A 124,712-nucleotide genomic window follows, 5' to 3' on the forward strand; every position below is an offset into this window, starting at 1 on the left:
AATCCAGCAATGTGACTCGGGCGAGGGGTCATGGACTGAAGTTGAGAGGCGACAGGCCCAGGACAAATGTTAGGAAGTTCTGTTTCACACAGCGAGTGGTGGACGCTTGGAACGCTCTCCCGGAGGAGGTTGTGATGGAGACCTCCACTATAGGATTCAAGAGCAAGTTGGATGCACACCTCCTTGCTAATCACATTGAGGGATATAGGTAAACAAGGTCTCATCTGGGACCACCTAGGCCTTCATTAGCAAGCACCTAGTTGAGCCTCCGCGTGTGCGGGTCACCGGACTAGATGGACCAAGGGTCTGATTCGGTGAAGGCATTTCTTATGTATGTTTGTATTATACAAAAATTTTTCAATAAAAATTTATTTTTAAAAAAACCCACACCCATAGATAAAACACGATCATGTTAAATGAATAAGGATAATAAATAAAAAATGGTAAGAGCATTCTCCAAAAAGTTAATTAAAATAGGTAATATGTTTAAGTTAAATAATGGTAAAACCAAAGATGAAAAACTAATGTTGCTCAAGCTTAAACTTCTTTATAACAAGTTTGAGACATCTGTGGTGCACAATTTCTGAAAAGCTAGATGTTAAAATGATGATAGCATACTCGTTATAATCTTGACAGTAAAATAATAGCACATCAACTCATGTTAAAGCAGGGGTATCCAACCTCGGCCCTCACCAGGTCAGGTTTTTAGGATTTCCCCAATGAATATGCATGAGATCTATTTGCATATAATGGAAGCAGTGTGCGCAAATAGATCTCATGCAAATTCATTGGGGAAATCCTGAAAACCTGACTGGATTGTGGCTCTTGAGGACCGATATTGGACAAGCCTGTGTTAAAGCATTTAGTAGAAAATCTCTTTCCAAATGACAACCCCAAACGTCTATCTTAATAAAAGTGCTGAGTGTGTTAAATGTACCTATGTTTGACATGAATGGTTTCTGTTTGGCTTTCTCAACTATGAAAACTATGTGAAAAAACATGAAGCACTATTAAATAGAACCTCCCTGATGACGAGCAAATTGAAACTCAAGTTGAGTTGGAGGCGGGAGATAACTGGTAGCAGTGGAAAATGAATTTAGAAACAGTAAGACTTCAGGAGAAAAAGTTTTTAATGGACATAGCACACAAGCACTAAACACTGAGCACTTTACTTTTGAACTGGGATTTGGCTGCACTCAATAAGAAACAGAACCCAAACAAATAATTTTCTGAGTGGTAAAGACCACAAAGGACTATGAAAACTGAACTATTGTGAGTAATTTAAGGACTAAAAATTTTTTTTAGTCTTTCAGAAACATGATTCTTTTTAACAGACTGGGTAGAAATTAAATGAAATTGAGGGTAGGTTTGAGGTAGCAGCCGTTTATAAGAGTATACAGCACTTTAGTTAAGCACTTTGCACTTTATGAATGTAATGATGTTTTTGTATAAATGTTAATGTGTATTATGTATACTCTGAAATTTTAAAAGAAATATGTCTAATAAATGATTTAAATTGAATAAGAAGGCATTATATATTTATTATTGAACCTTTTGTGTCAGGAAGCACTCAAGTTGTGAACTTGGGCTTCCAACAACAGCATGGAGCTCAGCAATATAACCAGTTGGGAAGAACAACAGTCTGGTGGACAGTCTGCGCAGAGTAATGCAACTGCATGAGAGGTCACTCAATATGGGCATAGCCTGGAAGATCTGAGTGGAGTACCCCCTTTCCATTCCCTTGAGCAAAGTCCCTCAGTACAGACTAAGATCACACAGCAGACTAGCCTCAGATGTCTTCCTCCTCCATTGAGGATCAGATCTTACCTCATTTACCTCTGATAATGAAAACCTTGTTATAACTCAAGCAGCACAAAGCAACCATGATCCTCTTTGCCCCCTGTTGGTTCCCTCTACTTCTGGAGTTGGCTTCCAGAGATCTGGAGCAGGGCTGCCCAAGTCCAGTCCTCGAGATCTACTGGCAGGCTAGGATTTTAGGATATCCACAATGAATATGCATGAGAGAGATTTGCCTGCACTGCCTTCTTTGGTATGCAAATCTCTCTCTTGCATGTTCAATGTGGATATCCTGAAAACCTGGCCTGCCAGTAGATCTTGAGGACCGGACTTGGGCAGCCCTGATCTGGAGACTGGATTTTTTTTTTTCTAACCCTCATCACCCATAATGAGGGATTGTGACTTGGATGTCTCTTGTGCTTTGCTTGATTCTAGAAAAAAAATTCTAGGGGTCATATAATTTTAAATGAAGAGATTTTCTGTCTCATGTTGAGGGTAGGGCTCCAAGATCCCTTTCTTCTACACAGAAAGGGAATGGGATTTGATATAGCACTTGGACAAGGTGTATTAAGCGGTTTTACAATCAGGTACCCAAGTATTTTTCTCTATCTGTCCTAATGGGCTCAGTCTATCTAATGTACCTGGGGCAGTGGAGGATTAAATGAATTGTCCAGGATCACAAGGAGCAGTATGGGATTTAAACCCACAAGCTCAGGGTGCTGAGGCTGTAGCTCTAACCACTATGCCACACTCACCACCTTCTGTACTTGTTTGGCTTCAACTTTGATAGGGATCATGTCAATGCATGTGGCACTTCTTGTTACCATGTGGAAGGTAAGCTTTTGCTTTTTTGAAAAACTTGCTGGCTGGATCTGTTATCAGGAACTCTGTGCTTGAGATATGTGAAATATTTGCATTCTCTCACTTTTCTATCTGGCTAATCCTCACTTTTGTGTTAAGATTTCTGGCTTTCTGTTCTATTCCTGTGAATTTTCCTCAAAAATAAATTTAAAAAATTCATACTGTTGTGTCTTTCTGAAGTTTGTGCACTGATCAGACTAGCTGAAACCACTGCTAAAGCTCTGTTTACTACTACTCTTGGTGAAAATGGGATTTTTATTGGTGGCCCTTCAAATAACTTATTTTACCCAGACTGAATCAGGAAGCCTGGGGGTTTTGAACCTGGTAGAAATAGTTTGTACTGAAGTTATCGGAAGGTGTGTGTAATAGAGGGGACTTTACCTGACCTCGTAAGGCAGCAGCAGCTCTCTTGCTTTACTGTTTTTCCTGCCTGGGATTGGTGCTGTTTTCAGGCAGGCACCTGAGGAGACGAACAGTGACATCATCGGGGTCTGTCTCCTCTAGCTGAAAAGAGTGCTGCAGCTGAATTAATCTGAGAAGTTATTACATTATATTAGTGATTTCTTTTTTTTTTTTTAAATTTTATTTATTTATGAGATTTTCCATTTTAATACAAGCATTACTTTTTACAATGCAAAAGATCCAATAACAATATTCAACAAAATTTATAAAGAAAATATAATATCTTATTTAGTCCACAATTTAAAACCACAATTAAAAGGTCAAGAAAGGAAATAAACATCTAAATATAATCACAAATCAACTAATCAACTAATCAAGGTCACAGCATTAGCTTCCCCAATTACAGCCAGCTGGCAGGTCATACATTACTAGGCATGGTTACCATTTTCTCCTTTGATTCAATAAATTCCAAAAGTTGTTTGGGCTAAAAAAAAAGAAAATTTTTATCTTGTAGAGATACATAACACTTTGCAGGAAATTTAACAAGAAAAGTAGCCCCCAGAGCCAGGGTCCTTGACCTCAAGGACAAAAACTCCTTCCTACGTCTCTGGGTCCTCTGAGCTAAATCTGGAAAAACTCATACATTAGAACCCAAAAACTTATCATTTATATGTCGAAAATACATACGAAGAATAAATTCCCTGTCACTCTCCAAGGCTAAAGTCAACAACATGGTAGTTCTTTGAGTGACAACCTCAAGGGAATTTTCCAGAAATGAAGACAAATTTAAGTCCTCAGCTTTATCCACTGGGGTTTCTGTAGGTGTGGATTCCCCTTGTGTTGTCCTTAAATTCAAATAGTAAGCTCTAACAATTGGAGGTAAATTTTCTGATGGGATGGCTAAAGTCTCTCAGAAATATTTCCTAGCCATCTCAACTGGTGAAATAATAGGACATTTAGAAAAATTCAAAAATCTTAAATTATTTTTCCTCAGTTGGTTTTCGAAATTTTCCATCTTGCGGGAAACATAAGATCTTTCCTTAACCAATTCTACTTGAATCTTTTTTACTTCACTCAAATTATTTTCCTGTTTCTCCAACCTTTCAGTAACATTAGTTAGAAGCACCCCTTGTTGTTCCACCTTAGAGAAAACAGTTCCATAATCTGTCTTAATTGTAGATAAAGTCAATTTGAGATTGGAATCCATGACTGATATGGCCTGCCATAGCGCTTCCATGTCTATCTTATCTGGTTTCTTCATCTCCCCAAAACAGATAGTATTCCCTCCCGAGGCACCTCTCACCTCTTCTTCTAAAATGCAGGGGGATTCTTGGTGGTTTCCGTCTCCTCCTTCCAATGAAAGGCTTGATAGGGATGTCCCTCCGATGCTGGAATCACTCTCTCCCTCTCGGGGCTGTCGGTTTCCAGGCAGTCCCTGCACTTGTGCACTTCCAGATTGGGGAGGAACCAGCCTCTGGTCCGGACTTAGAGTAGTCCAACTCTCTGCGCTGAGGTCCACCGAAAAATCCGGGTTCCCTCCCGAAGTAGTTGGGGTCGCCTCACCCATGCGAGCAAAAGCGCTCGTTATCGAAGTCTGAATCAACCGTTGAAGGGGTTCAGCCGCCGGAGGGACAACGCGGGAAACTCCTTTTCTCTTCCCCATGTCACCGCCAGAGAAGAGACAACAACTCAGATTCAGATACGAACGAGCGGAGAGCTCACTCAGGCGTCCGCTCCCAACGCCATCTTGATCTTCCAGCGGATATTCAGTGATTTCTATTCCGCCTGTGCCTTGCGGTTCTAAGCGGATTACAAAATTAGAAGAGATCTGGACATTTCCCAGAGAAATTACATAACAAAGATTCGTGTAGGTTACATGTTACAGTAGAGTGTTACAGGAAGAAGGTAATTGGAATTTTTTTGGGAGAGTTATATAGCTCAGATTCGCATAAATTGCAGAATACAGTGGAGGATAATATATTTGAGTAAAAAAAAACAACAAAAAACATTGAAGAGAGAAGTTTATTGGATACTGATGGAGGGAGTTTATTTAGGCTTCTGAATATATATTGGTAGGTATGGTTCTAGGAGTTAGCTAATGTGTTAGCATGGGGGAGAGAGCCTGTGCGAGTGGGGAGATTAGTAATTAGGGAAGTGTTTTTTGAATAGAATTGTTTTGATTTCTTTTCTAAACACTTTAAGGTCTGTTGTTTTGCTCATCAGTTTGGTGATGGCAGGGTCAATTTTCGCTGCCTGTGTCGCTAGAAGGTTCTCGTACAGTTTCTTGCATCGGGTGCCATTGTGAGGGGGGAAGGTGAAAAGGTTCTGAGTTCTCCTTGTTCTGGGTGTGCTGTAGCGGTATAGGCGGTTGTTTAGGTAACTGGGGGAAGTACCATGAGTTACTTTAAATAGAAGACAGTAGAATTTGAATTGAGTTCTTGCTTTGATTGGTAGCCAGTGAGAGTCAACATAGGCGGCAGTAAAGTGGTCAAATTTGCTAAATGAGTAGATGAGTCTGATGGCTGTATTCTGAACAGTCTGTAGTTGTTTTATCATGTTTTTTGGGCATGGTAGGTAGAGGCTATTGCAGTAATCTAGGATGCTAAGTATAAGGGATTGTACAATGATCTTGTAGTGCTCTTTGTTGAAGAATTTTCTTATTTTTCTTAGGTTTCGCATGGTGTAGAATGCTTTTTGTGTGATTTTGTGGATTTGTGTCTGCATTGTGCAGCATCTGTCTAAGTGCACTCCCAGGATTTTGAGGGTGCTCTGGATTGGATATTTGATTGCGTTTACTTCGAGTTCTGTTTGGGATGGTTTTTGGTCCTTCTCTAGTAGTAGGAATTTGGTTTTATCCGCATTCAGTTTCAGCTTATGGTTCATCATCCATTTTTCTACAGTTTCTAGTGCAGTTTTCAGGAGTCCATTGGAGGTGGGGTCTTGGAGGTCGAAGGGGAGGAGGATGGTTATGTCATCCGCGTAGCTGAAGGATGTTATGTTTAGAGCATCTAGGGCAGTGCCTAGGGAGGCTATGAAGAGGTTGAATAGTATGGGTGACAGTGGGGATCCTTGTGGTACTCCGCAGGTGTGTGCAGGTGTGTGCAGTAGAGGAGACTTACCTGACCTCAGAGGGCAGCAGCAGCGCTCTCCTTTTGCCTTGCTGTTTTTCTAGCCTGGGACTGGTGCTGTTGTTGAGGCCACAGGGCATGCCCTAAGGGGCACACCTAGCCCCTTGGGTGCCCCTTTGGTGCCACGAGGAGTCATGAGGGTTGCAGGGAGATCGAGTGCGGGTAAGAACTGTATTATTTGTTCTTATGGGTAAGAGGAAGGCAAAACCTAAAAGTTCTACCCCAACTTCAGCTGGCCCTATGAACTGACACTTAGTTCTCCTGCCACCAGTACCGTTGACTCAGGATTCTGTCTCAATATCGGGGGCATCGTTAAATCCACTTGATAGAACTGCTCCTCTGCCACCAATGTCCGGGGGATGTGGGACCTAATTCGGAACCCATAGTATCTTCAGGTGGTCATCCAAATTCAGCTACTTCTTTTAACCTACAATTTATATCATTTCCTAAAGCCATTCCTGGTCTGGAGGCTAGTGGTGAAGATAGGAGCCCACCAGAGGATTCAAAGGACATTACCTTGAAGGATTTATGGCAAATAAATATGAGGGTGGAGGGATTGCTAAGATCAGCAATTAAACAATCTTCAGACCCTGTTTGCTTCGTCATCTTAGTGATTGGGTGTTGGGTACCTCTTTTTATACGGATATCTCTCTGGAGCGGGATCATTTCTATCCTCTTCATCTCCTGTATCTCCTCCATGCCCCGTTGTCTAAATTGCCGAGACCCTGTAAGCGTAGTATTTTGTTTCGGTCCTTGTGGACGGTGTGGCACCAAATCCTTCGGTTGTGGAATCAGGACTCTCATTCTAGTGTATTTCTACCGTTGGCGGGGAATTTAGCTTTCCCTCCGGGGGTTGGACCTGCCGTGTTCGGTCGCTGGAGGGCACGGGGGGTGGAACAGTTGCGGTATGTTCTGCGGGATGATGAGTCTCTCTTTCCTTATGCTGAGTTGGCGGGGAGGGGGGTCCCTGAGATTGGCCTTCCATTTGCTTATTGTCAACTCAGTCACTACGTGGCTTCCCTTCAGGGGACTTCCCTGCAGGGGGATTTTGGGACCCAGCTCTGTACTTTTTTGGCGGCGGATCCTGATACTAGGGTCTCTATATCTGCTTTGCATGGCCGGATTCTGGCTCTTTGCCCGCCTAGGGTTTTCCCTAGTGTTTTGGAGGCATGGCAGCGGGACTTGGGTAGGGACTTGGGGGACAATTTCTTGTTAAAAACCCTGAATCGAACTGCGGGCTTTGGTACATAGTGCTGAGCTACGTGTATGTCACTTTCGAACTGTCCTGCGGGCCTACGCTTCCCAGGCTTACCATATGGGTTGTATTGATACTCAGTTATGTATCCGCTGTTCGGTGGAGGTAAATTCTTACTTTCATGGTCTTTGGAGTTGTGAGGGGATTCAGACCTTCTGGACGGAGATGGCCTCCTTTTTACAGGGCTTGTTGCGGACCCCTGTGCCAGTATCCGTGCAGTCTATGCTGTTTGCCCATTTTTCATTCTTGCATATGTACAATTCTTATGAAAAATTATTTCTTAGTAAATGTTTTATTTTAGGGAAGAAATGTATCTTGTGTTGCTGGCTGTCTTCTGAACCACCTTCATTCTGGTACTGGAGGAATCGCCTCCATGAACTTATGGGTTGGGAGGCCCGTTTGGCTCGTTCTTCTCGACGCCGGAGCAGAGACTTTGTTTACACTTGGACTTCATATTTGAACATTTTGACTCCTGAGAGTCGTAGCCGGGTCTTGAATAGACTCCACCTCTGAACCTGTGCTTATAGGTGTCTCTGCTGTTCCCTGCTTACGAGTTTTTCTGTATCTGTGGGGGGATGGGGAGGGGTGGGTGGGGGGTAGGGGCTTCTTTGTTGGGGGGGGGGGTATGGTGGATCCGGGGAGGACATAAGAGTCCAGTCCTCCGCGGGTGTTTGATGAAAATGCATACCATGGTTGTTATTGCTGTTGTATTTACTGTTGCTTAATAAAATAGATTTGAACATAAACAATCTTCAGACTTTTCGATAGAAACTGTTAAAAAATTTGAAAATGTTGATTCAAATCTAGTTTTATTAGACAAGAGGGCAACAACAGTAGAAACACAGGTTTCCACACTGCAGCAGGTTTCTATGTCTGCAGTTAAAGATTCATGTGTTATCCATACAAAACTCGAGCATATGGAAAATTCAGCTCGGTCAAAAAATCTGTTTTGTTAATTTTCCTATGAGCCATGTACTATCAGCTGAAATCCTACTTAGAAAATATTTTAAGGAGGTTCTAGGATTAACAAATACAGAGACTATTCAAATTGTGAATTGTTATTATATACCTCAGAAAAAGAAGGTGACATCTGATCAGGGTTTAGATCTGTTAGTATTAACGGAGTTTGATTTAACTAATTTTCTTGAAGATTCTCAAGAGACGATACTAACTAGGTCTACCCTGTTGATTACTTGCTTAAGTGAATTGGATAAAAACATGATTATGAGATTGTATTTCAAAAATAGATCTAAGAAATTTTGTGGTGATTTAGTTTCAATATTCCCTGACGTTGCTAGGGCAACCCAGAAGTGAAGAAAATAATTTCTTAACTTAAAGACCCATGTATTAGCCTTGAATGCTTTATTTTTTTAAAGTTTCCTTGCAAGTGTGTTATTAAACTTCAGGATAAAGAATTCATTATTTTGGGATCCTACACACTTGCAACAGTTTCTAGAATTACGTGGACAAGGAGTAGATTCACAGGCACAACGACAGGATAAAAAGGGCTGATCATTGATTGGAGTTAGTAAAGAGCACTAAGATAATAATAATAATAAATTTATTTTTATATACCGCCATACCCGAAAGTTCTACGCAGTTCACAACAATTGAACATGATACAAACAGTGCAAGTTATTTAGAAAAAAAAATTCGACAAAAGGCATACAATGGAAAGAAATACAGTGGTACCTTGGATTATGAGCATAATCCGTTCCAGGAGCATGCTCGTAATCCAAAATGCTCATTTATCAAAGTGAGTTTCCCCATAGGAAATAATGGAAACTCGCTTTGATACGTTCCCCCCCCCCCCCCCCCAAGGCCAGAGGGAGAATTAGAAGGGCTTGAGCATGCGCAGATGCATGCTCAAAGCCGGCAGACACAAGGAAGAAGATCTTCAAGCGGCACCGGCACTTGTGGGCTGCGTGCCGATGCCAAAGGGGGGTGAGTTAAAGTTGGTCGGGCGGGGGGTTCCTGTTCTTATGGGGGGGTGCCAATTCGAGCGGGAGGGGGCCCTTTGCGAGCGAGGGGGAGCAATGCCGGTTATAGGGGGGATGCTCGTAAATCGAGTCAACACTCGGTTTGCGAGACACGTTTTGCGAGAATGTTTTGCTCGTCTTGCAAAACACTCGCAAACCGGGTTACTCGCAAACCGAGGTTTGACTGTACATACAATGTAAAATACATGCAATGTAAAAGAGTGTGGAGAATTGTACAAAGAATAAAAGATAAAATTATAAAAATGTATTTAACACCCTAGCCTATTGAATAATTGAGTTTTTATCTGTTTTCTAAAATCAAGATAAGAAGAGGCTTTTAACACAAACTTGGCAAGCCAAATATTTAATTTAGCCACCTGAAAGGAAAAGGTTCTTTGTTGGGGGGGGGGGGATACGCAAACAAATGTATTCTTCGAGAACTCTTATTAGTATAGCTCATGTTAAAGTGAGGGTTAAGGTAACTCGGTAACATACCAAATGTTATTTTATAACAAAAACATGAAAACTTAAACAGAACTCTAGATTCAAATGTCAGCCAATGGAGCTTTTAATAGGAGGGAGTAACATGTTCCCATTTCTTTAGGCCAAAAATAAGGCGGACGGCCGTGTTTTGGGCCACCCTCAATTTTCTAATAATTTTCTTGGGAGCGCCTAAATAAATAATGTTGCAATAATCGAGAATACTCAAGATAGAGGATTGCACTGACGAAAGGAGACTTCGTCAAAGTACTTTTACGCAGTTTCCAGAGCACTGAAATACTTTTCTTAAACACTAAGTCAGAATGTTTTTCTAATGTAAGATGTTTATCCAAAGTTACTCCCCTCCCTGTATTTTTAGAGATTGTTCAATATTATAATCCATCCCATTCACATGTATCATAGTTTCCTTGATTTTATCATTAGGGTCTGCTAAAAAGAATTTAGTCTTTTCTGTATTTAATTTTAATCTGAAAGCAGACATCCAAAGTTCAACCTGATTTAGAATGATTGATAAGGAATATATAAGCTTGGATGAAAGACAAATTAGCGGGATGACAATAGTAATGTCATCTGCATAAATAAAGAATTTAAGCTTTAGACTCTGCAGAAGGTTTCCCAATGAAACAAGGTAAATGTTGAACAAGGTGGTTTAGCTCAGGGGTTTCTTTTTCCTGAGCTTATATTTTAATCTGTAATAATGCCTGTAATTCCTTCATAGCAGTGGGCTAGAAAGATTCTATCTTTAAATAATTGGTTATTTTCGCATTGTACTATCTAAGAATGTTTATCTTCATCCTGTACTGTTCTGTATGAACTGTATTATAAATAATTATTAAAAAAAGAAATAGTTTGTCCTTTGTGTTTTGCCTTATAACCCAGAGCAAGAAACCTGAGCGCAATATAAAGGTTGTGATCCTTGAGCAAATAAAGGAACTATTTTTTTCAAGGCCATGCTTACAATTGTTTGGGGTTTTTTTTGTTCTTAACCATTACTAAGGGCTCCTTTTACGAAGGTGTGCTACGGATTTTAAGGCACACACTGGATTAGTGTGCGCTAGCCAAAAATCTACCGCCTGCTCAAAAGGAGGCGGTAGCGGCTAGCTCACACGGCATTGTAGCGCACGCTATTCCACACATTAAGGCCCTAGCGTACCTTTGTAAAAGGAGCCCTAACTCATGGCAAATGTGATGGTGCAAACTGTGTTCCACCAACTGCTTTGAACCCTGAGTTTCAGCTGGTGTCATAAAGTCCAGTTCCATGCCACTTTTATCCCATGATGAAATCTCCCTGGCGGAGTCTGTTTCCATGCAGGAGGACAGCGGACAAGAGGTGGTAGCAACACAGGATCAGGGGAAAGACCGCACAGTATGCCAGTTGTTCAGGGGATCTGTGCTTTCGAACGTTATTTCCACCTCAATGAAATAGTTAAAGCTGAAAATCCCACCAGCTGCTTCTCAATGCTCAGTTATGCTGTGAACAAGGCTGCCCTGGAACTTCATTCAATAAGATAAGTTGCTCTGCATTTCATATTCTGCTCTTTTCACTGGTTTTCAGTATTATATCTGCTTAATTTCTCTTCTCATCCCTGTTTCTTACTAAAAAATAAAATAAAAAAGCACAAAAAAATAAACCCTTCTCTTTCCTCTGTTAAATCTTATTTCCTCCTTCCCTTTCTCTTCATAGGAATAAGGGTAAGACTTATAGTCCCACCAACCCCAGGGACCACTATTCATATATAGAGACCCATATAATCAGGACTTCACAACCAATCAAGATGACCTTTATTCTATGCAATCACTGTGGTGCTTTAATTCCAAGACATACTATTTGGAGGCTTAAGGCTTGCCCCATCTGTCTTCAACTTGCCAGTATTAAGGAGGAGCTCTGCAAACTTAAACAGGAATTGAATACAATTAAAGCAGCTTCCATCACTCCACAAAATCATACCAACTTACCACCTCTACCTCAAAGAATAAAACAGCCCAGGAATAAATGGGTCACAGTAGGCTCAGGAAGACTGCGACATGTAACACAGAAACATCCACCTTCACTAATATTACCTCTACAGAATTCCTTCGCTCCACTAGTGCACTGCGATACTCAGGAAAACAGAAGGGAGGTGGAACCAATGAAGGTAACTCAAGAGAACAAGCGCACCCTAAGTACAAATAAAAAAGCCAAAAACAGAAAACTATTACTGTTGGGGGATTCCATCATCAGAGGCATTAACCTTGGAACACAGGGCGAGGAGACCAAAATAGTGAAATGTCTTCCAGGATCCTCAGCTACCAGGAGTTCCATGCAAATACAGACTATAATTAAGGAAGAAACTAAGGATTTTAACACTGATGTTGTTATCCATCTGGGAACAAATGACCTGGCCAACAACTCCACACTTGCAGCACAGAAAGCTTTTCAGGAGCTTGGTGAGGGCGTGAAACCTTTTGTAAAGACTTTAGCTTTTTCTGAAATACTGCCTGCATATGGAAAGGGAGAGCAAAGAGTGAAAAACACAGAGGACTTTAATAGATGGCTCAGAGCCTGGTGTCATCAAGAAGGCTTCAGGTACATAGGAGGATGGGGAAATACATGGAAGGACAAGAAGCTATATTGCACTGATGGGCTACATATTACTACAGCAGGAAAAAGAAACCTTGCAGAGAAATTTAGACAATATTTTCTAGGCATTTAAACTAGAAGGTGGGGGTGGTGTATGTACGAAGAACAATTATAGAGACCACTCCCGGCAAAAGAAAAGATGTGATAGTAGTAAAGGCTGCAACATAAGCAATATCAGCAACTCATTTCTTAGTATTGCAACGGAAAGTGAAACGACACAAAAATCCATACGAAAAAGGAGATTATCACTGAAAAATAGCTGGAAAGCGATGACCACAAATGCTCGCAGTCTAAGCAACAAAGTTCATGATCTGCAAGCCCTGATGTTAGAGGCAGATCTAGATATTGTTGCTATCACAGAGACATGGTTCAGTGAATCACATGGATGGGATGCAAACATACCGGGATATAATCTTTTTAGGAAGGACAGAGATGGTCATAAAGGTGGAGGAGTAGCTATCTATGTAAAGATCAATATCCAAGCGACCGAAATGCAAGGGACCTGGGGAGAGGAAGAAGCGATATGGATTGCTCTGAAAAGAGAAGATGGAACTTCTATCTACGTGGGTGTAGTCTACAGACCTCCGACTGAATCGCAGCAAATTGATAAGGATCTGATTGTGGATATCCAAAAGTTTGGAAGGAAAGAGGAGGTTCTGTTGTTGGGAGATTTCAACCTGCCGGATGCGGACTGGAATGTTCCGTCTGTGGAATCGGAAAGAAGTAGGGAGATTGTGGATGCCTTTCAAGAGGCTCTGCTCAGACAAATGGTGACGTAACCCACAAGGGAAAAAGCGATATTGGATCTGGTCCTCACAAATGGAGAGAATATCTCTAATGTTCGAGTGGGTGCTCACCTGGGAAGTAGCGATCATCAAACAGTTTGGTTTGATATAACGGCTAAAGTGGAGAGCGGCCGCACGAAACTTAAAGTCCTAGATTTCAAACGTACGGACTTTAATGCAATGGGAAAGTACCTGAAGAAAGAGCTGTTAGGATGGGAGGACATAAGAGAAGTGGAAAGACAGTGGTCTAAGCTGAAAGGAGCGATAAAAATGGCTACGGACCTTTATGTGAAGAAAATCAATAAAAACAAGAGAAAAAGGAAGCCGATATGGTTCTCCAACCTAGTGGCTGAGAAAATAAAGGCGAAAGAGTTGGAGTTCATGAAATATAAAAAAAACCCAAGAAGAGGAGAGCAGAAAGGACTACAGGGTGAAACTGAAAGAAGCCAAGAGAGAGATACGTTTGGCGAAGGCACAGGCGGAAGAACAAATGGCTAAAAATGTAAAAAAGGGAGATAAAAATTTTTTTTCAGATATATTAGTGAAAGGAGGAAGATAAAAAATGGAATTGCTAGGCTAAAAGATGCTGGGAACAAATATGTGGAGAGTGATGAGGAGAAAGCAAATGTGCTAAACAAATACTTCTGGTCTGTGTTCATAGAAGAAAATCCTGGAGAAGGACCGAGATTGTCTGGCAAAGTTACATGAGAAAATGGAGTAGATTCTGCGCCGTTCACGGAGGAGGGTGTTTATGAGCAACTTGAAAAACTGAAGGTGGACAAAGCGATGGGACCAGACGGGATCCATCCCAGGATACTAAGGGAGCTCAGAGAGGTTCTGGCGAGTCCTATTAAAGACTTGTTCAACAAATCTCTGGAGACGGGAGTGATTCCTGTGGATTGGAGGAGAGCGGATGTGGTCCCTATTCATAAAAGTGGTCACAGGGATGAAGCAGGAAACTACAGGCCGGTGAGCCTCACTTCAGTTGTTGGAAAAATAATGGAAGTGTTGCTGAAAGAAAGGATAGTGTACTTCCTTGAATCTAATGGGTTACAGGATCCGAGGCAACATGGCTTTACAAAAGGTAAATCGTGCCAAACGAACCTGATTGAATTTTTTGATTGGGTGACCAGAGAGCTGGATCGAGGACATATGCTAGATGTAATTTACTTAGATTTCAGCAAAACCTTTGACACAGTTCCTCATAGGAGGCTGTTGAACAAACTTGAAGGGCTGAAGTTAGGACCCAAGTGGTGAACTGGGTCAGAAACTGGCTGTCGGACAGAAGCCAGAGGGTGGTGGTTAATGGAAGTCGCTCAAAGGAAGGAAAGGTGACTAGTGGAGTCCCTCAGGGTTCGGTGCTGGGGCCAATCCTGTTCAATATGTTTGTGAGTGACATTGCTGAAGGGTTAGAAGGAAAAGTGTGCCTTTTTGCAGATGATACCAAGATTTGTAACAGAATAGACACCGAAGAGGGAGTGGAAAATATGAAAAACTATCTGCAAAAGTTAGAGGAATGGTCTAATGCCTGGCAACTAAAATTCAATGCAAAGAAATGCAGAGTAATGCATTTGGGGATTAATAATAGAAAGGAACCGTTTATGCTGGGAGGAGAGAAGCTGATATGCACGGACGGGGAGAGGGACCTTGGGGTTATAGTGTCCGAAGATCTAAAGGCAAAAAAACAGTGTGACAAGGCAGTGGCTGCTGCCAGAAAGATGCTGGGATGTATAAAGAGAGGCGTAGTCAGTAGAAGGAAGAAGGTGTTGATGCCCCTGTACAGGTCATTGGTGAGGCCCCACTTGGAGTATTGTGTTCAGTTTTGGAGACCGTATCTGGCGAAAGACGTAAGAAGACTTGAGGCGGTCCAGAGGAGGGCGACGAAAATGATAGGAGGCTTGTGCCAGAAGACGTATGAGGAGAGACTGGAAGCCCTGAATATGTATACCCTAGAGGAAAGGAGAGACAGGGGAGATATGATTCAGACGTTCAAATACTTGAAGGGTATTAACGTAGAACAAAATCTTTTCCAGAGAAAGGAAAATGGTAAAACCAGAGGACATAATTTGAGGTTGAGGGGTGGTAGATTCAGGGGCAATGTTAGGAAATTCTACTTTACGGAGAGGGTAGTGGATGCCTGGAATGCGCTCCCGAGAGAGGTGGTGGAGAGTAAAACTGTGACTGAGTTCAAAGAAGCGTGGGATGAACACAGAAGATTTAGAATCAGAAAATAATATTAAATATTGAACTAGGCCAGTTACTTGGCAGACTTGCACGGTCTGTGTCTGTGTATGGCCGTTTGGTGGAGGATGGGCAGGGGAGGGCTTCAATGGCTGGGAGGGTGTAGATGGGCTGGAGTAAGTCTTAACAGAGATTTCGGCAGTTGGAACCCAAGCACAGCACCAGGTAAAGCTTTGGATTCTTGCCTAGAAATAGCTAAGAAGAAAAAATTAAAAAAAAAAAAAATTTAAATTGAATCAGGTTGGGCAGACTGGATGGACCATTCGGGTCTTTATCTGCCGTCATCTACTATGTTACTATGAGCAGTTCTGTGGCTCCAACCAATTTTTTCCCCTCATGTCTGGGCCATCACTTCTCAGTTACAGTACCACAAATATAGAACGTGTTGCCAGCTTATATTAAGGAAGAAAAAAACACTTAGGTTCAAAGGAATGCGAAAATGTTGGTTATATAAGGACACTTTTGAGACCTGACTTACACGAAGCTATCCAACTCTCTTTAAAATAAATAAATTTTTTTACCCCCTTTATGTTTTGACCTTTGTCTTTCTTTTCTATATTTATTGTAGTTCCTCGTGCTCTCCTCTTGTATAGGTTGTCTTTAATGTATTTAAATATGGTGGATTCCCCTTTTTTATTTGTATATCGCTTTAAATTATGATAGTGCGATTGAATCAAAATTTTAATAAAATTTAAACTTAATAATAAACCACTGGGAATTGCCAGAGGGATCCCTTTGAGTGTCTAAATCTATGGCCAAGCTGTTTTCAATGGTGCCAGATTTCCAGCAACTGTTTGTTCAGCCATAAAGTGGATTCGCTGGTGGCACAGGTCACTAAACCAACCTCCCTTCCTAGTGATGGATGGGTGATGTTAAAGGATCTTCAGGACCACAAAGAGGACTTGCTCCTCAAGAGTCAATTTCAAGTTTTGCCCTAGGAAATAAAGAGACAGCTGCATTTTCCTTTATGGCACGTGCTTGTCAAACTCACCTGTCTCTGACCTGATAAATGGGGAAGATACCCAAATACTTCTCTCTGGAGTGAATTATATTGCTGATGTTCTGTATGATCTTATCAGAGCTATGTGCAAGGTCTCAGCCTAAGATATTTCTGCCCGACAGCTCCTCTGGATCAGACAGTGGGCAGGAGATACCTCTAAAGTTGACCTGATGGCCAGTGTGATGGGCCCAGGTCTTTACTGGACAGCAGACCTCATACAGCCCAGAGTTCAGATTGGGGCAATTTTCAAGGCTCCCAAAGATTTTGTATTTATTCAGGAGGCCAACTGACAGAAAAACCCTTGCAGGACTGCAGAGATTCAGCAAAGCCAAGAGACAGCAAGCCTCAGACTCTTGCTCCTCTCCACCACTAAGGAAGCACTATGATGCCAGGCCAGAGACCAAGCTGCTCCAGATAGTGGGCAGACTGTCAGCTTTTTGGTTGGTCTGGTCTCAGATTGGTGCAGACTACTGAGTTCTAGACATAATCTGGGAGGGGTACAAAATCGAATTCTATGTACCCATGTTGGACCATTATTTAAGGTCTCCAACCAACTGGCTGGAGAGAGCCCTCAAAGTTCGGGCTATGATGTAAAGGCTACTGGCTCTCCATGCCATAGAGCCAGTCCCAGAAGCAGACTTGGGCTCAGGCAGATACTCCATATACTTCGTCTTGCCAAAGAAAGGCTCAGACTGCAGACTGATTTTAGATCTTGTCGGTCAATGTGGCTCTGAAAATAATGCACTTTCGCATGGAGACTTTGCAGTTGGTAGTAGCAGCAGTGGCGCCAGGGGAATTTATTGCTTCTCTTGATCTGACAGATTTTATGTACTGGAGCAGCATTGTCAGTTCTCCGCATTCCCCTTTGTCCTGGCCACAGCACTTCACATTTACCAAGGTGATGGTAGTGGTAGCAGCACACCTCCACAAAGCTAGGATTTAGGTGTACCCGTATTTGGACAATTGGCTCATCAGAGCTCTGTCCAGGGTGGAAGGCGAGCTGGTGGTTTTGAGAGTGGTGCAACTCCTCCAGGACTTGAGCTACATAATCACCTTCAAGAAGAGACAGCTGAAACCAACTCAGTGCCTGATTCAAAAGGAGCTCAGTGCCTGGAGTACCTAGGAGTCTTGTCCGACATGGCCTTGGACCAAGTTTTTCTTCCAGAGTCACGCAGACTGAAGCTTTAGAAGCTGTTTTTGGAGCTGCTCCCATGGCGTGGCATTATCTGCAGGTCTTGGGGGGGGGGGGGGGGTCGGGGTCGATGGCAGCGACCATAGAGATGGTTCCTTGGATCAGAGCACACATTGCATCTCTCCAAGACTCTTCTTTCTTGCTGGTCCCCTCAGTTGCACTCATTATAACAGTTACCTACAGTTTCAAGTTTCTTTATTTTTGATATACCATTTATCATACAGGTATCTAAACGATTTACAATAAAATGTAATATATATTAAAAAAAAGTAAAAACTTATCTAAATTAAGAAAATGGGGAACATTAGGTGAGGATGGGAAGGAGAGATTAATAAATACATCAAAATTAAAATAACAAGAGGAAAATGGGAAAGGGAAGTATAAAGAGCAGTCTGCAATAGTGGCTGTGGTCAGCTACTCTTTCCAGGGATATGCCTTTCCCATCTTTTCCTGGGAGATACTACTGACCGATGCTAGTCTTTAAGGTGGTTGTAGTCACTGCAACGGACACCCTGTCCAGGGGTGTTGGACTCTGGTGCAACAGAAGTGATCCATAAATCGCCTGGAACTCAGAGCCATCTGTCTAGTGCTTCAGGCACTTGAAAAATCTCAAGAAGGAAAAGCAGAGTCTTCTTGGACAATGTGACAGCAGTAGCATATGTGAACAAGCAAGGAGGCATCAGAAGTGCACCACTGCAGGCTCTCTAGCCACGCATATAGCAGGAGTGGAAAATGGGCAGGCCAACTTTCTCAATCTGCAGACTCAACCCAGAGGAATGGTCACTTTCTCCACAGGTGTTACAGTTGGCGGTGGTGGCCTCCACAGATGGATCTGATGGTTTATGTGCTTAACATCGATGCCTCATTTTTACAGCCAAAGATTCAAACTCAGGAGAGAGGGGTTGAACGCCTTAATTCAACCGTGGTCGAAGAACGAGCTCTTGTACACGTTTCCCCCATGGCCCATGCTCGTTCGAACCAGATCGCAATTCATCCAAGCTTGGTACTCCTAGAGACACTTGATTGGCTTCACAAACCATGGTATGCAAAACTAGTCCATCTCCAGAGGGATGAAGGCCTCAGACTTTCGATGCAAGTGGATCTTCTCACTCAGAGATAGGTTCTTTTAGAGAATTTGGAACAATGGGCTTACGGCATGGCTCTCGAGTGAGCAGCTCCAACAAGCAAGGGTTATTCAGGCGTGTGATTGTTACCATGTTGCTCAGAAGCCTTCCACAGTGGTAGCTTATGTTTAGGCCTGGAAGTCCTTTCATCACTGGCATGTGGTGATATAGAGCCATGGCGAAATTAGATTTCTGTAGTCCTGGACTTTTTGCAGGAGGGACTTCTGAAGGGGGCTCTCAGTGGGTTCTCTCAAGGTGCAGATAACAGGCCTTTCCTATTTCCAAGCACAGGGGGAAAGAGGCTTCTTAGCCTCTCACCCTGTCGCTCTGTTCATTAAAGGGGCTCTGTGGTTGCACCCTCCAGTGTATTTCTTTCCCTTCCTGGAACCTTAACATGCAGTTGTAAGGGCTCAATACTCATCCATATGAGTCCTTAAGGGAAGCTGTCCTTTTGGATCTTACAACACCCCTCCCTCCGGCCCCTCTCCCCTGTACCTTGAATTAGATGGCTGACCGGAGGGATGCCGACTCCCTCCAGCCAGCTGGCCTGCTTCTTCAAAATGGGCCTTCCCTACCCTGGTGCATCCTGGGATACAGCAGGGAGAGGCCTATGGCTGATTGGCCTGGATGCCTAAGGCCCAGCCTATGAGCCTTACAGGCCAATCAGAGCCTTAGGCCCCTTCCCGGTGCTTCCCAGGATGCAGCGGGGAGGGGAAGGCCCATTTTGTCTAATTGTCTACCTCATTATTTTAATTGTGTGTAAAAATATGTTTATATTTTATTAATTTTTGTATCTCGCTTAGTAAAACTAAATAAGCGATTCATCAAAGTCCAATAAAAACTGTGGCAAACCCCCTTTCAGTGGCAGTGGGAGAAAATGGGCATCTCTTCTGCCACTGAAAGGGGGTTTGCTCGGCAGCAGGGCAGAGTGGGCATCTTTCCCGCTTTTGGGGGGGTTTGCTCGGCAGCAGGAGAGAGTAGGCCATCTCCCGCTGTTGTGTTTTTTGTTTTGTTTCTTTTTGCATTTATTCTGCACAAGTGCCCATTGCTATCACTTTTTTAAATTCGATAGCAGCCTGTCATTTTTTTAACTTGTTTTCTAGGCCTGAGTGGAGTGGACAAATCCTTGAGTTGATAACCATGTAGAAACAACATTAAACAGTTCTCCAGCTGTAACAGATCTGAAGTATCAGGGGCAATTGAAAATACCAAAATAGACTCTGTGGGCTTTATTTCTAAGCCTAGCCAGGGAAACTAGCTCTCTTTCCTGACCATAGTCAGGTTCAGTACCTCTCCCTCCCAACTTTTAAAACACATTCAGCAAATGGTCACATATAGCAAACAGCCCCAGAGATCTCAGTAACACATGCAGAGCACAAGTTACCGATTGTCAAACCCGCTCCCTCCCCCCCCCCCCCAAAAAAAAAAAAGATTCTCTATTTGTCTTAAATCCATAACATCCACTCAATTGGAGTTTATTTCTTGAGGACCTAGTAGACAATCCATAGCCTTTTCTTGATCTCTTTCCCAGGGAACAGGCTAGTGGGAGGAACTTCCTGATACATATGCCTTTCAGTTGCCCCTAATCTTAGGACAGTTTTGTTTCAACTTCAGGCTAACTTAGGCAGCAGAAAACTGGTGCACCTGCACTGTCCATACAGTAAGTCCCTCCCATATCCCGACTGGCCTCTTGAATCTTTCCTTCTCTCCTTGGGGCTTGGCGGCTGCCAGCTAGATGTAGTGAAAAAATAGGAGAAAGGAGGCTCTTTTTGCTTGCCACACAGCATGTACCAGAAGGTAAGGTGATCGGTGTGACCTGAGCTGACCTCTACTGGTGCATTTGTGATAATCATCGGCACTGACTGAGTCCACCCATCAGTGGCATACCTAGCATATTTGACACCCAGGGCCAATTATTTTTTTTTTCCAACTCCATTTTTAAACACCCTCTTTTCTATATGAAAAAAAATATTTTTAGTAGTAATCCACGAGTCACACCTAGGAAAAGGAAGCATCTTAACCTTTGCAGTAAGCACTAGAACATCATTACACCCAATGTAAAACTAAACAAGCCAGATTCGTACAGATCAGTTCTGCACAGTCAGTGCCAACAGCAAAGAAGAGTAGAGAATAGAGAATCCAGTAGAGAATAAGTAACTGTAAACTAAAATTAGAATATGTAGACAGCAATGAAACTGCACCCTAAGAAGCCAGATTCTGCATAGAATGCAGCACCACATAAACAGTACTGTGCAAAATATAAAAACAGCAGATGTAAATTTGAAAAGACTGACAAAATACCAATCATAACAGAAACAAAACAAAAATGGAAAATAAGATACCCTGTTATTGGACATATCCATTTTTCTATTAGCTTTCAGAGATCAAAATCTCCTTCCTCAGGTCAGTACTGCTCCTGCTCTGAGGAAGGGGATTTTGGTCTCTTAAAGCTAGTTAAAAATGTATTAAAATTAGTCTAATAAAAAGATCACCTTATTTCCATTTTCTAACTATAAACATTTATCAACACAGCTGTAAAAGCAAACTTACTTACAGTTGTTATCCAGGGATAGCAGACAGCTATTCTCACATATGGGTGATGTCATCCACGGAGCCCGGATGCGGACAGCCTTGCAAGCAGACTTGCATGTAGAAACTCAGAAGTTTCGAGTCTGCCACACCGTGCATGCCCAGCAGAGGGCAAGTTTCCTCCATTCAGCTAGCTAGCAGAGAAGCCAACCAGGGGTGTTGTGAGAATAGCTGCCTGCTGTCCCTGGATAACAACTGTTACGGTAAGTAACTGTGCTTTATCCCACGACAAGCAGGCAGCATATTCTCAACATGTGGGTGACCTCCGAGCTAACCAGCATGGGATGGCAACTTAGGAGAATAAATTTTGTAATACTCTCTGGCCAAAATGGCCATCCCGTCTGGAGAAGACATCCAGACAATAATGAGAGGTGAAAGTATGAACCGAGGACCAGGTAGCAGCTTTGCAAATTCCTCAAAAGGAGTGGATCTGAGGAAAGCTACAGAAGCCACCATGGCTCTGACTTTGTGGGCTGTGACTCGACTCTGTAGATGCAGTCCAGACTGGGCATAACAGAAATAGATACAAGCAGCCATCCAGTTGGAGATGGTACACTTAGAAATTGGATGTCCCAACTTGTTTGGATCGAAGGAGACAAAAAGTTGAGGAGCAGATCTGTGTTGTTTGGTGCAGCCCAAGTAGAAGGCCAAAGCACGCTTACAGTTCACAGTATGAAGAACTGCTTCTCCAGGATGAGAATGAGGTCTTGGAAAAAACACTGGAAGTACAATGGATTGATTGAGATGAAATTCTGAAAAACACTTTAGACAAGAATTTAGGTTGCGTACGGAGGACCACCTTGTCATGATGGAATACTGTGAAAGGTGGATCAGCAACTAAAGCTTGCAGCTCGCTGACTCTTCGAGCAGATGTGAGGGCAATGAGAAACACCACTTTCCAAGTGAGATATTTCAGATGAGCTGTAGACATTGGTTCAAACAGAGGCTTCATCAACTGAGCAAGAACAAGATTGAGATCCCAAACCACTGGAGGTGGTTTGAGAGGAGGTTTGACATTGAAAAGTCCTTTTATAAATTTGGAAACCACCGGATGAGCAGAGAGGGGTTTCCCTTCAATAGGCTGATGGAAAGCAGCAATTGCACTGAGATGGACTCGGATAAATGTAAATAAGTGCAAAAGATAATCCAGAACAGAAGATAAGGAGGAATCTTGAGACTCCTTGTCATGAGATGCACCACGTAGAAAATCTAGTCCATTTTTGGTGATAGCATTGTCTAGTGGCAGACTTTCTAGAAGCCTATAAAATGTCTCGTACAGGTTGAGAAAACTGAAGAGGAGTTATGTTGAGAGGTACCAAGCTGTCAGGTGTAGAGACTGCAGGTTGGGATGAAGTAGAGACCCTTGACTCTGTGTAAGCAGAGATGGAAAAACTGGTAGAAGGTATGACTCCCTGCTGCTGAGTTGAAGTAGAATGGAGTACCAGGGTTGTCTCGGCCACCGAGGAGCTATCAGAATCATGGGGGCATAATCGTTCTTCAGCTTGACAAGAGTCTTGAGGATAAGAGGGAATGCATATAGGAAGAGATTTGTCCCTTCCAATAGAAAAGCATCTGCCTCGAGGTGATGAGGAGAGTATGTCCTGGAGCAGAACTGAGGCAGTTTGTGATTGTGGGGAGATGCAAAGAGATCTATCTGAAGAGTTCCCCACTGAGAAAAAATGTGATGTAGAGGCGAGGAATTGAGTGGCCATTTGTGAAGTTGCAGAAGACTCAATTTGTCTGCTAAACAGTTTTTTGCCCCTTGAATGTAGATAGCTTTCAAGAAGGTGTTGTGAAGGATTGCCCAATTCCAAACTTCAGAGCTTCTTGGCAAAGAGGGAGAGATCCCGTTCCTCCCTGCTTATTAATATAGTACATGGCGACTTAGTTGTCCGTCCAAATGAGAACTAACTGGTCGTGAAAATGTTGAAAAGCTTTGAGAGCACTGAAGATCGATTTGAGTTCCAACAGATTGATATGACACTAACGATCCATGCTGGACCAATGGCCTTGAATATGGAGACCGTTGCGGTGAGCCCCCCAAGTGTAGGCCGAGGAATCTGTCGTGAGGACCTTCTGATGAGGTGGCTTCTGAAACAGTAAACCTCTGGAGAGATTGGAAGAGAGCATCCACCAGTGAAGAGACTGCCTCAACGAAGGAGTGATTGTAATGTGTCGAGAGAATGTTTCGCAAGCCTGTATCCACTGAGATGCCAGGGTCTACTGAGGAATTTTGAGGTGAAGTTTGGCAAAAGGAGTCACATGAACTGTCGAGGCCATGTGACCTAGTAGTACCATCATGTGTCTCGCTGAGAGTGAAGAGTGGGAAGACACTTTGTGACAGAGCTGAAGAAGAGCATCCATATGTTGTTGAGGAAGGAATGTTCTGAGTTGTACAGTATCCAGAACAGCTCCGATGAACTGTAGATTCTGAGAGGGCTGAAGGTGAGATTTGGGAAAATTGATTTCAAATCCCAAGCTTTGTAGGAACCATTTAGTCCGTTGGGTCACTACAAGATGTTGAATCTTTGATGGGCCAGTCGTCTAGGTAGGGAAACACCTGAAGACCATGGTTCCTTAGAACTGCTGCTACAACCACAAGGCATTTGGTGAACACTCTGGGAGATGATGCCAGGCCAAAGGGTAGCACTCTGTATTGAAAATGCAGATTCCCCATCTGAAATCTGAGGTACTGATGGGAAGCTGGATGAATGGGATTGTGAGTGTAAGCTTCCTTGAGATCTAGAGAACATAACCAATCGTTCTGATCTAGAAGGGGATAGAGGGATGCCAGGGATAGCATGCAAAATTTTTCTTTGACTAAAAATTTGTTGAGAGCCCTGAGATCCAAAATGGGTCGCAGACCACCCATCTTTTTCAGAACTAGGGAGTAAAACCCCCTGCTCTGCTGTTCCAGAGGAACTTCCTCGATGGCACGGAGATGAAGCAGAGCTTGAGCTTCCTGAAAAAGGGCAGTCTGGGATGGATTGGAAGGATACTCTCTTGGAGGAAGCTCTGGTGGAACCTGAGTGAAATGAAGATAGTATCCTTCCCTGATTGACAGCACCCAGAGGACAGATGTAATGGTCTCCCATTGATGGTAAAAATGATGGAGACGACCTCCAATGGGGGGAGGGAGGACAGAGGCAGAATGATGGAGGTTATGCTGTTTGAGACAGTCAAAAAGGCTAAGCAGCCTTAGGTGCAGCAGAAGGCTGAGGTTTCTTTTGCTTCTGCTGCTGTTGTTTCTTGGGGGGTGCTTGAGTGTAAGGAGCTGCCCTTGGAGGATAATGCCTCTGGCAGGATGGAAGAGGTCGAGAAGATTTTGCAGGAGCTGGCTTGGGCTTTGTTCTGACAATTGAAGCAAACGATTTCTCATGCTCAGATAACTTCTTGGTGGCAGCCTCTATGGATTCATCAAAGAGGTCATTGCCTTCACTAGGAATATTAGCCAGACGGTCCTGAAGATTGGAGTCCATATCAATGGTGCGAAGCCAGGCCAGGAGGCGCATCGCTACTGAGAAAGCAGTGACCCTGGAAGAAAGTTCAAAGGCATCATAAAATGACTAGAGAAGATGTAACCTGAGTTGCACCAAGGTAGCAGTGACTTGTTGAAACTCTAAATGTCTAAGTTGATTCAGGTTTTTTGTAAAACCTGGAAGGATATCAATCAGGAACTTAAAATAAGTAATGAAGATAAAATTATAGTTGAGGACTCTGGAAGCTATCATGGAATTCTGATAAAGGCAATGGCCAAACTTGTCCATGGTCTTACCCTCTCTTCCAGGAGGTACTGTGGCATAGACTCTGGAAGGATGGGTCCTCTTCAATAAGGATTCCACAAGGAGGGATTGGTGAGATAGTTGTGAATTCTCAAAACCCTTGCAATGTAGAGTTCTATACCTCGATTCCAATTTGCCTGGAACAGCAGGTATAGCATAAGGAGTCTCCAGATTTCGTTTGAAAGTTTGAGACAGAAGCCTGTTAAGAGGAAGCTTAAGTGACTCTGCAGGAGGTTGAGGCAGATGCATTTCTTCTAAATACTCCTTAGAGTATTTAGAACCAGCGTCCCATTTAAGATCCAGGTCGTCAGCCATTTAATGAAGGAAGGAGGAAAAGGACAATTGATCTGTCAGAACATGGCCTCGAGAAGGACTCGATGATCTCGAGGCACCTCGAGTGGAGAATGAAGGCAAAGCCTCTCTGGAGTATTGGTAGCCCAAGGAATAGACAGACTTAGAGGAGGCATTGGAAGTAGTTGAGTCCTTGGGGTCTGCAATTGGTGACTTTGATCGAGGAGTTGGAAGCTTCAAAGAGCTGGAGGGCCTGGACGAGGAAAGCTTTTCTCTGGAAGAAGACCTGCGCCTCGATGAGGGCCTCGATTGACGAGAGTGCTGCCTAGAAGCAGGTCTTGGGTAAGACTGAGGAGACTTCGCCCTATGTCTGGAAATGAGAAATGCTGCTGGTGAATGAATAGGGCTAGAAGCTGTAGATCGAAACCCCATAGACTCAGTGGTTTGGATCGAGGAATCTCGAAGCACTCCCAAAGACTCGACTCCTTGCATAGAGTGTGTAGATTCCAGACCAGACACTCGCAAAGACTCGACTCCTTGCACAGTGTGTAGATTCCAGACCAGACACTCGCAAAGACTCAACTCCTTGCATAGTGTGTAGACTCAGCTCGAGGCACAGGCAGGGACTCAACCTCGTGTGAGACTGCTAATTGCCCAGACTGGATTGTAGGAAGCAGAGTCGAGGCAGGACCGTATTTGCTCAGTAACTGAACAAATTGCTGCTCTAACATAGTCTGGAGAGAAGCCTGCAATTGTGGATCCGAGTCTGAAACTGGACCACTTGCTGAGACTAAAGGCTCCGAGGTGGCGGTAGAAGCATGCTTCGACTTGGAGGAGGATTGATGCTTGGATATCTTGAGGACCACCGCAGGAACCTTTTGCTTAGGTATCTTACCTGAGGGAAGCTCAGGGGAAGATAAGGCAGGTGTACTCAAGGCCAAAGATGATCCAAACGAGGAAGGTCTGATGAGTCGAGGTTGGAGTTGTGGAAACAGGAGGACCCCACCATTGAAGTCTTGACAGAGTCAAAAATCGAGGTCGAGGGTGTAGCTGAAGAGTCCATCCTGAACAGCTTTTCCACTTGAACCTGATGAAGTTAAAGGGCTCGAGGTTGAAGAGTAGCATAGCGCGTGCACGACTTTGAACTATGGTCAGGCCAGAGACAGCGAAGACACCAGCGGTGTGGGTCCATGAGGGCAATCGCACGCTGGCACTGGCTACACTTCTTGAAGCCCGTGACTGGCCGGGACATAAGAAGGGAAGATAGCCGCTGCGAAGTCGAAGCCCGCAGGGTGCGGGCGCGTGACCTCTCCCGTCAATCAGCTGACGAAAAAATAAAACTTCTTTTTTTTTTTTACTAACAGAAAGAAAAAGACACAGTGACTCAGCTAAAAGAAAATAAACACAAACAGCGGTGAAGAGAAGGCATAAAGCGAACGAAGTTCAGCGCAGAGCGTCAAAGACAGACTTCTCGGCTCCGCGGAAAACTGAAAACAGAGGAGACTCGCTCTGTGCTGGGTGGGAAGGCACTCGCGCATGCGCGGTGCGGCAGATTCGAAACTTCTGAGTTTCTACAAGCAAGTCTGCTTGCGAGGCTGTCCACATCCAGGCTCCATGGATGACATCACCCATATGTGAGAATAGGCTGCCTGCTTGTCCTGGGATAACTTTATCATCAAGTACAAAAACAAACAAAAACTTTTATCTACTCGTACTTTGGTTGACTCTGGGGTTCTGCTTTCTTCATCTTCTCTTCACTCTCTCTTCTGTGCCCCTTCCATATGTCTTGGCCTTCTTTCTCTCCATTTCATCCAGCCTGAGCCCCCATCTTTCCTTGATCCAGCATTTCCCTTCTGTGTCTGTCAGTCACCATTCTACCTCTTTTCCAGCACCACCCTTCTATGTGTCTGTCTGGCACCATTCTACCTCTTTTCCAGCACCACCCTTATGTGTGTCTGTCAGTCACCATTCTACCTCTTTTCCAGCACCACCCTTCTGTGTGCCCATCTCACCAATGTCCCTCTTTTCCAGAATCTTCATTGTGTCCCTTTTCTTATCATCCCCCCATGTTCGCCATCTGCCTTCTCACTGTCCTTAACTTCCCCTTTTTTCAGCACTACCCCCCCTCCCCTTCAGCATTGCTTCCTCTGAGTGTCTCTATCACCTCTTCCCCTTTTCAGCATTGTCCCATCTGTATCCCCATCAACCCTCCATTTCAGTATTATTCCCCTCTGTGTGCCAATCTAGCCTCTTTCAACATTGCCTCCATCTGTAAACCCATCTACCCCCCTTTCAGCATGGCTCCCTCTGTGTTCCTATCTAACCCCTTTCAGCATTTCCCCTCTGTATCCCTAGCCTTATAGTTCCTGCTTGTCCCTTCACCCTCCCTCCACTCCAGCCCAGTTCATTATGACATCTTTCCTTTTGTTTCCCTCCCCTCTCTTTCTCTCCCTCCTCTCACAAGCTCTGCATCTGGCCTTCTCGTTTCCACCTGCACCCCCTTGGGCAACTCGGCAACACAGGTGATCAAGACAGGCTACCAGAAACAGGACTTTCCCTCTGCAAGATCCACCTAGGTGGAAACAGGAAGTTGAAACAAAGAGGTGGGACTCAGAGGGAAGGCCCCGATGCCGGCAGCCTGTCTTAAGCACTGCCATTGCTGAGTCACCAAAGAGGGTTGGCGGGAAGGGAGTGATGGTGCAGGTGGAAGAGAGAGGAAGGAGCTCCAGGGCATGAAGCCAACCCGGGCTGGCATGATTTCTTTTTCAGTGGTGCCACCCCTGCTCCCCCCCCAAAAAAAAAAAAAAAAAGGTGAAGACTTAACAAAAGAGGTAAATTAAAAAAGCCGCCCAGATGCCCAAGGGAGTCCTTAAAAAGAGGGCATGTCCAGGGAAACTCAGACATCTGGCAACCCCACTCATGCACCTGCTGGAGACTAATAACTGGCCATGGATTGCACAGGGTTCTTAAGTGATTAAATCATAGCTAAATAGTTCAGTCTCCATCTGCTTGTTAAACAGCACAAACCAAAGCATCTAAACTGGTTTGGTGAGATGATAAAGGAAGTATAAAATCTTAATATACACCACATGTCCTAATTGTATTTAGGAACTCAGCTGAAATAAAACTAGCCAGTAAAATTTTGACTGGTTAGATACTGGAAAACTTTTCAACTGAAATCCTACCTAAGAAGGGTCAGCTGAAAATTCTCCTAAAGTTAACAAGCTAAAATTAAGTAGTTTTCAGTTTTTTGGATACAGACCTGTTTGTACAAACTTCTCAACAGCAGCAGACATTTCTATATTATAACAGCCTTCCCACTCCTTAAGTTACAGGCCAAAATACAAGTACTGAAGGTTTAGAAGGATTAAAAATGAGATAAAATTTTATTTATTTATTAACTACAAAATACTGATTCTGCATGATTTGTTCTTTTTTTCTTTCTTTCTTTTAATCATCTGCCAAATTTGAAATATAGCTGTCTTGAAGTTCCACTCAGGCACAGTTTGGAAAAGGGGGGCAGATGGTAGGTGGTCATTCCAGTGGACAGCTGTAACCAGTGATCCAAAGAAGGTCTGCTACTACTCCCCAGTGCAAGTACAGAATGCTGACCACCACCAGAATGTGCATAATCTGATGGCTGTTGAACCAGTAGTCAAACTTGCCAGGCTTCCATCGCTCAGGGATGCGTGCAATGTTGATCATACCTCCAAGTAATGCCACAGCATCCATGATCAGATAACAATGGAGAGAGGATGGATGGCCTGAGCCAAGCCCCACCCAACGAAGAAAGAAGCAGAAGAAGCGGAAGAAGGCCTGCCAAGCAAAGGAGCATAGGCGGGTGATATTGCTGTGGGCGGTGATGGCACAGTAGATTGCATAACTGGATAGAGCAGTGTAGGAGAAGAGGGCCATGCTACGTGTTGAAGGGTAGCAGATCAGTGTGCAGTAAATTATGGGTAGGGCACCTGGAAAAAACAACAACAAAGCAGATGGTTATACATGATTATACAGTATCATATGGTAACAGGTACTCAGTTAAAAGCTATAGTCATAGAGAAATAGATTCCAAGACATAGTAGCAAAGTAACAGACTCACTGGTACAGATGTATAGTAGTAGGTTCAATTATGGTAATGCTCTGTTACAGTTACACAATACAGTAGTACCTTGGATTACGAGTATAATCCGTTCCAGGAGCATGCTCATAATCCAAAATGCTCGTTTATGAAAGCAAGTTTCCCCATAGGAAATAATGGAAACTCGCTTTGATGCGTGTCCCCCCCCCCCCCCCGAGAACCGGCATTGCTCCCCTCGAAGGCCCCCCCTGCGATCAGGCCCCCCCCCTGCGATCCGGCACCCTCCCTGCCTCGAACCGGCACCCCCCCCCGCCACGATCCGACTCCCCCCCGCCATGATTGGGCACCCCCCCGCCACGATCCGACCCCCCCGCCACGAACATGCTCAAGGCCTGCGAGTTCACGTTCACGTTCAGAACGTGAACTCGCAGGCCTTGAGCATGCTCAGATGCTCAAGGCCCAGCAGACGAGGGCCAATCTTCAAGAGTGCCCAGATGAGGGTAAGATGCGGCGGGGGGTGCCCAATCGTGTCGGGAGGGGGGCTCGGATCGTGTCGGGGGGGGGGGTGCCCAATCGTGTCGGGGGGGGTGTCGGATCATGGCGGGGGGGTGCCGGTTCGAGGCAGGGGGGGTGCCGGATTGCGGGGGAGGCGAGGGGGGGAGTGCTCATAAATCGAGCCATGCTCGGTTTCAGAGACACCGATTTTGCAAATGTTTTGCTCGTCTTGCAAAACACTTGCAAACCGGTGCACTCATAAACCGAGGTACCACTGTAGTAGCCTAAAATACTAAAATGGTATAGTGTGTGCATCAGAAGCACTGTGCGATGAGACTTATGTGAAACTAAATATGTTTACTCAGATTCTCATCTTCAGGAAACACCAAGCCACTCTGGTTTTCAAGATTTCTAAAATGAATATATATGAGACAAAATTTTATCTTGGGCATATTAATTGCTAGAATCCTGAAATCTTGACTGGCTGGGTATGGCCTGATGACCAGGTTGAGAACCCCTTCTATAAGGGAATGAAAATTCATTTCTTCATGGATATAAATAACACACAATAAACAAGAGCTATAAAGCTAAACGGAGGTAGATAAGGAAATATTTCTCACAGAATGGCAGCAGATACATGGAATATTTGGGCTTATGTGAAAGCCAAAATGTCAATATTCTAAAACTGACCAGACACATATACAGCTTTGGTTCTTAAGCCTATCCCCAAACAATGAGGTTTTCAAGATATTCACAATGGCTATGATAGATCTGTATGTATTTACTCCATTGCATTCAAAATTCTCTCATGCATTCATTGTGAATATCCTGCAAACCTGAGGGTTCCCCAGCACTGGCAAAGAGGATGTTTGAATAAACTGAGTGGTAGTACAGCCAAATGTGAATTTATGGGTTGGCCCACATATTTTCTCCCTGGACCCCCCTCCCCTTCATTAAAAATGAGTAAGAACATAAGAAACATAAGAACATAAGAAACGCCTTCACTGAAACAGACCTTTTTGGTCCATCTAGTCCGGTGACCCGCACACGCGGAGGCCAAGCCAGGTGTTCCCCGATGAAAACCTGTTTACCCGTATCCATCGATGTGATTTGCAAGAAGGTGTGCATCCAACTTGCCCTTGAAACCCAGAATGGTGGTCTCTGTCACAACCTCCTCCGGGAGAGCATTCCAAGCATCCACCACTCGCTGCGTGAAACAGAACTTCCTGGTATTTGTCCTGAGCCTATCGCCTCTCAACTTCAGTCCATGACCTCTTGTCTGATTCACATTTGACAACGTGAATAACGATGCTGCTCGCTCTATTTTGTCAAATCCTTTTATTATTTTATAAGTCTCTATCATATCCCCTCGCAGTCTTCTCTTCTCAAGGGTAAATAAGCCCAGTTTCCTGAGGCGTTCTTTGTAGCTCAAATTTTCCATACCTAATACTAGCTTCGTAGCTCGCCTCTGCACCCTCTCCAGCAGGGTCACATCCTTCTTTAGGTAGGGAGACCAGTGCTGGACACAGTACTCCAGGTGTGGTCTGACCATTGCTCTGTAAAGCGGCATTATGACGTCCGCCGATCTACTCGTGATTCCCTTCTTTATCATGCCCAACATCCTGTTTGCCTTCTTTGCCGCCGATGTGCACTGTGCCGACGGCTTCAGGGTCCTGTCAATCAGTATCCCCAGATCCCTTTCTTGTTCGCTCTTGCCCAATGTCACACCTAACATTTTATATTCATGTTCCTTGTTTTTCCTTCCCAGGTGCATCACTTTGCATTTCTCTACATTAAACTTCATCTGCCACTTTTCCGCCCATTTCCCTAGCTGGTTCAAATCTCTTTGGAGTTCTTCAATGTCCATTAGTGACCCTACTGTCCGGCATAGTTTCATGTCATCTGCAAACTTGATTATATTACTTGTTGTTTTCTCTTCCAGGTCATTTATGAAGATATTGAACAAAATGGGCCCAAGAACCGAGCCCTGGGGCACACCGCTTGTCACTTTTTCCCAGTCCGAGAACTTCCCATTTATGCTTACCCTCTGCAATCTGTTCTCCAGCCATCTACCTATCCATCTTAGGATGTCCCCCTTTATTCCATGGCATTCTAGTTTTCTCATAAGCCTCGTGTGTGGGACCTTGTCGAATGCTTTCTGAAAGTCCAAGTATATTATGTCCACCGGGTCTCCTCTATCGATGTGTTTGTTCACCTTTTCAAAAAATTGTAGCAAATTCGTCAGACATGACTTTCCCTTCCTGAAGCCGTGTTGACTGGTTCTCATCAGATCATGATTATCCAAATGTTGCACTATACTATCCTTGATTAATGCTTCTACCATCTTCCCAGGAACCGACGTAAGACTCACAGGTCTATAGTTGTCTGTTTAACCTCTCGATCCTTTTTTGAAGATTGGGATGACATTTGCTATCTTCCAGTCATCTGGTATTTGACCTGTTCTGATTGTCAAATTAGCAAGGGATTGTAATAACTCTCCTATTTCTACCTTAAGTTCTTTTAGGATTCTCGGGTGAATTCCATCCGGTCCAGGGGATTTGTCACTTTTTAGTTTGTCGATCTGATTGTATATCATGTCCAAGTCCACATTCACTGTGGTGAGGCTATCCTCATCTTCTCCCTTGAATACTTTCTCTGCTGCGGGCAGTAATGTAGTGTCCTCCTTGGTAAAGGCAGACGCAAAGAATGAATTTAGCCTATCAGCAATCTGTTTATCTTCCTTAATGCACCCTCTTCTTCCTTGGTCATCTAGAGGGCCCACTGGTTTTTCCCTTTTATGTATCTAAAAAAGGGTTTGAAGTTTTTGGCTTCTCGTGCTAACTTTTTCTCATAGACCTTTTTGGCGTCTCTTACCGCCTTGTGACAATTCTTTTGGTCGACCTTGTGACTGTTCCAGGCCTCCGTTGTTTGTTCGCATTTCCATTTTTTGAACGAGTTTCTCTTATCCCTTACCGCATCCTACACCCCTTTAGTTAACCAAGCTGGTTCTCCTTTGCACTTATTTTTCCTTCCTTTGGATATCCGTGGAATGTAGAGATTCTGCGCTTCGGTGACGGTATTTTTTAGTAGGGACCATGCTTGATCAACCGTTTTGATTTCGGCTGTCCTTTTCCAGAGCCGTTTTTTAACCATGACTCTCATGCTGTAGTAATTACCTTTTCTGAAGTTAAAGGTTTTGGTTTGGGTCTTGGTTCTTTTTTCCTTCCCGATGCCAATTTTAAAATTGATCATGTTATGATCGCTCATCCCCAGGGGGACCGTGACTTCCACGCCTGTTGTTCTTCCAGTTATGCCATTAAGGACTAAGTCCAAGGTTGCAGTCCCTCTTGTCGGTTCTTCTACCATTTGCTCTAGGAAGCAGTCTCCTATTATTTCCAGGAACTTTGCTTCCCTTCCGCAGGTTCCTAGGTTCCAGTTTATCCCCGGAAAGTTGAAGTCTCCCATGATTGTTATGTTACCTGTTCTACATTCATGGTTGATTTTCTTTATCATTTCTGCATCTGCTTCCTCCGTCTGTGCTGGGGGTTGATAATAGAGGCCAATTTTTGTGTCTGCTTCATTACGTCTAGGGATCTTTATCCAGAGAGACTCCAGTTTTTATTTTCCTTCCGTCTTCCCTTCTCCGATACTCTATTCCTTCTTGGACATACAGGGCAATACCTCCCCCTTTTTGCCCTATTCTATCTCTTCTGTATAATTTGTATCCTTGCAGTACTGTGTCCCATTCATTTTCATCATTCCACCATGTTTCTGTTATTCCAATGATATCAAGTTTTTCTCGTCTCGCTAGTGCTTCCAGTTCCCCCATTTTGTTTCTCAAGCTTCTGGCATTCGCGTACATACATTTGAGCTCCTTGTGTGGTACCTTCTTGGACTTTTTAGTTTGCACAGCCCTCGTTGTATCTATTTGTACTCCTTCTCTGTCTCTTTCGACATGCTCTTGCCCTATATCTAAGCAGTTATTTGTATCTTGGATAGTGTGGATCCCCAAGCCTCGCCAGCTGAAGACCTTGACCTGAAAAAACCTTGTGGGACATCTTAACACTGGCAAATTCAGAGGCACACTTCCAACTTCTGCTACTGGCACCCCCATGCATGCTCCATTCAAAGGACATCTTTGGCAGGGCTTAGGGATCTCCACCAGTTATGCAAAGAATATGTATCACTGCTGGGTAGGCCTGAATACAAAGTGAGTGGATCTCAAATCACCCAGATCTACCCATGGCTATGCCACTATAATTGAGGACAAATCTATGAATGAGTGGGCTCTCTAGCCTAGGCAATGCATAAAGGGTAAGTAGACTAGATGTATTATTGTCCTTTTTTTTTACCTTTGTTTAACAGATATTACAGGGCCATAACCTAAAAAGGCAAAGTTACTTAGCTGTAGCAGGTGTTCTCCAAGGACAGCAGGACACAAATTCTTACAAGTGAGTACAGAGACTCTCTCAGCATTTATTTATTCCAGAAGCTTTTGCAGCATCCACTTCACAAGCATGTGCCACACAGAGCCAAGGCCAACCAATACAATAGTTGATGGAAAAGGGGAGGTGGGTGGGTATGTGAAAATATGTTTTACTGTCCTTGAAGAATACCTGCTACAGGTAACTGCTGTCTCCAAGGACAAGTAGGACAGCCTATTCTCACATGTGGGAATCTCTAGTTACCAAGCTTTTGAAATAAAAAAAGGGGAAAAAATGACATGGCTTACAACAGGCAAGACAAGCAAAAAGACAAAACTCTACTTTTGGATGTGAGTTTTTGTTGAATTAGACTGCTACATTAGCTTATTTTTATTGTCTAATTGTTGAGTGGACAACCTGAGGGCTACTGCTGCAGGATTTGTAGTCGAAACATGGTTCGTGTCAAGTCCGTTTTTCTTATTCCATTTCATATTGGTGACATGAAAAGATTTCAAGTTTCATTAGGATTTTATATACCGCCTATCAAGGTTATCTAAGCGGTTTTACAATCAGGTACTCAAGCATTTTCCCTATCTGTCCCGGTGGGCTCACAATCTATCTAACGTACCTGGGGCTATGGAGGATTAAGCGACTTGCCCAGGGTCACAAGGAGCAGCGCAGGGTTTGAACCCACAACCCCAGGGTGCTGAGGCTGTAGCTTCAACCACTGCGCCACACACTCCTCCGATTCAGTTTGAAGGTCTGGTCTTCTCTGCTCCTTTGTTTATCCTTGCAACAGGCAATGAACATGAACTTCTTTTTTTCTCAAACAGCCAGGAACAGAAATAATAAAAGACCTAGCGGGAAAGGAGTTGCATTTTAGACCCCAAATAAATGTTGAAGGACTATGTGACCAATGGCTGTCATAACAGGAATCTTGTTCTAGACAATTGTAGGATGTGAATGTGTTGACAGGTGACCACATTGCAGCTTTGCAAATCTTGTCTGTGGATGCTGACTTCAGATGGGCTATTCACATAGCCATTGCTTTAACATTATGACCTATGACATGACCCTACAGTCAGCCCAGCCTGGACATGTGAAGCAGATGCAATCTGCTAGCCAACTGCATTTATCAATGGCAACCAACATCCTGTCAGGGTTAAAAGAAAAAAAAAAGCTAGGTGGGTTTTCTATAAGCTTTAGTCTGCTCCAGCTAGAAAGCCAAGGCTCTCATGTAGTCCAAAGTAGCAGAGATATTAAATGAATTCTTTGTTTTGGTTTTCACCGAGGAAGATGGGGGGAGTTAGCAAAAACTGTATTCAATTCTGATAGATCAGAGAAATGTATACAAATCTTTGTAACACTGGATGATTTAATGGATCAATTTGACAAACCGAATAATAGCAAATTGCCTGGACTGGATGGCATACATCCCAGAGTGCTGACAGAATTGAAAAATGAATTTGCAGAGCTATTGTTAAAAATTTGTAATTTTTATTTAAAAACCAGCATAATACCAGAAGACTATATATAGGGTGGCTAATGTAATGCCGATTTTTAAAAAGGGTTTGATCCAGGAAATTATAGACCGGCGAGTCTGACGTCAGTGCCGGGCAAAATGGTAGAGATTATTATGAAGAACAAAAATGACAGAACATATACATACGCATGGATTAATGAGAGAAAGCCAACATGGTTTTAGTCAAGGGAAATCTTGTCTCATCAATGTACTGCATTTCTTTGAAGGGGTGAATGAACATGTGGATAAAGGTAAACCAGTTGATATTGTGTATTTGGATTTTCAAAAGGCATTTGACAAAGTACCTCATGAAAATTAGAAAGTCATGGGATAGGAGGTAATGTCCTTTTATGGATTGAGAAATGGTTAAAAGATAGAAAACTGAGAGTGGTTAAAATGGTCAATATTCTCAATGGAGAAGAGTAAATAGTGGGGTTCTCCAGGGATCTTTGCTGGGACTGCTGCTTTTTAACATATTTATCAATGATCTAGAGATAATAATAATAACTTTATTTTTCTATATCGCCATAATCTTGCGACTTCTAGGCGGTTCACAGTGAAGAGAGCTGTACAATCAGTGAATTACAGTGTACAAATAGTGAAGGTGTCACTGAACAGTCAGTGATTATGGAGTACAAATTAGCAAGAAAAAGATATTAATGGGTTACAGTATAATCTTAACATGTTACATTAAAGGGGCTGGAAAGCCAGCGAATTACAGAATAGAATTGGTGAAGAAGACACTGAACAGTCATTGAAAACAGAATGCCGTTATATGAAGATACGTAGTATCAGCATGAAGAGTGAGAGCTTTTTTTAAAAAAAAAAGAAAGGGGGGAAGATACGCTGAAACCCTCAGCAAATAGAATGTTAAGAATTATTAGGAAAGGAATGGAAAACAAAGATGAAAATGTTATAATGTCCTGGTATCGCTTTATGGTATGGCTGCATCTTGAATACTGTGTGCAGTTCTGGTCACCATATCTCAAAAAAGATATAGTGGAATTAGAAAAGGTACAGAGAAGGGCGACAAAAATAAAAAGATTGGGACGACTACCCTATAAGGAAAAGCTAAAGAGGCTAGGGCTCTTCGGTTTGGAGACGAAATGGCTCAAGTGTGATATGGCAGAGGTCTATAACATAACGAGTGGCTTGGAAAGGGTAGATGTGAATCGTTTGTTCATTCTTTCTAAAAATACTAGGACTAGGGGACATGTGATGAAGCTACTAAATAGGGAAAGGTTATTGAAAGAATCTATGTATTTATGTTTTTGTTGACTAGTTATTGGGTTTAAATGCTCATGTTTGTCTGTAAGATGAATGTGCTTTTCTTGATTTATTATATGTTTATATATACTTCTGTATTGCAATGTTGATATATGAAAATCAATAAAGATTTTTAAAAAACCCAACAACAAACAAACTGAAAAAAAAAATTTCTTCACATAACGTGTAATTACACTCTGGAATTTGTTACCGCAGAGTGTGGTGAAATCAGCTTAGTGGGGTTTAGAAAAGGTTTGGATAATTTCCTAAAAGAGAAATCCAAAGGCCATTACTGAGATGATTTGGGGAAATCCACTGCTTATTTCTAGGATAAGCAGCATAAAATCTGTTTTACTACTTAGGATCTAGCTAGGTACTTGGGACCTGGGTTGGCAACTGTTGGAAACAGGATGGAGGAGTTTCAGAGAGGACATGTAGATGTTGAAAAGGATAGGAGAGAGGGGTGAGCCTTGCGCGACTCCACATATCGGCCTCCAGGGGAAGGATGAGGTACCGTTTATGTTAACGGTGTAGGAGCGGAAGCGTAGGAATTTCGAGAACCAATCTAGGACTGTGGAGCTTATGCCTATTTCGGAGAGTTGAAAGATTAGGATATCATGATGGACGACGTCGAATGCTGCGGAAAGGTCGAATTGTAGAAGAACAGCGAATTTGTATAGAAACCCAACCAGGTCGTGCATGTGCAAGACCGGAGGGTTAGGACTTCGATGGGAAGATAGGACTTCAATGAGAAACCAAGGTGGCAAGGGAGCCCCTTCTGGTGATTCAGACAGGTCGTGACCTGTTTGGGCCGCCGCGGGAGCGGACTGCTGGGCAGGATGGACCTATGGTCTGACCCAGCGGAGACACTGCTTATGTTCTTATGTTGCGAGAATGGAGTTATTGCACCTTAGAGATTAGTGAGGCCAATAGGGATTCGGTGCTGAAGTTGGGTCTGAAGCGGAATTGGTGGAGCAGAATAGAGAATCTTTCTAGGTAGGATGAGATTTGAGAGGATATGATAGATTCTAACATCTTGGTTAGGAGAGGGATATTTGCTATTGGACGGTAATTGGATGGTATGGAGGGGTCAAGGTCGGTCTTTTTCAGTAGAGGGGTCAGTGCAATATGTCCCATTTCGGAGGAGAAAAGGCCCGATGTTAGGGCAGAGTTTATAAGTTTGGTGAGGGAAGCCATGGCCTGTGTAGAGATATTCTCAAATAGGTAGGAGAGGAAAGGGTCCAAGGTACACTTGCAAGTTTTTAGTTTGAGGCAGAGTTTGGAGACTTGTGATTCGGAAACAGGCTCAAAGACGGTCCAGGATCTGTCAGCTGGAATGGGATTGGAGACAGGTAGGGTTGGGTTGAGGTCAGTAGAGGCCAGGGAGTTGTAGGAGGCTGTAGGCAGGAAGAATTTTTTCATTGAAGAATTTTGCTAGGGCGTCGGCTGATAGAGATGAGGGGAGCAAGGATGGGTCCTTTTTTTGTAGTTAAGGAGCGCCAAATGTTAAACAACGCACTGATCTGGTTGTTGGATCTGGAGATCTTATCTCCGAAGAAGTTCTTCCTGGCTTTTTTTAGTGTTGAATTGTAAAGTTTAATATTGACTCTCCAGAGAATGACACGGGGACCATTTACCGCGGTAAACTGCGGGTCACCGCAGTAAATCCACAGGAATGGAGACATTTGCAACTGGTTTACCGCAGGAATGGGGACAAGACATTTCACCGCCCCACGGGAGCGGTGAAAAGTCTTATTCCTGTGATAAAAAACATTGCGCCTGTGTCAGACTCACCATCTTCTCTCCAGCTCCTCTTGCACCTATTTTACCTTCAGGAATCAGCCATGCCACGATGAAGACAGAAGGAACCTAAAACCAAAGCCTGAGACCAATGTGATTTGAAGAATAAAATTACCAGACAACAAAAAGAAAAAAAATAAATTTATTTTATATTTTGTGATTAGAATATTTCAGATTTGAAATATGTATCCTGCTAGAGCTGGTATTAGACATAACTGGGGACCGCAAAGTTCAGGCTGTGCTTCTTTAGCTTCCAGCTGGCATAGGGCTCTCTCTCTCTGACCAGGGGGCAATTGCCCTAGTTACACTCCCCTAACATTATTCTTGCCATGTGTGACTAAAGTATTCTGTTAGCTTGATTTTTCTATGTAGCATTCTGTAGTAATTTGGTTTGTTCAGTTTTCACAATAGTGAAGGGGATATTTGTGAAAGGGAGGGGGAGATGGGTTTTGTTGAACCTTGCTCTGTTTTGTGTTTATAAAATGACAACTGTCAGAGGAGAAGCTTCCGCCCACACACACGCAACTGCAGGGCGGCACAAGCAGGCTTCACCAGCATCAGTTTCTTTTCTAAAGCGCCGCAAAGGTAAGGGGGAGGCAGGGAGGGAGATAGATTTGGCCGGAGGGAGGGAAGGGGCCATGCGTGCGATCGGTGACTGCGCGCCTTCCCTCCCTTAAGTTTCTTTATGCCATGAAGGTAAGGGGGAGGGAGGGAGATTCTCGGGCCACTGAAGGGCGGTGAGGTGACAAGAGGGAAGGGTGGATGCTGTGGGGACGGGGCAGTGAAGGGGACAGCGGGGATGGGGACGTGAAGGGGACGGCAGGTTCAGGGTTGGGGAAGTGAAGAGGACGGCAGGTTTGGGGTGGTGAAGGGGACGGTGGTCCGGTGACGGGGACAGATTTTTTCCCTGTGTCATTCTCTACTGCTCAACTTTCATTCTCTCAATCCCTACATTCATACTTTCAGTGCTCCTTTGATATATTATGTCTAACTGAAACTTGGCTTACTGAAGGTGAAGAAGCCTACCTTTCTTACACCTGTCCTCCTGGATTCTCGTTTCTTTATAATCATTGTCGACAAAAATGTGGAGGAGGATTAGCAACCATTTTTCGTGATTCTCTACTGATAGGCACCGAATATTCTCCAGCAAACTCTTCTATTGAATTTTTACAATTCTCCCTACAAACTAGACCCAGAATAGACGCCCTTCTTCTTTACTTACCCCCCCCCCCCAATTAACCACAAGAGTCTTACCCAACTTCAATCACTTCTATTTGATTTCGGTTCCTCCACTACGAACCCCCTGATCTTGGGAGATTTTAACATTCATTTTGATGATCCTAACAATATTTGCACCAAAGAAATTCTATCTCATATTAACCACCTTGATTTGTGTCCTTTACTTACAGTTCCAACGCATCAAGCTGGACATATAATAGATATGGCCCTAATACCCGCCTCAGCAGTTACCAATTACTTGTCAAGTAGTTGTTTGCCAGTTCCCTGGTCAGATCATTATCTAATCTCTATAACATATACAACTTCCCATATTAAAGCTTGTATAACACATCAGACGTTTAAGTTTAGAGACTTTAGTAACCTCTCTTTTGATTCGATTTCTTCAGTCTTTAAACTAGATCTTTCTGATTTAAAGACCGTTTCTCTGGACGATTTTCTATCCCAATGGAATATATCTACAAGCTTATTATTAGACAAACTTGCCCCGATGCAATTTAAATCCATTTCTGCACGGAAATTTTTGAATCCATGGTTTACAGCTGAACTTACTCTTATGAAAAAACAGCTTCGATCAATAGAACGTAGGTGGAGAAAGGAAAAAACACAGACTAATACTGAATTATTCAAAGAGCACTCAAGATTGTATAAATCAAAAATAAATCAGACAAAATCGAAATTCTACTCAGGTCAAATTTTGAAAGCCAAAAACTCATCTGCACTTTATGCCATACTAAAATTGGTAACACCTACTAGCAAGAGGCAAAACCAAATAACCAACACCTTGCCTACGGCCCAGGAACTTGCAACTCACTTTATTGATAAAGTTAATAATATCAGGAAAAATTTTACTATAAACCATTATGCAATAACAGATCATGAACAAATTGAGCTAGGGTCATTATCCTCAAAATGTTCACAATTCAAATTACCAAACCTTATGGAGATTGAATCCCTCATTAAGACTATTAATATCAAGGGTTCCCACGCAGATTCAATCCCACCCTTTATTCTTAAATGCTATTTTACAATTTTTGGTCCTTTTATCCTTACCCTGGTCAATGAAAGTCTTCAGAAAAGCATTATGCCAAAGGCCTGGAAGAAAACAATCATCCGTCATATTATCAAAGATCAAAAAATTAGTCCTGAGGATAAGTCGAACTACAGACCAATTGCAAATATTCCCTTTCTAGCAAAGCTGACTGAGAAGGTGGTATTCAATCAAATATCAGAATTCATTGAAAAAACCAATATTTTACATCTGAATCAAACAGGTTTTAGATAGCATCATTCTACAGAACATTCGCTGATTGGCATGTCCACTTCCATACATTATTTCTTGGATCATCATCAATCTGTTCTCCTAATTTCTATTGACCTTTCATCTGCTTTAGATACGATTGATCACAGGCTTTTGTCAGACAGACTTCAATCTATTGGCATCACAGATCAGGTCCTTTCTTGGTTTATATCATATTTTACAGACCGAACTTTTATTGTCTCTTTTAACAACTCAATGTCCGAAAGTTCTTCAACAACTTACGGTATTCCTCAGAGGTCCATTCTTTCTCCACTTCTGTTTAATATCTTTCTTGCCTCATTGATGACCCTTTGCCAATCCATTGGTTTTAATGTATTTGCCTACGCAGATGACATTCAACTTTTACATCCACTTGATATCAACAACCCCAGGGAAACAATAGCAATAGAACAAATAAACCAATGGCTGGACACTAATAGATTAGCGCTTAATGTTAATAAATCAAATGTGATGCTATTTCCTTGGAAAGATAGCCTCAAACTTAATTTTCCCATTTCTATTATGGGTACCACCTTACAGTCGATAAGCAGCATTAAGATTCTAGGGGTTATTTTTGATTATAAATTAACCTATCATGACCACATCAGTAGCATTGTTAAATCAACCTTTTTCAGACTTCACCAAATTCGTTCAGTTTCGCAATTTCTTTGTTCAAAATCACTTAGCATTCTAATCCATTCTTTGGTGATTTCTAAAATTGATTACTGCAATGCCCTATTTAAGGGTATAGCTCAAAATGAAATCAAACGTTTACAGATTATTCAAAATGCTTCTATTAAACTTATATCCAAAGCAAGGAAGTTTGATCACGTGACACCTCTCCTTAGGAAAGCGCATTGGCTTCCGGTAGCTCACCGGATAACATATAAATTAAGTTTGCTTACATTCAAATCTTTACTTTATAAAATGCCTGCTTTTATTTTTAAACTATTGCTTCCATACACTTCAAACAGAACATTGAGATCGAATGAACAACACTTACTGACAATTCCTTCACTTAAAATTTTTAATACAAGACGGCAATTTATTTTTTCTATCACAGCCCCTCAAACATGGAACTCGCTCCCTATTTATTTAAGAGAAGAACGCAACTTGGATAAATTTAAGAGCAAATTAAAAAGCTTTCTTTTTAAGGATGCATTTGATAATTAGTAAGCCTGATTTTAACTTTAGTGCATAGCTTCATTGAAGTCTACTGATTTTTCATTGATTTTTCCTTTCCTCTTGTTTTTCCCTTGAATGTCTTACCTATCAAATAATTTGTATTTCCTTTCCCTACTTTTCCTTGTGTTGAATGGGTTTAGTCCTTAGTCCTTGAATGGGTTTAGTCCTTAGTCTTGCAAGACTTAGTTTTTGTCATTTTCTGTATTGTTCCCTAAATTTTATAATTTTAGTGATATGTACATCGCTTAGAATTCTGATTAAGTGATTAATCAAATCTTTATTAAACTTGAAACTTGTCAAAACCCCCTCCCCCAAACCCTTCCCTTCCCAAATACCCAAAGTACATAAGAAAAAATAGTAAAGAGAAGAAAAAAAAATCATAAAATGAAATAAAGTGGTGTCTCAACTGTGACTCCCCAGGAGAGGTAATATTATCCAATAGCCACTCCCATAGAGTTACATAATATTTCTTATCAGGGTGTGTAGAGCTGCACTACCATTGCATCTCAAATTTGGCCAATTCCTGTAGTCTTGAATGCCAATGTTTGGTGGAAGGAGAATTCTCCAATACCCAGTGGGACAAAATCAGCTTCTATATCAAGAGTATGACATTATATATAAGTCCTCAGTGGCACCACTCAGGACTCAATGTGTTTCATTGTCCCAAGCTTTACGTGTCTAATCCTCATTGGATCTACTTTTTAGTCTTTTCTTATTTAAATCTTATTTAAGAGCTTAACTTTTGCTTAGCTTTTTATTCTTACATTCAATTAATTTATAAATAAGCGAATACTTAGCTTAAAACTAGTGGTCTCTGGCTAGGGATGTTGGTGCCGACATGTTTCGCATAGAACAGTTTTTTCAAGGCTTAACCCCTAACTAGTAACCGCCAGAAACTGTGATCATTGGTATTGTAATTATTAAATTTGTATAAAAAAAAAAAAGAAAAAGAAAAATAAAGTTATTATTATTATTATCCTCCTCCCTTTCGACCACACCAACCCCAACACAACGAACAAAATACACACTGCACTAGAAACAGTGCCAAAATGGATGAGAGACCACAAATTAAAGCTAAATCAAGACAAAACCAAATTCTTAGTTCTAGAAAAAACCCAAAACCTCAACCATAACAAACCTAGAAATACACTCCATCACATACCCCATGCAACCCAACCTAAAACTGCTGGGAATAATGATACACAAAGGCTGCACCATGCAATTTCAAATCAGCAAAACGATCCAGAAGGCATTCACAACCATGCGCAACCTAAGACAAATCCGAAAATACTTCAACAATGAACAATTCAAACTCATAGTACAAGCGCTAATCCTAGGACTCCTGGACTACTGTAACATCCTATACCTGTCATGCCCAACCAACATGCTAAAACAATTACAAATAGTTCAAAATACAGCTCTTAGACTGATTTACTTGCTGAAAAAATATGACCACATTACCACCGCTTTCCAACATTCACACTGGCTCCCAGTACAAGCACGCATACAATACAAATTCTACTGCACCTTATTCAAAGCCCTAAATGGAAACGGACCAAGCTATCTGAGCAACCGCCTAATCAGGAAAAACCAGACCAAGGATAACCCATGCACACTTTACCCCCCCCCCCCCCCCAGTCAAAGATATACAAAGCAAAAAAATATACGACAGACTATTAGCCACTAGAACAGCGAAACTAGACCACCACCTCTCCAATTTGCTGAATATGATGCCCAACTACAAAACATTCAGGAAAGAACTTAAAACTTTTCTATTCAAGAAATTTGTCAAATGATTAACTAAACCTGTAAAATCAGTAAGTAAATGGTGAAGGAACAATAAGCCACAGTGGTTCTCTGCGGAGATCTCGGACCTCATCAAAGAGAAGAAAAAAGCATTCATCTCTTACAAACAATCAGAGAAGCAAGACTCTAGAGAAGACTATCTGGCCAAGTCAAGAGCCGTCAAAACAACAGTTAGGGAGGCCAAATTCCACATGGAGGAGTCTCTAGCGAAGAACATCCAGAAAGGAGATAAATCCTTCTTTAGGTATATCAGTGACAGAAATAGAAACACAGGCGGGATAGTACGCCAGATGGAAACTATGTAGAAACGGACTCGGAAAAAGCCAAACTGTTAAATGAATACTTCTGCTCAATCTTCACCCGCGAGGCGCCGGGACTCGGCCCTCAGCTACAAACAAGGGATGGCTCAGTAGACCCGTTTAGTAATTTCGAGTTTACGCCCAGCAGTGCCTACTGTGAGCTGTATAAGCTCAAGGTTAACAAGGCAATGGAGCCTGACAACCTACACCCCAGGGTGCTCAGGGAATTGAGTGATGTCTTGGCGGAACCGCTATCCACGCTCTTCAATCTCTCCCTTAGTACAGGTAGAGCCCCATTGGACTGGAAGACGGCTAACGTCATTCCACTCCACAAAAATGGATCCAGGATGGAGGCAGCGAACTACAGACCAGTGAGTCTCACATCAATAGTGAGCAAACTAAAGGAAAATCTGATCAAACGCCAATTGGATACGATCCTGAACGAGGAGAATCTACGGGATCCCCGTCAACATGGATTTACCAAGGGGAGATCCTTCTAATCCAACCTGATCAGCTTCTTTGACTGGGTGACGGGGAAGCTGGATGTTGGGGAGTCCCTGGACTTCGTATACCTGGACTTCAGCAAAGCATTCGATAGCGTACCACACCGCAGGTTGCTGAGCAAGATGAGTTCTATAGGATTGGGCGACACATTGACGAAATGGGTTGGGAACTGGCTTGGAGGTAGGCTTCAGACAGTAGTGATGAACGGCAACCCCTCCGAAACGATGGAGGTGATCAGTGGAGTACCGCAGAGCTCAGTCTTGGGCCCGATCATATTCAACATCTTTATAAGAGACTTGGCAGAGGGGCTCAGAAGTAAAATAACATTATTTGCCGATGACGCCAAACTATGCAATGTAGTGGGCAAAAGCACAACAGACAAAAACTCAATGCCCGACAACATGATGCACGACCTACTCCTACTGGAGCGCTGGTCTAGGACCTGGCAACTCAGCTTCAATGCCAAAAAATGCAAAGTCATGCATCTGGGCAGCCAAAATCCATGCAAGACTTACACCCTTAATGGCGAGACACTAACAAGAACTGTAGCAGAACGAGACTTACGGGTGATCGTCAGTGAGGACATGAAGACTGCCAATCAAGTGGAGCAAGCTTCATCCAAGGCTAGACAAATCATAGGTTGCATACGCAGGAGTTTCGTCAGCTGTAAGCCTGAAGTCATTATGCCATTTTATAGATCCATGGTGAGACCCCATTTGGAATACTGTGTACAATTCTGGAGGCCACATTACCGCAAAGATTTGCTGAGACTCGAGTCGGTCCAGAGCATGGCCACCCGGATGGTCTCGAGACTCAAGGATCTCCTGTACGAGGAACGGCTAGATAAATTACAGCTATACTCAATTGAGGAACGCAGAGAGAGGGGAGACATGATCGTCTCTGAGACGTTCAAGTATCTCACGGGCCGCATCAAGGTGGAAGAAGATATGTTCTTTTTCAAGGGTCCCACGGCAACAAGAAGGCATCCGTGGAAAATCAGGGGCGGGAAACTGCATGGTGACACCAGGAAATTCTTTTTACATTACATTACATTACAGATTTCTATTCCGCTTGTGCCTTGCGGTTCTAAGCGGATTACAAATTAAGAGACTGTATAATTTCAGGAATAATACAGTATATAGAATCAGGAAAGTATCAAGTTACAATTGATTAGTCTGGACGTTTCCAGGAAGCATTTAGAGCATATAGTAGATAAATAGTAGGTTGTTGAAGTGAGTTGTACAATGTTTAGGTATAGTTATGCTGGTGGTGTTCGTGTGTGTATTTTCTAGTGCTATGTAGAGGTTAAGATGATGGAAAGTATTTTTTGAAGAGATGAGTTTTGATTTCTTTTCGGAATTCCTTTATGTCTATTGAATTGATCAGTAGATTGGAGATGGTAGTGTCAATTTTTGCTGCCTGTGTAGCTAAAAGGCTGTCATATATTTTCTTGCGTCTTATACCTTTGAGAGGAGGGTAAGCGAATAGTTTTTGAGTTCTCCTTATTCTGTGTGAGAGATTACGGTGTAGACTTTTGTTTAGGTAGCTGGGTGCTGTTCCGTGTGTTACTTTGTATAGTAGACAGTAGAATTTGAACTGGGATCTTGCTTTTATTGGTAGCCAGTGTGATTCAAGGTAAGCGTTGGTGATGTGGTCAAATTTGCTGAGGGAGTAGATGAGTCTGAGGGCCGTGTTCTGAACAGTTTGTAATTGTTTTATCATGTAGTTTGGGCATGATAGGTATAGGCTGTTGCAGTAGTCTACTATGCTTAGTACTAGGGATTGTACTACTATCTTGTATTGATCTTTGATGAAGAATTTTCACTGAAAGGGTGGCTGATCGCTGGAATAGTCTTCCACTTCAGGTGATTGACGCCAGCAGCGTGCCTGATTTTAAGGCCAAATGGGATAGTCACGTGGGATCTTTTCACAGAGAAAGGTAGGGGAGGGTCATTAGGGTGAGCAGACTAGATGGGCCGTGGCCCTTATCTGCCGTCTATTTCTATGTTTCTAATCCTTCACAGATCCCGACGCATACTACATCTATTAACCATGTATTCTCCCTGGAAATGCTAAGACCAACTCTTGTTGTAAACCGCCTAGAACTGAAAGGTATTGGTGGGATAGAAAACACCAATGTAATGTAATATAATATACTAGTGTTTAAGCCCGTTAGATTAACGGGTGCTAGATGACCGCCTCTCCTGTTTTTGAACCTGGGCAAGGGCAGAGGCAGAGCCGGGGCGGGAGGGAGTGACGGTGGGAGAGCAATTTCAAAGGCTTGGCAGTGGCGGCTCCTTGACCAATCCGCGCTTACAACGGCCCCACACTCGCGGTCTGGCTGGCTCCCCCACCAAAGCCCTTCGCAACGGCAGCCCCTACCGCATCCGTCCCCGCGTACCAAGCCTCTCCGAAGGCCGGCTCCCACGAAAATGGTACCCCTCTGTCTAAAGCCGCAGCGGCAGCCTCCCTCAAGACACATTTCAAATCTGACATATTGTAATCACAAAACAGAAAATAAAATTATTTTTCTTACCTTTTGTTGTCTGGTCATTATTCATATCATGTAGGGGTCCCAGGCTATGGTTGGCTTTTGATAACTCGCTTGCCAGGGCCCCTTCTTTCTTCTTCCCTCCCTCCATCCCGGCAGCTGAAGACAGGCACCTCCCCCCAGTAGTCTGAGACAGGAGGGAGCAGTTAGGAGAGGGTCTGAGGGCAAAGAGGGACTCAACAGCGCACAACCACCTTTCCTTCCCTCCCTCCATCAGGTGCAGTGAAGCTCCACCAATGTTAAAAGGAGTCGCGTCGAAATCGGAGCCCTGCCACTGCCGAAGTACGTTCCCCTCTGCCTTGGTCCCGCCCCTTCTCTGACATATGGGACCGCGGCAGAGGGAACGTGTTACGGTGGCGGCAGAGCTCCAATTTCAAAGCAGCTCCTTTTAACATAGGCGGAGCTGAACTGTACCTGATGGAGGAAGGGAAGGAACGGTGGGGCAAATTTCGGCAACGGCAGGAATTCTTTGGCGGGCCAAATTTTTGTAACCTGTGTGCCACATTTGGCCCATGGACCAGAGTTTCACATGTCTGCTTCATGTGAAGCCGCCAGAGCTCAGCTGCACCGTGAAACTTTGTTTCTTTAGGCAGCCCCGGTTGTTTACTTGGATTCAATGTCAGCATTAGGGTTCGCCGGCCGCCGGGTGAGGAAGGCCGCTGCCGCAGCCTCGCAGCTAGGTAGGGGGACAACAATGGCGCTTATGCTCAAGCCCCCGCCGTAGCTCCTCTCTCGATCCTGGTGCGGTTCGAGAGAGGAGCCATGGTGGCGGCTTGAGCATAAGCGCGATTGTTGTCCCCCTACCTAGCCGCGAGGCTGCGGCGGCCTTCCTCATCCGGCTCTCACGGCTGGCGGCCGGCGAACCCTAATGCTGACATTGAATCCAAGTAAACAACCGGGGCTGCCTAAAGAAACATGGTAATCATATTCTGTCCTGAAAGCCCCCGCCGCAGCTCCTCTCTCGATCCTGGTGCAGTTCGAGAGAGGAGCCGTGGCGGCAGCTTGAGCATAGTGCACAGTGAGAGCCGGGGGCGGGCATGCGCACTCTCATGTCCACGACGGATCAGGGAACACGACTTTTGAGTGCGCATGCGCGGCCTAGAATTTTATTATATTAGATGGCCTCTCAGCATGGCTTTAGAGGCATTCCAGGAGGTCACTGGCCCCACCTCTGGGGTATCATTGGTGACTTGGTAATCCACCCATCGGGCCCTATGAAAGGCCCTAAACTCAGGGTCATTGTATAAGTGTGGTGACAGCTTCCAGGAGGAACCCTGTCAGATAGTTGTAAAATATCAGGGATAACCCCACAGATACTGTGGCTTTGTATATTTCAGAGTGGGCAGCAAAGGAGAACAGACATTTGTTGAGTAGTATGTAGTCTAGCCTGGTGTAGACATTATGGGCATTAGAAAAGAAGGTGAAGTCACTATCATATGGATGTAATGTACGCCAGATATCCATTAATTCAAGATGCTGAATTAAAGTTCACCCCTCGCTGGTCATGGCCTTTCATTCTGGCCTTAGGGGATTTGCAATCCATACCAGGGTCAGCAGTTATGTTAAAATCACCCCCAAACCACTTTGTACTCAGGATAATTAGACAAGTGAGAGGAGGATAGAGGAAAGAACCAATGACAGTATACATTCGCTGCATAAATATTGCAGAACATCAATTTCTTTCCCCACAACTCACCACAGACTATGATAAACCACCCTTCCCTGTCCTGAATCTGCTTATACAGCTGAAATGGCAGCTTTTTGTACAGTAAAATTGCTACTCCCCTTATCTCCTGCTAAATGTGAAAGAGTACATCTCCCCCACCCAAGTGCTTGGGAGAGTTGAGACTCCTGTAAATAAGCTATGGCCGTTCCCAACTTGTGAAGGCATTATTATTATATCCTAAGTGGTATTACATCCAGGTACTTTATCATATTTCCCTATCTATCTCGGTGGGCTCAAACTCTATCTAGTGTACCTGGGGAAATAAATAAAGTGACTTGCCCAGGGTCACAAGGAGCAGTGAGGGATTTGAACCCACAACCTCAGGGTGCTGAAGCTGTAGCTCTAACCCCTGCGCCACACACTCCCCATGTTAACACCCTAGTCCTCTTTATGGGGGACTTAATTCCATCCACATTAAGAGTTACATTACATTACATTAGGGACTTCTATTCCGCCTATACCTTGCAGTTCAAGGCGGATTACAAAAGAGCTAACTGGACATTTCCAGTGAAGTTACAACAGTATTGGTTTTTTTTTTTTTTGTTGTTACAAGGGAGGAGAGGTAGCTGGATTAATTCTGGAAGAACTTGCAAATTGGATATTAAATTGACTGTACGTTACTGTGTGATATAACAAATAGATTACAGTTAGAGTACAAATAAGATTACATTACATTTCAGAGATCTGAATACTTGGTTGGTGTTTTGGGGAGGAAGAGATTATTTAAGTGGAGGTTTTGGGGGAGAATTTATCTAGGAGGAGGGGGAAGGGTTGGGTTAAGATATCTGGATAAATTTTTTGAAAAGTAGAGTTTTGATTTCTTTTCGAAAAGTTTTGAAGTCGCCTGTTGCCGTCAACAGGTTGGAGATGGAGTGGTTAAGTTTTACTGCTTGTGTTGCCAGAAGGTTATCAAACATCTTTTTGTGCTGAGTGCCCTTGAGTGGAGGGAAGGCAAAAGGATTCGGAGCTCTTCTTTGTCTTGAGGTGAGGATCTGGTTTAGGCGGTTGTTTAGATTGGGGGGGGGGGGGCGGAGCCGTTTAATGCTTTGAATAATAGACAGTAGAATTTGAATTGAATTCGTGCTTGCATAGGTAGCCACTTCAAGTCAGCTATGCACCAATGCTAGAAAGTGATAAGCAAAGCACCATTCACACTTATGTAGCCACAGCAGGGCCCCCCAGCTAGGCCCCTCTGCTACCAAATTCAAAACCCCAATCCCTAACTGTAAGAGACCCACATTATACCTCTGTATTCTAGACCACATCCTCTCTCCCCATTCATACCCAATCACACAACCTCACTCATACTTGAAACCCCCTGCCCTTCCCCCCCTACCAAACCTCTCAGCACATAATCCACAACATCCCCTCCACCTGACTCCCAAAACAAAGTTTCCATCCTACCGCTGAGGGAGACCCTTTCCCCTCCCCTCATATCAGTTCCCTGTAATAAACCAGGATAGAGCCAAATCGCCCCATATTAACAAAGGCTCCAAAAGCCCCAAACAAAGTCCACTGCTTGGATAGAGACGTAAACGGGTGCCAGCTACTAGCATGAGACAGGCTGTGTCTGCAGGTGTTCGGAATGAATTTCCCAACCAACGTAGTGTCCCAGCTTTCCCAGGGATAAACCCCTTCTGCATACTCCAGGGTCCATGACCCCCCTGCAGCAAAATAAACACTAGCTAGAAGTGAGTTATGGCAAGGTGCATAACATTGAACAGAAGAGTGTGGCTCGCTGGTACATGCGGAATATAGATATTAGGCTGGCAATTTGTCCAGGAAAACGCGCGCCTCATTCACTGTCTGCAAATTCACTGTTTCGCCAACATGCCATATCCGCAGTTTAGATGAGAATATCAGAGCAAACCGAACTCCTTTGTTGTGGAGGTTGGTGCAAAAAGGTGCCATAAGCCACCAGCACAGAATAGCCACTGAAAAGGAGCAATTTAGAGCCCTCATAAGTCAGTGGCCCTGATTTTCTATACGCTTTAAGAATTAGCTCCTTTTCCCTCCAGTTAGTATAGCGGGCTATCGCCGTTCGAGGTCTTTGCTCCTCCTGCATTCGAGGGCCTACACGATATGCTCCCTCGCAGGCAAAATTCATGCCACCCCTTTGCAGGCCCAACTGCTCCAGTAGCCACTTACTGTAGATGTCATACAATTCGCTGTCCCTAACCGATTCAGGCAGCCCCACTAACTGGAGATTGTTACACTTGCTCTTGTTTTCCTGCTCCTCAATCTTGTTCTGCAGCTCCACAGTGGCCTTCTGCAGTGCCAATAACTATGTTTTCAGGCTGTGGCATGAGTCCTCCTGCACAGACACTCTTTGTTCTACTTCCACAAGTCATCAAGTGTGGGAATCAAATTTTTCATGTACTTCATCAACCGTCATTTGTAGTTTGTTCAAACGATCCGCCAATGCTGCAGATACCGATTGAATTATCTCTTGAATCCATTCACCTGCAGGTAATAATAATAGCTTTATTTATATCCCGTCATACATTTTCAGTTCAAGACGGTGTACAACAAGAGGCGCTGTAAGTACAGCGAGGTAACATCAATTAGATTTGGGAAGGGGTAGATAGACAATTAAATGGCGGGGTGGCATGGGTGTGAGGGAGGAACATGTAAGAAGAGATAGGTGTAACGCTGATTTGAGGGATCAGGTAAATTTGTCGAATAGGTGGGTTTTCAGTGATTTTCTGAAAGAATGGTATGTTAGGGAGTTCAGGATTAGGTCACTTAAGGTGTTGTTCCAGATCCCTGCTTGAAAGAAGAGTGTCTTGTTGAGGAATTTTTTGAATTTGCAACCTTAGGGATGCTTCTCAGGTAAATATGATGTCAATACATTGGTACTCCCAAATCCATACTCTGATGGGGAGTGACACCTGTACTTCTTGGCCTCCATTCAACGTCAGTATCCCTCAGCATTAAAAAGTAGGATGTTGAATCCTTATATGTTCTCAGGGCAGGATTAGAGTATATTCAGGCCAGCAATGTTCAATGTTGTGGCAGGAAACCTCCTTGAAGCTAATATGTCCCTGGCCCAGCATCCGATGTAGCTCCAGGAATCATAGGGACTGATGCAGATGTTGATGGACTAGTCTTGTCTGTGCCAAAAATATTTTTGTGCTGCTGTTTGACTCCTAATGCTTTTTTTGAAAGCTGTGAACAGAGCTTACAAGGAGGAGGATTATGGTTGAGTCCTAGATATCCAAAAAAACAAAATGGGATAAACTTAAAAAAAAATCATGCTGACGGGAAAGTGAAATGCTAGAAAAACAAGCAAAAACTCCACAACAAAAAAACTTTAAAAAGATTAATTAATAAGACATTGTAGATATGTGCTCAGAGGTATATACGAGAGACCAAAGCTAGGGTCAAGCCCAATTGCAATATGACTCTCTCAACTCTCAATCATAGCACAAACTATATGCTGCCCCAAACATGTGGCTTGACCCCATGTAGTACAATTCAATATGTGTTGTGTACTTAGCTTTTCAAAAAAGTGCTGGGTTCTGACGCATTTCACCACAAGTTGCCTCAGAGAACCCTTATTCCAAAGTTGTAAGTAATGAGGTCTCTAAAAAAAGAATAAAAAAGTTAATTAGAATCATACAAAACTGCAAAAATTGCAATAAAAATATTTATGGCAACTATGGAGGAAACCTCACTCTTCAAAACTGTTCAACACGGTCAGAATGTCGTTCGCCTGTTACATATGTGACTGTTTTAAAGGGAAGACTGAAGTGATATCATGAACCCACGGGAAAACTGAAATGATAAATTAATGCAAAAACACCTACCACTCAACCTCATGAGTGGGGAAAAGAGTTTGCCAATTATACATCCGTTGTTCTCTCTTCCACAAAAATACTGTTAAATCTCCACCTTGATGAAAAACAGGGGATTCCAAAACCAAAAATTGCAAATCCACAATAGAATGTACTAAAGGGGCCATACTGTCACTGACGAATCTTACTGAGATGTTCCACTATCCGTGTCTGTATAGTTCAAGATCAAAACTTACCTCTTCATCAAAATTCCCTTGCCTAATGTCATATGGGGAAAAAATAAATGTATACATAATGTATAAGGCACTACATCCTCTGTTTAGGTAAAGTTAAGATGAAAACAATATTTCAAATGGATGAAAAATTGTAACCCATCTGACTGTACGTTCTGTATAATATGTATGTTATCCCATAACCCGTTCTGAGTGCTTTGGGGAGATTGGGATAGAAAACTAATTAAATAAATAAAAAAAAGTAAAGGACATGGTGTCACAATCTGTTTTACTGGTGCAAGCAAGGATGAATAAATGAATTTCCAATAATAGCATGTGCACATACTGTACAATGGCTACCAACTGAATGACCCACCATCGTTAGCTGGTCTGTATGCTCCTGACTTAGAAAGTTAGAATGAGAAAGGAGTTCCCACAAGTTTTTACCTTTTGAAAAAGCAAAATGAAGCATGGTGCAAAATACAGAATTCCCATACCAACCAATTAGGATGACTTATTCAGTGCAATCACTGTGGTGCTTTAGTTCCAAGGCACACCATCTGTAGACTTAGAGCTTACCCCATCTATCTTCAGCTTTCCAGTATTAAGGAGGAGCTCTGTAAACTTAAGCAGGAATTGGATGCAATTAAAGCAGCGTCCATCACTCCACATAATCATATCAATTTACCACCACTGCCTCAAAGAATAAAACAATCCAGGAATAAATGGATTACAGTAGAAACATCCACCCTCACAACTGTTGCACCTACAGAATTATTTTGCTCCATTAGAGCACTGCAATGCTCAAGAAAAAATTGAGATGGAACTGGAACCAGTGATGGTAAAGCACGAAGAAAAGCACCCTCAAAGGAAAAATAAGAAAGCTCAAAATTAACCTTGGAAGACAAGTCAAGGAGCCTAAAATAATGAAGTGCCTCATTAGGGAAGAAACTTAAGATTTCTTAAGCTGATGTTGCTAACCACTTGGGAACAAATGACCTAGCCAGCAATACCCCCATTTGCAGTGCAAAAAGCTTTTCATGAGCTGGGGGAGGGGTTAAAACCTTTTGTAAATACTGTAGCTTTTTCAGAAGTACTGTCTACATATTGAAAAGGAGAGGAAAGATGACTAAAATACTGAGATCTTCAATAGGTGGCTCAGAGAATGGTGTCATCAAGAAGGCTTTAGGTGTATAGGAGGATGGGGAAATATATGGAAAAACAAGAAACTATATTGTAATGATTGGCTGCATCTTACTATGACACGTAAAAGAATCCTTGCTGAGAAATTCAGGCAATATGTTTATAGGCGTTTAAACTAGAAGGTGGGGTCGCATATAGGTGGGGTAGTATATAGGACACTTATGGTGGCTACAGGGCCGCCATCAGGGCAGTACTACCAGTCCTGCATTCAGAGGCCCGGAGCTGACAGGGGGCCCGGGCTCCCCCAAGGTCCTAGTGGCTTACCTAGGGAGGGGCGGTCCGCCCCAGGTGCACAGGAGAGAGCTGGACGGGGGACCCGCGGAGTTAAATACATCTTGAGCCACGAGACTCGTCTTCTGTTCCTACCTGCCCTGCCGCTCACATATAGCCGATCGGAAGTGCTCCCCGATGTCAGCGCTGACGTCGGAGGGAGGGCTTAAGCAAAGCCTGCCCTCCGACGTCAGTGCTGACGTCGGAGAATACTTCCGGTCAGCTATTTGTGCACGGCAGGGCAGGCAGGAAACAGGAGACAAGCCTCTCGGCTCAAGCTCTGTTTTGCTGATAAAGTTGCAAAGATGGGCTGGGAGGCAAACGCGGAACACAAAAGGGGGGAGGGAGTGTGTTTTGGACACAAGGCATGGACTTGGGAGAGAGGAAGGGAGCGAAAGAGATGCTGAGGTGGGGGAGGGAATGTGTTTTTGGACACAGAAGGCATGGACTTGGGAGAGAGAAAGGGAGGGAAAGAGATGGTTGTGTACATGGGGAATAGAAGAAAGGAGAATTTTTGGTCATAGGGAGGGAGTGAGAAACAGATAGTGGCATACCAAGGTGGGGGTGTGTGGGGGGGAGGTCCGCCCCGGGTTTACGTTCCAAGGGGGTGCACAGCTGGCCACCATCCAGTGTCCTCCCTAGGCCGGCAAACTGCGGTTCTTTAGCCACTTGAGTGCTACCGCCGCCATCGGGAACAGGCCGGCGCCAAGTTCTCCCTGCTTTTCCCTGTGGGGACGACCAACTCTCGCCACCCGCTTCAATTCTGATGTCGGAGAGGACAATCGCTGCCTGGCTGGCCTAGAACGTCCTCTCCGACGTTAGAATTGACGTCGGGTGGCGAGAGTTGGTCAGCTCCGCGGGGAAGAGAAGCAGGGCGAACTAGGTGCCGGTCTGTTCCCGATGGCGGCAGTAGCAGCCTATTCCCCAGTGGCAGTGGCAGCATTTTCCCAATGGTGGTGGCATAGGGGAGGGCAGGGCGAAAGAAAGAAAGGGGGGGACAGGGAGCCAGAAAGAAAAAAAGGGGGTAGGGTAAAACAAAGAAAAATGGGGCACGGAGAGAGAGAGAAAGACAAACATACAGAACGAAAGAGGGTATGGAGAGAGAAAGAAAGAAGGGGCAGGGTGAAACAAAGAAAGAAATGGGGCAGGGTGAAACAAAGAAAGAAATGGTGCACGGAGAGAGATAGAAAAACAGACATACAGAAAGAAAGGGGGGTATGGAGAGAAAGAAAAAGAAAGAAGGGGCAGGGTGAAACAAAGAAAAAGTTTGGGGAGGGAATGAGGTCAGGGAGCCAGAAAGAAAGAAAGGGGGTAGGGTGAAACAAAGAAAAATGGGGCACGGAGAGAGAGAAAGACAGACATACAGAACGAAAGAGGGTATGGAGAGAGAAAGAAAGAAGGGGCAGGGTGAAACAAAGAAAGAAATGGGGCAGGGTGAAACAAAGAAAGAAATGGTGCACGGAGAGAGAGAGAAAAACAGACATACAGAAAGAAAGGGGGCATGGAGAGAGAGAAAAAGAAAGAAGGGGCAGGGTGAAACAAAGAAAAAGTTTGGGGAGGGAATGAGGTCTGGAGGAGAGGAAGCATACAGGAGGCTGAAAGAAGGGAAGAAATATTGGATGCACAGTCAGAAGAATAAAGTGCAACCAGAGACTGATGAAATTACCAAAGGTAGGAAAAATGATTTTATTTTCAATTTTGTGATCAAAATGTGTCTGCTTTGAGAATTTATATATGCTGTCTATATTTTGCACTATGGCCCCCTTTTATTAAACCGCAATAGCATTTTTTAGCGCAGGGAGCCTATGAGCGTTGAGAGCAGCGTGGGGGCATTCAGCGCAGCTCCCTGCGCTAAAAACCGCTATCGCATTTTAGTAAAAAGGGAGGGGGAATATTTGTCTATTTTTGTATAGTTGTTACTGAGGTGACATTGCATAAAGTCATCTGCCTTGACCTCTTTGAAAACCCGCGGAATATAAATGATAATTAACATTTTCTCTGCGTACAGTGTGCTTTGTGTTTTTAAAATGTTATTGTTGGTAGATCATTTTGACTTGGCCACAAAGGTAAGGGGGAGGGAGGGGAGCTGCTGAAAGACATCTAGTAATCCTTGCAGGCTTGACTGTGCAGGGAATTATTTTTGTAAAATCATGTTTTGTTATGTGACTGGCATTATTTAGACTTTAATTTCTATGAATGAATAGAATGAAAATGATATAAATTACTTGCTTGTTTTTATGTGCGTGCGCTGAAGGAAAGTGGAGAGAGAGTGGGCTGAGGACTCTGAAGGGAAATGGGGAAGAGAGAGTGGGGAGAAGACGCTGATTTATAAATTTACAATTGTACAGAATATTGTTTATTTTTTATATTCATCCATAGCTGCATGTTAATGATGTGCTCATATGCACTTATTTATCATCATAACATATACATCATCATTAACATGCAGCTGTGGATGTGTAAGGACAGGCTGAGGAGGATGGATGGGAAGGAAGGAAGGTGCACATATCAACATATCGTACATTTTTAACATGCATGATTCAGCTATAGGCAAGCTGAGGAGGATGGGATCATACAGATGTGTATGTTAAGATATGCGCTCAGATGTGTAGTTTTTTCTGATATATTTATTAAGCTTACAGTATTTATAAAAACACATTTAATACTTGTTACAAAAAATATTGTGCAATTGTGATCTACTTCTGGCCTACAAAGGTCAAAAGAAATCCTTAACTGAGATTTTACATTCAAAAGTGAATTATAGCTACTAGCACTATTATTTATTAGTTATTTATTATGCAGATGTTTGTTAGTTTGTTATTAGTTCAGTATTAGACATATGTTAGTTTAGAATAGATAGGTATAGATTAGTTTAGGTTAGGTTAGGGCCCTGCTGAAAGAGTCTACCTTGACGTGGTTGCAGGCTTACAAATCTTTTGGTCAAAGAGTGCGGCGACAGAGAAAAGTATGTATGTATTCGGCCCATGGAAGAAGGGGGGGGGTCGGGGGGAAGGGGTGCGTGGGGGGCCCAATAGGATTGCTCAGTAAGGGGCCCAAAAATTTCTGATGGCGGCCCTGGGTGGCTACCCCCAGCAAAAGACAAGATGTGATGGTAATAAGATAGCAATGTAAAAACAATATTAGCAATACATTTCATAGCAAGGCAACAGGAATTGAGACTAAACAAAAAACTAGACAAAAAATTAAATTGCCACTGAAAACTAGCTGGAAAGCAATGACCATAAACACTCGCAGTTTAGGCAACAAGCCCTAATGTTAGAGGCAGACTTGGATATTGTAGCGATTACAGAGGCATGGTTCAGTGATACCCATTGATGAGATGCAAACATACTGGGCTATAATCTTTTTTAGGAAGAGATGGTCGAAAAGCTAGATGAGTGGCTTTCTATGTAAAGACCAACATCCAGACAACTGAAATCAGGGGGCCTGAGGAAAGGAAGAAGCAATAAGAGAAGATGGAACTTCTGTCTACATGGGTGTTGTCTACAGACCTCCAACACAAGCACAGCAAGTTTATTAAAGATCTTGTTGCAGATATCCAACAGCTGGGGAAGAAAGAGTTGCTGTTGCTGGGTGATCAACTTGTCGGATGTGGACTGAAAAGTTCCAGATGTGGAATCGGAAAGAAGTTGAGAGACAGTTGATTCCCTTCAAGGAGCTCTGCTCAGACAAATGGTGACAGGACCAATGAGGGAAAAATTGATATTGGATCTGGTACTCACAAATGGAGAAAGTATCTCTAATGTCCCAGGTGGGCCAGGTGTCTCTACCACCCAAGTGGGTGCCCACCTGGGCAGTAGTGTTCATCAAACAGTTTGGTTTGATATAACAACTAAAGTGGAGGAGGCCACACAAAACTCAGTCTTAGATTTCAAATGTGTGGACTTTAGTAAAGAAATAGCTAATAGGATGGTAGGACATAAGGGAAGTGGAAAAACTGTTCTAAGCTGAAAGGAGCAATAAAAATGGCTACTGATCTTTATGTGAGGAAAATAAATAAAAACAAGAAAAAAAGGAAACCGATATGGTTCTCCAAACTAGTGGTGCAGAAAATAAAAGCAAAAGAGTTGGCGTTCACGAAATATAAAAATATTCAAGAAGAGGAGCACAAAACGGAATACCGGATGAAAATGAAAGAAGCCAAGAGAGAGATATGTCTGGTGAAAGTGAATGCAGAACAGCAAATGGCTAGAAATATAAAAAAGGGAGACATTTTTTTCTGGTATATTAGTGAAAGAAGGAAGATGAAAAATAAAATTGTGAGACTGAAAGAAGCTATGAACCACTATGTGGATAATGATGAGGAAAAAGTAAACGTGCTAAACAAATACTTCTGTTCTGTGTTCAAGGAAGAAAATCCTAGAAAAGAACTGCGATTGGCAAGCAAAATTAGACACAAGAATGGAGTGGATACCATGCCGTTCACAGAAGAAAGTGTTTATGAACAACTTGGAAAATTGAAGGTGGACAAAGCCATGGGACCGGATGACATCCATCCCAGGATATTGAGGGAGTTCACAGAGGTTCTGGCAGCTCCACTTAAAGATTTATTCAATAAATCTCTGGAGATGGGAATGGTTCCATGGGATTGGAGAAAAGCAGATGTGGTTCCTCTTCACAAAAGTGGTTGCAGAGATGAAGAGGGAAACTACAGGCCTGTAAGCCTCACTTTGGTTTTTGAAAAAATAATGGAAGCGTTGCTAAAGGAGAGGATGGTGAAATTCCTAGAATCTAATGAGTTACAAGATCAGAGGCAACATGGCTATACTAAAGGTAATTCATATAAAAAAACGCCAATCACCCTCTCAAAAAGACTCTTATTGTGTTATACATATTCAGTTATTAATTCTCTCCAATTAGACATAAATATCTCTCCATAGAGCCTCAGAAGTGGCTTATTTCATGGGAACAGTGACTGATAGTGTGAAAAATAATTTACAAAAGGTAAATCATGCCAAACAAACCTGATTGAATCCTTTGACTGGATGACCAGAGAATTAGATCAAGGGAGTGCGCTAGATATAATTTACTTAGATTTCAGCAAAGCCTTTGACACAGTTCCTCATAGGAGGTTCTTGAGTAAACTTTTTTTTATTGCATTATATTTATTTGTTACATAACATAATAAGAAAAATCAGAAAAACAATAATTCAAAAAAGGAAAAAACAGTTTTCCAAGTAACATCTAGATTAAATTTAGCCAACATTAATGGGACTGCTTCATGAATAAGTTACCGAAACTTAAAAGTAGTAGAAATATTTTAGAACTCTTCAGTATTATCCTCAGAGAGGAAAAAAAAGAAGAAGAAAAAAAATCTTAGTCACATTTACATTCAACCACTACAGATTTATCTACTATAACTGTGTGAGGTACAGTTTTATCTTGAAGAAATAACTCCAAATGAGAAGGATCCACAAAGGTATACTTATTATTTCTATATGCAACCAGACATTTACATGGAAATATAAGAAAAATTGAAGCTCCTATTGATAAGTCTTTGACTTCAGTTGTAGGAATTGCTTTATACGCAATTGTGTCTGACTGGCTACATCTGGAAATATCATTAATTGCTGACCACAGAGCAATGCCTGTTTCTTGGCACAATATAATTTCAAAATGGCTCTTTTTTCCACATCAGTTTGAAAAGTAACAAGCAAGGTAGCTCTCTTAGCTACATGATCTTTAGAAGATTCCAAAAACTGAGAGATACATAAACTATCAGGAGATACCAACTAATCCATTCCCCCTTCTTCAGCTACACATTTGGAATTCCTTGAAAGGTAATAAATTCTCTCATGTATTACATTATCAACCTGAGAATATTGAAGAACATTTCTCAGATACATCTTCAGGAGTTCCAGTGGAGCTAAATAATGGGAGAAAGGAAAACTAAAAAATTTGAGATTTCTCACTCTCAATATATTTTCGCCAAATAAAAATGTAGTGATGCACTACTATCTTTGATATTTTAAAATTGCTGAATTTTGCAAAGTAGAAACAGATGAATCTAATTTTTCCAGTCTATTTTCAATTACAGTTAATTGAGATTCATGTTCAGTCACTTTAGTTGTCACATCAGAAGAAAACTGGCATAATTTGGATACAGTACTTTGTAATGATACTTCTATACGATTTACCACAAACCAAATATCTTGTAAAGTAACTTTTATCTACTTTAAAATCATAAGTGTTCGAGGCTTGTGCGGTTAAGGTAGAGCTTACAGGAATGGGGCAGTGACAGGGACAGTGGCAAAACATACGGGGACGTGACGGGGAAATTGAGTTCCTGTGGAGATGGGAACAAATTTGTCCCCATGTCATTCTCGAGGCAACATCTTCGCCTTTCTTTTTCCCATTATTATTATAAATTCCTGCTTAGTCTCTTTTGGGCTCCAAAGGGGCGTGACCTGCCCCTTTGGGCACACCACATAAAACACACGCCATGTCCGCAGGCTGCGTTCCATGGCTTGGTGTCTCGTAAGAGGGTCTGCCAGGATCTCTCTCTTCAGCTTCCGACGCTGGCTGTTGTCCAAGGAGAGTGCCTGTCTGATGGTAATAGAAACAGCCCGCCAGCTCAAGGCAGTCCCGCTCTTGAACAAACTTGACTGGATGAAGTTAGGACCCAAAGTGGTGAACTGGATTAGAAACTGGTTGATGGACAGACATTAGAGGGTGGTGGTTAATGAAATTTGCTCGGAGGAACGAAAGGTGAGTAGTGGACTGCGTCAAGGATTGTTGCTGGGGCCGAGTCTGTTCAATATGTTTGTGAGTGATATTGCCGAAGGATTAGAAGGAAAGGTTTGCCTTTTTGCAAATGATACCAAGATTGGTAGCAGAGTGGACATGTTTGGAAAACATGAAAAAGGATCTGCAAAATTTGGAAGAATGATCTGTCTGACAGCTATAAAATCAATGCAAAGAAGCACAGAGTGACTCATTTGGGAAGAAGAAATCTGAGGAAAATGTATGTGCTGGGAGGTAAGAGGCTGATATGCACGGATGGGGAAAAGGACCTTGGAGTGATAGTGCCTGAGGATCTGAAAGCGATGAAGCAATGTGACAAGGCTGTAGCCAGAAGGATGCTAGGCTGTAAAGAGTGAGGTGTTAATAGCTCCTTTTGAGCCACTTGACTCCTTTCACCTGAAATTTATTTGGAAAGTTGTATTTTTGGTGGTGGACATTTCAGATCAGAGTCAGTGAGCTTCAGGCTCTAGTTAGCCAATTCACCTTATACAATATTTCATCACAACAGATTAGTTCTTCACACCCTCCCTAAGTTCCTTCCTAAGGTAGTGTTGAAATTCCATCATTACCAGTCAATTGTTCTGTCAATATCTTTCTCAAAACTACATGCTCATCCTGGTGAACGTGTACTATGTACTTTAGATTGCAAGCAAGCCTTAGCCTTTTATCTGGAGCAGACTAAAGCCCATAGACAATTAACCCAGATTTTTGTTTCTTTTGACCAAAATAGGATGGTGGTAGCTATCAGCAAATGTACTATTTCCAATTGGCTTGCAGATTACATCTCTTTCACTAATGTCCACACTGGGCTGACTCTAGAGAGTTATGTCAAGGCTCATAATGTCAGAGCCTTGGTTAATGTTGGTAGCTTGCTTTAGGTCAGTTGCAAAGCTGCAGTGTGGTCTTCGGTCCATACATTCACATCTCACTACTACTTAAAGTAGGATACCCAGTGTGACAGCAGGTTCAGTCAGACAGTACTACAGAATTTATTTGGTGTCTAGAATCCAACTCCATCCTCCTGGTCCATTTTTATTCTGTTCTAGGCTGTGCCTTCACAACTACTTTGTATATAGTTTAAGGTTGAGTGACTTCCAGGCCTCAATGTTTTGGAGTCCTTATTGTCCTGACATTTATGTTTTCAATAAGCCTGGTAGCTAGGGATTCCCAGATGTGAAAATACTATTGGCCTGCTTATCCTCAGAGAAAGAGAAGTTATTCTGCTTTAGAAGGTGTTCTTCGAGGACAGCAGGCCATGTATTCTCACATACCTTCCCCACCTCCCCTAAGACTTCTTTCTTCAGCTATATTATTCTACTGATGAGCCTTTGCTCATGTATCAAGCAGGAAGGCACCTACACATGTGTGATGGGACACCGCTAGGAATTTCTTCATGCAGTTTATACAGGGTAGCATTCGTACTGGGCTCCGTTAGATATCATCCAGTTGCATGCCTACTAACAACTGCTATAAATGTGTAACTTTGCGTTTTAGTATACTAAAAAGAATTTTAGTAGCATGAGGAAGTGTCTAGACAAACCCTAGTGCACCTTAAAGCGTATCTCCCACAGGCCACCTTAACAAACCCAAACCTTGGAAGACTAAGCAGGAGGGTGTGGCCCAGAACAGTGAGAATAAATCTTCTGAGCATGAGAAAGTGAGAAAGGCCCTGGGAGGAGATAAAGGAAAACTCTCTCATCATGCCCTGCCTAGAATGGCTAAAGATAGCCTCCATTCCTTTGCCAACTGTAGCTAGCAAACCTTGCAAGTTATAGCTGGGGGATTACTGAGGAATCTGAGTATTACAGCCTGCAAGATAGGACAAGCCTTTATATACATGGGTCAGAGACTGCTAAAGAAGTGGCAGTGACTGCTAGAGCCCTTTTTTGTATCTGTCAGGCTTATTAGAGACCAGGCCTTTGTAGTGGTTATAACAAGGAAGACAATCTCTTTAAAATGATCAGTTGTTCCACAAGGCTATTGAAACATTCTTCTGTAAATAAGTCCTACAAAAGATGTAATTGTAGCTCTATTTTCTTTTTTTACTACTGAAGTATAATTTCTATTACTATGAATTTGTAGCTTCTGGTATATTTAACTAGTTATTCTTTTCTAATCCACATAGAACTTTTATAGGTAGGGTTTCCAGATTTTTATGTCCAAAAATGAAGCTGGGTGGCCCTTCCCCGTTCCTCCCACAGGCCCGCTCCAGACGTGGCCCCAAGCTCCCATCGGTTTTCAAAACCCAGACAAGCTGTCAGGTTTTGAAAACCCCTCTGGATGCCCAGACAGTCCTCGGGGTATACATATAAATTTTGGGAAGAAGAATGAGCATTAATAAAAGTTATTTGCATATAAATACCGAGACCAATGATGATTCAAGCAAATTTGAAAAGAGTCGCTACCAAGGTCTACAAAAACTTATATATCTTTACTCTGTGCAATATTAATAATAATAATAATAATAACAGTTTATATACCGCAGGACTGTGAAGTTCTATGCGGTTTACAATGATTAAAAGATGGTACAAATTGAGTGAGCTTAGCAGAATTAAAAGCTAGTGATATTACAGAGTTAAAAGCTAGTGATATTACTGATTTAGGTGCTAGGATTTTTTCCATGATTTTAGTATTACTCCCACCTTTGAAGAAATAGGACCATATTAAAAGTAAAAGGCTAGGGAGCATCATGATTTAGTTAGAGCAGGAGAAAACTCTTTCATGGCTGGCCCCTTTGCACATCAAACTCTCTATATAGGATTCCTTTAAGATTAAAAAAGAACCAAAATCTAACCTCCTAGATTCCAACCTTATTTTGTAAATGTTCAAAGATACGATTTTTGTCTTCAACAGGTTGTCCATGAGCCTAATCCCTTTTTTTTCCATGTTTTAATCTAGCTTCCTATTGCCCCACTGGGAAGTCTGATAGATCCCAAATAGGCATCCCTTTGAATTAGGTGCTAGACTTAAAAATTTTAGTTTTTACAGAGTACCAGACTCAGAAAGTATTTCTAACAAAAAGATTTACCAATTGCTTTTTCTCCCGTTTTAAGTTTAGATTTGCTTCTGAGGCCCATTCAAGTTGCAACTTTAGGGCCTATCCATAACCACTTCTAGACAGGATTTCAGTTGGGCAGATAAATAAATAAAGATTAAGGTTCTTACCTCAGTAATCTTCTTTCTTGTAGATGTGTCTAATGATCCTGAACACTAGAGTCTTGTATCCCAACCAGGAAGTTGCTTGCAGAAAACTGTCAATCAGAAAACTGTTCAATCCCTCCTCCTTCCCAGGGAGATGCTTCTGCTCCCTCAGTTTGTACAAAAGCAATCAAGTAGCACTGTAATAAAAGATATGACAGGAAGGAGGAAAACGGGGAAAGATCTCCAACACCACAGATTTGTTCTGCTCTGTAACAAATCATAGGAAAACAACATTATAACAGCAAAATTTATGCAACTAGCACCAACTACCTATAGAGCTTGTATCTACTCGCATGCCCTGCTGACAAGCAGAGCCTTAACCCAGAGTGTATGGTCATGAGGAAATACTGATACATCATCATCTTTTTTTTTTCTCTCAGATCCTCTGAGGGACAGAAATTCTTCAAATTCAGATTGCTCCTAAGGCAGAAGGTAGGCAAAGCCCCTACATAGGGCACGGCTTCAGGATCACTAGACATATATACAAGAAAGAAGATTACCGAGTTAAGAGCCTAATTTTTCTTTCTACTGCAATGTGTCTAGTGGTAATGAACAGTAGGGATCAGCCAAAATAGTCCCCAGAGTCAAGGGCGGGCCTGCTGTACCTGCCTTTAAGACGGAGGCCCTGAAAGTGGTCCTTCCCAGATGCTATGAAAGTATGAAAGATAGACCATGTAGCCTCTCTACAAATCTCCTTGGGTAAAACAGCTTTAGTCTCAGCCCACAAGGCAGCAACTCCTCTAGTGGAGTGTGATTTCAATGCGATTGGTGGTTGTTTACCACAGCCCACATATGCAAAGGAAATGGCCATTTTTTTAATTTATAATTTTTTAAAAGCAATACATCAAACAAAACAAGCCAACATAGAACAAAGGTTAGGAAAATCACAGTCCAACAAATCTACATGTTGTACAGTAATTCTTCAGTGCAAGGCAAATGCCAAACATGAGAACCACTAACCCCCACCCTCCACCCTACTGACAATAGATAGATAGGTATGAAGAGACAAACGCAAGTCTTTAGCATGCCTCAGAAGAGTGTTCTGTCCATTTTATATAAGGGTTCCATACTTAAAAGAAAAGTAAACTACGATTGTGCACAAGGGCTGTCAGCTTAGACATGCAAAAAATAAAGTCCAATTTACCAAGAAATTGCCACCGAGAAGGTGGGTTGGCCTGTTTCCAGTACACTGCCAACAAAAGGCAACTAGCAGTAAAGATGTAAAAGGCAAGCTTAAAATATTTACGAAGTAATACTAGAGATGATACCAATAAAGGGACACTATTCTGACTGGAAAGGGGTCACAAGTGGCGTCCCGCAAGAGTCAGTGCTGGGACCACTGCTATTCAATATATTTATTAATGACTTGGAAACAGGGACAAAGTGTGAAGTTGTAAAATTTGCGGATGACACAAAACTCTCCGGTACGGTTAGATCTGTTGAGGAGTGTAAAGAACTCCAAAGGGACCTGAACAAACTGACTGAGTGGACAAATAAATGGCAGATGAGCTTCAATGTAGAGAAATGTAAAGTTATGCACATAGGGAAAGGGAACCCGATGTATAATTACACAATGGGAGGGGTGACATTGGGAAAAGGCAACCTAGAAAAGGACTTGGGGATTTTGGTGGATAGAACAATGAAACCGGCAGCACAATGTGCAGCAGCCTCGAAAAAGGCGAACAGAATGTTGGGCATTATCAAAAAAGGTATCACTACCAGAACCAAGGAAGTTATCCTCCCGCTGTACAGGGCAATGGTGCGACCGCATATGGAATACTGCGTCCAGTACTGGTCGCCGTACCTAAAAAAAGATACGGCGATACTCGAGAGGGTCCAGAGAAGAGCAACAAAAATGATAAAGGGCATGGAAAACTTCTCATATGCTGAGAGGCTGGAGAAGCTGGGGTTCTTTTCCCTGGAAAAGCGGAGACTTAGAGGGGATATGACAGAAACTTATAAGATCATGAAGGGTATGGTGAAGGTAGAGAGAGACAGATTCTTCAGACTGGCGGGGGCAGCAAAAACTAGAGGGCACTCAAAAAAATTGAGGGGAGATAGATTTAGAACAAATGCTAGGAAGTTCTTCTTCACCCAGAGGGTGGTGGACACCTGGAATGTGCTTCCAGAGGAGGTGGTTGAGCAGAGTACGATTTTGGGTTTCAAAAAGGGATTGGACGAGTTCCTGAAGGGAAAGGGGATCCAGGGATATAATTAGAGGATTACTATACAATACAAAACGCCCTTGAGTAATAGATCACTACAGGTCCTTGACCTGGGGGGCCGCCGGGGGAGCGGACTGCTGGGCGTGATGGACCTATGGTCTGACTCGGCAGAGGCAATGCTTATGTTCTTATGTAACAAAGATTTGCGAACAGGTCTATGCAAAAAATCTCAGTAAGCAGTTTAAACACCATATCCCAATAGGGAGCGTCTTTCGGGCAATCCCACCACACATGTTGCCTGCAATTCTGCCAGCATTGGTCAGATGTATGTGCATACATTCTTTGTAATTGCACTGGGTTAATATACTACTGGTAGAGCATTTTATATCCATTTTCCACCAAGAAACTTGCAATCGACGTGTGTAAAAAGTTCTGAAAAAAATCTTCTCCCATTTAGGGACAGGATACCCAGTAAATTCTTTACCTATATCAAAAATGATCCATAGGATCCAAGTCATAAGTGTCCACTAATTCTGTAAAGACTAAAATGGGACCCTCCTCAACAAAGTCCCCTAATTCAGAAAGACCCTGATTTGTCTAGGTAATATAGCAGGGATCAATCCTACCAGGCAAAAACCCCTCTGCCACCCACAACAGTGTTCCCTTAAATAATGTCTATTATGTAACAGCCAAGCTTGGGTCTGAGCCCAAGTGGCTCAAAAAGAGATTAGTTCTTTTCATCAATTTCTGTGCCTCCGTCAGAGGCAACCAGGGAAGTGCCCTACAAAGTCTATCTGGTACTGAAACCTGTTCAAATTGAACCCAGCTCTTAAAATGATCTTTACACCAAGCCAAGAAAGACTTCAATTGGGCAGCAATAGCATTGTAAGCATGAACTGCCATACCTCCCTGATCCCGATATTTATATAACACACTCCGCTGCACCCTAGGGGGTTTACTCTTCCATATGTACTGAAAGTCTTTCCTAGAGAGTCTATGAAAGAAAGTACCTGTAGGTGGAATTGGCAGTCATAAAGAGGTACAAAAGTTTGGGGAGAACCATCATTTTTACACTTTGGATCTGACCAAACCAGGAGATATGGGAGTTTTCCCATCTATTAAATTAGTCCATAAATTTTGCAATAAAGGCAGGAAATTAAGCTCTTAGAGAGACTGCGGCTGGACGGAAATATTAACCTCCAAATATCTAATAAATGTAGTTATCCACTTAAAGGGAATTGAGATTTCATCCAGACACATTCATTCGGGATCATAGAAATATTGAGGATTTTGGACTTGTCCATATTAGTCTTAAAACCAAACATCAGTCCAAACCTAGCAAGCCCCTCGACAATCCCTGGGAGTGATGTACTAGGGTTTGTGACTGTGAGAATGACATCTGCAAACAATAATAATTTAGTTTGCATCCCCCACAGACTATACCACCGATATGCTGCTGGGAGTGGATATGATTGGCGAAGGGTTCCATAGCAAGAGTGAACAACAAGGGAGACATAAGCAACGTAAAGAAAGTTTAGTCAAGTTCATCTTTCAACAACAAGTAGCGACCATGTGGATTTTGCACCACATGTTTTACTTGAGGTTTAAGGGTATTCGCTATCATTATGCCCACACCATGGTTTTTAGAGCCATCCTTCTTAGAAGCTAAAAAAATGTGGCAATACTTCTGACATTTAAGAAGATACTTGTGCTGGGGTTTAAGGTGTGTTTCCTGGAAAAAAAAACTACCCCAGCCTTCAAATCATTCAGCTTCCTTAAAATGCAATTGACGCTTTCTCTGTACATTGAGACTCTGAACATTAAGGGTGAATAGAGTAATCCCACTAAGTTGCATAAAAATCCAATAGAATCATGTAAACAGACACTCCAACAAACACATCATGCATACAATCACCCCCAAATCACACATCTCTGCACACTCAGCCACAACATACCTTCCATAACATCTACCAGTCCCCCTCCCCTCCCCCCCCTCAAGTCCCCAACCCCACACGAAACACCACCCTTCCCCCCCTCTTTCCATAAGTAAGCCCTTCAAAATTTGGGCCAAGTAAGGAAGCATATCACTAGAGCAGCAGAACACCACTAGTCTCCAAACCCCCCTACCCAGTCAGTAAAGAGTACGGAGATACGTGCTAGACCACAACTAGCAAACAATCTGTAACAAACAATGAAATGGCAAACACATGATCCTGAAAGTTTAAAATAAGATTCCAAGTATTCCTATAATGAAGCATGCAGCAACTGAACCACAGACAGAAGTCAAACAGGGCCGCCTGTAGCTCCCAGCTCAGAACCGGAGTGTCATAGTCGCTTGCCACTTTGCGGGACTCTCCGCCAACATTGAGTGGAACGCAAAACTGTGGACTAGGATGCAAGATGTGACAGAGAATCTTCCTCCTGTGACGATAAAAGTTAGGCCTCAAGGAGTACTGTCAGAGCTTCCTCCACTTTTGTTATCTTATGCTGGTGATTAGCTACTTGGAAGGAGAGGCCAAAAGGATAGAACCACTTATATCAGAGGTTATGAGAAGTTAGGCATTTAGTAATCTCCGGAACGTCTCAACGTTTACACAGAGTAAGAGCTGAAAGGTCTGCAAAAAGTTCCACTTTAGTATTCCCAAGTAATGTGGTCCATTTGCCGAGCCACCTGTAATACATGTGCTCTAACAGGGAAACCTAAAAAGCAGGTCACTATGTCTAATCTAATCTTCTATTTCTGCGTCGTCTCAGGGGTGATCCCCAGTGGGCGGCCCCAAAGCACGATGAATGCGTTCGAAATCCAAGGGTGGAAGCGCCGCATCACGATCTGCTGCTCAAAGAAACAGATGACATATCAGCATGCAAAGATTGAACATTTTGATCCGCAGTCGTCAAAGGGATACTTCATGCATGAATATTATTGCACCTGCTTCTGTTTTCATTATCCTCTATCCGAAGAAGGAGATCCTCATGGCCCTGCTCTAGGTGAGTACAAAGGGCTCACAGTGCCTTGATGTCAGACTCATGATCTATGACCTGTTGTCACACACCCATGTCCTCCACTGATTGCCTAATTTTCACCACATCTGCCTGCAAGGATTGCTTACTGCCTGCAAGGATTGCTTAATATTAAGTATAGTGGCTTTAAGATCCTCCATCCAAGTGCACAATTCACTGCACGTGGCTGGGCGGGAATCTTCTTGTTTCGTGGTAAGCTGCTTTCAGGCCCATGGTCATCCACACACCCCTACTGTTCTGGGGCTGGGCGAGAATCCTCCGGTTCCGCAGATTGATAAGCAAAGGATTCAAATCCAGTCATTCTTTCTTGCTCGCCATAAGTGCTAGTGTATCCTGTCCTTGATAAGCAATGAGGGGCTACAAAAAACTCCAGCTTAAATCTAAGAAAAGCTATGTTATTAGCAAGGCTCAGAGGAGCACAGCAGCTATGCTGCCATTTCTCTCGGTAATGTCACTTCTGCCACATGGAAGTGGCCGTTTTAATTCATCTGGAAATCAAGGATTTAGACGCCGGCCTCCCTTTCTTGGCATGACTGAGAACAAAAGGTGAAACTCATTGGTAACTTTGAGGTACCGAAGAAGCACTCACTTGACATCCTTTTTTTAGACCCTCATAGGGCGAAAAGCGAGTAAATGGACTTCCTGATTAACGTGGAAAGCCGAAACTACATTCAGTAAAAAAGACAAGACTGTGCAGTAAGTAAAGCCCTGCCTCTGTGAACCTTAGAAACAGTTCTCTGCAAGAAAGTGTTTGTAAAATGGAAACTCATCTCGCCGATGACCTTGCAACACGATGTTAAGGTTCCATGAAAGGAAAGGGGAATGTAATGGAGGACGCAACCGCACAGCCCCTTTAGTGAACTGGGCAACATCTGGGTGAGAGGCCAAGGAGCCTCAGGAAAGACCTGCTACCTAAAGACCTGCTACCTGCACTTTCAAAGAACCTACCGAGAGCCCCTTCTGAATAATAATAATAGTTTTATTTCTTGTATACCGCCCTACCATTAGTTCTAGGCGGTTCACAACAGTAGATAAATACAATCGTGGTTAAAATACAACTTAAGCATACAAATATTAATATCGCAATTAAAATACAACCTAATTGTAAAAAAAATTTATAAACATGGCATGATAAAATCATTAAAAAGCTTGAAGATCAACATTCTTGATTATCAAACAGATGAGTTTTTAATAATTTCCTAAATATAGTATAAGAATAAGCCTGAGCAATCAGCGGGCTTATCCAGGAATCAGTCCCTCCTGCAAAAAGTCCAGGATTACTGAAATCGGAAGCTCGCCAAGCTCTATATCCTTTGCCACACATCAGCGCTGAAAGGACTTCCAGGCCTTAACATAGGTCACCACCATAAACGGCTTACTAGCTCTGAGCAATGTAGTAACAATCACTAAGAATAACCCTTGCTTGTCAGGGTCACCTGCTCAAGAGCCATGCCGTAAGCCTGAAATGTTCCAGATTCTCGATAGAACTGGTCCCCGAGTGAGAATATCCACTTGGACTGGAAGTCTGAGGCTTTCGTCCTTCTGGAGATGAAGTAGGTCCACATACCATGGTCTGCAAAGCAGTTGACAACTTCTAGCTTCAGCAAACCATTGCAGCAACGCCTGTTCAATGTCTCCAGCCGTCCCAATTCTTTTCCGTTTTCTGATAGGATTGCTGTTGTTTTGTCAGTCTTTTAATATGGCTTGCTTTTTTTTGTAAATCCGAGAAATCTGGCTAGGATGAATGCTGTAATGTTTTGCAATAGAGACCTGACTCTCCCGTTGGTCAAGTCTCTTTAAGACATCGACAGGTTCAGCCAAAGACAAAGATTTTTATCCACGTGACGCCATGGTGCAGTTACGAAAGTTCGAACACCTGGCCAGACCTAGACTGCTGATCCGAAATATGGGGCTCATCCATGTGAGAATGCGATTGCTTTAACCAGAGTCTTTCTCCCCAAACAATTAGAGGCACATTTGAGAAATCAGCCTTTTATGAGCAGGAATTAAGTCTCTCTCTTAAATAATTCCTATATGGGAATGCACTCAGACCAGCTCTCGAACTAAAGTTACTTTTTCGTCAGGGTATTTAACCTCCTCACCTTCAAAGTAACTAGGCTGATACATCCCAAAGTTTAAAAAGAACAACAACAAAAAAAAATCAGAACCATCCATTTTTTTACCAGGCAGATCCTTATACTCACCCACAATGTCAACCCAAAACCCATACTTCCCCAAAAGGAAATAATAAACATTTACTGCCAAACATCTTGCTTGCATCAAGAATATTCATAGCAAACACCAAACTAAGTCATCTATCAGAGATTGGTACTTCAGCCAGTTACCCTCTTTTCCCACATTGTGCCATATAGAGAGATTTTTTTCTGCTCTCTCAGGGATGGGGTCGGGACAGCATCTACTCTATTGGGGGTGGAAAGCTAGAAACAGCGGCAGCCTGAAATAATGTTGCCACAGCCTCCACTAGAAATGTCATTTATATGGTATAGTCATTTCCTATAGTTCTGCAGCCATATTTTTAAAGTCTCTGTCTACACAGTGACCCGAGGCAATACCTGCAAAAATCTCATTGCCTCCTCCTGCAACCGCAAAAAGCAGGCAAGAATATCTTTAGGGTGGTTTGTTCTAGGGCCTGCAATCTATGGACTCGCTGGAATTCAAGAGGTATAGATACCTCTCTGGTTGCAACAGCAGGCAACAAATCTCTTGAACCATTTTCTTGAAGATTTTGGCCACAATTGTCTCGGGGATTTCCTGAAAGTGAAGCTTGCACTTCAAATGAAAGATTAGGTTCTTAACTGGATAATCTTTCTGTTAATACACACAGGAGTCTGTATGTTAGGTGATCTGTGCTCACAAACTACTTGCAGAAGGGTGTCAATCACATCTTTCAGCTTCTCCTCCTCCACCAGTGGACTACAGTGCCCTCTTCAGTTTGTACCAAAGCAATCAATCTCCACTGTAACAGCAGAAAAGGGAAGGAGGGGTATGGGGAACTCTGTAACTGATGATAAAGAACAATCATTAGCATGAACTTGCAATAAGGGTGTATCAATCCACCAACCTGCTGTGTGTAATTAGCACTAACATAAGGAGCTTCAATGCTCAACAAACTCAGTGCTTTATTAGTAATTATTCATACATGTTCATCTAACTGGCAGGAGAAGAACTCCAGTTCTGGAGTATAGATTTCTCCAAGGCAGAAAACAGATGATTTACAAAACTCACAGAGCGTGCCGAACAGACTGTGGATTAACACAAAGAAGATTATCCAAGTAAGAACCTAATATTTCATTCTGTTACATAAACACAGGAGTCTGTATGTTAGGTGACAGATGAGCCTGCCCACAAAACTGAGGACCCAAAAGTGGCGCTCTCTCAAGCTGCCACATCCACTCTGTAGAATCTTGTTAAGGGTATGGAGATTAGACCAAGTAGCTGCTCTACAGATCTCCTCAGGTGAATGCCTGGGACTCTGCCTATGAAGACACCACACTTCTAGTCAAATGAGCTTTCAGAGAAATAGGTGGCTGTTTGCCACAGCCAATGTATGTCGATAAAATTGCCATACAAATCCATCTGGCGATAGAATCCTTGGATGCTGATCTACCTCGTCTTGACTGACTAGAACAAAAAGATGGGTTGGAAAGCTGAGAATCATTGGTCCTTTCCAGGTAGTAGATTACAACTCTTCACACATCAAGCCTCTACAATATCTTAACTTGCTTAGTCAAACCTGTAGGATGAAAAGTGGACAAACCTGTAGGATGAAAAGTGGACAAACAAATCTCTTGGTTGATATGAAAGGCTGACACAACCTTCGGTAGAAAGGGAGGTACTGAAAGGTCATTTGGACACACAAAGTCAGAGGCGTGAAGAAGTACAAGTTTTATTCACAGCATGCATGCTGGACCCCTGAGCTCCAAGCTGGCTCAGAAGTGCCGAAACCAGGAAGTTACAGAGATATTTATTCATTTTTCTGGCTATACAACTGAATTCTAGAAAAAGCTTTTCACGTGTTACTTTTCTTAACACTCATTGGTTCTAAGCTCACACTAGCAGGTCACTAGCAGGACACCTATCTAACTCTTACAGTTAAATGTACAGAAGGGCAGGGTACATCATGGCTCAAACTCTTATCTATTCAGCTTACAATGTGGTAAGGTAGGGACATACATTTTAGGCAGATGCAGTCAATAGATTATACACTGTTTTCAGCTATGTAGGCCAGAGCAATATTTTAAACAACAGTTAACTATTTCATGACCCTACATTCCCCCCTTTCAGGCTGGCGTACCTAAGGAGCCAAGCCTGACAAAATAAAGTTAGGGGTCAGGAAAGTCGGAGTTCCCAGTAGGTAAGTGGGAGAGGGCAAGGGCCAATGCAGCAGTGGAACAGTTGACAACAGAGTCCATAGTTCAGTGGAGCAGCTTTATGGCTATGGGGACCATACAGGGCAGGCAGCAAAGGAGCAGAGAAGACAGGGCAGCAACCAGCAAGATGATCTTCAGTGCTGAACCAGAGGGCAACCAGGAGCTGAAGGTACCAGAGATCCAGTCTGCAGTAAGGTCACGCCAGGTCTGGTCAGGAACATGAGCCAGTTTGGTGATACGATCCACATCGTTCTCAATCACTTTACTCAAGTTCAAGGCAGCAGTTGGAGAGGTTGAATTTATCACAGGCACAGCAGCTAGTAAATAGTCCAAAGCTAGACGATTCTGATAAATAGCAGTGCGCATTTTAGCATTCGCTCTGCCAATGGTACTCAAAGCTCGGGAGGTCTCATTGGTTATCAGTTCAAGTACAGCTTATAGACAAATAATGCAGTTCAGCAAATAGATTGGGGTCCGATAGCCCCAGGTGTCATCCTCGGTCCATGTGGCAGGTCCATAAGCAGCAATGATTCGTTCTGCAGGCCAGTCATCACCCCATTCACCTATTTTAAGGGAATTGGTGGAAGTAGACCGCTTTTGGCGACCTCTGGTGTTGAATACAGGGGCTCCCAGGTGTTCACCATCGGGAAGAAGCTGGGACGAATCATGCAAAGCACACATGTACCAGTCTAGTTAGCAGGCAATCAAGAGTAGGCAAACAGATCACAGAGCCAGTATCAACTATCAGGAGCTGACCATCATTCATAGGAAGTTCCATTAAGCAGTGTCTGAAGGGCTGAAGACAGTGGGAAGCAACAATGGAGGTTCACAAGGCCCATCGTGAAGGTCGTGGACCTGACGTAAAAGTGAGGGTCTGTGAAGTCAGGTTTAACATGTCCAGCTGCATTGCCTCCCATAGCCACTGTTCTCCCATACCAGTCCCTCCTCATACAAAATAATTGCTAACATTAAGAGTCTGACCTATAGTTTCAGCAAACTATATAAACAGATTTCTAGTGATTAAGGATATCAGTATCTACTTTCATAAAACTGGGGAAACACCACAGAGTGATGGACAGAAGCACATGAGTGGGATACAATTCGGACATATACATCAGTACCTGAGTCTCACCTTTTACCATCAATATACAATGCCATGCAGTCTCTGGCCTTCTGGACTTGGACATTGGCATTCCAGTTATATGGGTCAGTGATAGTGAAAACCATGGGATTACAGTAGCCTGTAGTACACAAGGGGCCGGAGCTAGGACCTATAGTAAGGGAGGCAGACGGGGTATTAGGGGGATATTTGTGTGGGTTATTGTAGGTGGCCCACAAGACACTTTCTCATAAAGGACAGGCTCCACCATTAGTGAAGGTTTCCTCATAGGGGCAGTTCTTAAAGGCATCAGGTTATACAGACCTATATACTTAGCACATTTGGTATAATAACGCTGTCAATCTAGGGAGCCACACAAAACTGAATTAGGGGTAGTACCATGACCTTGAGAAACATCAAATAGCACACATGTATCACAATACAAAGACACCGGGCGAGTGGGGTCTACAATAAGAGTCTAGTTGATAAGTGGACCCTCAACATCATCAATGCAGATTTCCGCCCACTTTTAAACTTCATCACCAGTAGGTTGGAAACAGAAAATACTCTCTGATGTTTGACACTTTCTGTACTTAACTCCTTCATGCAAACAAACATCAGGCAAAAGGGGCTGCACTTGTTAAGTACAAAATACAGAAGAAAGAAACATAAGTGAGGGCAACACAAATATCATATCTATATATACTAACACATAAGAATTGTTCTCAATCCCTATTCTATATCAGGTTCCTACCCCAAAGAGCTGACTTATAAAATTAAGCTAAATGCAGTTCTGGATCCACCCACTAAGCAGGGTAGTCTGACACAAGCGCTCTCTAAAGCAGCAGTCCCTTCACTATCAGCTGACTGGCAAAAATATTTACTTCCATATAAAAGCATTCCTAAAAATTACATTCTAATTCCTAAAAGTTACATTTTTATACTAAGCTTACATGATTTATATACAGAAATACAGAAACAAAGATTGGAATATACAGTAAAACTTTGGATTGCAAATAACTTGGTTTGCAAGTGTTCTATAAGACAAGCAATGATTAAATTTTAACTTGCTATACCAGCAACGTCTTGCAATACACGTACATACAGTATAGAAGCATCACATTTTCACAACTGAGCCAATGGTTCCTCTCTATATGACGCTGCAGGAATGCAGTGACTGTTCCAAACGAACAAGGGCTTGTATATTTTTGTACACGAGTGCCCTGGACTACAAGCATGCTTCTGGAACAAATTATGCTCCCAAACCAAGGTTTTACTGTACTCACAAGTTTAAACATTGTTCATTTTTATTTTTTTTTTTTTTTACAATCAACATGGGTCTCAGTAGAGACTTACTCCCCCTTCCTACAGAATTTCACAAAGGAGAGAGAGTTGCTTAAAGATCAAAGAGATCAAATTACAGATGTAGTCCTTTTCAGAACTTTTAAATTTAGACAAATAACTACTAAATTTGGACAAAGAACTTCTTTTTAGCATGGAATATAAGTTCCAGAAATCATATTTTTCGTTTATATGCATTTCTGAATATGCATATACATTTTATAACATAGCCAAAAACTTCAAATGCAAAACCACTTATCTGTTTCAGGAGAAACCACATTGGAAGTGCTACACATTTCATGGCCCTTATCAGCACAAAAGGAAAAGTACTCTCCTCTCATGCTGTGAACAACTGACAGTTTAAACTTCACTAATACATTTGGACAGACAGAACTCATAAAAAAACCCGGGATACTGCAGGACTTGGGAATCAGATGAAGGGAAGAATTTGGCAAGGTCTGAAGCAAGGACGGTGAAGGATTTTCCAATTGGAATGCAAAATAGGCTGACTGGAAGAGGAACCGACAGCAAACGAATGCATAAAAACTTGACGGGTTATGTCCTCTTCCAGGGAGCCAGAGGGGGCCAGCCCACACCAAATATCGGCCATTCTAACTGGCACAGACAAATAAGGGTTGATTTGTTAAGTATAATCAAAGACAAATTCCTTTTTTAAAATTAGCTAACATATCAAGAGATCCCCACAGGTAGACAAACATCCCCCCATTGTGCAATGGAGGACAAAAACACTTCCCTGAATTCCTGGCCCCGCCCATCTCTGGACTAGGGAAACGCAGTACTAACAGGTCCACACTCGCTTCGTCCTCAAGGACGTCTCAGACACTCTCAAACACACAAAACACAACAGATTTCAGTTCAGTTACTCAACCAGAAAATAACAGTTCCTAGAATCCCTTTCCCACAACTTTTCAGCGACAGATCACGTGGCTTACTAGGCAGGAGACGAGAGACAGGATAGGGATGATCAATCCCCACTTACCAGATAGTGGCCACTCCAGGTACAGATACAGATACAGATTCTTGTACTTTAAACTGAGACTAGATAAGTCAGTTGAAGCGGTCCAACGTCCTGAGGTCTGCCAACCCCCCAAAAGGAAGGCAGCCGGCTAAGCAGACATATCAGCCGTAGGACCAGAAACAAGTGACCAATCGAGTAACCAGTGGTCAAGAGACCTTCAAGTCCCTGTTCGGGCGCCAAATGAAAGGTCATTTGGACACACAAAGTCAGAGGCGTGAAGAAGTACAAGTTTTATTCACAGCATGCATGCTGGACCCCTGAGCTCCAAGCTGGCTCAGAAGTGCCGAAACCAGGAAGTTACAGAGATATTTATTCATTTTTCTGGCTATACAACTGAATTCTAGAAAAAGCTTTTCACGTGTTACTTTTCTTAACACTCATTGGTTCTAAGCTCACACTAGCAGGTCACTAGCAGGACACCTATCTAACTCTTACAGTTAAATGTACAGAAGGGCAGGGTACATCATGGCTCAAACTCTTATCTATTCAGCTTACAATGTGGTAAGGTAGGGACATACATTTTAGGCAGATGCAGTCAATAGATTATACACTGTTTTCAGCTATGTAGGCCAGAGCAATATTTTAAACAACAGTTAACTATTTCATGACCCTACAGTACTATACACAATGAAACCCCAGCCTCTGTGATACCTAAAAAAGGGCTCTCTGCAGGAAAGAGCCTGCAATTCCAAGATCCGTCTCGCTGAGACTACTGCCGCCAGAAATACCATCTTCACCGTGAGATCTAGAAGGAATGCCTCTGGGAAGGCTCATGCAAAGACTTAAAAAGGCCCTTCAAGACGACATTAAGATTCCAGGATGGAAAAGGCTGATGCAATGGAGGCCACAAAGAGCCCCCTTCAAAAAAAACTAGGTCACATTCAGATGAGATGCCAACGATAGCTTTCCTCCTCAAGCTCAGAAGCACAACAGGCCTGCCACCTTTGAGAGATCCCACCGCTAGGCCTTTTTCTAGTCTGGCTTGCAGAAACGCCAGGATCAAGTTTCAAGTTTTATTTATATTTGATTAATCGCTTAATTAAAATTGTTTCTAAGCGAATTACAATATATAAAAGTGACATATAATTAAACATAATACTAAAATAAGAAATAACATATAAGATACTATAAAACTAGCAATTTATACAATGAATACAATTTAAAAATAAATAAATAAATAAAACAAATATATAATGAGCTAATAAATTTATACAATAATGAAAAAGATATCAACATAAAAAAGAAAGAATTAGGAAAAGAAGCGTGGAAAAGAAGAAGAAAGGGAACGAGGAAGAGCTCAAAAGTAATTTATAAGTTAAAGGCATCCTTGAATAAAAAGCATTTTAAATTCTTTTTAAAATCGCTTAAGTTATTTTCATCTCTTAACTGTGATGGTAATGAATTCCAGAGTTGCGGTGCTGATACAGAGAACATATCTTGTCGGCGGGTTCCAATAACTTTTAAGGAGGGAATCGTTAAGAGTTTATGGTTGGTTGATCGTAAAGAACGTGAGTTACTATATGGAATAAGTACTTTATTTATGAATTGAGGCTCATTAGTATCAAGAGTTTTAAATGTTAATAATAAGATTTTATAAGTAATACGATGATTAATGGGGAGCCAATGAGATTTAATCAGAAAGGGAGTGACATGATCATATTTTTTACCTTTATAAATAAGCTTAACGGCAGTGTTTTGTATAATTTGTAAGCGTTTCTTTTCTTTTTGTGTAATATTTAACAATAGAGAATTGCAATAATCAAGTTTAGAAATGATTAAAGAGTGAAGTAGGATATTTAAAGATTTTGGTTCTAAAAACTTTGAAATTGATCGAATTAAACGAAGTCTAAAGAAGCATGATTTAACAGTATTATTTATATGATCATGGTAGGAAAGGTTATTGTCAATAATGACACCAAGGATTTTTAAAGATGATACAATCTCAATAGACGTATTGTCGAGAATGAAAGCAGCACACAGATTAATTCCTTGTTTCCAAGTGAATAGTAAAGCCTTAGTCTTTTGTACATTTAAGGCTAACATGTGAGAGGTAAGCCATTGTTGAACTTTTTCTAATTTTAAATTAATTTGTTGTAATTCTTCTTTATTTTCTGGATCTATTGGATGAGTGATTTGTATGTCATCTGCATAACTAAAAGTGGTAAATCCTATAGATTGACATAAAGTTAGTAGAGGAGATAAGAAAATGTTGAATAGTAATGGTGATAAAATGGATCCTTGTGGGATACCATTATTAAGAGTATAAGGCTTAGAATTAGAATTATTAAAAGTAACTGTCGATGAACGATTAGACAAAAACGATTTAAACCAATCAAATATTTGATCGCAAATTCCAATGGCTTTCAATCTATTGAGAAGTAATTCGTGATCAATGGTATCAAATGCGGCAGACAAGTCTAATGAAAAAAGGATAATGGACTTGTGATGATCTCAATAATAGTGTATATTTGTAGTTAATCCAATCAATGAGTATTCTGTAGAATGATTTTTCCTAAATCCTGTTTGATTTGGATGAAGAACATTGGTTGATTCTACAAAATCAGATAGTTGTTCAAATACTATTCGTTCCGTCAGTTTTGCTAGAAATGGTAGGTTAGCTATAGGACGGTAGTTTGATGGATCATCCAAATTAGATTTGTGATCTTTTATTATTGACAAAATAATGGCAGTTTTCCAAGGAGAAGGCACTGAACTAAATTCAAGGCTATTTGTGATAAGAGAATGTATAAAAAAGCCAAAGCATGAGAAAATTTTTTTTAGGATGAGTGGAGGAATGAGTTCTGAACGAGACCCCTTTAAATTAACTCTTTGAAAGAGATGTTCTATTTCATCTAATGAAGGAAGTTTGAAAGTAGAACATTTAGCAGTAGGAAGCAGTCCTTCAGTAGGAGAATTAGAAATATCATTATACGATGTACAGCCCAGTTTATTCCGAATATTACTGATTTTGTTGCAAAAAAAGTCCGCAAGGTCTTGAGCTGATAAACTATTTTCAATCTTGTTATCTTGCTTTTGTGAGATAGGAGAAATAGATTTTAGAATAGTGTAAAGAATTGATGGATTTTTTTGCATTTGAAATTTTTGAAGAATAGTAATTACTTTTTGCAGAATTGATTTTGGATTTATAGTAAATTGCATGATCCTTATATTTTTTTAAGTTATTAGGAGATTTGTTTTTGCACCATTTTCTTTCAAGAGAACGTAATTGTTTTTTGAGTAGTAAAAGTTCATTAGAAAACCAAGGGTTATATGTTTTACGAAAAGAAATAGTTTTAGTGATCAATGGTACATTTTTATCTAGTAGGAATTGCATTGTCGAATTCCAAGAGTTATGCTGTTCTTCTAATGTATTAGTATTTGAGTGTAAGATTTTAGGGTCTAAATAAGGGGAAATGTTTGATAGTTCCAATTTAGTGTAGTCTCGGTATGAAATGTTTTTGGATTGTGGATGAGTAATTTGTTGTTTAAGATAAATTTTGAAAGAAATAAAGTAGTGATCTGACCAGGGGATGGGCAGAATGTGAGGATTGGAATGATTCGACTGTTTATCTTTAGACATTAAAATCATGTCAAGTGTATGGCCTGCTGAATGAGTTGGACTATGAATTATTGGTTGAAGATTAAGAATATTAATATGCATTAATAATTCATTAGTAGAAGAGTTGGATAGATCATCAAAATGAACGTTAAAATCACCGAGGATTAAAGGATTAATCGATGAGGTACAAAAATCAAAGATTAAGTTTTGTAAGAGTGTTAAATTGTTTTGCCCAATAGGTGGGGGGATATATAAAAGTAGAACATCAAATTTTGGTTTAGTATTAAATCTAACTTGAATAAATTCAATGGATACATTGCCAGCTGAGTGATCGATGTTGCTGACCAAGTTGTCTTGGTAAATTATGGCTAAGCCCCCTCCCTTACGGTTATATCGGTGATTATATAAATAGGAGTAGCCTGGAGGACAGCAATAAGAAAGGTAGGCTTCATCTCCTTCTGTTAACCATGTTTCTGTAAGGCAAAGGATATGTATGTTTTGGGAGAAAATAGCAGGAATTGGCGCCTTGAAAGGCTCTACCTGATCTTTGGCACACCAGAGTTGGAAAGCCTTCCAAGCCTTAGCATAAGCCACAAACATTGAAGGCTCTTTTGCTCGAAGAGTCAAAATGACCACCTCTGAATAACCCTTACAGGTTAAGGCTGTATGCTCAAGAGCCATGCCATAAGACAAAATACTTTGGGTTCTTCATTGGAATTGGTCCCCGACTGAAGAGCCCTATATGAACTGGTAGTGTGATGCATCTCCAATGATGCACTAGATCCGCAGATGATCATTGCACAGCACAGCACATCCCAGACCCATCAAATAAGCTTTTCACAGGAGATTCACAAACTCTGGGTTAATTCCTTGTACAAGAGATCTATAGACCACTGCAGGACCTCAGACTGACTTCTCTTGGGCTTCGCAGCATTCATGTACTTGTGTTTTGCACCTTTGCTATTTATGGTCTCTGGAAGGGATTTTCTCTCTACCACTCAGACACCCTGTGGTTCCCCAGCCCTAGAAGACTCAGAGAAGGCTGAGTCTGAGACTCCTGCCCCTCCCTTGTGTGCCCAGTAGCACAAAGAACATGGAACCTCCTCAGCAGATCATCCAGCAAAAAAATTAGCATGATATATGGGTAAAACAGCCTGAGGAGTCCATCCCATTTGATTTCAAGCCAAATCGAGGAATTTTGAGGCAGAATGAGGCTTTAGAAATAAAGATAGTTTAAAATCTAAGATGGCTTCCGCCAGCGAATATGCACCAAAAATGGCTCATGGGGGCTCCCCTGAAGTTTAAAAAAAAAGTCAGGGAAAGGGGTTTTGGAGGAGTGGCCCCAGAAACGCTTAAAATTAACTTTTTCTGACCCCTCTCTCCCCCCATAGGGAATAATTGGTTGTACTCACTGTGTTTTGCTAGTGCCTGACTATGTCAGTTTTGCTGCAGCCTGACTGAATGGGGAAGACTTTCTGACTCAAATCCTCATAGGAAACAGTCCACAACTGGAGACCCCACCCCCACAGATCCTTATGGCATAATGGGGGAGACTAAAATGCAGCCGGCTCCCTGAAACCCAAAGGAACTTACACAAGGGCTTTGCGCTCAAGCCTCTGATAAATCAGAAGGTGATCTGGCTCCCAGGGGAACAGACCCCGAACCTCAAAGAAGCACAAGCAGGATGGCTCAAGAGTTATACCAGTGAGCCGCAGCCCACCCTTACGGAGTCCTCGTCCTCTCCCAGGCAGAGTAGCTTCAAAAATGGCAACAAAACCTCCCAAAACGGAAGAAACCCCCTCCCCTCCCCCCTAAATAATAAAAAAACTCAAATAATAAAAACCAAACAGAGCAGATCAAAACACAACTCCTCTGTTATTTGTAGATAGAAAAACTAAAGAGGGCACTATACTCTACTGGTAAAGGAGGAGGAGCTGAAAGATGCGATTGATACCCTTCTGCAAGCAGTTTGTGAGCAAGAATTGATCACCTAATGCACAAACATCTGTGTTTATATAACAGAAGCCCTATTTCCAAATCCTCCAGCTTCAGCCAGATATTATCCTCTCCTTTCTTCAGCTTTTCATTTCATTCTTTAACTGTAATTAGATCCTCTGTAAGTTCATCCATATTGTCCTTCAAGTCTTCTACTCTACAGCCGATTTCAATATGTTCAGAACTCTCATCCAAGTCCTTTTGGTGTTCCCCTCTTATATTACCAATCTCTGCTTTGATTTTGCCAAACCATATCTAGTTATCATCCCCTGGCTATCTCTACCATTTGCTATGGCTTTACCTAATGTGTGGAAGCCCAGTCCTCTAGGGGCTTATCGCTGATGCCACCATCTTGGCATCAGCTTTTACGCTGGAATCGCCTTTTGTAAACCCAAAACTGTTTTAAGGTTGAGTGTGTTTCTTTGATAACATCCACTTCTTTCAAGCATTCCATTACACCAGAATCAACAAAGAAAAAAAACTAGAGATGGTATAGCTGCTCCATTTTTGTGGACAGGGAAGCACTCGATATCGATCTCCACTGCTAGACACCTAGATTAAGAGGCAAAGTCTAGGTGCTGACAAAGCAGCTTTAAATCTGACTTTTTGAAACCTTCCTCACTCTCATGATATAAAAATGAAAAAAGAAACAGAGGGCCTGACTCAGTGGCGTACCTAGCCTATGTGATACCCAGGGCCCATCATTTTTTGACCCCCCCCCATCTGTATGAAAAACATGATTTTTAGTACCTAGGCAGTGAGCAGTACAACATCAATACACCCACTGTAAAACTAAACAAGCCAGACTAGTACAGATCAATCCTAACAGAAAACCGTGTCTTTCAAACACACAGAACACCTTTGCCTAGTATGGAATATGTAGTCACAAACTAACCCCTCCCCCTTTTACAAAACTGTAGTGTGGTTTTTAACCATGGTGGTAACCGCTCAGACTCTCATAGAATTCTGAGCATCAGAGCTGTTACTACCACGGCCGGCGCTAAAAAACGCTCTACAGGGTCGTCAGTGCAGCCAGCACTTCTACAACATCGGGACAGGCAGTCCCGCTGCTGTCCGCTCCAGCCACCTGAGAGGGTCCTTCGGAGGAGCCTTAATTGCCGGTTCAGCCGGGAGGGAGCCTGTCGTCAGTGCAGCCAGCACTTCTACAACATCGGGACAGGCAGTCCCGCTGCTGTCTGCTCCAGCCACCTGAGAGGGTCCTTCGGAGGAGCCTTAATTGCCGGTTCAGCCGGGAGGGAGCCTGTTGTCAGTGCAGCCAGCACTTCTACAACATCGGGACAGGCAGTCCCGCTGCTGTCCGCTCCAGCCACCTGAGAGGATCCTTCGGAGGAGCCTTAATTGCCGGTTCAGCCACGGTACGCGGTCGCGAGCCTCAGGTCACGAGCTGAAGGGGCGTGGCTAAAGGGGCTTGCCCCTTTTGAGCCCCTTCGGAGCCCAAGAGGAGTAGGGTTATCGAATCCTCAACATGGGTAAGAGGAAAGCTAAAGCAATACCATCTGCTGGAATAACAGGCCCGATGGATCGCCATCTTGTGGACCCTACTTTGCCACATGCTGAGGAACAGGTAACCTCTAATTTTCAAGCTGTCTCTTTATCCTCCGGGGAACCAACACCACCTCCTCAACCATTATATTCTTTACGGTTAGAAGAATCTCCTTCCCCTTTTAAGGAAGGAATAATTTCTTCTTCCCCTCAATTATCCTTATTATCTGGACTGGAGGTTTCAGAACAAACCTTGGGGCAAGCTAAAGAACTAACCCCTGTACAGATGATTACGGGGCAAAGATCGGACGCTCTCCCCAGGGATAAAGTGATCACTCTAAATGATGTTTGGCTTAGCATTAATAGAATAGAGTCATCATTACAAAAAACCTTTTTGAACTTATGTCAATTTTCATCTGATGTAACTGTGAAAGTTAAATAGCAAGATATTAAAATTGGAGAAACAGCTGTGAAGGTTGAAAAATTAGATCAGGTAGTAGGTACTTTACAAGCTAGTGCTGTTTCTAATATAAAAGATAGTATGATGATACATGCTAAATTAGAAAAAACTCTATCAGAGTTAAAAATCTTTGTTTGTTAAATTTTCCAATCACACATTATCTGTCTCCGATGGAGCTCTTGAGAATGTATTTGAGGGAAATATTACATTATACTAAAGTGGAGACCTTTGAGGTTGATAACATATATTACATCTCAAGAGACTCCAAGGAAAAGGCAGATGAAGGTGGAATGGATAGATTAGTGTTACCTGATAGTTTGAATGTATCACAGTTTTTGGAGTCATCTAAAGACATAATTAATAAACGAGCAACTCTTCTCGTGACCTTTAAGACAGAGCTTGAAAAACAAGATATTTTAAAATTATATTTCCTGAAAAAACAAGAGATGTTTTGTATTCAACGGGTGATAATTTTTCCAGATGTTTCTAGACAAACTCAGTTCAAGAGAAAACAGTTCCGTCAGCTAAAGCCTAAGGTTTTGGCAGTTGGAGCAACCTTCTTTTTGAAATTTCCATGTAAATGCCTGATTTCGTATGGAAGTGATAAATATGTGTTTTTTGATCCAGTCCAGTTGGAAGATTTTATTAAAGAGAAACCTTTGTTGAAAGTTTAATTATTAATATTGATTTTACTTTTGGAGGATGATGTATAATATATATAAGCCATTTGCCTGCTCCTAGATAGTAGATAGATGGATTTCTTTTGATGTTTTATTTTTAAATACTGGCGACCAGCAATAATGTGGACTAGGAATGGTTGATTAGTTTCCTAAAATATTTTTGTTGTTCCTTGTATGGAATTTACATTTGCATTTTGTGTTCATTCATGAATGATTTGTTATTATTGTAATGAATAATCAAATATATAAAAAATTTTAAAAAAAACCAAAAACGCTCTACAGTTTTGTAAAAAGGGGGGATAAAATAGAAATACGTAGACAAAGATTAAATTGAATCACCAAGAAGCTGGACTCTGCATACAATGCAACACCACAGAAACAGCGATGCATCTCCCCTAAAGCAAAAAAATAAATATATAGAATTACAGTATTTTTTTCCTACCTTGTCTTCTCTGGTTTCTGCTTTCCTCATCTTCTTGTCACTCTTTTCCTTTCATCCACTGTCTACCCTCTCTCTGCCCATTTTATATGGCATCTTCTCTCCTTCTATTCCCTTCCAGAAACTTTATGCCTCCCCCTTCCATTTTTCCCTTCACCCCCATTGGTCTGGCATCCATCTTCTTCCCTTCCCTCCTCCAATGGTCTGGCATTTCACTCTCTCCTCTCCCTTTCCCCCAATTCCATCAGCATCTGCCCCCTTTCTTTCCCTCCAACTCAATTCCATCCAGTATCCTTTCCCCTTATGTCTCTCTCTCCTTTCCCTGCACAATTTCATCAGCATCTGCCCCCTTTCTCTCATTCCACCACCCTTCCATACCACCCTGACCCCCTTTCTCTCCCTCCACCACCCTTCTATGCTCCTCTCTCTCTCCAAATCAGCAAGGTCCCACAATGATTGCCGTCTGTCGCCTCTACTCCGGAAGACGTAAGTGACGTTGGAGGGGGAGGACCAGCAGCCACAGTCATCGCGGGACCTTCCTGAACTTCAGCGTGGCTGCTGACTCTGCTTTGGAAAAGTACGGCAGCCGCGCTGAGATGCAGGTGCCGATTAGAGCAGCACAGGAGGTTCTGGACCCGACCGGCTGGCTGGGCACCCCCCTAAGGGCTGGCACCCGGGGCGGTCCGCACCCCCCACCCTTGGTACGCCACTGGCCTGACCACCCCTTCTCTAGATTTAGCCTATCCCTGCCACAAAATAAAACTCATATGCTAGGGAATCTGCTAATCCTCCCTCACCCTCTTCCCCCCCAAGCAACCTCCCCCCCAACTCCATCCCACTTTCCTAATCACCTGCCTAACCTCACTGCATAGTGGTATGTAAAGGCCCCCCTCAAGCCAGTAGTCCTCTACCTATCAATTGCTCAGTACATCCCTAGTTTAACTGAAAGAATGCATGGTTAATATTCCCCAAACAAGGCACCCACAACAATACTAGACACAGCCAGGAAGGCTATCTTCTTGGAGGCTAATATTCAAAAGATTTGTCCAGATAAATTTGGGAGTCACTCAAACATATATGTTCTTTTGAATATATCTCCCCATTAAATGGGAAAAATTTTGTCTAACTAAGTACAGTATAAGCAATCCTTGGGATGTAGTATTGGCTGATTTTGTTTGGCTGGACAGTGCCGATATTCTACTCTGTCCGGTTTAACTTAAGTAGGTAAGTCAGCATCAGAAAATAGATGGTCTAAATTTTTATGGCTATACTTAAGCAGTGGTATTATTTGGTTAAGTCCACTGAATATCTGATTAAAGCTATATAAATAACTTCTCTGGCCAACTTTACCCAAACATCAGCTTCACTCAACGGCGCATGGAGCCATTTTGCAGCCGCTGCTGCCCTACCTCGCACCCGCCGAGACTACCTGCCCTGTTCCAGTGGAGTTTGTTTCACCGACACCGACTCCTTCTGCAGCTCCCGATCACCATCTTACTGCTGGGCCGGGCGTGTGAGCTTGCTCCGCCCCCCAATCCCTGCCGGGAGATCCAAAAACAGCTTCACTCAACGGCGCGTGGTCGTTCGGCGCGCTCACAAAGGCGCACGGCAAAGGCACATGCCTTGCGCCTTTGCGAAGCGACCAAGTGGAGCCCAACACCGCCTCTCTACCCTACGCCACCCTCATCCAGCTTCCAGATCTGACTCTTCAAGACCCCTCAGCTGACTAGAGAGCCTCGTGCCGACGATTTTTTCCAAATTTCCAACCCTGACCGGGATATTCCCCCAGCGGCGCAGACCGGCCTAGCAGCTAAGTATCTGCATGACTACCTCATCTCACCAACCTGCATGCTTTGACAACACTCTCCCCCCCTGCATGACTTCAGCTTCCCAATTGCATGCCCCAATCGCATGCCACTAGCTAACCTAAACAACTCTTCACTGTCTTACCTGACAAGAGACAACTTAACTAAGAGACAACCTCCTCTCACTCCAGCACTAACTCCTCCCAAGCCAACTGAAATCTCAGAAATCTTGACTACTCCATCACTGGGCCATCCCTCCACCAGCCAGACCCATCAACCTCCGATTCTCTCTTACCAGTAACTGCAGAATCAATCTCCCTCAACTCCTTACATCTTCCTCAATTTACCCCCAGCTCCACCAATCTACCCCCTCCAGCCCCAATCTAACCCTTCACCTCTCTCTATCCAATTCAGTAGGACCCAACATGCCTAATTTCACAGGAAAACTGCTAACCCTCCTCCTTCTCTATCTACTCAGCACGAGAAACTGGATCACCAGAACCTTAACATTCAAACCCATCCCCACCTACCTCACTTGGAACAGAACCATCAAACCAGACAAACCACTTCTCCCCTCCAGTACCCTCCATGACTACAAGGAAACAGGTCCATTCCCGATTGCCGTAGTTAACACCACCCGACACTCCTCTAGACCAACGCAAAAAAGAAACAGACTCCTAAAAAAAATCTACCAAGTACACAGTCCATCACTCCCCCGGAACACCACACAATTTCGGGTGCCTATCTGAACATTCGCTCGGCTAGAAACAAAGCCCAACTGATCAAGGACTGGCTAGAAGAAACCCACCTCAACATCCTACTCTTTACCAAAACATGGCTAATTTCCGATCAGGACACCATCATCAGAGACCTACTCCCTCTAAACTACAAAATCATTCCACTATCAAGAAACTTTAGAAGAGGAAGCGGCCTAGCCATAATCCTCCGTGACCACTTCAAGTTCCAAATCCTCGATTCCAAACTGACCAACGCCCTGGAAATCCTCTCCTGCAAAATCTCCAAAGCTGACTGTAAAGATAATCTAACCATTACTCTATTCTACAACCCCCCCAGCAAATGGAACCAAGCCAAAGAAGATTTCTACGAATTCCTCCTCACAAATTCTGTCGCGGGCACTCACAATCTTCTCGCAGGCGACGTCAATCTACACCTTGAACAGGAAGAGAATTCCAACGTGGCTGATCTCCTCTCCTTCCTAACATCCCTAGGTTTCTCTAAACCACCCCCTACAAAAACCCATGACAAAGGCCATCACCTAGATCTGATCTCTTTCCTCCCCAATACCCCTTCCATCCCCAGCATAAGCTTTAAAGAAGAAAACTAGACCACCACTCCCTGGTCTGACCACCTCTGATGCAATTTCAAATTACACTGGCTTAAAAAACAAACCAAAAAACAACCAAGAACCATCCACAAAGAAAAAACAATATGGTCTAGAGGCCAACTTAACCCTGAAGAATTCTGGTCCCACTACAACCCAACATCCATCCCAGACCTTGACCCTAATTTCATCTCAGACGGGAACAATTTCAGCAATAAGGTCCTAAACGACATTGCTCCACTGAAACTTTGCAAGAAAAAACACCGCTCCTCTGCTAATTGGTTTGATGCTGACCTACTTACCCTCAAACGAGAAGTATGCAAACTGGAAAGAACCTGGTGCAAATCAGGCACAAACAATGACAGACACTCCTGGCGAATTAAAGTTACAGAATACAAAAAAAATGATCAAAGAAAAGCGCAACAAGCACTACTCCCAATTTATCAACACCCCATCCCTGAACACCAATAAACTCTTCAGACTAGTTAACTCCTTATTTGACACCGTCCCACATAAAAGCTCCCCCACAGATCTACCACCCTCCCCGACAAATCTAGCTGACCACTTCGCCAACAAAATTCTTAACTTGAAAACAACGCTCGCAACAACTAGCACCTACCCATATATCCACCTACCTTCTCCAGAACACGATGGCTCAACTGCTGACATTATCTGGTCTCACTTCAAAAACCCAGAATGGAACCTATTTCTCAAGCTATACTCAAAATATTCCAAATCCAACTGCCTATTAGATAACTGCCCTCCATCCATCATGAAAACTGCCCCCTCCCCTTCAAAGCTGAACTCTTCAACTGGGTCACCCTCTGCTTGTCTACCGGCCACTTCCCACTGGAACTTGGCCACATCCTCGTATCTCCAATAATCAAAAACCCCAAAGAATCTCCCTCTGTAGCCTCCAACTACAGACCCATCGCCAATATTCCTCTCTTCCTTAAAATCATGGAAGGACTTGTCAATTACAATCTCATGTCATACCTAGAGACATTTAACATCCTTCACGACTCCCAGTCTGGATTCCGCACTAACTACAGTACGGAAACCGTTCTAGCCTCACTAACCAATCACCTCCTCCAACTATTCTCACTGGGAAACAGCGCACTGTTACTCCAGTTTGACCTCAGCAGTGCCTTCGACCTAGTAGACCATGACATTCTGATTAGATGCCTCGACTCCATTGGCATTTCCGGACAAGTACTAACCTGGCTCACAGGCTTCCTAAAAAACCGAACCTACCAAGTCCATAACGACGGAACCTTCTCCCAAACCTGGTGCAACCCCTGCGGAGTTCCCCAAGGCTCCCCCCTATCCCCGTCACTATTCAATATCTACATGGCATCACTGGGACACATGTTATCAAACCGTAACCTGAAATCCTATATTTACGCAGATGACATTACAATCATCATACCTATCACCTCACTGTCACAAGAGACAGAACAATACATCTCAACTGTCCTCACCATGGTAGAAAACTGGACCACACGCTTCAAACTGAAACTAAACCCAGAAAAAAACAAGTTCTTCCTTGCAAGTCCCAACCACAAACTAACGACCACCACCCTGCAACTTAATGGTTTAACGTATCCAATCAATTCCACTATTAAAATTCTCGGAGTCATCTTCCTCACTTTGGAAGATCACACCAATGCCCAGGTCAAAAAATGCTTTTCCATCCTTTGGAAACTCCGTTCTATCAAACATTACTTTGATTTCCCCACCTTCAGTTTGCTGGTCCAATCCGTAATCTTAAACACCCTGGATTACTGTAACATCATATACCTGGGCTCCTACAAGAAAACCATTAAACGACTAAGATTCATCCAGAACACCGCCGTCTGCCTCATCTATGGGCTCAAAAAGTCAGACCATATTAGCCCTTTCTACAGAAAACTTCATTGGCTACCGTTTGAAGCAAGGGTCATCTTCAAATTCGCCTGCCTCTGCTTCAAAACCCTAACTGGCTCAGCCCCGATATACCTGTCACGCCACTTCGTCTTCCCAGGCTCTAACCGTACACGCAATGCCCACCTGTTTGCCTACCCCTCTCCAAAAGGATGCATCTACAAAAGATTCTTCGACAAAACCCTCTCTTTCCAAGCTGGCAAATGGAATGACTGCTTGACCACCCTCATCTCTCTTGCCCCAACTTATCTATCCTTCAGGAAATCTCTCAAATCATACCTCTTTGATAAATTCCTCTAACTCCCGCCCTCCCAACCAAACTACTAATCTCAACCTCGCCTCCCTCCCTACCCTTCCTCCCCCTCTTCCCCGGTTATTTTTCCTTTCCCCTTTCTGCACCCCCCTTGCAACAGTTATTGGATCATTTTGTAATTGCCACTGGTTTATACCATACACTTGATAACTAATTCTCTGTACCTTCATTGCATATGTACAGTTCTCATCTCCTGTAAACTGCTCTGAACTGTTTTCTGATATTCTGTAACTTCGCTGTATATGTACAGTCTCTTCTCCTGTAAACCGCTCTGAACTGTTTTGTGGTATTGCGGTATACAAAAATAAAGTTATTATTACTATTATTATTATCAGCCTGTTGTCCAGCAAAAGTCAAACATTGCTTCAATAAAAATAATGGATGTTTAGCCAGGGACGAATGTAAACATGTGTATTCCTAGTTAGCTTTAAAAATCTATTGCATGAATTACAGGAAATAGAGGGAAGACATCATAGCAAGGGGGCCTCATTTCCTATTTTTACTTGGAGAGTTCAGATAGTCAGGCAGATGGGATACCAGGTGGGTAGGTGAAAGAGAGGAAGCTAAGGTTTAGTAAACACATGGCTTTAATATTGTAGGAGAAACAAGGGATCGTGGGGTGCTGGAAGCCTTAAAGCAGCCAATTTCAGCAAAAGCAGAAAGCCTAAAACTAAGGTTGGCTTCCTAATTTGTAATATTTAATTAAAAAATCTAGGCAGCTATATCTGGCTGAAAGTTCACCTAAACCTAACCAGCCAAATGTTTTTGTCATTATAATATGTGTTCCATTTTGGCTGAAAAACTGCCAGTATCTTCAGTTGTGCTTAACAGTCATTTACTTAGAATGTTAATTGCAGAAACCCTACACACACTCATATTCTGGGAGAGCCAAGTACGGCACAATGGTACTGCTCTCCTATTGTCTACTTACAACTACTTACCAAGAGTGTTCACCATGCAGACCCCACACATGTCAAGGGTAAGTAGTGTGTGATAGACAGATTCTCCTCCCTCATGGTTCATGAAAAGATGGTAGAGCACACTGCCCAAGTGTGGCATGATACAAGCAAGGTAATGCACAACCCCAAGCCAGGAGACTGCAATCTGAGACCAAGGGATGTTTGCAGGCAACAAGAAAAGGAAACCGAGCAATGGAATCCCTGCAATAAAGAGAAACAGATATATGAAAGGAAAGTAATATATTAACAGAGACAGATTTTCAAATGATCAAACTAGATAACTGCAGAAGATAATTACTTAGAGCTAGATGCACAAAGATAGTGACTCAATTGCTGTTGGCCGATTCTCCCAACAGTGATCGATGCACTATCAGTTTGCAGGCAAATGATTTGCACAGAGGTGCAAATCATTTGCATGCATATGTGACCGATTCAATCGCTCAGTGAGCAAATGATAAATGCGCGCAGCCTGTAGCAAGATTTATGGTACACTAATCAGTTACATAAACAAGTTACGTGCCTGTCAGTTTTTCTAGGGAATACCATAATATCTCTGCTAGGTCCAAATTTCTTTGTCTATTTATACGACACAAGACCCAGGTTAATGAGAAATACTTTTATTATGAAATAGAAAAATATAATTCACAAGCCATCAGCAATATTTAAATATTGTTCACAAAATATCCAATTACATATATGAAACTCAGTACATAATTATCACAACACACTTCTAGATAACTAAGTAAAATTACTTCTTACACACACTACACAATTCCTTATAATAATTATAATCACCGATTAGCAGCAATCTATTACAGATTATCACCGAGAGTAGCTTTACAAGCCTTATCCTATATCACAATCGGATTCACTTATCTAACCCCAGCTGATAAGATAATAAGTTCCTTATCTCACCATCTAATTAGGCCTTGGCACAAAAATCAGGTGAAATGGAAGATGTCTCTTCAGCTTAGCAGATGTAGAAAATCTTTTGGTTACAGGAACAAGTTTTTGTCAGTCACTGGTAAAGCTGTAATTTATTGGCAGCAAAAGTTTCCTTGAAGTGATGGAATTCAGATCTGTTTAAGGTCCGACTCACTCTCTCTCAGGCAGAGAGTCACACGAGGTAACTGTTCAGGTCTTAATTATTATGAAAAAGATGCGTACAGAACACCTGTGATGAGATATGTCAGTTCACTTCCATCCAGGCACAGACTAATTATAATTAGCAACTTTTCACTTGGATCACATCAGATGACTTCCTCGGACCAATCCAGAAACAGAACTTAGATGAATAGCCTTTCTGTGTAAAATCTCATACAGGCTAGGAGACACAGGTGCCGTTCGAGAGATAAGCACAGCATAGGAGTATAACTCCCCCAAGAATCACACAGTCTAAGCATGAAGACATAGATGGATGTCCTTGACTAGAATACCATTCTGGTACATACCCAGAATGCATCAGGCAGAAACAGTAAAGATGTGTTCTTTCTCTTCTTGCAAGGTTCAGGCTGGAAAGAGTTCTTGCAAATAATGGTTCAGGCTTAAATGATGGTTCAGGCTTGATGATGTCATAGAGGCCTAACCTTCAGGTGCAAATAAGGAAACACCCCTACAAGCCCTAAGAGCAGTGACAGGGAAAGCAGCCTCCTGTCACTGCTGTTAGGGCTTCTGGGTTTTTTTTGTTTTGTTTTTAAAGGCACAGATGTGCATGTGTTAAACATGCACAATCTGTCCCATTAAAAAAAAAGCCCCCCCCACCATGCCCCCCGTGTGTCGGCACCCCAAGCCACAGCCCCCCCAACCCTCCTAAATATGACAAAAGGGATGCCCACTCCCTTCTGCCACCAGACATTCCCGCTCCCCCCAACCAAGAAAAACTGGCAGGAGGGATACCCATTCCCCCGCCATTGGACACTCCTCCCCTGCCAAACTGGAATATGGCAGGAGGGATGCCCTGATCTGATCCGCCCTCCTCCATCAGCCCCCTCCTCCTCCCCGGTATCTTTAAGTCGGGAGTAGGAGGGATGCTCAGTCAGTCCCTCCCGCTCCTCTGTTGGCCATCTGCAATGTGGGCCTTAGGGCCCTCGCCGGTGCATCATTTGATGCATGGGGAGGGGCCTAAGGCCTTGATTGGCTTAGATGCCTAAGACTCCTCCTCTTGGGAGGGGTCTTAGGCATCTGAGCCAATCAGTGACTCCCTTAGGCTTCCTCTGTGTCCCAGATACAAAGGGGAGGAGCCTTAGGGATACAGATGATGCATTGGGGAAGGGCCTAAGGCCCTGATTGGCTCAAATGCTTCAAGCCCTTCCCCTTGGGAGGTATCTTAGGTGTCTGAGCTCAGATGCCTAGGACTAATTGCCAGACATCAGTTATTCCTTGTTTCCCTCTCGTTTTTCACATTTCCCTTTTTTTTTTTTTTTTAGTTTTATGCACTGTATCCCACCCATTTCCCTTTTGTTGCATGTTTTATCTATAATGACCGTGTAGCATGTCTTTTTTTTTTTTTACCCATTTTTTATATTTTAATATTTTCTACAACTGTAAACTGCTTTGGTAATAAAAGCAGTATATCAAGACTAAATAAACTTGAAACTTGTTTGGGGGGTCACTTTGTCGGGGGTCATTGGGGAAGGCCATCGGCAGCGGTGGGAGACTTTTCATTTTTTTATGGGGCAGATATTTTGCATGTGTAATACACGCAAAATACCTGTGCCATTAAAAAAAAAAAAAGCAGGCAGACCTGTTGGTAACACAGTTACCGACAAGTCTAGAGCAATCTGATTTTACAATCGGTAAAACCTGATGCTAAATAGCCAAGTGATGTTAGTGCATCAATCGCTTTGCTATTTTACATGGGGTTTTACTAATTTGCGTGAATTGGATCGGATAATGGGCAGATAGCAGTTTTGTGCATAGGGGAATCCAATCCAATCGATCGCTAAACTGGTCAAACCAATTTAGCAACGATCGTTACACGATCGGTAAGTTTTGTATATCCCTCAGTTAAAGCTTGTTGATTAAATACTATTCAGTGCTTCTGACCTAAACTAGTTGTTAATTAAAGTTCTGTGAGGAAGGTTCAATAGTTATAAAGGTCACCAGGATAATCTGATTACCATGTTAACTTCAAAGGGTCTGTTTTTGTAGCAGTCCCCTACAAATCATATCTATATAGAGAGAGGAAAAATCCAAGGTAGCATTCTTTCTGGAGGAGAGAGGAGAGAAAAGATGGAAGAGGACATTCTCTTTCTGAGAGGAGAGGAGTAGAAGACATATCTCTGGGTAAGTATACATTATTTTGCTCGAGCTTTGATAAGTTTGGGGAGCAAAGCTAAATTGTAGGTTCCCTTATATAGACAGTTTAGATCTTAAAAGAGCAAATTTTAGTCAGCTAGTCTCCATAGAACAAATAGCCTTTTATAAGCATGAAATTTCTGCTAGACAGTTTCTAGCAGGCAGAGCAAGATCTGGCTTAGGGCTAGATTCACTATGCCCACCGATCGTGTCCTGATCAGTTTGTGACCCCGACCAGATTCACTAACCTTCCTCCCGATCCGCACCCGATCAGATCCGCCCATGCAAATGAAGGGAAATGGCATGCAAAGTAGGTAGGGCCTCGATTCACTAAAGAGAAGCAGGAACACCGATTAGGCTGGCATATCCAAACTTCAGCGACTGCTGGAGGACCAGTCGCTCATGTCCTTGCCGACTATCCTGCTCTCTCTGCTCTGCTCTCGGCCGCCCTGCCTCTCTGCGAGCCTGTTTTTAACCTGTGTTTTTAACCTGCGGGTTAAAAGCAGGGCTGTACTATGGCATTGTTCCAGTCTGGGGAATGGGATGGGGATGCAGTCCAGCTCCAGCTGCTTTTTTTTTCCAGCCCTAGGACCGAAGTCAAACAGACATCAAGCTTTGCGGAGAGAAAGCACATACGCGGATCGCCTTTCCAGGCAGAGAGGATGGTCTGCGCATGCGTCTGGATCACTCTGCAGTGATCCATGGGATCGTTTGTGGGCGTGTGTCCAATCAGGTCATTTACATGGGGACCGTTTCATGAATCGATCACCCGGCAAGACTTGGCCACGGATCAGATAGAAAGGACAGTATTAGTGAATCTAGCCCTTAGTCTCCATTCCCTCCTACCCCTAGCTCAATTGTTTACTTATAGTCTTAATTTAGGACAACAGGAGGACTCTATTACATATTCTTACTATATTTCATTACCCGATAAGAAACATTCAATATAATTCTAAGACTCTCTAACAAACAAACATTAAATAAAGCATATATTATAATCCTAAGGCACTGTATACTAGTCTAATATATTCTTAGTAGCTTAATAAGGTTTAAGTAATCAATCAACTCAACAATAATATGTAGATAGTAGTCCAGCAGCAAGAGGGGTGCTATCCAGTCTTTTGCACTAAATGTCACATGCATGATTATTTCCCAATTGGTGAGAAGCTATATATGTGTGCTCGCTGCAAAGAGCTCCTAACTCTCAGAGAGCGAGCTTGTTCCCTTGAGGCTAGAGTAGCAGACTTGAAGGAGCTGAGAGAGATAGAGAAGTACATAGAGGAAACCTATAGGGATATTGTAGAGAAGTTCTACCTCCAGTCTGGCAGCCCCTGTGCTGCCTTGGAGGAGGGAGGTCTCCTAAAAGGAAAGCATCATCTAGGTGAAGCAGGAAATAATCCTGTACCCAGGACCTCCCACCAGGGGATGCAATATCCTCTTGTACCGAGGATGTGTCTCCAGGGGCTTAGGCTCAGGAGGGAAAGGTTAGAACAGCTGTTGTAGTTGGTGATTCGATTATTAGGCATATAGATAGCTTGGTAGCTGGTAGGCAAGAGGATTGCCTGGCCACTTGCCTGTCTGGTGTGAAGGTGGCAGACCTCAAGCATCACTTAGATAGGATTTTAGATAGTGCTGGTGAGGAGCTGGCTGTGGGAGGTTTTAGAAGCCAAATTTAGGTTCTTAGTTAGAAAGCTGAAATCCTGATCCTCCAAGGTAGCATTTTCAGAAATGCACTTAGTTCCATGCACAGGACCCAAGAGGAAGGCAGAGATTCGAAGTCTCAATGCGTGGTTGAGACAATGGTGCAGGGTTGAGGGATTTAGATTTATTAGGAACTAGGAAAGGGGGAGCTTGTTCTGAAAAGATGGACTCCACTTTAACCGGGATGGAACCAGGCTGCTGGTGCTAACGTTTAAAAAGGAGAAAGAGCAGCTTTTAAACTGAGATTGGTGGGGGGGGGAGGAGGCAAAGCTGACAGTTGCCCAGGAGCAGTTGGTTTGATGTGAAGTATCCTTGAAGGATACTATTGAAACAGGAGATTTAGGGAGTCCCAATAGAGAGATTTCAACAATGGTGAAAGAAAGCAAGGAGTGTTTAAGAGGTAGCAAAGTGAAAGACTCAATTTTTCCCTGTCATCTTCTCACACAATTTGAAGTGTCTGTATACAAATGCTAGAAGCCTAAACAATAAAATAGGAGAGTTAAGAGTATAAAGCACTGAATGATGAGATAGATATAATAGGCATCTCAGAGACCTGGTGGAAGGAAGACAATCAATGGGATACTGTATTACCTGGGTCAAATTATATTGCAAGGACAGAGCAGATCAAATTGGAACAAGGGGTTGTGCTATACATTAAAGAGGGAATTGAATCAAACAAAATAAACATTCTGCATGACATAGATAGTGTGGAATCCATATGAACAGAAATTCAATGTGTGAAGGGAAGGAATATACCATATATATTGGAACATACTCATAAACTCAGATTTTGGGGCCCCCCAAAAATGGCCCAAAACTCGAGTTTTCGGTTTATATTCGAGCCTCCTTTGGATGATGGTGCTTTTTTTCCTCACCACCCCACCTGATGACCAACAATGCTACTTTCGACCCATCCAGATGCCCGGCACAGCACTCCTCTGCCCCCTTCCCATGACTGGTACTACTATCCCCACTGATAACCATTGTTATCTCCCTCCCCACCCCCGATGACCGGCACTCCTATCTCCTCCCTCTCATTGACCGGCACTCATCCTCCATTACTCGCTCCCCCCTGCCCCAGACTAACGTCGCACTTACAGTCCCAATGCTCCAGAAGCCAACGCCAACGCTCTGTGTTGGGCTGAAGGGCCTTGAGCATCTGTGCATGCTCAAGGCCTGCTGCCTCCCGCCCTCTCCGGGATTCTTGAAGGGAGTTTAGCAAGCCTTGAGCTTGCGCAGACACTCAAGGCCCTTCAGCCCAGCACAGAGTGTCAGTGTCGGCTTCCAGAGCATCAGGACTGTAAGTGCAATGTCGATCTGAGGCAGGGGGGAGCGGGTAGTGGAGGACCTAACACGGTGGTCTCCTCTGTTCTTTTCTTTTGCCACAGTCCACCCCCCTCTGAAGCAACTTCCTGTTTCCGCTTGGGTGAACTGCAGCAAAGGAACGGTGCAGGAGAGGTCGCGGGCAGCAAGAGGAAGGAGATGGTGTGACATGGACGAAGGGAAGTGGAAGAGAAGGGAAGGATGGGGTACATGGATGGTGGGAAGGGAAAGAGTTGGAAAGATAGATTTGAGATGGAGGCAGAAAAATGGAAGAAAACTGAATATGAAAATCATTGCCAAAGAAGGATGTAGTGCAAAAAGTGAAGGTGAGAAAAGAAACAGCAAATGTATAAGAAGACCTTGAAAACAAGAGTTAAGAGCAAAGATGGAACAAGATGACCAGAAAAATAAAAATCGCCAGATAACAAAGTTAGGAAAATGTTTTCTATTTTCAGTTTAGTGATTGAAATATGTGAACTTTGAAAATTTACAACTGTTTTTATATTTACAACTGTTCAAAAAGAAATGTTTTTTTTCTATTTCTCTTTACCGTGCTTACTTTCTTTTTTTTCTCATAACCCTCTTATTTTAGTAATTTCTTTCCAGTAATATTTTTTCACATTTTTACAGTCTTTTTCTTTGTTTTTATTAGGCTAAGCCTTTATTTGGGCCAAAGCACTATCCAAGTAGAGTGTGGCCTTTTTTAACTCAAACTTTTTAATTTGGCTGCAATACTTTTTGAAATGTCCAAGCAGGGCTGGCTTAACCTATGGACCAGTAGATGCTCTGGTCCAGGGCGCTGGTGACAAAAGGCGGCAAACACCTGGGCCAGTAACCTCACTGGGCCCTTAAGGTTAAGCCATAGGTGCCCTGTATAAGCAGTTTGGCAATGCAAGCCTCCCCAGCCTCAACCACTACCTTTCTGTCGTGCCACTGCCTTCTGACATCCAGAGTTGCAATAAGAATACTACAATCACAAGCTTCTTGGATTCACTAGAGGTAGGTCTTGTTAGGCAAATCTAATCAATTTCTTTGACTGGGTAACCAGAGAATTGGATAAAGGATGTGCGCTAGATGTCTAATAAATAAACAAACTGTGTGCCCTCAGGATGGGACCCAAAGTGATGGGCTGGGTCAAGAACTGGTTGAGTGGAAGGCGGTAGAGGGTAGTGATCAATGGAGATCGCTCTGAGGAAAGGGATGTTACCAGTGGTGTGCCTCAAGGTTCTGTTCCTGGGCCTGTTTTCTTAACATTTTTATAAACGATATTGCTGAAGGGTTGTCGAGTAATATTTGCCTTTTTGTGGATGATACCAAAATCTGCAATACAGTAGACACGCTGAATGGGGTGAACAACATGAAGAAAGACCTGGAGAATCTTGAAGAATGGTCTGAAATTTGGCAGCTAAAATTTAATGCTAAGAAATGCAAGGTCATATATTTGGGCTGCAAAAACTTGAGGGAATGGGAGTGAAGAGCTTATGTACACAACAGAAGAGCAGGACTTGGGTGTGACTGTATGTGATAATCTTAAATTGGCCAAACAAGTTGAAAAGCTGATGGCGAAAGCTAGACAGATGCTAGGTTGCAAAGGGAGAGGTATGGCTAGTAGGAAAAAGGAGGTATTGATGCCCCTGTATAAGACTTTGGTGAGACCTCATTTAGAATATTGTGTACAATTCTGGAGGCCACACCTTCAAAAAGATAGAGATGTTTAAATACCTATGTGATGTAAATGCGCACGAGTCGAGTCTCTTTAATTTGAAAGGAAATTCTGCAATGAGAGGGCATAGGATGACGTTAAGAGGCGATAGGCTCCGGAGTAATCTAAAGAAATACTTTTTTACACAAAGGGTGGCAGATGCATGGAACAGTCTCCCAGAAGAGGTGGTGGAGACAGATACTATGTCTGAATTCAAAAGGATAGGCACGTGGGATCTCTTGGATAGAGAAAGAGATAATGGTTACTGAGGATGGGCAGACTAGATGGACCATTTGGCCTTTATCTTCCATCATGTTTCTATGTTTCTTTTCCCTTCCTTTCCTGATTCGTGCCGTTACTGCCCCAACTCGGCTGGAAATTAGAAACCACTGCAGGACCATAGTCACACTGACGGTTTCCCTCCTTCTCCCAGCCTATGATGTAACTTCCTGTATCAGGGAGGAAAAAGAGGGAGACTGGCAGCATGACCACAAACTAAAAAGAGAAATATGTAGTTACAGATAGAAATAACATAGGCCTTCTAGTGTTGCTTTCATCCATGCATTCAGGAGGCACCGCCCTAGGACACTTCCCTTTGAGTGATGTGGAGGGCCATAATTGAAAGAAACGTCTAAGTCCGATTTGGATATAGGGCGCTAGACACCCAAAATCAGCAGCCACAAAAGGTCCATTCTCGAAAAGTATGTCCAAAATATATATATTTTTTAAATTGTCTCTCTGTACGACCAGGCGTTTGATCGTCCAGATACATTCTCGACTATCTCGACCAAAAATTCATCCACGTCCCAAACACCCAGAACAAGACCTTTTGGACGTAGAAGGGGCCAGCAAAGTGATGGACTGGCCACTCAGACATGGCAAGAGAGCAGTGGGGCACCTTACAGGGCACTGCTGTAAGTGTGAACTTCACAAAAAGGTTGCCACTTAAACATCTCATCAGAACTCCCTTATAGGTCACAGTGAGCCCCCCAAAACCCACTATATCTACCTGTCTACAACCCCAATAGCCCTTATGGCTGTAGGTGGCACCTATATGGAAGGAGAGTAGGGTTTTGGGAGGGTGGAGGTTAGTGGCCTCACATTTTTCACCATTAGAGTGACTTATGGGCCTGGGTCCTCCTCTCTATGATTCACTAGCCCACCCCCCAGACTAATTAAGCCACCTTTGTGCAGCTCTATTAGGCTTTCCTATGCCAAGTGCTGATGTTCTGGAGGCAGGTACGTATAATTTTTATTCTGATTTTTATGGTGGTTCGAGGGGATCAGTGAACACGGGGGGAGCATGTGGGGGTCTTTACTTTGTTCCTGCAGTGGTTCTCTGGTCACTTTGGATATCTTTTGGACACATAACTATTTTTAGATCGCTTAAGTTCCATCTAAGCAGTCTCGTCAAACTTTCGATTATCCCTTCAGTACAGCTAAGTCTAGGTCGGCCCACATCCCACCCTAACCACTCCTCCAAAGACGCCCCTTTCTGCTCTGGGCACACAGTGGGATTCAGAGGCCTAAAAAGTATCTGGTTATGTCTAAAAACCCATTTCAATTATCGACACTTGGACGACCTATCTTTTTGATCGTCCAAATGCTAACTTGGGCAGGCTTTTAGACATATTTCTGTTTCAATTATGAGCCCCTTAGTGTTTTTCCACTGTGCAAATTTAGGCAGAATCTAACAGCTTTAATTTGTCTCCTTTTCAACTTTTTTCACTGGATGGTTTGTGCTTTTGTGTGCCCCCAGTGGCTTTTTGATCAGCCTTCAACAGATGTACAGCCTTGCAGAATTCAGAAGTGGTGCTCACAGGGGCAGGACCATCATCAGTGCAGAAACAGAAAGCTTGAAGGGAAGAGTAAGTTTTTTTTCATAGGTACTGCCACATTTGTTTTTAAGAGAAGTTGATGCAAAGCAGCATTCCAGGTCTTCAAGACATGTGCAACCTTACCTCTGCATCACTAGCTGAAAAACTGCATTATGCTAGGAGGTAGAGGTGTTATGCCATGACTGGACCCAAGGAAAAGTGAAGATAAAATAAGGCAGCCAGGTGCGGAGGCCTTGATCTTGCAGAAGAGTATTGGGAAAGAAACTTTACTAGAAATGTCCATTCTTTGCAGTACTGTTGCTGTTATTTTCTGCTTTTGGGGTTTTTAAAAAAAAAATTTTCCCAGTTGATTTGTTTTTGTGTTTTGGAGAAGTGCCAACTGTTTTGGAGGTGTGGAAGCTGTAGGATAAGCTGGAAGAAGGACACCCATCGATACTCATAGGAGCTCCAGAAGCTTTTTAGAGGAGAGCTCAGGCACAAAGAGGCAGTATGTACAAGTCTACCTCATGCATATTTATTATGGATATCCTGTTAACCAATTGGCTGGGTTGCCCGAGGACAGATTTGGGAACCAATGATCTATCTAAAGCAGGGATCCCCAACCCCTGGTCCACTAGCGGGCTGTGGCAGCCAGGCCGCGAGAGAACTGCCAACAATGGAGACTCACTCAGTGGAGGGCTACAGGAAATGCTGCCCCCTTCACTGAAAACACTTGAAAGAATGACACGGTGCCTGGACATGGCAACATTCTCATCAAGTCCCGCACAACTGCTCCAAAGCTTTTCCTTTAACGCAAGCCGCCCCAGCGGAAACAGGAAGTGCGTCACCACCCAGACAGAAACAGGAAGTGCGTCAAGAGGAGAAGCTTTGGGGCAGTCGCGCGGGACTCAGTGAGAACATTGCTGTGTCCTGACACCTCAGAAAGAGAAAACTATGAAGAGCACCCATGAAGGTGAGGGGAAGGGAGGAAGGTGGCCCAATGAGAGGATGAGGTTGAGTGGCGCTGAAGGGAAGTGGAGGGAGGGGGGAAGGGTAACAGATGCTGAAGGGAAGTGAAGAGGGGAGAGAGAGGGAAGCAGATGCTAGAAGGAAGTGGGGAGGAGAGAAAGGGGAGCAGACCATGGATGGGAGGGGAGAGAGAGGGGAACAGATACTGGATGGGAGAGGATACAGAGGGAAGCCGAATCTGGAAGGAAGTGGAGAGGAGAGAGCGAGCACATACTGGATGGAAGGAGGGGATAAAGAAAAAGAGCATATGCTGGATTGGGGTATGAGGATAGATTTAGTGAGATACTGGAAGGGAAAGAAGTGGCAAGCTGTAGGTAGACACAATAAAAGGGAATTGACAAGTAAGTAGACAAGAGGTAGAAAACAAATTGAGAAGGAAGAACAGAAAAGAAAAGGAAGGGAAAGGGAGAGGAGAGATACCTGAGCATTGGGGGGAGGGGGGAGGAGACAGATACTAGATCTGAAGAGAGGCAAGGAGGAGAGATGCTAAAAACCACCTGGAGAAGGGAGTGAGAGATGGAAAGGAAGGAGGCAGAGAAGCCAGGCCATGGGGGGAGTGGAGGGAAAAAGATGGGTGTTAGACCAATGAGGGGAGGGAGGGAGAGGTGGAAGGGAAAGATAGACAGTTTCTGGTAGAGGCATAGAAATAGAGCAGATGCCATAAGGAAGAGGCAGAGAGAAGGCAGACAATGGATGGAAGGAAGAGAAAGACGAGAAGATGAAGAAAGCAGAAACCAGACAACAAAGGTAGAAAAAAAAAATTATATTTCTTTTTTTTCCTTTAGGATAAAGTAGTATTGCTTTAGGATAAAATAGTATTGTAACTATGTTCAGTATGAAACTATTGTGGCTTGTGTGGATGGGATCAGATGGTTTGTGGGGATGGGGTGGAGATGGGGACAAATAATAATAATAGAAATGTAATTTATATTGTGTATAAAACTGCCCTACGAACCCACCCCAAATTCTCCCCCTCCCTACCAGTCCCTGGAAAAATTGTTTCTATAAAAGCAGTCCTTGGCATCAAAAAGGTTGGGGACCACTGATCTAGAGAACACTCAAGCTCACTTCTACAAGGGTAAAAGAAAACTTGGTGGGAGCACAAGTTAACAAGAGGGGAAAGAATAATTCTAATATATACTGGGAGAAAGAACAGTCTAATACTTAGAGACCTAAAGACTTTATTTAATAAGATTAGGAGGTGATGTTCAAAATAATTTAAGCAAGCAATAGAGGCTGCTGTCCATTTAAATTGTACTCTGTGGACAATGCATAGAAATTCAGCAGTATTTAAACAGGCAGAGTGCTGCTATCTATTCCTAGAGACCACTAATGTCAAGGAGGAGTCAGCAATTTAGAAATATAGAAACATGATGGCAGATAAAGGCCAAATGGCCCATCTAGTCTGCCCATCTACAGTAACCATTATTTCTCTCTCCGAGAGATCCCACATGACTATCCCAGGCCCTTTTGAATTCAGACAGAGTCTCTGTCTCCACCACCTCTTCTGGGAGACTGTTCTATGCCTCTACTACCCTTTGTGTAAAAAAGTATTTCCTTAGATTACTCTGGAGCCTATCATCTCTTAACTTCATCCTATGCCCTCTCATTGCAGAGTTTCCTTTCAAATGAAAGACAACTCATGCGCATTTATATTACGTAGCTATTTGAATGTCTCTATCATATCTCCCCTCTCCATATTCAGCGCTGGTGCCCATAAGGTATGACCACATAAAACCAGTCATTTTACTGCTTAGCTATTCAAGTGCTGCCACTGGATATCAGCTGGCACCTGCATAACTTCCAGGCCGCTGATAAGATGTCCTTCCCTTTCTGGTCCCCTATCCCTCCACTCTTATTCTCAAACACCTCCCCATGCTCCAATCCCCTTCCCCCACCAAAGTGCATCAGAACTCCTCCCCACCATTCCAATCCTCCCCTCCCCAAAGCAAAGACACCCCCCAATCCCTCCTCTTCCCCCCAATATGGTCCTCAGGCCTACCTTTCAAATTAGTAGTGGTCAAGGGAGTCATCAGGGCTTTGGTTTTCCACCAAAATAAGCTGCTGTAACCTCTAGCAGCAGTTTCACAGTACTAGCAATAGGGCGGGGCCTGCGTGTTAGGCTAGGGGCAATAGAGGAAAATCTGATTGGGGGGCTGACTAAGAATCTTCCTCAATGTATTTATTGCTCTGTATTTTACAAGAACAGATCACCATTACATTACAAGTACAGATCACCATTACATGTCTTTTTCCTTTGTCTGGAACCCCTCAGAGTAGCCATAGATTAATTTTATCAATCTTAATTAAATGGTTTATTTTCCTATTTTCATTTTGGTTTGCACATCCGGGAAGGGGGGGGGGGGGGGAAGGGGGAGGGGTTGGTGGGAAGGAGAGGGATACTATATTAGGATTTTATTGAATACATTGGAATAAGGGTGGGGGAGAGGGGTGAAAATGGTTTATTATATATTTATTGACTGATGTATGTGCTGTTTTTCAAATACTTGTATGTATTCCTTTACAACTGTTTTTAGACTGAAAAATGAATAAAGATATATAAAATAAATAAATAAATAGATAACTGATAAAAGAGAGACAGTTGAAGATATTATTTTGAACACTTACAGAATTACATCATGCACAAATGCTACCTTGTCTTTTTAAGGTATTTTTTTTAAACTCAGATGTCAAGTATAGGTAAATGACTTTCAGTGAGAACAAATAATTCAGTGTCAGAGCCAGAGAAAAATAGCATCCCTCTTGCAAAAGGCTCTCTATTACAAGATCTGAAAGAAAAAAGTCCAAACAAAAATATGTGCAAAATACAAATTCTTCTGCAGGACTCTAATAGGCCAAGTTTAAGAAATGGACAATATTCATGTAGTGTTCTTTACAGAAGGGTGTTTATCTTTGCATTGTATTTTCTGTAGATACTTTCTTTCCAGAAGCTGCAAAAAGTAACACAGAAGAATACACTATTCAAAACTGATCTGTAAACATTAACTGTTTGTATTTTTCTTTGTTATTTAAATCTTTCTTAGATTTTTACTCCACAAGAAGTAGTCAATGTCATTTTAAATATATTCTTTTACTATACCAAACTATGCAGATAAATTACTTAAGCCATAGGCGCTGGAACAGGGGGGGGGGGGGGGCCCACAAGGGCCGTGGCCTCCCCCAAAATTTGAACTCTGGTGGTCCAGGAGAGCAACGGGCAGGAACAAGCTTTCCACGCTCCTGCCCGCTGCTAACCCGGTCAGTGGCAGCTGATTTCTTCTGCCGCTGAGTGGCAACCAGCAGGAACACGCTTTGGCGCTGCCTGCTCGGCACTCAGCGGCTTCTTTGATTGGCTCCCTTGAATTCTCATGAATTGCGAGAATTTACGGGAGCCAATCAAAGAAGCCGCTGAGCACCAGCAGGCAGCGCCAAACAGTGCGCCTGCTGGTTGCCACTTAGTGGCAGAAGAAACCAGCTGCCAGCGACCAGGAGGAGGTAGGAGGATGGGGCAGGGTACACTGCAGAGCCTGGGAAGGATGGGGGGGAGGGGGTTGGGTGCAGAGTCTGACAGGTATTGGGAAGGAGGGAAGGAAGGAAGGAAGAGGGCTGGGTGAAGAGCCTGATAGGGGTTGGGAGGGAAGGAAGGAAGGGGGCTGGGTGAAGAGCCTGACAGGGGTTGGGAGGGAAGGAAGGAAGGAAGGGGGCTGGGTGAAGAGCCTGACAGGGGTTGGGAAGGAAGGAAGGGGGCTGGGTGAAGAGCCTGACAGGGGTTGGGAAGGAAGGAAGGGGGCTGGGTGAAGAGCCTGACAGAGGTTGGGAGGGAAGGGAGCTGGGTGCAGAGTCTGACAAGGGTTGGGAGGGAAGGAAGGGGGCTGGGTGAAGAGCCTGACAGGGGGCTGGGTGCAGAGTCTGACAGGGGAGGGAGGGAGGGAAGGGGGCTGGGTGAAGAGCCTGACAGGGGAGGGAAGAGGAATGGGTACAGTTTGACAGGAAGGGAGGGGGACTGGGTGCAGGGCCTGGCAGGGAGAGGCTGGGTGCAGGGGGTAAGGCGTTGAGAAGACAGGGAGGACAGATGCTCAGGGGGTTGGAAAAACAGATACTGCACGTACTGGGAGAGGGTTGGGAAGGACAAATGCACGGGCTGGGGAGGGGGGTTAGGAAAGGAGGAAAAGAGAGATGCTGCACAGGTAGAGTAGTGAGAAGGGAGAGAAATAAATGCTGCCAGTGGGAGAGGGAAAAGGAATGGAGAATTGTTGGACATAGGTGTGTGGCGTGATAGGGAAAGGGAGAATTGTTGGACATAATAGTGGTGGAGAGGAGGGAGGGAGAAATGTTACACTGGGAAGGAGGAGAGATGACCCAAAGAAGGGAGAGATGTCAGACCACTGGAATGGGAAGGAGAGAGAGAGAGAGAGATGCCAGACCACAGAATGGAAGGGAATGAGGGGAGAGAGAGATGCCAGACCACAGAAAGGAGAGATGTTAGACCTTGGGAAGAGGGAAGGAAGGAAAGAGAGATGCCAGACCATGGGAGAGGAGAGAGATTCCAGGCTATGGAAGGAGAAGAGAAAGATGCCAGACCATATGACAGCAGAAGGGGGAAGACAGAGATGTCTGACCATGGGAGAGGGATGAGATGATGCATAGGGATGGAGGGGAAGGGGAGACAGAGGGAGGAGATGGTGCACAGTGATGGGTACGAGAGGGAACATAAGAACATAAGCAGTGCCTCCGCCGGGTCAGACCATAGGTCCATCCTGCCCAGCAGTCCGCTCCCGCGGCGGCCCAAACAGGTCACGACCTGTCCAAATCACCAGAAGGGGCCCCCATGCCACCTTGGTTTCCTATTGAGTCCTATCTTCCCATCAAAGTCCTAGCCCTCCGGTCTTGCACATGCACGACCTGGTCGGGTTTCTATACTTATTTTCTGGTTAGCTTTCTCAGTATCCCACGATCCCTATATCCCTCAGGAATCCGTCCAGTCTCTGTTTGAATCCTTGTATCGTACTCTGCCCAATCACGTCCTCCGGTAGCGCATTCCAAGTGTCCACGACCCTTTGGGTGAAAAAAAACTTCCTTGCATTCGTTTTGAACCTATCTCCCTTCAGTTTCTCCGAATGCCCCCTCGTACCTGTTGTCCCCTTCAGCCTGAAGAATCTGTCCCTATCCACCCTCTCTATGCCCCTCATGATCTTGAAGGTCTCTATCATATCACCCCTGAGCCTCCTTTTTTCCAGAGAGAAGAGCCCCAGCCTATCCAACCTCTCGGCATATGGGCAGTGTTCCAGCCCTCTTACCAGTTTCGTTGCTCTCCTTTGGACTCTCTCGAGTACCGCCATGTCCTTCTTGAGGTACGGCGACCAATATTGAACGCAATATTCCAGATGCGGACGCACCATCGCTCGATACAGTGGCAAGATGACTTCCCTCGTCCTGGTTGTTATGCCCCTTTTTATGATGCCCAGCATCCTGTTTGCTTTTTTTGAGGCCGCTGCGCACTGTGCAGATGGCTTCAGTGATGCATCCACCAGCACTCCCAAGTCTCTCTCAAGACTGCTTTCTCCCAACAATGCCCCCCCCAATTTGTAGTTGAACAACGGGTTTTTTTTCCCTATATGCATGACCTTGCATTTTTCCACGTTAAAGCGCATTTGCCATTTGTTCGCCCAGTCTTCCAGCTTGTCTAGGTCCCTTTGCAGGTCCTCACACTCCTCCCTGGAGCTAACTCTGCCGCACAGTTTGGTATCGTCTGCAAATTTTATAACCTCGCACTTTGCCTCCTTTTCCAGGTCATTGATAAATATGTTGAAGAGTAACGGCCCCAGCACCGATCCCTGCGGCACACCGCTCGTGACTCCCCGCCAGTCAGAATATTGGCCCTTTACTCCGACCCTCTGCAGTCTACCCGACAACCAGTGCTTGATCCATCGGTGCACATCCCCTCCCACCCCGTGGTTCCACAGCTTCCTAAGCAGCCTTTCATGTGGCACCTTGTCGAAAGCCTTTTGAAAATCGAGGTAAATGATGTCGATGGGTTCCCCATTGTCCACCCGACTGCTTATTCCCTCAAAGAAGTACAGAAGGTTCGTTAAGCATGACCTTCCCTTACAGAATCCGTGCTGGCTTGTTCTCAGTAGGCCATTTCTCTCAATGTGCTCGCAAATGCCATCCTTTATCATAGCTTCCACCATCTTCCCTATAATTGAAGTCAGGCTCACCGGCCTGTAGTTCCCGGGGTCACCCCTCGATCCCTTTTTGAAGATAGGTGTGACATTCGCCAATTTCCAGTCCTCTGGTACCTCTCCAGTTTTCAAGGATAGGTTACAAACATGCTGGATTGTGCCCGCTATTTCTTGTCTTAGCTCCTTCAGAACCCTCGGGTGGATCCCGTCCGGACCCGGTGATTTGCCGCATTTTAACCTGTCTATCTGTTTGAGGACATCCTCCTTACTTACCTCTATGTGCTCCAATTTCTCAGCCTGTTCCCCACTCATGAGCTCCTCTGAGTCCGGTATATTAGATGTGTCTTCTCTCGTGAAAACCGACGAGAAGAACGTGTTCAGCCTCTCAGCTACCTCTTTATCCTCTTTAATCACTCCCCTCCTATCCCCATCGTCCAGCGGCCCCACCTCCTCTCTCGCTGGTCGTTTCCCCTTTACGTAACTGAAGAATGCCTTGAAGTTTTTCGCCTCCCTGGCCAGCCCCTCTTCGTATTTCCCTTTTGCTTTTCTAACCTCTCGGTGGCATTCTTTTTGGCATTTCCTGTGCGCCTGGTGATTTTCCTCCGTTGGATCCTTTTTCCATCTCCGGAAGGATACTTTTTTGTCGTTTATTGCCCTCTTTACTTCTGCTGAGATCCAAATCGGGTCCTTTGACCGCTTGTTCTTGCAGCCTTTCCTGAAACTGGGGACGTACATTTTTTGAGCTTCCTGTAGGGTGTCCCTGAATAGGGTCCAGGCGCTTTCCACAGTCTCCATCCTAAAGATGTTTCTGAGCTTCCTCCCCACCATTTCCCTCATAGCAACATAGTTCCCCTTCTTGAAGTTGAGCGCAGTTGTTGCGGTCCTCCTTACTATGGGTGTCCCCATTTCTAAAGTGAATCTGATCGCATTGTGGTCACTGTTGCCTAGTGGTCCTCCCACTTCTACCCCTCTTGCAGGCCCTCCTAATCCGTTCAGGATGAGGTCAAGAGTAGCACTCCCCCGCGTCGGTTCCCTGATCAATTGCTCCATGAAGCAGTCCCTCACAGCTTCTACAAATCCTGTTTCCCTAGTGCAGTTGGAGTGACCCGTACTCCAGTCTATCCCCGGGTAGTTGAAGTCCCCCATCACTGTTACATTTCCAGTCCTGCACTCCTGTCTCAGTTCAGCTTCCAAGTCGTGTCCGACTCCTTCCGGCGCACCAGGTGGGCGATAATACAGCCCCAGTTTTATGTCTGCACCCTTGTTTCCCGGCAATTTGACCCATAGCGATTCCAGCCCTTCTGCCTTCGTTGCCATATCCATCCCGACCGAGTAGATAGAGTCTTTTATATATAGTGCTATGCCTCCCCCTTTCTTGTGGGTCCTGTCTCTCCTGTAGAGCTTGTACCCCGGTAGCGCCACATCCCATTGATTCTGCTCTGTCCACCATGTTTCTGTAATTCCAATTATATCTAGGTCTTCCCCCTTGGCCACGATCTCTAGTTCACCCATCTTGGCCATGAGGCTTCTTGCATTTGCGTATAAGCACCGCAGGTCCCGTTGTTTTTTCTCCACCTCTGCATTCACCTGGGCCGCCTCTCCTGTTCCCTGTACTTCTGCTTTGCCCTCAGCCTTTACCCTCGTAGCTTTCAGCTTCCCCACATTTCCGCCACCCCCACTTCCCCGCTTTTCCTCTGGGTTTTCTTGCCCCCTCCTGGGCCCCTGCCTCTGTTCGATCCCCCTCGCCTTGTGTAGCCCCTATGATACCCTCAGTTTTCGCCCTCGCGCCACCCAGTCCCCCTGTGTCTCCATGCCCTTTAGTCTCTTCCCAGCAAGCTCCCTTTACCTGTTGTTTCCCTCGCTGTCTGATCATAAGATCCACTGGTCTCTCTACTTCCTCCGTGCAGTCAGCCCGTTCAGCATCTGTTCTGGATACTGTTGTCCGAAGCGTCAACATCAGATCAGCTGTCGGCTTTCCCCCTCTCCTCAGTTTAAAGCCCTCTCGATCTCCTTCTTCACATTGGCAGCCAGTAGTCTAGTTCCCTCTGTGCTCAGGTGCAGGCCGTCCCGCCGGTAGAGCTTACTCTTTCCCCAGAAGGACATCCAGTTCCTCACAAAGTGGAAGCCCTCCTCCTGGCACCATCTCCTCAACCATGCATTCACAGCCTGGATGTCTGCCTGCCTCTTTGCATCTGCTCTCGGTACAGGCAGGATCTCTGAGAACGCTATCCTCCGGGTACTCCGCTTCAGTTTTCGTCCCAGGACCCTGAACTGGTCAGTCAGCGTGGCCATGCTGAAGTTCCTCCGGCTCACATCATTTGTTCCAACGTGGATTATCACCACAGTCTCCTCTGCCTCTGCTCCGTCCAGGATCCTCTCGATCCTATCAGTGACGTCTCGTGTCTTGGCCCCTGGGAGACAAGTCACTAGCCGGTCCTCCCTTCCTCCAGCTACGTGACTATCTACCTCTCTCAAGATCGAGTCTCCCACCACAATAGCAGACTTCCCTTTCCTCAGCAACCTCTTCTGTCTCAGGTCCGTGTCCTCGGTGTAGTGTGGTGTCTCACCCTCGGGGTCCCGGTGAGTCACGGTCTCCTCCTCTTGCGTGGTTCCTCCGCTAGGTCCTTCCTCGGTGTCGCCTTGTGGATCCTGGGTCTCGTCTGCCGACATCCGTCTGTGCAGCTGCTGGTCCTGTCCTCCCGCCTTCCTATAGGCCTCCTCGATGAATCTCTCGAGGTCCCTCACCTGGTCCACAATGAGGCCAGCTCCGTCTGTGTCCTTGGTTGACCAGCTCGTCTCCTCTGTGTCGCGCAGTCCCTCCAGTCCCTCCAGTTCCTGGACCTTGACCCTCAATCTGCCGACCTGTACTCCATCCTCAGGCTTTCCAGTTCCTGACACCGACCGCATATGTATGCCCGCCTCCCGGAGGGGAGGTAGTCATACATATGACACTCGACGCAGTAAACCGGGTAGCTCTGCTGGGTTCCTGTAGCCTCCATATCCTTCTCTTTGCTCCTGCGGTCCCTCGGTGGTTGAGAGTGGCTTTCGGCGTGCAGCTAGTTGAAAGAGTAGAGAGAGAGAGAAGAGTGAGAAGCTGAAAGGGTAGAGAAGAAGAAAGTGGAGAGAAGAAAATTTTTTTTTTTTTTAAATTAGGTTAAAGTTAGGTTGCTGCTGGGCTGCCTGGGCTCCTTCTCAAGGCTCCCTCGCAACGCCGTGCGCCGAACGGCTGGGCGCCGTTGGCTCCCTTCCTCTTAAGGGGGAGCCCGGGCCGATGCGACCTGTATACATTAGTACTTTTAGTTTGTGGTCCTGTATTTGCATAGGAGTTATCTGTGGTCTGCATGTGTGACCAAGGCCAGGTGTTCTGGTAGGAATGAATGTTGAGAAACATACAGTGTGCTTTGTGTAGTTTAATTTTGTGGTTAACCATTATGTATTGTTAAGATTATTTTGTGTGTATATATGAAAAATGAATGGAAAAATGGTATTACAATTACAGTAGTATTATTATGGGGCGGGGTCTGGGGCGGAGATTGGACGGGGTCTGGGGCGGAGCTCGCGGGGGCCCCCCAAACAAAAAAGCGTTCCGTTGCCTATGACTTCAGTAACCATCCTTAAAGTGCTTTGCTAGTGGAGCACTTCTTCCACGATTCCCTAGGCTTTGGGCTCCCTACAGAGCATTTCCTATCCCAAGTTTCTTCTATGGCTCAAGGGCAAAATCCCCAGTTTTATAGGACACAAACTGACATACAATAACCCAGCCATTCCTATATTAATATAATTAAAATAACTTTGCCAAGCTTCTACATTAGGGGTGCCCAAAAGGTCGCAAAGGCAAACGCGAGTCGATCACGAGCCCATCTCAGGCTCCACAATAGACTCGCGTCGCCTTTGCGTTCTCTCTGTTCCCCAATGCAACAGGCCAGCAGCAACTATGGAAGTGCTGGGCAACCCAGCCTCCCCCCCCCCGTCAATTCTGACGTCGGAGAGGAAGTTCCGGGCCAGCCAATCGCTGCCAGGCTGGCCCGGAACTCCCTTTCCAACATCAGAATTGACATCGGGGGAAAGGCTGCGGCGTCGGAAAACAGGGAGAACTCGGCGGCAACGGCAGTGGTGGTTTGGAGGCCTGTTTCCAGACATCGGCGGTGGCTTGGGGGCCTGTTTCCAGACAACAGCCCTGGTGGTGGCTTAGGGAGAAAAAAATAGGGAGACAGAAAGACAGAACAGGAAGACAGAAAGACAGACAGGGAGACAGAACGACAGACAGGGAGACAAAAAGAAAGGGGAGCAGGCAGGGAGAGAGGAAGAAAAAGTTGGACTCATGGAAGGACAGAGATGTTGGTTGGGAAATGGAATGAGGTCTGGAGGAGACGAAGCATGCAGGAGGCAGGCAGGAGGGAAGAAATATTGCATGCACAGTCAGAAGTAGAAAGTGCAACCAGACTCATGAAATCACCAGACAACAAAGGGCTAGATTCACTAAGCAAACCGATCGTATACCGATCGGTTTGCGACCCCTTTACTATCAAATTTCCATCTGGCCTGATTACCTCTCCTGCAATCCGCTTCGAATCCATGCATGCAAATGAGTTAAAATGCATACAAATTGGACAGGACCCAATTCACTACATAAAATTTTGGATCCGACTGGGCTGGCCGATCACCTGAAGACGCGACTGCTGGGGACCAGTCGAAAACGTCTTTCCCACTAGAAGCTCTGTTCTCTGCCCTGAAATCTCTCCTGCCTGCTCACCCCGAACACTGCCCTGCTCTGCCCCAATCTTCCCTGAAACTATCCTGCCGCATCGCCGTTCTCCTGCCCTTCCTCACCCAGCTAGCCCCTGGTTTTAACCCACAGATTAAAACCACAGGCTCCCTGGCCTATGTAAAAAAGCTGCACTGCCCTGAAGTCCTGCTCTCTGCCCCGAAGTGCTGCTGCCCTGCACTGCCCTTCCCCGCCCTGTAAGCCCGTGGTTTTAACCCATGAGTTTAAAGCAGGTTAAAACCATAGGCTCGCAGGGCTCAAAACTACTAAAAAAAATAAATAAATAAAGATTGCGGGTCTGATGGACCAATAGTTGGGAGCAGGAGGGATGCTCGGTCCCTCCTGCTCCTTAGGTTCACCAACCCCTCGGCCGAGCCCGACACTCCCCTCCCCTGACATCCAAGTTGGGAGCAGGAGGGGTGCTTGGTCCCTCCTGCTCCTAGGCCTCCCACTCCCAGCCCACCCCTGGTCGACCCAGGTGGTCGGGCCCGGCTCTCCCACCCCGGTACCTGTAAAATAGTTGGGAGCAGAAAGGGTGCCCGGTCCCTCCTGCTCCTTAGGCAAGGCTCCTACAACATCTTCAGGAGCAGGAGGGGTGCCCGGACCCTCCTCCTGCCCCTATGCCGCTCCAAAATCTTCAGGAGCAGGAGGAAACTCCTGGGCCCGTTGGCGCCCAATAGTGGTCTTATGCCCCGCCCCGGCGCATCATACGGCCTGTGACGTTCAAATATGTCACAGGCCGTATTGAGGTGGAAGAGGATCTCTTTTTCCTTAAAGGACCCACGGCAACAAGAGGGCATCCGTTGAAAATCAGGGGTGGGAAATTTCATGGCGACACCAGAAAATATTTCTTCACCGAAAGGGTGGAATAATCTTCCACAACAGGTAATTGAGGCAAGCAGCGTGCCAGATTTTAAGAAAAGATGGGCTTTTTGGGAGCGGCAGCTTACAAATGTTCTGTGCGCAAATGTCGCTGCGGGATTGTCGGTGCGCCAATGTCCTTCCCCACCACCCCAGGGTCCACCATTTCTCCCTTTCTCTTCCCAACTACCCCGTTATCCAGTATTTTTATCCCCTCTCCCTACACATCACCTCTTGGGTCCAACTTCTCTACCTCCCTCCATCCCATTGTAGACCATGTGGGATCTCTTCATAGAGGTAGTTAGGGGGTGGGCCATTAGTGTGGGCAGACAATGGGCCGTGGCCCTTTTCTGCCGTCATGTTCTATGTTTCTATCATCTGATGCACGGGGAGAGGCCTAAGGTGCTGAATGGCTGAGGCGCCTCAGGCTCCTCCCTTTGGAGGGGCCGGTACACCTCAGCCAATCCCAGCTTACAGCAGGGATCTCAAGTCTTGTTGAGGCAGATGATCTCTCTGTAAGCCAGGGGTCTCAAATGCTGCACAGGCAAGGGGAGAGAAATGCTGCATAGGCAAGGGGGGAGAGAAATGCTGCTGCTGCACAGGGAAGGGGGGTAGAAATGCTACACAGGCAAGGGGGAAAAATGATGCTGCTGCACAGGGAAGAGGGGGAGCGAAATGATGCTGCAGCAGCACCCAATTGGGGAGAGAGGGGGAAGGAGGGAGAAGGAAGTCAAGGGAGATGAACCAGAGATGCCAAGTCCATGGGAGGGAGGGAAAGGAAAAAAGGAAAGGAAAAAACTGTGCGGCAGAGTTAGGTCCAGGGAGGAGTGTAAGGACCTACAAAGGGACCTGGACAAACTGGAAGACTGGGCAAACAAATGGCAAATGCGCTTTAACATGGAAAAATGCAAGGTCATGCATATAGGGAAAAAGAACCCGTTGTTCAACTACAAATTGGGGGGGGGGCATTGTTGGGAGACAGCAGTCTTGAGAGAGACTTGGGTGTGCTGGTGGATGCATCACTGAAGCCATCTACACAGTGCGCAGCAGCCTCGAAAAAAGCCAACAGGATGCTGGGCATCATAAAGAGGGGCATAACAACCAGGACGCGGGAAGTCATCATGCCATTGTATCGAGCGATGGTGCGTCCACATCTGGAATACTGCGTTCAATATTGGTCGCCGTACCTCAAGAAGGACATGGCAGTACTTGAGAGAGTCCAAAGGAGAGCAACAAAACTGGTAAGAGGGCTGGAACACTGCCCATACGCCGAGAGGTTGGATAGGCTGGGGCTCTTCTCTCTGGAAAAAAGGAGGCTCAGGGGAGATATGATAGAGACCTTCAAGATCATGAGGGGCATAGAGAGGGTGGATAGGGACAGATTCTTCAGGCTGAAGGGGACAACAGGTACGAGGGGGCATTCGGAGAAACTGAAGGGAGACAGGTTAAAAAAAAAATGCAAGGAAGTTTTTTTTCACACAAAGGGTCGTGGACACTTGGAATGCGCTACCAGAGGAAGTGATCAGGCAGAGTACGGTACAGGGATTCAAACAGGGATTGGATGGATTTCTGAGGGATAAAGGGATCGTGGGATACTGAGAGAGGTGCTGGGATGTAACACAAGTATAGAAAGCTAACCAGGTAATAAGTATAGAAACCCAATCAGGTCGTGCATGTGCAAGACCGGAGGGTTAGGACTTCGATGGGAAGATAGGACTTCAATGAGAAACCAAGGTGACAAGGGAGCCCCATCTGGTGATTCAGACAGGTCGTGACCTGTTTGGGCCGCCGCGGGAGCGGACTGCTGGGCAGGATGGACCTATGGTCTGACCCGGCGGAGGCACTTCTTATATTCTTAGATAACAGACCATGGAGGGGGAGGAAGAGATGCCATGGCATGGGGGAGGGAAGGAGATAGATACTAGACCATGGTGTGGAGTGGGAAGGAAGGAAGGAAAGGAGAAGAGAAAGAGAGAGATGCCAAAGTATAGGGGTGGGGGTGGAGACAAAAAATGGAGAGGGGGTGAAGCTGAAATGAATGTGCAAAGGAGAGAAGGGACACAGGATATACAGTTTATTGAAGAGACATAGAAAGTTTTAGGGAAGATACCATATGGAAGAGAGAGGGTGGACAGTAGATGGAAGGGGCAGAGAGAGCGTGGGCAGTAGATGGAAGGGGTAGACAGAGAGGGCAGAAGCTGGGTGGTAGGGGCAAAGAGAGGGCAGATGTTGCATGGAAGGGAGAAAGGACAAACACTGTATAGAAAGAAGAGAGCAATGAGATGATTAAAGCAAAACAACAAAAGGTAGAAAGATTTTTTTGTTGCTTTACTTAGAATCAAGTAGTATTGTAACTGTATTGATAAAAGTTTATAAATAGGAAATGGAAATAAGGCAATTTTTTGGACTAAACCCCTTTCCCCAGGTCAGGACAGGATACCATAACAGCAGTATACTGTACTGTTCTGAAGAAAGATTTGGCCTCTGAAAGCTAATTGAAAAATGGATTAGTCCAATAAAATGGTATTTTCTTATTTCTCATTATTTGTTTTATTTTTATTTGTTAATTTGTAAAGCGGTGATTGTTATGTATCAGTTTTTTTCAAATTTACATCTACTGTTTTTATATTTTGTACAGTATTAAGGGACATGGGTCACTGTTTTTGTGGTGTTGCATTGTATGCAGAGTCTAGTTTTTTGGTGGTTGTTTAACTTTTGTCTACATATTTCTATTTTTAGTTTGTGATTATTCCATATTGGGCGAGGGTGTATCTCTGTTCTGTGTGTATGAAAAGGACATAGTTTTCAGTTGGCATTGACGGCAGGATCAATTGACTGTGCGGGATCTGGCTTATTTAGTTTTACAATGTATGTGTTGGTGTTCTAGTGCTCACTGCAGTGTTTAAGATGCTGCCTTTTCCTAGGTACACTCTTGTTGTGCAATATGTGGATTGTTACTAAAATTCATATTTTTAATATAGATGGGGGGTGTCAAAAAATGATGGGCCCCGGGTGTTACATATGCTAGGTACGCCACTGTATCAAATAAAGATGATACTTGATACTAATGCTTTTGGATATGATTGCAGTTTAATAAGATAACAGTTGCACACCTAACATTCAGTTAATCAGCAAACAGCATATCCTAATGCAAGGATCTCAAAGTCCCTCCTTGAGGGCCGCAATCCAGTCGGGTTTTCAGGATTTCCCCAATGAATATGCATGAGATCTATGTGCATGCACTGCTTTCAATGCATATTCATTGGGGAAATCCTGAAAACCCGATTGAATTGCGGCCCTCAAGGAGGGACTTTCAGATCCCTGTCCTAATGAAAAATTCCACTCCCCCCCAATAATTTTTCGTTATGTATCAATGCAGCCAACCTCGCTGTCCGACATGCAGCAAATGTGACTAATCAGTCTGGGTCTATGTTAGTCTATATTTGCCACAACAAACAGTATTCTCCTCACCCAGCCATCCTTCCCCTTTTTCCTTACCATGTGTGTAGATGTTGCCCAGTTCGTTGTGAAGGTAGAAGAGGCTCCGTACACATTCACTTCCACTGGACACAGGCCGGTAGCCTGTCAACACAAACTTATTGAACTGGAGGTGTCGGGGTGAGCTGGTCCAGTCCAGTAGCTGGGGCCCACTTAGGAATGCCATGCAAGCTGGAAAGTGAATCTCCAACCGTCAGATCTAGAATAATCTGTTCCAACCTTTTCAGGATCAGTTCTACCACTCCAGGGAATTGGTATGACATTACCTCACTTACATAATGGGATGTACATTCTCAGAGTTGTAGAAAAAAAAAATACTCATCCATATTCTCACTATAATACTTCTGGCACAACTAAAGCCACTGCTCTCAAAAATACTGCTTCACTGATCTTCAAAGTTAAAGTAATGATCCCTAAAATACTTCCTCAAAATAAAGACGTTTCTTCTGATAACACTTCTTTATAATGGCTAAAGATGGTACTCCAAAGCTCATGGTAATACTCCCAAATTAACTATACTGCTTGCAGTAATAATTTTCCAGTGTAGGTAGATATATTACTTCTAACCATCTCAGTAACATGATCTCAGCTATTTGAAATGTCACCACTTGTTAAAATAAATAATCCTGTTTTTATCACTACTTCCCAAATCAAAGATGCATCTCTTACTCCTTATTAAACTCCTCCAGTGAGTGGTGTAGATTCAAATATGCTGTTCCTAGAACTCCAGAAGGGCTGCAGGTAACTGTGCTATAGCACTCAGGAGTTTTATTTGCTGTAAGTGATAATGCTGAGAGTCTCGAGAACAAATGCTTCAAGTAACGCTCGCTCTCTCCCCCTCCCCCCCCCCCCACCCTCCTCTCCCTACTAGTGCTGAAATGTCCTTGAAAAGCGTACAAAAAGTGCTGATTCACCCTGAAAGGATGCTGAAAACTGTAAGACTACTGCAGATAACAGTGTTGATATTCCTGATAAGATTAATTGGGACTGGCATTCGGATTCTAAGGCCCGACACAACACAGGTCATTTTTCCCAGGAAAGCATTACTCCACTGTGATTCGAGTACTAATACCGTAGTAGATCATAATCCTCTGGGGCAAATATTAATCCTAAAGGCATTAACACTGCAAGGTTACTGTCAAGTAGATATTAATGCTGGAAATGTTAAAAGTCATTCTCCCAAAGGCAGGGAAATTAATGCTGCAAGTCTTTCTTCTGGAATGATGCAGGACACGGGCACCAAGGTTGCAAATACAGTAACTTCCTGTGGGAGAAATGGAACTATCGCAGATCTTTTTTGCATCTAATGGAAAAGACCAGAGAAGGTCCCCTCTTGTTAATGCTGCTGCCGCAGATTAACGCTGTAGATCGTTCTGGCAGGAAAAAGAGCTGCTGCGCACCGCGTTCGTAGCTTGTTTCCTCTCCTCGGGGTAAATGCAAGTGGTAACAGTGACTACTTTCTCTTTCTCCTCCCAACCGAGGGCAAGAAGCAAACCGTGCACACATTGCCCGTACTATTTCCGGCCAAAGCCCATACCCCATTTCATTCTGTAGCGAACAATTCAACCGCTACAAGAGCGGTCTCCACCCATACCGCAAACTTGTCTCTACTTGGATAGCTCTCTAGGATTATATATTGTAGCGGGCGGGTTAAGCAGTCGGAAGTGGAGGGGAGGAGCATTGCCTGTGGGGATAGCACGTCAAGCTTTAAATGGTCTAGATCTAGACTCTATTGGCTAGAAAAGCCTATATGGAATAGGGGGTGGGGGCTTTCTACGCACCTGGGTTGGGTGCTGACTCTTCTGAATGGATGAAAGACTAACAGCTGCTGGAGCCGTAGAGCTAAGTTGGGGAGCTGCTGAGGTGCACGGGCGGCCTGGAGGCGGAGCTGCAAGGCCTGCGGCGATCTCGGAAATGCCTGAGCCAAAAGAACCCCTGGACTGGCAAGGCCTGGGCTCGCCGAAGAAGAGGAATCGGTAGTTTGTGAGGACCAGCAGTGGCACCTGTTTGTGCCGTGCGCCGGGAGTACAGGCGGAGGCGTAGACAGAATCAGTGGCAGGAGCGCGCGATAGTTTTTCTGGGAGGCCTGAGAGATACTGCCGGAGGCGCAGTTGTGGGAAAAAAATGTATCGCTAGTATTACTGCTATTGATCACATATAGTGCTGAAAGGTGTACACAGCGCTGTACATTTAATCGATGGTCCCTATTCAGAAGAACTTACAACTTGGACAGACAGACATGAGACAGAACCCAAGAGGAGTTAAGAGTTGAAAGTAGTCTGGAAGAGGTGGGCTTTTAACTGGGCCTTGAACAGAGATGGAGCCCGCTGTAGGGATTCAGGCAGCTTGTTCCAAGCACATAGTGCAGCAAGGTGGAAGGGATGGAGTCTGGAGTTTGTGGAGGAAGAGAAGGACATGGACAGGAGGGACTTACTGTCTGAGCGAAGCTGGGAGGGGCATAGGGGGAGATAAGTGAAGATAGATAGAGAGGAGCAGCCATGTGAATGTATTTGTAGGCGGAAGCAGATGGGAAGCCAATGAAGTGACTTTAAGAGAGGTAATGTGAGTATAACGGCTCTGGCAGAATATAAGTGGTGTAGCTGAATTCCAGATGGATTGAAGGGGAGCTAGATGTTTAAGCGGAAGGCCTGAGAGTAGCGAGTTGTAGTAGTCTAAGCTTGAGGTGATAAGGGCATGGATAAGAGTTTTGGTAGTCTGCTCAGAGAAGAAGGGTTGTATTTTGGTAATATTATAGAGGAAGAAATGTCAGGTTTTAGTGATATGTTGTACAGTATCTGGGCAGGGAAGGAGAGAGAGGAGTAAAAGATGACCCTGAGATTGTGAGCAGACAAAACAAGGAGGATGAGAGTGTTGTCCACTGTTTACCCATATTCAGTTTTAGATGGCATTGAGGCATCCAGGCAGGCTGAGATTCTGGTCTGGGTTTCAGTAGAGATATCTGGTCCTGAGAGGTAGATCTGGGAGTCATCAGCATAGAGGTGAACCTGGAAGCCATGAGAGGACATCAGTGCTTTCAAGTGTGTAAGTGTAGTTTGAGAAAAGAAGTGGTCCCAGGACAGAGCCTTGAGGTACACCAATTGATAGACAGAAGGCTGTGGAGGAGGAACCATCATTGCATACACTGAAGGTGTGATGGGAGAGAGAGGAAGAAAACCAGGAGAGAGAGCAGAACCCTGGAATCCCATCAAGGACACCATATCAAGGAATAGGTGGTAATCAACAGTATCGAAGGTGGCATATAGATTGAGAAGGATGACAATGGAATAGAGAGGCATTTGGATCTGGCCAGGAACAGGTCATTCAAAATTCTGGTAAGGGCAGTTTCCATGGAGTGCAGTGGGTGAAAGCCTGAAGCGGTTCTAGAATAGCTTGGGAGGAGAGGAAGTCCGGGCAACGGTGGTGAACAGCATGTTCAAGTAACTTGGTCAAGAAGGGGAGGAGGGAGATAGGGTGATAGTTGGAGGGGCACGTGGGGGTCCAGTGAGAACATAAGATTTGCCGCTGCTGGGTCAGACCAGTGGTCCATCGTGCTCTGCAGTCCGCTCACATGGCGGTCCTTAGGTCAAAAACCAGTGCCCTGTTTGAGTCTAACCTTACATGTGTATGTTCTGTTCCAGTATGAACTTATCCAACCTCCTTTTCTTGAATCCCTGAAGGGTGCTTTCCCCTATAAGAGCCTCCGGAAGAGCATTCCAGATTTCTACCACTCTGGGTGAACAAGAACTTCCTTACATTTGTATGGACACTATTCCCTTCTAACTTTAGCGAGTGCCCTCTCATTCTCTTCAACTTGGAGAGGGTGAACAATCTCTCTTTCTCTACTAAGTCAATTCCCTTCAATATCTTGAATGGTTCGATCATGTCCCCTCTCAATCTTTTCTTTTCAAGGGAGAAGTGGCCTAGTTTCTCTAGCCTCTCATTGTACGGCAACTCCCTCAGTCCCTTTTTGGCGCTCTTCTTTGGACCTTTTCGAGTAATATATCCTTTTTCATGTACGACGACCAGTGTTGGATGTAGTATTCCAGGTGGGGGGCATACCATGGCCTGGTATAACAGCATGATAACCTTTTCAGATCTGTTTGTGATCCCCTTCTTAATCATTCCTAGCATTCTGTTTGCCCTTTTTGCTGCCGCGCATTGCGTGGATGGTTTCATTGACTTGTCTACAAGCACTCAAAGTCTCTTTCCTGGGGGCTCTCTCTGAGTATAGTACCAGACATCCTGTAATTGTGCATATGATTTTTTTTACCAATGTGCATCACCTTACACTTATCCACGTTGAACCTCATTTGCCATTTCGCAGCCCATTCCTTGAGTGTATTTGTCTCTTTGTAGGTCTTCGCAATCCTTCTGTGTCTTCACTACTCTGAATAACTTTGTATCGTCTGCAAACTTAATCACCTCGCTTGTGCCAATTTCTAGGTCGTTTATAAATATGTTGAAGAGTACAGGCCCGAGCACCGAACCCTGCGACACTCCACTCATGATGCTTTTCCAGTCCGAGTATTGTCCATTCACCCCCACTCTCTGTTTCCTATCCACCCACCAGTTTTTAATCCACATTAATATATCACCCTCAATTCCATGGCTCACAATTTTTTGAAGTAGACGTTCATGCGGGGCCTTCTGAAAATCTAGATATACGATGTCAACCTGGTCACCCTTGTCTATTTGCCCATTTACTCCTTCGAAGAAGTGCAGTAAGTTTTTCAAACAAGATCTTCCTTTGCTGAAGCCGTGCTGGCTGGTCCTCATCAGTTTGTGTCTGTCATGGTGATCGATGATGCAGTCCTTTTATCAGCACCTCTACCATCTTTCCCAGTACCGAAGTCAGACTCACTGGTCTGTAGTTTCCTGGATCTCCCTTTTAACCTTGAAGATCTGCGTAACATTCGCCACTTTCCAGTTTTCCAAAATCTTTCCCGATTTGATCGATAGATTGGCTATTAGTTGAAGCAGTTCAGCTATAACCCCTTTCAGTTCCTTGATTATCCTCAGGTGGATGCCGTCCAGTCCCGGGGATTTATCATTTTTAAGCTGGTTCCTTGTTCTTCTTCCTCTTGGAACCCTTGTTGATATGCAATATATAGAGAATTTGTGCCTCTGTGACTGTGTCCTTAAAAAGGGACCACGCTTGCTCTAGCGTATTTACAGTGCTTAGCCTCTTCCTAATCTTCTTCCTCACCATGACCCTCATCCCTTCATAATTCCCTTTTTGGAAGTTCAGTGCCGTGGCCGTTGTTCTGGATTGATTTTTTGTTCCTGTGTCTAGGTTGAAGTGGATCATGTTGTGAT

At 43.7% G+C, this 124,712-nt stretch overlaps 1 protein-coding gene across 1 annotated transcript; it reads right to left on the minus strand.

Annotated features, from left to right (window-relative positions):
• Window positions 1-28,914: 28,914 nt before the first annotated feature.
• PAQR4 (progestin and adipoQ receptor family member 4) lies at window positions 28,915-121,082 on the minus strand. Its single transcript, XM_033944977.1, has 3 exons — window positions 119,397-121,082; window positions 93,204-93,422; window positions 28,915-29,515 (listed from the first exon to the last, which is right to left on the minus strand). Exons 1-3 carry the CDS (start codon window positions 119,560-119,562, stop codon window positions 29,082-29,084), a joined length of 819 nt encoding a protein of 272 aa, XP_033800868.1. The 5' UTR covers window positions 119,563-121,082; the 3' UTR covers window positions 28,915-29,081.
• Between the last annotated feature and the right edge of the window lie 3,630 nt (window positions 121,083-124,712).

Source organism: Geotrypetes seraphini, chromosome 5, assembly GCF_902459505.1.
Source record: "Geotrypetes seraphini chromosome 5, aGeoSer1.1, whole genome shotgun sequence".
In the NCBI taxonomy this organism is placed as follows: domain Eukaryota; kingdom Metazoa; phylum Chordata; class Amphibia; order Gymnophiona; family Dermophiidae; genus Geotrypetes; species Geotrypetes seraphini.

What these genes read in the sequence shown, in the direction of transcription:
- PAQR4 (XM_033944977.1), bottom strand. Translation starts at nt 119,562, where the DNA reads ATGGCATTCCTAAGTGGGCCCCAGCTACTGGACTGGACCAGCTCACCC. An exon ending in GGGCAACATCTACACACATG is followed by an intron (nt 93,423 to 119,396) that starts GTAAGGAAAAAG and finishes TCTTTATTGCAG; the next exon opens with GGATTCCATTGCTCGGTTTC. An exon ending in CTGCATGGTGAACACTCTTG is followed by an intron (nt 29,516 to 93,203) that starts GTAAGTAGTTGT and finishes TGTTTTTTCCAG; the next exon opens with GTGCCCTACCCATAATTTAC.